At 42.2% G+C, this 144,179-nt stretch overlaps 2 protein-coding genes across 2 annotated transcripts; one reads left to right on the top strand and one right to left on the bottom strand.

The window, feature by feature from the left end:
- The first annotated feature begins 54,366 nt into the window (after positions 1-54,366).
- Positions 54,367-70,800, top strand: LOC306695041 (sterile alpha motif domain-containing protein 9). The gene is made up of 5 exons (XM_079158152.1): positions 54,367-54,703; positions 54,812-54,867; positions 63,728-64,473; positions 64,658-64,931; positions 65,594-70,800. Exons 3-5 carry the CDS (start codon positions 63,739-63,741, stop codon positions 69,208-69,210), a joined length of 4,626 nt encoding a protein of 1,541 aa, XP_079014278.1. The 5' UTR covers positions 54,367-54,703; positions 54,812-54,867; positions 63,728-63,738; the 3' UTR covers positions 69,211-70,800.
- A 5,262-nt stretch (positions 70,801-76,062) lies between these two features.
- Positions 76,063-129,471, bottom strand: frem1b (Fras1 related extracellular matrix 1b; the record flags this gene model as incomplete). The annotated part of the gene is made up of 35 exons (XM_079157288.1): positions 76,063-76,373; positions 77,012-77,097; positions 78,192-78,310; positions 78,550-78,711; positions 78,782-78,826; positions 79,031-79,389; positions 79,506-79,655; positions 79,890-79,962; positions 80,093-80,222; positions 80,709-80,853; positions 80,942-81,143; positions 83,710-84,130; positions 92,280-92,544; positions 94,107-94,314; positions 94,921-95,062; positions 96,924-97,068; positions 98,742-98,967; positions 99,100-99,296; positions 99,377-99,565; positions 103,641-103,835; positions 107,662-107,914; positions 108,099-108,192; positions 110,431-110,639; positions 115,384-115,551; positions 116,240-116,330; positions 116,504-116,700; positions 116,833-116,975; positions 118,152-118,496; positions 123,478-123,609; positions 123,743-123,851; positions 124,231-124,554; positions 126,624-126,823; positions 127,375-127,634; positions 129,050-129,144; positions 129,235-129,471. The coding sequence occupies 35 exons, from the start codon at positions 129,469-129,471 to the stop codon at positions 76,183-76,185; spliced, it is 6,507 nt and encodes a 2,168-aa protein (XP_079013414.1). The 3' UTR covers positions 76,063-76,182.
- Between the last annotated feature and the right edge of the window lie 14,708 nt (positions 129,472-144,179).

Below are 144,179 nucleotides of genomic sequence, written 5' to 3'. Positions count from 1 at the left end.
TTTACTTATGAAAGATTGATTTTTTTGAAAATCGATTTCAATCTTGATGTTTATTTTTTGTGGTATTCTGTGTGTATGTGTGTAAAATAATAGAACAACTGTTCTATAGAATTCAAGATATCTAATTTACATTTAATGTGACAGATTAGCATGTTCACATGGCATTTCTGTCTTTAGTATCTGCTTGGATTTTAAAAAATAATGTTTTTAAATTTGACCATTCAACACTGCAATAAATTACTGAGGAGCTTTTTTTGAACACGTATTCTGTCTGGGCCTTACGGTTGGTGGATTCAAAACCAATTACCCACAAAACAAAAATGAATACATATTATATATGTATTTTAATATCAAAGCAGTTTTACAGTATGCTACCATTTTAAACCAGCCTTCACAGGTAGAAGGCTACATTGTGTCAATGTTGTTTCCCCAGGCCTGCTTGTATATTCAGGGGCAGTTGCCTGAAGAACAGTAAAAACAAACACATTCCTGTGCAGTTGTAACAGGTGTGTGCAGCTACTGGTAGCTTGGTAGGAAGGCCACAGCCTCCACAGCAGTATCACAACCTGCAAACACTGGTAGCCTGCGTGTTTTCCATCAGGAGACTGTGATTGAACAGGAGACATCAGCTCTTTGATCCCAGCGCTGTCCCACCTCTTAGTGTTATTTCCCCCCTAAAAGTACTGAGAGGCATGGTTGGAGGTAAGGCATTACATGTACCCTTACTGTAACAAAGTCAACAAGGTTTGTTTTTGTGCTTTTTTATACCAAAATTCTACTTTAAAGTATATATAAGTATTGAACTTCGCTTTAATGTTTACTGCTGTGAGAGGTGCAGTTGAAACTGGTGCTTTAGTATCGGTAAGAAATAAAACAAAATCAATTTGTATCTACTTTAATTAATAACTACTTTAATGCACCACTCGGCAAGCACAATAATGTGACCGCAAAGCCTCATTCAGCTCGACATGATTCCAGTGAGATAGAGAGACAGAGTGGACTGTTACAGTGGACTCTAGTTATTACTCTAGTTATTACATTATGCAAAACAAGGTTACAACCTTGTCACTTTTGTAGCTCTCTTGTTTTGCTGTAATGTGTGTGTTAGAGCAAACACAGCTTGTTCACTTCAGTAATGTTAACCCAGGGTACAGTTTTACTGGCCTACTTTTTCGAAGTACATTTTCACACAGGTAATGGTAATTGAGCAGTGGTGGGCCGTCAGGGCCTGCAAAGCCTTCTCTGCTGGCCTAAACAGAATCACAAAGTTATAACTATTTTATCATTTAATAATTGTTCTTAAATACACTATGTATCATAATTTATAAAAATATTTTTCCCATTATCTTATTTTCTCATTGCACAGCTACTGTGTTCCTCAGTTGCTCTGCCTCCAGTGCAGCTTGTTTTAAGTAGAGCTTTTATCCAATCAGATTTCACCTCTGTGTCTCTAGGTAAGAAGAGAGGCCCCAGGCCTGCAGACTCACCAGTGAATCCATGTGCAGGTTAAGTGAATGGGGACGATATTGTTGATTGGCATAGTGTTCAACCAATCAGATCTTTAGTTTGAAATTCTTTGACGCGCCAGAGCGGCCTGCAGGCCTACAGCTACGTCAGCATTAGCAGCAGCGCTGCAGTGAGATTCTGTGCTGTGATTGGTCAGTGGGCGAGCACGTGACTGTCTGAAATGAAACTTAACAGCAGAGGCTTAGTCGAGTAGTGAGAGTTCATATTGAAAGATATGAATGAAATTATGATATTTTTTGCATTTTGCTTGCTGTAGTTTTTAATTTTCTTTTTTTACCTAGCTTTGTTTTTTAACACTCAATGGCTGAAAGAGGAGAAACGGATTTGTGAGTTGGGATTTAACCGTGGGATTAATCTTTGTCAGCAAAGAAAAGATGATGTGATCAGCATTTGGTAAGTCAACTGGTTGGTTGTTTTACATCTAATATCTGAATGGCCCTTGGGTGTGTAGCAGAATGCGTGTTGCTGCTGTTGTTTTTCCGTTAAGCTAGTTAGCCTAGCCTCCCGGAACACTTGCGGGGCATCAGCTGTTTTTTGTTGTGGTTCTTTTTGTTCCGGTTCAGAGGTCACACAGACCGCTGTCTCCTAGTGAGCGCAGAAAACATTATATTTCCTACAATTTAAGCTTCTGTATTTTCCAAATGCACTAGCATTATTCAAACGTATTGTTCGGTTTGTAAGCCTCGTACCAAACGGTTTAATACGAATACGTAACGTTATATAGTTACAGCCCAAGAAACGAATAATAACCCTAGCTGTGGCGCCATCATGTGGTTATAAGGTGGTATTTCAGCAGTAAAGGCCCAGGTATAAAATGCACGGCCCGCCACTGTAATTGAGTACATATATTAGTACTCTTTCCATCCCTGCTGAGGGGACAGAGAGCGTGTATACTTTTATTCACACAATTCCAACTACTAAAGAAACGGCCATGGACATTTCTCCAGGTTGCTGAAACAAAAGGCGACAACCCCCAAAACCACTGAAAACCTGTATAGGTGTGAAAACATTCATCATGCTGTGGAAACACACTGCCAAAAGTGGCTAATGATGTGCATCACATTCCCATCTTCTCTGCCACTCTTTCAAGGTGGCAGAGTGAGTTTCAATGACAATACATGCATGGCTATGAAATTATAGAAGCAGAGGATGTCTCGCCCAGATGTTTGTTCCAGTGTCGGTGTAAAGGAATGTACGCAGTTGCCACAGGTCTAAACACTGCCCACTCTCTGTGGTGTGGAAGGGTTTTCATTCCCATTACAGGATATGTGTGCGTCTGGCTCAGAGTTCCCTCTGTGTGTATGTCTGCGTATGGCATTATTACCAACTACCAACCCACTCTTGCTGTCTGGTGTGAGGCGTGACTCATAACACAAACACATACTCTCACACACAAATACCACTTCTAGAACAGTGCAATCAATGCACATCAAACCTACTGTATGATGTGTATTATCATAGTCAAATATCATAACCAACACTATTAAATAAGTGATGCTGAAAAGCTGCAAAAAAAATGGACTAAAACAATGAGGTTGACTAAAGAACATGAATAAATACACATTATATATTTATGCAGGGTATACATGAGTGGTTAGCATCGCAAGTATTCCCATTACATTACATTACAGTCATTTAGCAGACGCTTTTATCCAAAGCTTTTTATTTTCTGCTTGCATAGCTAAAGGTTCTACATGGATAATCATACCATCATTAAATCATCGCGATGTTGATTCTGAATTATGGTAAACAAATGACACCATCCCAGACTTGGAACTACAATCTCCATGAGCCTTAACATTGAAGCTGACATGATGATCCATCAGGTCTAGATTTCCAGCTGAATCTGCAAAAAAAAAGACAGACAGCACTGTCAAAGCAGAGATCTGAGCATAAAGCAGGTTAGCTTGCTAATTCCACCATGCTTCAATGCTACACTGCTTACAGAAATTGAGCCAAACGAAAACGAGTTGGAACGCTTATCTGGCGACAGCAATGTGCTTTCCTGTGCTGTGACAATTGACTGTAGATGAAGCATTCAAGTTCAAAAACCTCACCGCTGTGAGTCCGAGACTTGCCGTTAGTCGGTTTAGTTTATACGGAGGTGAGCCAGCCACGGTACACATAAAAATGGCCGCCGCTCTGACCATCCTGCTATGTTGATTTGAAAGGTAAATGCCCAGTTCTACTGTGCTGTTTTAATGCCGGAGCATACATGGGAAAATATAGCCAGTTGCAGACTGTAGTGGAATATGCAAAAAAAGATGGAATGAATGACTTTTGAAATGACTAAGTAGTACAATATACTGTAGTGTATCCATTGTCCCTGGTCACAACAGAACACCAACCAACCAACATGTGCAGTGGTGTGTGATCAGTATGCACAAACCACAGTCTCCTGTTTACTTTTCCAAGGAAGCATACATTTATTTTATGTACATATATATTTATATTCATTTCTCATGGCTCTATTCTTTCCATGTTTTTACAGTCTGTGAGTTCATGTGAACAGTATGTGTTGGAGACGACCAAACCTCTAAGTCATATCCACACCATGGTGACCACATGTCATCAGCCTCAGTGCCACTGTTTTCAGTTTGTCATTTGTGAGTCATAAGTGAGTATTTCCAGGTCCTCTGCTGTTTTCCCTGACTGAAGGGCCAGTCTGCTCTCTGATCCGGTCTTTCCCTTTGGTTTCCAGGTTCCGTTTAGCGCACCGCACTACCCCTGCTTTCACCAAATTATGGTTTTAGTGAGAGCTGCTGTCCCCCCACCTCCCCCTGGTTTGACTTAATAGCAGTGCCATTTTCATACACTGCTGAGAACAGTAAAAGAGACGATGTGAGAGAATACAGGAATTGTCAGCCTTGGGATTCTATGACTTTTGTATGTGTGAATTTAAGTGTCTGAGTGTGAGTATCTGTATGAGCACATCAATTGTAGAATTAATTGTATTAGAATATCAACATACATGCCCTGTATCAAGCGATTGGACCGACAGTTTGAGTTATGGCAATTAAAATGCATCTTAATGTTGTGGCTGCACTGAGGTACAATATAATCTGTGATCAGAAGTAATTCTTCTCTATTTACACAAAGCCTTAATACTCCATTTGCTGTCCAAAACGAATGACTATCACCAGACAGGAACCATTAAACTAAGTTTATTTTGAAGCAGATCTGGATCCTGATGCAAATTCCATCATTAATAATGTTGAGCACCGTGTAGTAACTGGCTTCCCCAAGCCACAGCGTGACAAACCTCAACAGAAGACTTCAATCTAAAGCGAAATGAAGAGTGCAAAACTGAACAATGCCCCTAAAGCAGAACTCATTCATTGTCGTTGTGTCATAAAATGGGAGAACTGCCATGTGTGGAATGTGTCAACTGTAGGCTAAGCTGCTTCTTTCAGCATCGCTGTTGTCTGCGGTTGATAATCCTCTGCACACGATAAAGACTCTGACAGATCCATTGCGAGTGCTTTGTTGTAATCATTTCACTCTACTCTTTGTGATTGTTACATGTTGATTATAGCTCCATGCAGTATATTTATCCATTCCTTAGTGATACATTAACCTTTACCTGACGTGACCCTAAAGCTACTGTAAAGTTTATATTCAGGTCGCTGGCCTTTATTAAGAGTTGGCAACAAGCCAAAAACATCCTCCCTTCAAACGTTTAAACCACAAACCGGTTCTTCAGACAGCAGAGGAGAACACTCTGTGTTTTGTTTGCCATGTTTACCTTTGACGGCTCACCTAAGATGAACTTCATCAAGTCGTACCTCGGTCAGAAGTGTGATTATTGGAATGTTTTTTGTTTTTTGTTCTGCAGCTGGCACGGTAATCCCTCGGTGTCTCGCCCCCCCACCCCTTCGGTCAAAAACACTGATTGCAGGAGACAAACATCTGCCATTTAGTGCATTGCTTTAATCCCAGGAACTTTAAAGTCGCACTTGTAAAACAAAGAGCTGTTCACACTGTCAGACAACCCCAGAGAAGATTATCACCATTATGATTATAATATGAAGGCTGAGGCAAAGTGGTAGATGATGCTGACTGACCGTGTCACCCCCAAAGGCACTGAAGAATAAATATGCCTACCTGTTGGGTACCTAAGGGCATACTTTTACCTTTTTTTTTTCCCTGGATTTGCCTGGCTGAGTTCACGGTGAAGAACAATGCAGCAAATGATGTGTATCCTGGGTAGCAATCCAACAGTTGGCCAACTTTGATAGCAATCTATAAATAACGGTGTGCCAATGGTGCCATGATACACACATTCATTCCTTCTTCCAATGACGTAATTTTCTTGTGACCCTCACAAATGACCTACTTAAAACTAACTAGTGGAAATGCCAATTCATGTGCTTTGTTATAAAGCGTTGGCTTTTCTCATCAGAGTTTTCTGTTCTAAGTGATGTTTAATACATGGTTTCCTTTTTGTCAATATTGTCTGTACGGGTGTGCCAAAAAAGTGCTCCGTACTTCCAGTACAGTACAATGGCAGTGTTTGTGTAAAAAGGTCAAATAATTTGTTTATTTTTAAAGCAATATTTCAATGTGAAAACAGCAGTGGTGGGTACAGTACTTTAAATCTTTACTCAAGTAAAAGTACAAATAATCCCAATAAAAAAGAGCTGAAGTACAAGTACAAGTTACCATCTGACAAACCTAATCAAGTAAAAGTATGAATGAATGAATGAATGAATGGTCATTTTATGCAAGTCCAAACCTTTTCTCAAGTCTTTGGTCAAGAGTCTAAGATAAAGCTCAAGTGTCTTTTTGGAATAGTAAGTGTCACATACGTTATGAATCAGGTTAGAGATGGCCATGTTGCCACTGTGCAACATGGTTGTTTCTTGGGAATGCATTCTGCTTTGCATGTTGAATATTTCTTATTAATGCAATTACTTATTTTACATGAAAGTATCAATAAGATCACTTTAAAATATCATACTTGCTATCTGCCTAGCCTATGTTTCTATTGTTGTCTGTATCTGTTGTTGTCTTGATATGGGCATGTAGCCAACCAAACCATTTGCTTTGATATGACGGGCGCTGCATATGATATGCCCTCTCCAATATCACAGACACCCAAAAGTATAGGATCAAGAAATGTTGCTTCCTGAATAAACAGCAACAGGTAGCAGCTGAGATAAAGCCAAGATCAGATTCCAATAAATATGTTCAAAAAATAACTACGTTTGTTATGTAACTGGAGCCAGATAAGTACATTACTTATGTAACCTCTAGGTCTGAAATGTTATAGTGCCTTAAACCATCAGGGGGCAAATCATCTGGTTGCAAAAAGAAGTCAGATTCTATAGAAGTCTATGAGAAAATGACTACTTCTTTACCTCAGTAAACATTGTAAACATGAGTTTATGGTCTCAATCTCTAGTTTAAAGTCTTCTTCAATACAGCATGATGTTCATTTAGTAAATGATGGTCCATTTAGAGTCAAACAGACCATAAAGCAGGGTATGCTTTAGGGCGGGGCTTACTGTGATTGACAGGTCACTACCACAGCATTTTGCGCTCTGGGAGTTGTCCATACTTTTGCTTTGACAAAAAATGAATAATTATTTTCAGATCAGGATATCCATGAATACTGTGGCAACCCGGGGGACGTGGAGGCAAGATTGAGAGCTAAAGCAGGTGACTCAGAGACAGTAACCATTTAACAAAAAGTGTCTTTTAATAAACAGGCAGGGGGAAAGGGGTCAAACTCAACAAAAAGGTTCCTCCCGGTCTGGGTCTTTGGCCTTTCGTCTACACCCCGTGGGAGACGATTCCTCCGGCCTGTGCGGGCAGAGCAGAGGAGAAAGGTGAGTCCGCTGAGTTTACCTCTTGTCTGCTGCAGCTCCTCTCCAGAGGTTCCTTCTTCTGCCCAGTCTGTTCTCTCCCCGCTGCTGCTCAGCCCTGTGAACATATACTCCCTCTAATCAGCTCATGCGCTGCAGGTGTGACCACTGCCACGTGCCTAGTGGCTGCAGCACCTGCACTGGGTAGTACACTCCCTCGATCACCTCCCCCAACCTGAGGTTGGGGATCCGCCTCCTGGGCTGTGTCTGCTCAGTTTTTCCCCCTGGTTTGCCACACACCCCCTCCACCAGCTCCAGGTGGGGGCTAGGAGCGTCGACCAACCAGCATTCCTCTCTCCTGGACAGGGCATCCGCATTTCCATGGGCCTTTCCAGGCCTGTGCTCAACAGAAAAAGTAAAGTTTTGCAATTCCAAGAACCACCGTGTAACTCGTGCATTAGTGTCCTTGGCTGTTGACATCCATCTTAATGGTGCATGATCCGTTACCAGCGTGAATTTTCTGCCCAGGAGGTAATATCGTAGCTTGGTTAGCGCCCATTTAATTGCCAGACATTCTTTCTCTACAGTTGAATAGTTTCTTTCATGTTTCAGCAACTTACGGCTAATATAGGTCACTGGGTGTTCTTCCCCTCCCCTCACCTGGGACAGCACCGCTCCAACCCCCGATCCTGAGGCATCTGCATGGACGACGAACGTGTCCTCAAAGTTCGGTGTACTCAAGACCGGCTCGGTGCACAAGGCCTTCTGAAGGGTTGCAAACGCTTCTTCCGCTTCGGCACTCCAGAGGACATGGTGTGGGTGGCTGTTTTTTGTCATCTCGTGTAAGGGGGCTGCAATGGTAGCAAAGTGAGGGATAAAACACTGATAATAGCCCACCAGTCCCAGGAACGTTTTTACCTGCCGTTTCGTTGCTGGTTTAGGCCAGGTGGTGATGGCCTCCACTTTCCTGAGTTGGGGTCTCACACTTCCCCTCCCAATAGTGTAGCCGAGGTACTCCGCCTCTTCCAGACCCAGGTGACACTTTTTTGGATTGGCAGTCAGGCCAGCCTGCCGTATGCTTCCCAAGACAGCTTTCAGATGGCCCATATGGGAGGTCCAGTCAGGACTGTGGATGATCACATCATCTATGTAGGCTGCTGCATACCCCCGATGAGGTCGGAGCACCTGGTCCATCATCCTTTGGAAGGTGGCTGGCGCTCCATGGACTCCGAAGGGCAGGACTTTATAGTGATATAGGCCCTCCGGGGTCGCAAAGGCCGTCTTTTCCTTGGCCTCTTCTGTAAGGGGAACCTGCCAGTAACCCTTGGTGAGGTCGAGAGTGGACACAAACCGGGCCGGGCCTAATCGCTCGATTAGCTCGTCAACTCTCGGCATGGGGTAGGCATCAAATTTTGAGATTTCATTCAATTTCCTAAAATCATTGCAGAACCTATCAGTGCCATCCGGTTTGGGAGTCAGAACAATTGGGCTGGACCAGGCACTATGTGACTCCTCAATAACCCCCATTTCCAACATCTTTCTCACCTCTTCCTTGATGGCCTTCCTCTTTGCCTCCGGGATGTGATAGGGCCGGAGGCTCACCTTCTTTCCTGGCTCGGTGATTATATCATGTTGAATCACATCGGTGCGTCCAGGCAGGTCAGAAAACACATCCCTGAACTGACTGGTCAGTTCCACCACGTCTTGCCGGTGGGCCGGGCCCAACTGGGGGCCTAGAGGTACCTGTGACGGGACAGGGTCTGGGATTTCAACGGTTAATGTTTCCATTGGAACACCGTCTGGGGCATGCCATTTCTTTAAAAGATTGATGTGATAAACTTGACAGGCCTTCCTTCTCCCCGGTTGTCTCACCTTGTAGTTAACCTCGCTCACCCTCTCGATTACTTCATAGGGCCCATGCCACTTGGCCAGGAACTTACATTCAGCCGTTGGAACCAGGACCAGGACAAACTCACCGGGCTGGAACTCCCGCACTTGAGCCTTTCGGTTGTAAATTCGGGCTTGAGCGTGTTGGGCTTGCTGCATATGTTCTCGCACTAGGGGCCATATCTTACCCATCCGCCCTTGCATCTGGTCCACATACTCTATTACGGAGCGATGGGGTGATGGCTGTTGCTCCCATGCTTCTTTAGCCAGATCCAGCATGCCCCTGGGTCTCCGTCCATACAGCAACTCGAACGGCGAAAACCCTGTTGAAGCCTGGGGAACTTCTCGGATTGAAAACAAGACAAAGGGGATTAGTTGATCCCAATTTTTCCCATCCACGTCAATAGTCTTTCTCAGCATTTGTTTTAGGGTCTTATTAAACCGTTCTACGAGGCCATCTGTCTGTGGGTGGTACACGGAGGTTCTTATTTGGCTCACCTTCAACAACTTGCACATCTCCTTCATGACCCGAGACATGAAGCAGCTTCCCTGGTCGGTTAGGACTTCTTTTACAATGCCGACTCGACTAAAGAGCAGGAATAATTCCCTGGCAACTGCCTTCGCATTTGCGGTGCGTAATGGGACTGCCTCTGGGTAGCGGGTGGCATAATCCATGATGACCAGGATGTACCGATGCCCCCTACTAGACTTCGGCAGGGGTCCCACTATATCCATGGCCACTCTCTGGAAGGGGACATCAATTAAGGGTAACGGGATCAAGGGATTCTGATAGTGTACCTTTGGAGCGGTCTTCTGGCACTCCTGGCAGCTTTTGCAATAATCCTGGACCGCCCTCTTCACCCCAGGCCAGTAGAAGCGACCCAGGACTCTGTCGTAGGTCTTCTCTACTCCCAGATGAGCTCCCAGCAGGTGTGAATGGGCTAGGTACAGCACTTTTGGAACATAGCATTTAGGGACTAATAACTGTTCAACAACAAGTTCCCCCAGCTTAGCTACCCTATACAAGAGGCCATTTTTCACCGAAAAATGTGGAAACGTGGTAACACTCACCCCTTCTACCGGTTTCCCCTCGACCACCCCCAGGTTCCGTCTGGCTTGTTCCAGGTTGGGGTCTTCCAACTGGGCGGTCCCAAACCGGCCTGGACGGACAGCATTTTCCTCTTCTGCCAGGGGGAACTCAGAAAAAACTTCGGCTGACGAAGCCTCGTCCGGCAGTGAATCCTCCCTCGCCAGGACCTCCACTGGGGCCAGGGCATCCTCATCTGTCTCCACTTCAGATGAAACGGTTGGGCTAGATGGTGCTGCACAGGCATGTACCACCTTGGCTTTCCGGTTGCCCTGGGGCTTCTTGTTTGAACAGTTTCTCCTGTGGCCTGCCGTCCTGTGGGTCCACAACCTCCAAAATATGGGGCAGTCTCGCCCAATCAGCACTGGTACCGGCAAATTTTCTACCACCCCCGCCATGACTTCAAAAGTGCCCCTTGTGGTTTGAACCTTAATATGGGTGGTGGGGTAATTCCGTGAATCTCCATGGACACAGGAGACTGGGATGGGGGGCCCTCTGGACCCAGTTGTGAGTCCTGGCCGTAGGAGAGTGACAGCACTCCCAGAGTCCAGTAGGGCTTCTGCATCCTGGGCCCCTATTCTGACGGGAAGCTTTGGGGCCCTTGTTCCCTCATGGGCCCAGCAAGTGGTAAGGTAGCTGCCGGCCTTCTGTTATGCATCTGCTGAGCCCGCCGTAGGCATCGTTACATCACCCACCGGACAATTCCACGCTAAATGGCCCTCTTGGCCACAGGTGAAGCACTTCCGGCGGTCCTGGTTCACAAGAGGTCGACGGGGAGGGGTGGCCTGGGCTGGCCCACCTGGGGGATCTGGCCGTGGGGAGGTGTCTCCAGGTCACCCTTCCTCAGCCTTGGCTTGTCTTCCCTGGGGTCAGAGCGGCTGGGTCGTAAGGCCTCTTGCCGACTGCTCCGCATCAGTTCCACTGTGACCTGGTGGTTTTCCAATAGCGCCACTAGGTCATCCACTGACTCTGGGCTACTTTGGGAGGCATGTCGTTTGGCATCCCCTGGTAGGGCTCTAACACAACGGTCCATTACAACTCTGTCCATGGCTGAGGGTCCATCCCCCGTGGTTAACCAACTACGTGTCAGGCGCACAAGGGTTGCAACCTGCGGCCGCACTGGGGCCGTGGCGTCATAGGTCCAGGAGTGGAACTGTTGGGCCCTTGTCTGGAGGTTGTGACCGTAATGGGCTAAAATGGTTGCCTTCAATGCCTCATAATTATCCACTTCTCTAGGGGAGAGGTCCCGACAGGCTTTTTGCGCTTCACCCGTTAAAAAAGGGGCTAGGATCCCCGCCCACTCTGCTTTAGGCCACCGCTCCCTCCCAGCAGTTCTCTCGAAAACCTCTAGGTAGGCCTCAATGTCATCTTCACCAGTCTGTTTGGTGAGCACTTTACTGGGTTCCGTGGGCCTCTCAGGATTCATCAGATGCTGGCCCAGAGTAGTCATTGCGTCCTGTAATGCGCACAGACTCTGGGCCTGCTGGGTTTGGGTGTGTATGAGCTGTGCTAGTGCGTTCTCCATAGCACGGCGTGTCTCTCTCTCTGAGTACCTATTTTATTCTCAATCTTTAGCGACGGATCGCGATGCCCACATTCTCCACCAAATGTGGCAACCCGGGGGACGTGGAGGCAAGATTGAGAGCTAAAGCAGGTGACTCAGAGACAGTAACCATTTAACAAAAAGTGTCCTTTAATAAACAGGCAGGGGGAAAGGGGTCAAACTCAACAAAAAGGTTCCTCCCGGTCGGGGTCTTTGGCCTTTCGTCTACACCCCGTGGGAGACGATTCCTCCGGCCTGTGCGGGCAGAGCAGAGGAGAAAGGTGAGTCCGCTGAGTTTACCTCTTGTCTGCTGCAGCTCCTCTCCAGAGGTTCCTTCTTCTGCCCAGTCTGTTCTCTCCCCGCTGCTGCTCAGCCCTGTGAACATATACTCCCTCTAATCAGCTCATGCGCTGCAGGTGTGACCACTGCCACGTGCCTAGTGGCTGCAGCACCTGCACTGGGTAGTACACTCCCTCGATCACCTCCCCCAACCTGAGGTTGGGGATCCGCCTCCTGGGCTGTGTCTGCTCAGTTTTTCCCCCTGGTTTGCCACAATACGTTAACATACAAATGAAAATCAGATTAAGATCTATATTCAGGTTAAAGGCATATTCTAAATCAAATGTTTCCACAATCCCATAACGGAATATTCTGGCATACATACTAATCATTTTTCAAATTTCTTTCCAGTTTTCAGTGGTTCAGATAAATATCAGGCTCATACGACCAGTTACACTCAGTTGAATTTATACTGTGAAATCAGTCAACAACTGGAACAGTTTCTACACCAATCCCCAACATCCCTTTGTATCACAGCTAAACGCAAGACAATATGCCATATTGAGTTAACATGAAATCGAAAATTTGACGATTTTAGCAAGTGTGCTGTTTGACGATTCTCGACCTTTCGTATTTCCAAATTCCGGTTAATAACAGAATTTTGTTTTGCATGTAAACATGGTCACTTGATGGAGAATTATCAAATACTAGCGCTAGGAAGCACTAGCTCGCACATACCCATCCGCCTTCTGGCAGCTTCCATTTCAGAGATGAACCCGTAAAAGTTTCAATTCCTCCCTGTATTCAATTATGACCAGCTGACTTGCACACTGGCTGATTGAACAACACTGACATTTACCTGATGCCTTTGTCAAAAAGGGGGTCATGAGAATTATGTGTTTGTGGATACCAAAACACATTTGTAAATCATGGAATATTTGTGGTATCTGCATTTACAAATCGTAGTGAGAGATTCTCTTGCCAAAGGCTTCGGCCCTGTGTTTTCTCCGACTGTCCAAACACATGGAGATTGGGTTAATTGTTTACTCTTAATCGGCCGTATCGTGTGAAAGTAAGCGTGAACGGTTGTCTGTCGCTATGTGAGTGCCCTGTGATTGTCTGGCTTAAGAATTAAGCGATTACATATAACAGGTGGAGGATGTCATAATTGTCTTCTGTGCAGTTATTCTACTTTAGCTAATAGATACAAGTCAGATATCAGATTAAGGCTATGAGAGTTTAAAAAAGAAAGGGCTGCAGAGAGGTAAAGCAAAATAAGTGGTAAGTATTTTCTGTATTTTATCACCGTGGCTTGCTTCCAGGCAGTAGCTGCAAGACATGCACCTGTTAACACATGTTGACTTGCTTCCCTGCACAGTGGGAAAGCCTGGCCTAGTGAGGAGGACCAAGAATAACACACATGGGGAGAGAAAAGAGGAGGTGAAGTTAAAATGGGAGGCCACAGAGGGAGAGTGATTTAAAATAAAATAACACTATGTACTGATTAGGCCAACAGCGGCGCAGTGTAAGTGAAATTAAAACGGCACAAACAAAACAACAACATGTCGCATGAGGTTAGTGATGTGATGCAGCCTGAGGGCTTACACAGGGCACATGGGAGTGTGAGGAGAAGAACACATTTTTCTTCCACCACGGGCAAACTTCAAACTTGAGCTTCAGCTGTGTGTGGTTCATTCTCAACCAATGTAAGCCTGTGGTCTCTTTTACAGTTGCTAATATTAGTTTGGTATATGAACCCACTTAGACTTAGATTTTTAGATGCGTGCAGTGTATTTTGGCCTGTTTTACACAAGGACTATGCAATGTGGGGCTGTGTACGCAAAACACGAGGACCACAAGGGTTGAGGGTCAAGTTTAGAAATCTGGTTTGATGTCAATTCAAACCAGATTGCCTTTTTAGTTTAGTATGATTTCAATTTTTGTCGTATTTATTCTTGTTATTATCTCCCCAAGATGTTCCTCGTTGCCAGTGTTTTGGTACATTTTGTAAAAAGAAAAAAAAAAGTGTGGTTTATATGTTGTACCTTGTCATTTGCAAATGCCTTCATCATTTCAAGTGTTGATTGTTGTTCTCAGCCCTTAACCTGAGGAGTTACTGTGGGATTCGTAGAGTTCGTATGGCAGAACTGTATGTGATTCCATGCAGGACGCTGCAGACTGACAAACTGTCAAAAGAAACATTTTGAAGTGAATTCGGTTGCTCACTGGAGGAGAACCAGGGGGAAGCTCAAATGGGACAATCAAGCAGGAAACATCATGGCTGACCATCTGATGGCTCATCATCATCATCATTTAGAGGTGCAGAGATCAACCATGAATATTGGAAAACGGCTCTTACAGGACACAGGACATTAGAGAGATGTAGTTACATAAATGCATGATCAAAGATGTGATCCAAATTCTTTGTCAAATCAATCAGTGTGTGAGTATAAAGACTGACGTTTGTCACATAAGCTATCAAATTTGAGCCATCTTCTGATATCAGAGTGGCTGGTTATCAGTTCAGAATTTGCTCCCTTTCTGAAACGATACTATGCTGGAATAAATACTGAATGATAAATGTTTAATTGTTAATTCATTAATTAACAGGTTGCTTTATGTAGGTGGATATGTAGGCCACAACAAACGTATGTATACATGTCAGTTCACAGTATATTCAGTGCATACAGATGCTTACATTTGAATTTGGCAGTGATATGTGTGTGTTACAAAAAAAACTGAAAGAAATGTCAGACTCTTTGTACAACACTGTTTAGAAGTCTTTCATTGCTTCCAGCTCTTAATCCCCTTCCTTCATCCCTCCAACTCCATGAAAAACCAATTCATTTAGGGATATCCAACATGTAAGTACAAGACTGAAATAATGAGGAGCTCAGAAGTCAATTTTGCTAAAGGGAGAATCATTAAATTAAATCCTCAAGATAAGGTAATGAAGCAGGACACACCTTATGTCCCTTGAGTGTGCTTTACTGCTCCAAACTCCCAAAATAAATGTATATTTCATTAGCACAAAGCAGTGGACACAGTAAACCTGGAGCCAGTTTATGGGCATAAGAAACCCTACAAGTAGCGGAGTTACCAGTTGAACGATATTTACCTTTCAGTATCTTCGCTCTTTTACTGAAATAGTAGTAAGGTAGTTTCCACACAAGCTCCATTTTCCCAAGAATCTCAGAAGTTCAAGTGCAATGCAGCATTCTGTCAATCTGCTAAGGATCAGTAAGTGATCCCACCACCATACATGGGTGTATGTGTTTAGCCGACCAAAGCACTTTCTTACGGCGGTGACATCACGTACCAATCCTTTGATTGATGCCTACGACGACTCTGCTGCAGGAAATACTGACACTTTGGTTTATTTGATGGAGAGGTGGCAGAGAGTGCAGGACAAAGAGGAATTGATCCCGAGGGCGTCGTTGTGGCTTTAGGCCGACACCTATGTCCGTGAACATACACTGTTTGGTTGTATTAATATGCTACAGTGTAGTACATTAGTGCTAGACAGGTGGATATTTATATGGTTGTAGGTGCACGATTGTCCATGGATGTTAGAATGAAGTGTGCATTGATAGTTAAATATACAATAAACATTCAAATTTATATAGTGATTATCAATTATACTATTAAATTATGGTATTGACAGAATATTAGGAAAATATATATATTTACGCCATAATATGTATTTTTTTATATTAATAGCATTGACTTGGAATGAAGTTGGTTCAATTTTAGAAAAAACAGCTTTGATGCAGTTTAACTACTTCTATGTAAGATAAATGTAAGAGTACATTTACATACCTAACATATGTGTGGAACGCAGATCTTCAAAATCAAGATATCCTGTGGAAAATTTTAATTCATATTTCAGGAAGTTGGAGAAATCAAGACCTTGTGAGAAACGTGTTTTCAGCCAGCAACTGTCACCATTAGAGGAGCTGCAGCTTATGGCACTCCCCCAGCATTGATTTGTAGGATCGGTTTGGAAACACCTATACATCTATATTTGTTTGCTTTGTCATTGCTAACAGAACACTGAAAGAGAAACTGAAATACGTTGCGCTTGGTTGCTGGAAACGCCCTTCATGCCAGTTCATTTAATTTAGAAAAGCAACAAAAGCAAGTAGTTGGAAACCGTCACTGATCAAAGGCGATCCAAGAGAAAACATGATAAATCACAAGTCATGTTTCAATGCCGATGAGCCATGGATTTGATAGTCCGTTATTAGCATTCGATTGATTCTGCGTTTTTGTTTCTCTTCCACCTGAGCTACTTGAGCTTTTTACTTTCTCCACCAGTGTATTAAGCTCTCTTTAACTTTTCTCCAAGCACTTGCACAAAGGACGATCTCAAATGTTCGTTTTAGCATATCGGTACACCTGTTGGGTTACATCTATACCCAAACCTGTTTCATCCCATTGCAGGAAGTACTGTGTAAAGGCAAAAAAGTAAGCATGCCAAGGTCGGGGGGTGGATGCTGTGTAGCACGTCTGACTTTCATGCAGGAGACCTGACCTGCAATACACATTATTATTCCCTGCTCTACTCTGAAGCATAGTTAATTAGCCATAGCTATAATCTGTTCCTAACATACCATACGGTAGATGCCATGTGCAGGTAGTGTAAAAAGCACAGATTTTTAAATCTAATTGGGGTCTTTTCTTTTTCTTCCCTCACTTTAGACTCAACTTTTTCTTAACTGTGTTAAAGCAAATACAAAGCAAAATAAAAACTGTCTGTCACTCAATTAATTAATCAGACATATTGCACTAGTACCTCCATATGCACTATCACCTGAATTCCACTGTCATTGTTGTTGAACAGGTTTATGTTCACATATATATATATACACTGTACATAGTCTTTAAATGATTATACTTACATCTTGTTGTCCTTGTCTTATTTTTATATTTGTCTTGTTTATTTGTAAACTTGTGTATGTACGTTGAGACCAAAGTGGAAACCGGAGTCAAATTCCATATATCCAATAAAGCTGATTCTGATTCTGATTCTAAAATAAAAGGGATTTCTAGGTAGAGTGGAGAAGACTATAAAACAACTTTTAGACCATCACATTGAAATATATTTAAAACATGTGATCATAGTATCTCACTGTGCAGTGGTTCCACAAGGAAACGATCCCCTAACGCTGTCAGTGGTTCTCTACCCACAGATTCACACAGATGTGATACATTCGATTTTATGTCTTTACCGCTTACAGCGAGGACTCCTCACTGCGCCTGTTATTGATTCAGCTCTGTGCCCTGGTGTTTGCCATGTGACTCACAGGCAGAGCAGGCATTAATCAGAAACCAGCCGTGGGAGACGAAGACATTTAAGAGTCTGTTGTAAAAGTCAATCCATTCTTAATCCTCTTGTGTTCGTGTATCATGTTTGACAATGTGTCACAATAGCTCCTGTGTCAAGGAACTCACTGAGGGATGTAGAAACGCTCTCTGTCTGACTTATTTAACCATGGGGGATTTATAAGAAAGCCGGCTGTTGTTTGTGGGTCTTTAGCGAAGACGCTTTTAGTCCGCCTGTGTCACACTTGACTCTCCTTGCTCTGTCGGAAAATAAAAAGTAGCCAAGCTGTTATGCTAGCCTACACTTTTGAGGAGGTTTTTTCGCCACAGGAACCTTTCCAGAGGACCAAAATCCTTTTGAGGAAATAAGGAACTTCACTTGCATTTTGGCCGGATGAAAGAGGGACTACATTTAGTTCCTCTGGGGTGCCCTGGTGGTCTAGGGGTAAGGGCTCCGACCATGAACCACATCATCCCCAGGTTAAGCCTTCTCTCATATCTCCCTCGCTTCATTTCCTGTCATCCGTCCACTGTCAACTCTCAAAGTATGGGGTTAGAACTTTCTGAGGTTTCAGGAAATATGGAGTTAAAACTTTAGGGCCACAGATAAGAAAAGGCCCTGTAGCCTGCTGACACTCTAGGGACAGACAAGAGCCCTGCATTCTGAAAGCCAATTGGAATATAATTGGAATACAAGGTTCAAGGAGATCAGACAGGTAGGAAGAGGCCTTCCCATTTAGAATTGTGTAGGTCATCAGAAGCACATTAAAGTCTGATATGACATCTGTCTGGACATGTAGCCAATGAAGGAAAGCTAAAACGGGTGTAATATGGTCAAATGTTCTAGTTTTAGCTAGAGCTTCATTAGTAAAAGCACCGAGGTGGAATCTGAATCCATAGTGAGCAGAAGATCATTTGCAACATTAGTGAGCAGAGTTTCAGTAAAGTGGAAGACTCAAAAGGTTAAAAAAAAGATCCCCGTTGAATATATGGGTTAAAGGTTGTTGGTACACTCTTTCTAGCACTTTTGAAACGAACGGAGAGTCAAAGATTGGTCACTTATCATTCTTAAGACTCAAGGTTTAGTTTCTTAAAAAGAAGTTGAACCGCAGCAGTCTTAAAGCTATTGAGGACAAGGTGTAAGAGATAAGTTGACAATATTAATATTAAACAATAAAGGTCCCATATGGCCAAAAATCTTTTAAAAAAAACTCAGCTGGAAGTAGCTAAGCTTTTTCTAAAGATCTTTTAAGTTGTCTGCATCCGGAGCAGTTTAAAAAGGAGCAAGATAAAGATAAAGAAAGAGCAAGAGTGTGTAGAAACAGGTTCAGAAAGATGCATTAATAGTAATTTCTTGCTGTAAATGTTAAATCACTATCTCTTTGAATAAAGGAGTCTAAAACAGAGACACCATAAGTTCTTTTTTATATTTTAAAAAGTTCAGATAAGTTGTGTTTCATAGAAGATGTCATAGAGATTACAGCTGACCCTTTGCTAGGACTAGAATTAGGATCAAATTGGTAATATAGACCATATGCACACTTTTAAAACCAGCCTCTGTAATTTATATCTTCCAGATATCCCTGATTAGTTGGTGAAATTCATGTCAGTGTTTTTCAAACAGTGACTCACACTTTGCTCGAACTTTTAAGTTGGGTTTGTATGATAACCAGCTTAAAGCTGTTATTATCAAGCAGAGTTGACTGCGCTTGCATGGATACAGTGCACTTAATGTCATCCTCTCCGATTTCTGACATATTTCAGAGGAGCTTTTGTGGTGGATATTATTTGCTTTTTCGAGCTTCAGAAACGTGCAAGGCATAATGTTTAATGCTTTGACGAGACGCCTAAAAGAAAGAGAGTCTGTGCCACATGTGGGGTCTCCCCTCCCCCACCACCCTCCTCTCTTTCTAGAACTGTGTCTATTTTTGGCATTTATAGATGTCATTATGTGGTGCGGGTGCTCTATATTTACTTTCTCTTCTCCACAAAAGTTGTTTTTTCACCCCCCTCTCCCCCGGCGAGGTCTTTAGAGGCACCAAGGCCGACACTGTTATTTGAAAAAAGGGGGGAATCATCTGTAAATTGCATGCTGGTTTGTGCCTAATCATAACAACTCGATGTAAATAGATTTGACTCAATTTTCAAGGTTTCTTTTTATCAACTATGGAAAAAGGGAAGCCTCTGGCCTCACGTCAGGCACACTCACACTGTGAGTTCAAGTATAGCCATTGTACAACAATCCACAATGAAGTGCAGTTGTAGTATTTTTATACTACAAAAAAAAGAGCATTCCTGTAGTGCCTTTGTTGAATTTGCATTAGGAGGAATATAAACAGCAGCAACAAAACACTGTGAATTCAAGGAAACAATGTCAGCAACTTTGACTAAGTTTGAGCACCAAGCATCACCGATACGACATAGAGTCCGGCCCCCAATGTCCCACCAGCGTCCTGCGCTCTGTCGGTGCGGAACACACCGATGCTGGATGCCACTGTGGAGCCAGTCTCCGATCTCCCATTGCTGGGGAATCCTATTTCATCCGTTTCGCTTCCCTGCGAGCGGACAGCAGTCAGGAGCAGGCCGGGTAGTGGGACATGCTTGGGTCCGTGTTGGGCCAGCCAAGCATTTATCCCGGCCCTCTTCCCCGGGCGGTCACACCGCTCTCTCTGGCGCTTAGTCCAAAAGTGTTTTTTGTCATAGGCCATACGTGCTCTAGTAATAATGACGAAAAGACTACAAAAATGTCATAAAGTTCATGGGAGCTACTGGCCACCGCACCTGCACACCCCGCCATGACTCTCAGAGCATCTTGGTAGCCGAATGGTTCCAGCCACACAACCGCAAAGTCCTTGGACCAAATTTGTAGCATGTCACCCTCTTTTCTCTCTCTCCCATATTCAGTTTGGCTCTACACTGTAATAAGTAAAGGCCAAAATGACAAATAAAATGTTCTGTAAAATAAAATAAAAACATCGTAGTGGCGGTGTGTATGCATTTGTGTGTGTTAGTGTGCTTTTGTACCCATGTGTCAGCATAACCAGGCTGATTATAGTTGTTGGGGTAAATGATAGGGTTTAAAACTGACATTTACGCTTTCCCCATTTTGACCACATTACATCAGCCTCCTGTGTCTGGACCCCAGAGATGAAACCTGTCACGCATTAACCTACCGTACATTACTGCTGCATAAAATAGATACAGGCTACCATCAGGGAACACTGCATGAACCACTGGCCTAGACGACCTAAGGGAACGGTTTGAAACATCAAATAAGCCATCCGAAGGGTATGAAGGTGCTAAACTGTTTAATGCCTTAAAAACAATCAGAATCAGAATCAGAATCAGAACCGTTTATTGCCATGGTATGTTGAACATACAAGGAATTTGACATGACGGGAATGTCCTTAACATTTAACAATCAACAACAACAACAACAATTAGTGCAAGTAGAAACAAAATAATATTAATATTGGGATATAAAATAAAGTAAGATATAAAATAAAGTGAAACATAGAATAAGGATGAAATATAAAATAAAGTGCACAAACGAACCGATAACAGGACTATAAACAACAAACAGATAACAGGACTATAAACAAGTAAGATGTGTAGTGTAAAAGTGTCGAGTGAAATACGGATCGAAGGGATGCAGGGGAGTGACCGGTAGGAATTTTTCCTGGGGATGACAGTCAGTGGGGGTCCCGGGCTCTGTTAATGAGCCCGACTGCGGAAGGGAAGAAGCTGTTCATGTGTCGGGAGGTCTTGGTCCTGATGGACCTCAGCCTCCTGCCAGATGGGAGTGGCACAAACAGTTTGTGTCCAGGGTGAGAGGGGTCGGCTACAATCTTTCTTGCTCGCTTCAGGGTCCTTGAAGCGAACAAGTCCTGGAGGGACGACAGATTGCACCCAATCACCCTCTCAGCAGAGTGGATGATGCGCTGCAGCCTGGCCTTGTCCTTGGCTGTGGCTGCAGCGTACCAGACCGTGATGGAGGAGCAGAGGATGGACTCAATGATGGCTGTGTAGAAGTGCACCATCATTGTCTTTGGCAGGTTGAATTTCTTCAGCTGCCTCAGGAAGTACATCCTCTGCTGAGCCCTCTTGGTGATGGAGCTGATATTCAGCTCCCACTTGAGGTCCTGGGATATGATGGAGCCCAGGAAGAGGAAGAACTCCACCGCGTCGACGGGGGAGTCACACAGGGTGATAGGGGCTGGTGGGGCTGCGTTCTTCCGGAAATCCACAACCATCTCCACTGTCTTTAGAGCGTTGAGCTCCAATTTATTCAGACTGCACCAGGTCACCAGATGATCAGTCTCCCACCTGTAGGCGGACTCATCCCCACCAGAGATGAGTCCAATGAGGGTGGTGTCATCCGCGAACTTAAGGAGCTTGACGGACTGGTGACTGGAGGTGCAGCTGTTGGTGTACAGGGAGAAGAGCAGAGGGGAAAGAACGCAGCCTTGGGGGAACCGGTGCTGATGGTCTGGGAGGCTGAGACATGTTTTCCCAGCTTCACGTGCTGCTTCCTGTCAGACAGGAAGTCTGTGATCCACTTGCAGGTGGAGTCGGGCACGTGCAGCTGGGAGAGCTTGTCATGCAGCAAAGACAGGATGATGGTATTGAAGGCAGAGCTGAAGTCCACAAACAGGATCCTGGTGTAGGTTGCTGGGGAGTCCAGATGCTGGAGGATGAAATGAAGGGCCATGTTGACTGCGTCGTCTACAGACCTGTTGGCTCTGTAGGCGAACTGCAGGGGGTCCAGGAGTGGGTCAGTGAGGGTTTTTAGGTGGGACAGGACAAGGCACTCAAAGGACTTCATGACCACAGAGGTCAGGGCGACGGGCCTGTAGTCATTAGGTCCTGTGGTCCTTGGTTTTTTGGGGACGGGGATGATGGTGGAGACCTTGAAGCAGGCTGGTACGTGGCATGTCTCCAGGGAGGCGTTGAAGATGTCTGTAAACACCGGAGACAGCTGATCAGCACAATGCTTCAGGGTGGAGGGAGAGACAGAGTCCGGGCCGGCTGCTTTGCGGGGGTTCTGTTTTTTAAAAAGCCTGTTGACGTCCCTCTCCAGAATAGAGAGAGTCGTCACTGGGGGATGGGGGGGACACTTGGATGGGTGATACAGAGGCATAGGCCCCTGCCGGGCTGGGGGAGAGGGACCTGGTGGTCTGGGGCTGGTTGACGGGGCTGTGGGGGATGGAGTCAGGGTTGCCCCATTGTCCATCAAAGCGACAGTAGAACTCGTTCAACTCGTCTGCCAGGCGGAGGTCATTCATGGAGTGTGAGGCCTTTGGCTTGTAATTGGTGATCTGTCTGAGGCCTCTCCAGACAATAGCAGAGTCGTTTGCTGAGAGCTGGTGTTGAAGTTTCTCAGAGTACAGTCGTTTAGCATCTCTCACCGCCTTGCTAAACCTGTACTTTGACTCTTTATGCAAGTCCTTGTCCCCACTCTTAAATGCCTTAATTTGCCAAGCAAAAGATTTTGAAAAATCAATTCTCGACATTACAGGTAACCAGGGCCATCACGCTGGTACTGGTGTAATACATTTTCTTTTCCTGTTTTTTGTTCAACTTCTTGCTGCCTTTCAATGTTGTGTTTAGGTGATCCAGTATAGAGTGCGTTACAGTAATTTAGATGAGAAAAAAACAAAGGCATGGGTCGACTTTTCAGCATCTTCCAAAGAAAAGTAGGGTTTAATCCTCGAAACATTTCTGAAATGATAAAAATCAATCTTTGAAACCTTGTTGATATGTGATTAAGAATTCAGCTCCTTACTTCTGTACTTCAGGTTTCCAACGTTGCCTAATATCTCTTCTACCTGTGCATTTGTACCAGTTTCAAGAATTTCTGTTTTATCTACGTGTAATATGACAATTTTTTTAATACATACAATTTCTCTTTCATGTCTAGGTATTGTCCTATATTTTAATATTTTTTGTCTAGAAGTGTGTAATCAGCTTTTACACCGGGCCAGGTCACCAGAGGACAAGGGCACTGGAGGTAAACGGCATTAAATCACTTCATGTTCTAATAACACTGTGTTGTTGCCGTCTGATTGCCCGGGGTGAAGCGCTCGAGGCAGCCTGCATAACTCGAACAACAGCTTTGAGGAACAAGGTCAGGTACGACAACAGGAACATGGGAACCGTGTGCCCTGGTGTGTCTAACGCGAGTGGGCGAACATGTCTGCAAATATGTGTGTACCTGCATGCACAGGTGTGTGCAAATTAGTCGGTGAGCTCTATGGTGACTCACGGTGCTGCTATTCACCTTCACAGTGTGTGTCTGTGTGGTGTTAATGTCTAAACCGTAGACTGTATCAAATATGGATGTAGCCTCCGTGACATCACCCATAGGTGTCTAAGGAGCAGCTTTGAGGCTCAATCTGGCCTGGTACTCGGTTATAGCTAAAAAGGATCTGTGGTTTGTTGTATTTTGATTTTTCACTTACTTCGAACTGATTATGAAGTGGATTCAGTGTAAAACTGATGCCTCTATATGAACTTCATCGGAAAAAATGACCATCAGGGGAGAAGACTATTCTTATATTATATTTTTCTATATTATTCTTAATCTTGTCATTGGAGGCACCGGGTCAGAGTCCAGCGAACTCTGACAAACTCATGCAGGTTCACCAGAAACTCCATCAGCTCAGACTCCAGCGCAGTCCACCATGTGGACATGTCAACAACATTCATTTAATCAGGATAGATAAAGTAAAATAAAGTAAAGTAAAACCATGGTTCTCAGCAGCTGGCAGGGTAGCATAGTACGGTACACCCTCTGTACACAGGGTCTCAACTAGTACCTGCTTTACAACAGTGCCACCTATTGCTATAAAAGCAGCAGACCTATAAAGTATAGAACACAACAATTACTGTAAATAAATTGTAGATTCTACACCTGAAATACAACTCAGACATACTGGGGCTTCTACAGTGATCTTTTCTCTGTGACTCAAACTTAAACAACCAAAGGCGTGTTACTCTATGAGGGGTCACCTGATGTGTGTGTGTGTGTGTGTGTGTGTGTGTGTGTGTGTGTGTGTGTTGCAGGACTTCAGGAGTGTCCGTGACAATCTATTACAAACAGTCAACTTCAGTTAGTCCAACCTTTACACACACATACACACACACACACACACACACACACCTTTCTTTTCCTTGGACCTAGCATGGAGTGGTTCAGCGTGTGTGTGTGTGTGTGTGTGTGTGTGTGTGCATACGTGGAAATATGATACTGACATCACAGCGTTTGCTCACGCGTAAAGGGTTTCCCTCTGTGTGTGTTGCTAGGTAACATGCACCAAGTCAAACAACAGCCATGCGTGCGGTGTAGGCCGCCACAGCGACACATAGCGATCCCACGCTTGTCGTAATGGTGTTACCTGCAGTGCGTAATGAAACCACATGAAAGGCTTGGCTGCTTTCGGACACACCAGTGACTTGTTTTCTTTGCTGTGTTAAAGGCGCCTCGGCTCGTCATTTAATAACCAATTAAACTGTCGGCTCCGTAGGCCGCGTGATGCACGGCTGCGGATCGCAGGTGAGAGGATATGTCCTGACATGTCCTCACTGCAAAGTCAAAGTGAATCTTTGAGAAGTACAATTAAGCAGTGAATTCACAGTCTCTCTCTCCCTCACACACACACACACACACACACACACACACACACACACACACACACACACACACACACACACACACACACACACACACATACACATGTCCTCTTCAGTATATAATGGCAAGATGGGACGTTTTTTAAAGAGATTAAGATAATTGTGCTTTGTTCAAGCAAGGTTGTGAAATGATGGGGAATATATTGCACTATAGGCAGACAGACGGACAAACAGGCTGTTTTGACTTCATGGCTGCTCTTTGAGTATCAGTTCAGGTCAGTTCAAGTAAACAGGCTGCAGATATTGTGATGTGTTCACATTATTGATTGCAATATGCCAGAACAAAAGATTCCAGGGAGGAGGGGGAGTAGTAGACTACAACAGCTGGAGTTAGATCACTATTTACTGTGGTATTTCTTTGTTTAGTTTAAAGCTTTACTGTCCCAAAAGTCGAAATTGTTTTTGCAACATCAAAATGAAAAAACAACAAGACTAAGCAATTAAAGAATTGAAAAGCTGTGATGTGTTGTAAAGAAAACAGTAAAAGCTCATGTGATAAAAGTACAAACAAACACAAGAATACGTATGAGATCATTTGCTTAGCTGGGCAGGGAACCAGGAGGCAGTTTATAATGTATCATATTTAAGAATATGTATTGCAAAGCTATAGTCTATAGAGACTTCAACAAACAAACTTGGTACTTGATATTTCACCCTGCATATGTTTTCTAGTTTGGTGTCAATATGATGATGATCTGTTATTGTTCAATTGTTTACGACCGGCGGCAACCTCCGGTTCTGCCGAGTGAAACCGATCCTGAAGTGTCTTAAAACCTGCATTCTCTCTAATGTCCATCAGGGGGCGACTCCTCTGGTTGTATAGAAGTCTATGAGAAAATGACTCTACTTCTCTCTTGATTTAGTACCTCAGTAAACATTGTAAACATGAGTTTATGGTCTCAATCTCTAGTTTCAAGTCTTCTTCAATACAGCATGATGTTCATTTAGTAAATGATGGTCCATTTAGAGTCTAACAGACCATAAAGCAGAGTATGCTTTAGGGCGGGGCTTACTATGATTGACAGGTCGTTACCAGAGCCATATACGCCATCTCTACGTCACTCCTCCACATTCCAAATATGGTCACCTTTGTTCATTGGTTGCAAAAAAACAACATGGTGACGGCCGTAATTAAGATGCTTCAAAATGTCAGTCCACAAACCAATGGGTGACATCACGATGACAACCTCCACTTCTGACATACAGGCTCTGGGTACTCCAGAGTGGATGTCACAGTGGCATTTAAGGTGGTCAGGTCCTTCCAGTTTTTTCGGCACATTTGGGAAATTGTAATATTTTATTTTGCCTGTTAATTCTCAATCATTTTAAAGCAAGTTTCCCTGAAGGTAATGTGTAATTGAACTGAATTGAAAACAATGTCTTTCAAAATCAAACGTGTTCAATTGACAAAATTGATAAATGACTTATGCCTCTTTTCATATTACACTCCTAAAGAAGTCTGTTGTAAAATATGTATCCATCTATGTTTTTACACTCAAATATTCAAAGTTGGCATCCATTGCTCCAAAAACAGAAGGGCTCACCTGTGGCCCTTTTCATCGTGAAAACTGTGATTGCTAATTGAACAATTGAGTAACACGCATTTGTGAGGAGTCGAGTGGCTAGTAAGACATTTCAATTCGGCATTTTTGAACAGCAGGGTGTACGACGTGAACATGTTGGGGAATTCTGTGTCATGTTTTGAGAGAAAGAAGTGTGGTTTAGAACAGCAATCTGAGTGCAAAGCAGTTGTGCCTGTGATTTAGCAGAAATGGTTCAGGTGGCACACGAGTCACAGGTTGAATGAATGAATGAAATGTATTTATACAGCGCTTTTCACAGACTGAACAGTCACAAAGTGCTTAACAGAGCAGAAATTTAAAAGCATAAAAAACACAATGTGGCCATAGGGCCAATAATTACATATACACATAAAAACAAAACAAAATAAAACATTTTTAAAAGCAGGGCTACCCAAACGCCAGAATCTGCAAGGCGTAGAGTTGCCGGCAGAGCATTCCACAGCCTCGGTGCTACTGATACAAAAGCTCGGTCACCACGGGTTTTAAAGTGTGTACGTGGAACTGACAGAAGACCTGAGGCGTTTGACCTGAGAGTGCGGGCGGGTGAATAGGGGTGAAGAAGATCAGCTACGTATGTAGGAGCCTGTCCGTGTAGTGCTCTGTAAGTGATGGTGAGAATTTTGAAGTTTATCCTGAAAGCTACAGGGAGCCAGTGGAGAGATCGGAGTACGGGGGTGATGTGAGACCGTCGATTTGTCCTGGTGAGCAATCTTACGGCAGCGTTTTGGATGACCTGCAAGCGGTTAAGGGCAGATATACTGAGTGATGTGAAAAGTGAGTTACAGTAGTCAATGCGTGACGAGATGAATGTGTATGATCATTTCTAGTTCAGCTGTTGATACAACAGATCTCAGTTTACTGATATTTCTAAGGTGGAAGAAACAGGATCTGGACATCTGCTTAACATGGGGGTCAAACGACATGGATCGATCAAAGAAAATCCCAAGATTGCGCAGGTTGCAATGGGCAGCAGAGGAGAGCTTGATGATAGGGACAAACTCTTCCGGTGCAATAACTAGGACCTCCGTTTTGTTGTTGTTAAGTTGTAAGCAGTTTTCTGCCGTCCAGTCTTTGATTACATTAACACAGTCCAGGAGCCGAGTTAATGTGAAGGCCTCGCTGGGTTGAAATGACAGATGTAGTTGGATATCATCTGCATATAAATGATAGGACACATTATGACTTTTTATAATAGGTCCCAAGGTAATAAATAAAGCGAAAATAACTGAGGCCCCAGAACCGAGCCCTGCGGTACGCCACAAGACAGTGAAGAGGTGACAGACACAAAATCACCCACAGAGACATTCAAAGTTCTGTCAGTAAGGTAAGATTTAAACCAGTCTAACGCTATGCCAGATATGCCAACCCAATCACGTAGCCTCTAAATCAGGATGTTATGGTCTACAGCAGGGGTGTCAAACACCCGGCCCCCGGTTGTTGTGTCTCAAAAAACAGTATCACTGTGTGAGAAAAACTTAACGCCTCAACTATTCTTATTCCCCATGTAAGAAAAATCATTTGAAATGGACAGAAAGAGCACAACAGGATATACATACATACAAATACACATGTACACACGCACACACATGCTTGTAGGCTATATGTGTGTGTGTGTGTGTGTGTGTGTGTGTGTGTGTGTGTGTGTGTGTGTGCACTGTGTCCACATGGAGCTAGTTTGAGTTTAGTGGCTTCTTGCCTGGTTAACATCTGACCGGTTGCTTATCTTTGAAGGAATCTTGGAATTTGGAGTAAGGGTAAGCTCGACATCCGCACTTCCTCTCACACACACACACACACACACACACACACACACACACACACACACACACACACACACACACACACACACACACACACACACACACACACACACACACACACACACCACTGTGCAGGTTGAAATAGGCATACAGGCTAGAGATTAGTTCATGGACTCTATTGAAGACACACGCAGTCGCATGAAGAACACAAGCTATGATTTCTGTAATAATTACTATAACACACACGCAACACGCACACGCATGGCTTTTGTTATGGAAACGCAGTTTGCGTGTGCTTAAGGTTAGGCAAGGGGAGTGGTGAAACTGTTCACTCTTGCGAGCCCAGCATATCTGAATTTCATTTGCCTCATATCAGATCTGCTTTAAGAGCAATTAAAAGTCAGAGCCCAATGGCAGCAGCCCCTGTGTCGCCAGGGGCAACCAGGGGCGCTCTGAAAACACAATAACACAGCTGGATAGTAAAACGTGCTGGCATATCTTCTAATTCTGCTGACATGCGAAAGTGAGTTCCCAGAAATGATCAAATTCGGTTCAGTATGGACTGTTCCAGGCCAAGTAGCATGTAGATCCTGCAAACGCACACACACACACACACACACACACACCAATATATAAAATGTATATATTCTGTTATGTAATATATACAGGAACTAGAGTGAATAGAGTGCGAACATTTTTGTTGTTTTCCACTGCATTTATTGTTCAGAATGAAATGTAAAAATATATAAAATAAACACTGAAAGGCTTTGGAAAAAAATACAAAATATGAACTCCAGAATAATCTACAGCAGACGGCTCGGGTTGACCTGCGAAGCTACTGGTATTTGTACTTTTTGTGTTTGTTTTTTAACATTATGTTTTGTTTTCTCTCAGCAGCAAATTTAAATATATCCAACTTAACATGATGGAAGTTATTACTTTAACCAACGGGCTCTGAACTTCATTTCACGTGCTGGAATGCAATGGGACTAAACAAACTTATAAAGTCGGATAAAGCAAAGCCAAAGCAGTATTTATTTTTGCATTTGGAAACCCATTTAACCACTGAGGACATAAGAGTGAGGAGGAGATGGCCTGCTCCTGTGTTTTCAGCCTCTCTCAGCTACTTTCATACTTACATTTGTGCATTCTCAGGTTATTACTGTCACTGAAGACCTATTTGGCAGATTCAATGTATTCATGGTGACATTATTTCAGTCTTTTAAAATACAGCCACGTGGCCCTGGTTTTCCCTGATGTATGAGGAGGCGGGCCCCTATCAAGCCCCCCAGACTCGTGTGTCGGAGGGGGGACCATAGGCCTGTGGCCGACGAGGCCCCCAGTGGTGGTGGGGGCTCATCATCTTCTGGAGCTGGGACCGCAACTTGTGGCCAGGCATGTGAGGAGGAAGACCACCACAGAGCCAGATGATGGGCCTGTCCCCCACCCAAAAGGAGATGTGGCACAAGGAGGAACAATGGTGCTGAAAAACCTACACCGGCAAATTTTGAGATCTGTTTGATGAATTAGTCAAAAAACAATAATATCATTTGTATTTATTTATTTTACATTATAAAAAGTCTTAAAGTTGTGTTGCAGTGTTATTAATGTTGTACTAATACGTCAGACATTTAAAACATGTTTTTGTTTATTCAGTATTCATCAAATCCTGGGTCTTCCAATGACTTTCATTACATAATGAACTAACGTCTCTTCACACATTTCTTTTCCAGGGAAATATTCCAAGGACAGGAATGTGGTACAACTCTCAAACTGTCTTATTATTAGTTTTCATTCGCAGCATTTGATAAATACTTACATTTACACACCATAGACCTCTTTCATATCATTTTGTAAATCCATAAGCACAAACTGTGAAAAGGAGTGTAAAGCATAATAGATAATACAAATAAAAAGCAAGCAGGGAATAGCAAATAAGTTACCAGGTAAGAAGGGTGTGGGGAACAAACTGCAATAATGACAACTTGTTTACAGCACAAAAAAACATCACAATTATTGACTTCCTTCAGAATATAACTGCACAACACAACTCAAACCTAAAGACAGCTTAGAAATACACACAACTAAATGAAAAGGAGCCTCAAGGCACACGGCTTATCATAAAGTGTGGTGGGCCACGTCCTAGGCCTTCATGTCCCCCACGATCTACAAATAATCTGTTCCTGCAACTCCACAGGGTGAACACGTGGAGCAGCGAGCGGCCCTGCCAGACCCTGTCAAGGCCGCGTCCCCCCCTGACTGAATGTCCTCCACTCAAGGATGTCCCTCCGCTGTGAGGCATATGTTGTGTAGCACTGCTCAGGCGGAAGCTTTGCGGCATGATATGGACCTCTATGGAACACTTCCCGCTGGAGAGTATGTCATCATTGACGAGTATACACGTCGCCCACATGTAGTGAATATAACGTCTCCCTAAAGGGATTCCCAGAGTTGACGAGACTTATAATGGTCTCCCATTTAACAATGACCAACTCCCCCAGTTTGCAGACTACTTAAGATACCGTCACTCCTGGATCACGTCACCTGGATCACGTCACTTTGGCCTCAAGCTAGTGCTGCAGGGGAAAGCTTCAATTAATCTGAACATCGCCCTCCATCCATCTTCCTTCCTTCACTCTTCAAGAAGATCACTCCAGAGCTACTGGAAATCCTACTAGATCCTAAGATGATGATGATGATGATGATGATGATGATGATGATGATGATGATGATGGTAATTACAGTGATGCATCTAGGATCACAACAACAAGATACCCGTTGAAGCATAGCAGACTTGCCTTCAATCCTTTAATCTCTACAGGAACATATCCAGATTATCCATGTGAGAGTAAACCCATTGTCAAAATTGAAATTGAGAGTACAGTGGAAGTACAGATGTACAGGCAGTGGTAAGTCACTGTGCGTGCAATTGATATACCCGTGGGTGAATAGGACAAGTTTTTATCAAGTTTATAATATGCCTGGTTCTTCCCCAGTACCAATCCTTAGGATTAGTACCAATCCTTAGGATTGGTACTGGGACATCGCAATCTTTTTTATTAGTTATGTCCAAACATTTAGGTAGAAGGCTCCTTATTTTTTAACCTCTAGAAGTCTACTTCTGGCAGTCTAATGTTCGGTCGCAGGACAATAAGATGGATGCAATGAGACTTCAGGAGAACCCAGTGACGGGAGGTCGGTGACTATTGGGCCCACATCTTTACAGAGACCTGGCTTCATCGTGGCATCCCGGATCAAGCTGCACTTGATGAGCAGGACACAGCGCAGGACTCGACGAGAGGACGGCATAATAGAACTTTAGCAAACTGGGCATAATTTGGATCTCTGCCTGAAAAGACAGCTGTAATATATACAAACTAATTGCCTTGAGTTGCTTGATGTACCTGCTTTGTACCACAGCGTAGCCAACTGGTCTAGCAGCAGCCTGTAGTCTGTCAATGCGTTTCTAATTGCAGTGTAGCAGTCTGCCAGGGCCAGACAAATGAATGGACTCACCCCCCCCCCCCCCCCCCCCCCCCTCTAACCACGGCTTTAACTGCCTGTCCTGTAACCATCAAACACTGCCACTGGTTTCCTACAAGGCTTTGGAGCGAGGGAACATGAAAGGGAGGAGAGGGAGACAGTTGAGGTCCCCACTTCTCCTCTGGATGTGGTAATAGATGGGTAGGGCCAGAGGCTGCTGGTAATTGGTAGCTTGGTGTTTAAAGAGGGGTCCCTCAACTGAGAAAACCTCATGGGAGGTCTTTAATTTAAGCTACTAAATACGCCCCTCTCCCCTCACTCCAAGTTAAGGATGCAAGCAATATAGACGTTTGTGTTTTTTTTTTTCTTTTTTGGTTTCAAGTATGTGTGTGTGTGTGTGTGTGTGTGTGTGTGTGTGTGTTTGTTTGTGCGTGTGTGTGTGTTCCACACTTGTGTATGAGTACACAAGTGCACCGTGCATCGGTGTAGTTCCACACTCTGCATTTTTTGGGCCTTTTGGTGACTGGAGCTTCTGTGTTTGGTATTGTCCCAAAGGCACACACACACACACACACACACACACACACACACACACACACACACTAAACTGTGCCATGTGTGGTGCACAAAAAAGTTTGGTGGTTCAGGGGTGAAACCACAGGGTTATTGAAGTGGCCAATAGTGGGTTATATGGGAGGGCAGGGGGCGGCCGACTCACGGCAGGCACTCACTGTAGATTTAATTTTACAGTTTTTTAAAGCACTCACGACTGCAATCACTACTGTATTGTTTATATATATATGGCCCGCACTCACCATAAATATAATTTTCTTCTTTTACTGCAATCATTACTGTATTGTGTAAAGCATATATACATATATATATATATATATGTATATATATATATATATACATATACATATATATATATATATATATATATATATATATATATATATATATATATATATATATATATTACTTAGTATTTATTTGAAACTGAACTTCAAACACATATCTGTATCTAAAACACCAGACCAATTTACTGTGGCTCACATTTCTTGATTATAACCACATTACTCGACACTCAAATACATTTCTCCATGATAGCAGTCGTTTTTATAATAACTGTACACAAGTTTACAACAAATATATTTGATTTCATATTTAATTTGTCATATTTTACCACTGTTTTAACTTCTGCACTATTTTATGTCTTAGATTCTCATTTCTATATGCAGCATTGTAAGCCTGAGAACAAAACCTCCCTATGCCAATGATTGCTTCATTGTACATATGAACAAACTTAAATCATTTGAATTACTTGAGTTTGAAGCTAAATTTGCAATTTCCCCACAGCAAGCCGTCTGTGGGTTTACTCATAAACTGTCTTTTCTCCAACTGAAAAAAAAATAGAACTGAAACACAACGTTGGTCCTTATTTATAGGATCTTTAACATTTTCAGTGAATAGAGTAGTGCTCGCCATATGCTGATCTGCAAGCTGCCATTAAAGGCCCGACCCCCACAGCATGAAACCTGCGTCACTATAATACAGAAACTAAAGTCTTTTAGCAGATTGCTTATTTTACTGGATCTTATCAAGTGCGCTAAGCTGAAGAGAGAGACGCGGAGTGAGAGAATCTGGGCTGATTGTTCCCATCGGCTGAGGCAGAATTCCCCTTCTCATTCCTTGGCTGTGGGATCTGGCAGCAGCCCAGAGGCGAGAGCGAACAGAAACATTTGGGAGTCGTACACGGCCTGGCCTGTGCACGAGGGCTCCCGGAGGGCTTCTCTACCTATGTCACTCCATGCGCTGGAGGTTGGTCAGAATTACTTGCAGATGAGAGCCGAGGACGCTCAGCAGAGAGCTCTCTCTCACTCTGTTTCCTCGGATTCATTCGACGTTTGTTTTTTTTCCACAATGGCCAGTTTGTTATAGCTTCAAAGCACTGTTTCACATTGTTATAGTCATTTATGACAGTTTTGCCTCTCTGATTGGAACAACCTGATAACAGAGCTGTGTATAGAAACTCAATGCTTGTTTTTATTAGGTATTAACGCGAATGTTTCCATATTCATAGAAAGGTCAAGTATTAATGTCTGGTCAAATTATAAAGTCATCATTTTCTTCACAGATTGTTACTGACTTACATACAAATTAAGAAAGAAAGAAAAGATTTGATGTACCTTTTTTGCAGTGAGCGTTACACCGGTGTTTTACAGAGGGGCATGAATTTGTGGGAGACGCTCATCATTTTGATACTGTATTGAGCTTTAATACTTGCACTTGGCTGCATTATTCTATTCTATTATGGACTACTTTAATGCCTTTGTACAAGCCCTGTAAAGAAAGGAGTCAAGTATTACATGCATTATTAAGAAACAAAGGTTGAATATCCTGTAAATTATTTGATTTTGCAAAACATTTACTCAAATAAAGATTTTTAAGACGTGAGAGGTTATTATCAGTGAACTATTAGTGACAGTCACGTAATTTCACGCGCCAAGTTACAAAGGTTCTGAGGAGCACGACCAGCTTCCCTACGGCGAGTATAAACTAAGTTTTAGTTGGGCTAGCCTCTAGGTCCACTCGGAAAGAAGATTCTGTTTGACTTTAATATTTTCGCATTTTAGAGCAAAAAAAATGGTTTTGTAGTAAAACATGCCTATATATTTGAAAAAGAGAAAGAGATTTTATATAAATACAAAGAGATTTTATAAAAAAAAAAAAAATAGATTTTATATAAATACACACACTCCCACAGCCCGCACTATTTGATTAGCAAAGGTGGGCGAAGCCGGCTTTACATTTGTCATTCTACTGTAATTGATTCATCCTCTTCACTTATGTCTGCTTTGCTGCCTCAACATCTCCCTGTCCACCTCTTGTGTCCCTGTAGACGTTGAGGCCCCCCCCCCCCCCCCCTCCCATGTGAGACTTTATTCTAAATGTTTTTTCCCCTCTCCTGCACTCCTGCACTCTTGCAAAGATCGTATCAATGTCAGGAGTTGCAGCATCGTTCTTAACTGCTTCAGCATGCGGACAACTCAGGACCCGACTATACAGTTCAAACACGCAACAAACAGAGTTCTTCAGGGATTTTAACTGCCACGCTTAATGATGGCCCCTTGCTTGATATATTTCATTAGAATACATGATTTAAGTCTGTCTTCCATGGTATTGGTTAAAGTGAATTACACTGGGTCATTGACTTGAGGCCTCGTTGGATTATGCTGTTGACTCACTCCCAACTTTGCTTCGTTTTGGAGCCGGGGGTTTGAGAGGCAGGTTCCCGCAGAGATCTGGCTCAAAATACTTTTCGGAATTCCAGAGCATTTTTGAGAACTTTGAGCACCAGATGGGACAGGTTTTCTAATTTATGACTATTCTAGCCGGTCCACCGTGCAGCACCAATGAAAAGTGACTGAAACTTGTAGAAGCCCTTGGTTGATTTAATTGTCAGCAGTAAATTTGAGAAATTGTCCATCAAGCCTGCACAATTTGATCCAACGTGACCTGTATCAAGATATATCATTCATGCAGAGCATGAGGTACGTCAACACAGGTGGTTAATGTGGCAGCGAGGCCATTGGTGTTGGCAGGAGAAAGAATAATTAGTTGAAAATAATCTGTTGAAAATCACAATTGTCAGACTAAAAGCCCAACAGGCAATAATAATAATAACTTTATTTATATAGCACCTTTAAAAACAAAGACAGTCAAAGCAGCAAAAACAACAGAAAGCTCAGTGAGACCGTTGGATAAGTTAAAAATAAACTAAGAAATGAATCAAATCAAATAATAGATGCCTGGTACTCCGTACCTTGTAAACTATGGGATTGGTGTCTTCTATGCTAACACAAAAAGGTAAACTGTCTACATACTGAACAGACAATCATGACATCAAACCATCTTAGGGCCTTTGTCCACATCGGCCGCAGAGCGTTGGGGAGCACCTCAACCCAGCAACCAAGCACCCTAACATATCACCACTCTAACCCCCGTTGTATGGCAAACTCGTTGGCTCCGGTGCATTTTATTATCTATTTGGGCTACTATCTATTTGTTTTACATAGTTTTTTCACCATGAGTACCAACCGGAGGATGTCTGCTTCATGCTTCGTATATACTTGTCTAAATCTGACAGCTGTAACATTAGAGCAAGGCGAGTCAAGGCGTACGGTGATAAAAGCACAACAATCACCAGTAACATTCAGTGTCCGTCCGGCCGATCTGCTCCTAAATGGACTTTTTCGGTCTTTGTTATGATAGTGTGTGTCTGAAATATAAAGTTTAGGATAGACAGACACGGCCAAACAAAGCTTCTGCTTCATTTACTACAACGTCAACAGCGCTTTTCTGAAAAGAGATTTTCAATTTGAAGCGCTCAGAGCGACCGCACAAAAAAGGCGGAGCGTGCACTCTCTCCTTGAACAAAAAACGCGTATGTTTTAATTCTTCTATTTTAAGATTGAGGTGAGGTTTAAGTGTGAGGATTTTCCTACAAACTACTCAACGGCACAACTCAAAGATCTGACTTGTGCGACACGCTTGGATCACATGCATGACGTTTGCTTGTGCGTAAGAGAAATGTTTAAAAAAGCAAACTTTATTTGAACTGTCACACATTTGACCTCTGCATTTAACCCATTCTAAGTATTTTAGGAGTAGTGGAGCGCTGTGAACTCGGGGTTCAGTGTCTCACTCAAGGAAAATTCGACAAGAGAAGTCGGAGATCAAACTGCCAACTTTGTGATTGAAGGGCAACCCGCTGCAGCCCCTGAGCCAGATCCCCAAAATTCTAAATATGAAAACAATATAACTGGTCAGTTTTTCCTCAATTGCTACAGCTCATTTTTTAAAAACAATCTTTCTCTAAACTGTAAGTGCAATTATTGCGATAGTAACTCACCCAAAACATTTCCTTCATGCTTCATAACCTCGTTATTGTGCCACCCAAATGAGAATCTGTTTTGTCATCATGTTAGTCGTACTGGTCAAAATGTTTGGATGGGTTTTCACCATGGCGGTCAACCCCAAACATTTTTTCTTATATACGATTCTCTGCTTTGTTCTACTTTTTTGTTGACACTGACTTCGTACTGTACTGTATAAGAATGTGTTGTCTAGCTGAATGTTATTGTGCATCGCACTGAGATTTTTACATTCCGATTTCAACAGTTGGTAAAGGTGTACTGGGAAAAGCCAACACTGTACAATACACAGATAAAGGATATGCACATTCATATACATAAATATATTTGTGCAGCAATATGCTACATGTACTGTGAACAGAAAGTCACCTTTGACTTTTCATGTAAAGCCACAAACAGTGAATAGAAAACTTTCCACAGAATAGAAAACTTTCCACAAAATGACATCCAATACAAAAAACAACAAAACTTATTGTACCTCCTCACAGTATGTAACATCATGTCATATATATTTATGAAATATACATGTATGTATGGATGTATTTATGTATGTTTGGATCATTTTTGCACGTTTGTAAAATCAGTGAAATTGTCCCACACACATGTTCTAATCATACTCAGTCTTTTGCACACATGTGTCAGAAGAAGTGCAACATGCTTGAATGAATGAGAAATTCAAATCGATTTGTGAACAACAAACTGATTGTTCAGACATTTGAACGTATTGTTTGCCAAAGCAAATAAGAAAAAAGAAATCAGAACCGAATGAACAGTTTTGCATTTTAAATATTCACTTTAGTTGATCTGATCCGTCTTCCTCACTCCTAAGCACAGAGCCTGGTGCACTCACCCCTGACATCTGACCTGCACTCTGACCTGCATTGAAGACACAGAAGTGCATGTGAGGGTGCAGTCCACTCTGATTTCCTCAGAAACCCAAACAGGTCTGCCCTCAGTGCAGAGCCTGTCTCACAGCACAGACTGATGACTTCCTCAAACACGCGGCCTGACGCACAACCCCACACACAGCGCGATAGTGAGACTGTATGTGTGCGTTCTTTATGTGTCTGCGAGTACGCTTGTGTTTTGTGAAGACGGTAGCTTAGCCAAGAACAACGCTACAGCCGGTCTGCTTCCTTCCTACCAATTAGGGTTGAGGAGGGGCGGGTTTTACAGCGATAACCTGCTCAGGAAGCCGTGTGGAGCCGCCAGTCACCGACTTCACTGGCAGAGATGTTCGAATGCAAAATAGCATCAGAAAAGTAAGCATTTAATTATATAGAAATGATTTATATAGAGTCAAATCATTGGAATGAATTGGCCCGAATGAAACTATTGAATGGGTGACTTGCCTGTCACACTCGGCCCATTCATTCATTGCTAACAGCTGTGAGTACTAACGTTAGCCATGTTCTTTGTTTACATTCATAGTGATCATTTTGGGGGAGGGGCTTTGGAGGGAGGCCTGAAGGGACGGGCTGTCAGTGTAGCCGACTTGGTGACTTTCTTGCTGGACGTAGCGACTTTTGGAGCGTGTGTGTGTGTGTGCGTGTGTGTGTGTGTGGAGCCGTTTTCAGTGATCTTGAGGTGTATCTGTACAGAGGCAGTGAGAGGAGGGTCAGGGCGAACAGCAGAAACCCCCTCATGTTTCTGTTTACTACATTTTGCTGTGAGGCTCTTAGAAGCATATTAACCTCAGCTTTTAAGGCTCAGCTGAAGTTGTCAATAGTCCATCTTGGCAGGTTGTAGCCTAATTGTTTGAAGATGGGCTGAAAAATGCATTTGTTTTTTATATAAAAGTTACACCGTCCCGTACAGGTGTTTGACAGATGTGGAGAAGCAGAAAGTAGGATTTTCAGCTAATGTGATCAAATACAGAACTTTAATTTTTCTCAACATACATACTCCTTTTATCACGAGGAAACACTGTTGCAAGATCAGAATTTACAATCTCTAGATACTCAGTTGTCAGTTACTTGGCATTCCTGATGATGTGTTATGCAACAAACGAATGCTATATGTCATCCAAAAAAAGAGTGGGGGAAAAAAGCATGGAAACAACTACAGTTTGGTTTGCAGTTCATCTGGAATGCAACCTACCCAAGTTCTCCCACACTACCCTGCTCCTCTTGCCTGGGTCCACACCACCGAGTGTGAGTGGACTGAGAAGTCTGGCAATGTGACATGAAACGTTTCTTCTTTTATTGGCGTATCGCATATAGCCTTCCTTCTGTAACGTTAAGCTCCAACTGCAACCTCTTTAACTTCTCTTCAATACATTGCGAATCTTCAAGTAATCGAAAAATCATACACATATCCTCTCAGAATAGACGACCCCTGAGATCTCTGAATCATTCGCTCACCTCTTTGGTTATTGGGCTGTTGAAAAATAGTTTGGAATTTGATATGACCCCCTTCATTAGCAAATAAACTTATATATACGCCATGTCTTCTCAATATCACGCTACATTGTAGCTAGTTCTGTTTTTCTTTTACTGTCTCTTGTAACTCGCTCCGCTCCACTCTTAAAGCAGCGGCACAAAGTATGTCATGTCAACACAACGCTGGTCGACTTCAAAATGACGTTAGATTAATGCGGATACATTGCTCTCCAGTGATTGGTTGGCAAAGATCGACCCTCCCATCCCTCCATGAAAATCGATTAGAGTAGAGGCAATGTCAAACTGAAGATTGAAACAGAGTTTAACAACTTGGCAATTCTGTCCGATATCAGGAGCCTATACTCCTCCTCCACACCCTGCTCTGGCTCCAAGATGTTTTTCTCCCTGTGGACCAACTTGTTTATCCAAACCCTAATCAATAATGTTCCTGAATGTTCTGTCCAAACAACATGTTAATGGTTACCTTTTTCATAGGAATACATTTCTGCATCTGTCACTAGCAGGCGGCAACCTTCAGTTCTGCCGAGTGAAGCCGAAGCCCAAGTGTCATAAAACGAGCATTCTCTCTACTGTCCAGCAGGGGGCGACTCCTCTGGTTGTGTAGAAGTCTATGAGAAAATGACTCTACTTCTCTCTTGATTTATTACCTCAGTAAACATTGTAAACATGAGTTTATGGTCTCAATCTCTAGTTTCAAGTCTTCTTCAATACAGCAGGATGTTCATTTAGTAAATGATCCATTTAGAGTCAAACAGACCATAAAGCAGGGGATGCTTTAGGGCGGGGCTACACGGTGATTGAAAGGTCGCTGCCACTACCAGAGCCGTATACAACATCTCTACGTCACTCCTCTGCATTCTAAATATGGTAACTTCCGTTCATCGGTTGCCAAAAAAATAAGACGGCGACAGCCGTAATCCAAGATTGACGACCGCGAAGTCACCAAACTTGAGGCTTCAAAAAGGCAGTCTACAAACCAATGGGTGACGTCACGATGACTACGTCCACTTCTTATATACATTATGGTCACTAGGACTTTCTAGCGGGTTGGTTGTTATGCCTGGCTGTGCTCTCTGTCCCTGTCTCCGGCCCCGGCTCACTTCCCGAAGGCTATGTGCTCTCCTCTTACTCCCTAGAATTGCAAATCTCAAACCCACCACTAGAAGCCCTCTCTCACTGGTCCTGCTTACCCGACGTCCCCTCTCACCTACACACCTGTTCCTTTTTTCCTCATCAGTTACCTGGCTTCTCCGGGCCTACTCGCTCACCTGTTTCCTCTTTCCTGTCTGTGTTACCTGTAACCTGGCTTTGGAAAAAGAGCAGAGATTCAAACAGGCAGGTACAATTTTTCCAATATTACCTGCCTGTTTGAATCTCTGCTTCTCTGTTTTGTATTTCCTTGCCCGCCCCTCACCGGAATTTTGTTCGGCCGTTTGGACTGACTTCCTGGTGTTGACATACTGTAAGCCTTGTCCTAATACATCACTGTTGAGTCCATAACTCGGTCTGTGTAGAAACAAGCACACATAAGCTTGAGTTCCTTCAATTCATAAACTTCAGTGTAGAGTCAGACATTAACGTTAGCTTGACACTCATCTGGGCAGAGGCATTGTAAGTGAAAGCAACAATTTTAACTCTACAATGGATTTTTTTTAGGATAATTAATGTAGATTGTATTCAAATGATTGCTCCAAATTCTTCCCATGTTGCTGCGGGCAAAAAAGCCTGGGGGGTTTATTTCCAGTTTCATGACCCGTCAGGCTTCTTCATAGCGATGTCCCCATGTTTCAGTAGCAGATAACTTGATAAAAAATATGTTTTTATTTCAGAGAGGAGTGATTGGAAAAACCGTATGGGAATAAAACAAAAGTTTTGATAAAAAAGAATCATTAAAACTCCCCAATACGTGTGATTGTTTGGGTTTTCCTACAGTCAATGTGAGAGGTGAGGCAGTCAGGCTGTGGAGTGAAGAATTACTGAAGAACCTCACAAAAACTGAACAAACTTCCCGAAAGAACTGGCACATCTAAGTTACCCTGAGTGTGCTCAAAATGATCTCTGCACTCAGAACCACTGATTGCATAATGAAGCGTAACTCATTGCACCAAACCATATGGTACAACTGTCAGAGTAATGAGACCCCGAGCTCCAGCGGCAAATGTAAATGCCAAATGGAAAACACCAACAAGGACAAACCAAGAGAACGTGAACGGAGTGGTAACAGAGAGGAAAAGAAAGACAATGAAGCGCCAAATACAGAGCAAAGATCAAGAAATAGACTTAAGAGAGAGAAAACAAAGAGCACAGTTGGGATTTATACACAATGGCAATAAAGAGAACATAGATAGACAAGAGCCCGATCATAGAAGAGACAGACATCGAGGAAGAACAGGAAGAGGAATCGCCTCATAAATCTTTGCCAGAGATTAAACACCGGAACCCAGTCGGTCAGGAAGTTACAGCGGTGCAGAGATGTGACACTCGTACAAATGTCCTCCCACAGCACCGCTCATATCACAAAAATACAGCTGATATTTTTATCCATTCCATATGGAGGCGGATGATTCTCAGCTCTGGGAAAATGTGGGGAACATCCATCCACACAGTGAACGGGACAAAGAAACACACGGGCCAAAGTGTGCACGTCCAGTTCCCTGGAGTCCTCTATAAAGCGGGATCCAAAGTGTGCACATTGGATATAAGGGAAGACAAAAGCCAGAGTTTGCACATATTGAATAAAGACCCTCAGCATTTCAAATAGTACAATTTTACAGTGAAGTCAGCTGCATAGCTGTGGTAAACTGTGTCAACAGCGACAAATCACAGGAAAGCTATTACAGCTTTTAACCAGAGTACAAACTGCTCCACAAAAGACAACATAAGACCGTGACTCCTCCAGCGGGATAAGTCTTCTCAGACTTGAATCCCTTTATTGGACTTTCACTGACTGGATCACAGAAACACTACCAAACTCGCTCTACTGACTGACTGTCTGATGCTTCAAGTCCTGAGGCCTTATTCTGAACTTGGGAAATCTGCCTGTAGTTTTTGTGCGCCAAACATTGAATTAACTGCAACACCTTCTCAAGATGGACACTCTCACAACCTACGGACGATCGTCTCCAACCACTTCACCTTGTTTTCCTCTTTTGATTCTTACATTGTGATCTATGGATGTCTTTACAAATTAAGGAAACCGTAACGATTTTATAGGCTGAAGTAAAGATTTGAAATAAATGACTGAATGTGCAGTAAACATGACTGAACTTCCCACTGACGTCAGGACAGCAGAGTCGCTGCCCATCTTTCGGCGCAGGCTGAAAACTCACCTCTTCAAGAAGTACTACCCTGAGCCTTCCACTTTGCACTTATTTGATTCGTATTAGCTTATTGCACTTATTGTAATCGTATTAGTTCTTTGCACTTATTGTATTGCGGGTTTGCTCGTTGCACTTTTGTTTCTGCACTGTACGTTTGCTCTGGTTTATGCTCTTAGATGCTTGTTTGGCAAAGGATATGCACTTATGGCTTCTGGTGACTAGTAGTTCTCTTGAATACCGATGTTGAATACACTTCTTGTAAGTCGCTTTGGATAAAAGCGTCTGCTAAATGACTGTAATGTAATGTAATGTAATGTAAAGTCAGGTAGGTTTAAATTATTTGGTACTGCTTATTTTGTTTTCTAATTGATGTTTCAGATACATCTAATTATTGTAGGCTTCCAAGTTGTAACAACCAACAAATAATGCTTTTTGATTTATGTGCGATATTGGAAACAGAATAACTAGCTACAGTGAGGCTGAAAAAAGCCAAACAATGCCACTGATTGTAACCATGCGAAGCCGAAAGCCGAATATAGACACAAAGGACAGATAAACTCTTGTAGCCACGGAGCGAAGGACTGCCAAATAAAGACATGCACACTATGTCTTCCTCTCCTTCACAGGCCTACACATACATGTGGGAACACAACTGGGGCCAAACAGAGACACACACACACACACACATTATGGGATTATACTAGAAAGCATGTGGAAGCTGAAGACTTGTGAAGACAGAAGTCTGTTTAAATTAAGCTAACAGAGCTCCGTCCGTCAGCGAGCCTTTGATGTCCTCATAAGAGAGACAGATACTTGCTAAAATGCTATAACAGAAACACATTACAACCTGTGGCTCCTCATCTGTCCGCTAGCGCACAATTGCACACGTTCCAGTGACATGGCTTTTATGAAAGGCTGACTCAACCACCTAGCAGTCTTTGAGCTGACGTTATATATCTATATGTGACTGTTTGCTTGCCAGAATTGATGAAAAGGATGAAATCTTTCCTTCAGACTTTACCAGGTAAAGTGTGTGAAACACAGGGCAATAGTAGGGCTCTACTGCTGTGATGCCTTAGTGTGTATGCCATAGATTTGTGCTGACGTCAAAGCACATCCCACATGATTTGTACTTTTGCTGCTTTTGTGGCCAAATGACGTTCAAACTGCATGACTTAAGTTTTTATTGCTTTACCAAGCAATGCATACTCAAACAGATCCTATAGTGAAGCTTGACAAGCCTTTTTGTGGATATTCTGGCTATTTAAACAATTCTAAATACAATATACCGGCTGGAAATATGTATTTGTGACCAACTCTGTGTGCAAATGCAAGGTTGTCAGGTTTGGTACCATTTTGTCTGAACCCAACCTTCGGGTCTGAAAAGTGAAAACAATTCGGAAGTGACTTATTCTAATGTCCATCAGGGGGCGACTCCTCTCATAGAAGTCTATGAGAAAATAATGGACGACCGAGCCTCAGCCTGAGAAACAGATGGCTCAGCTGAAATAGAATAGGACCTCGATTACTTGTTTACTGGTGGTATCTTAATTATTTTAAGACCTTAAATGTCAAAACTTTAAAAGATTTGACTCTTTGACAGACTTTATTTCCCTGATGGTAAAAAGAGTACAAGCTGCTGCCGACATGGCAACAATTACCAGCCGGGTAGTAGCAGCTAAAGACCAGGAGGTGTGTGTCTGTCCTTGAAGATAAGTGTTGATTTTCACCACTGTATAATTAAGACACAAACAACGTGGTTCCTTTTTTTTTTCCAGAAGACATTAAACACATTATTTTCACCGTAGCACCAGCAACATTAAACCCCTAACCCTCACCCCACCCTCACCCACACACACACACACACAGTTCAAGACCCCCTGCTTACACACTACACATTACTTCCCTTTAATAAGAACTGCCTGCAGAAGTGCTCCCCTCACTCAGCAGCCACCGCGTCCCTGTGGCATCTTGTGTGTTGTGTGTGTGAGAGCGAGTGTGTGGTACTGGCGGGGGTCTCGCCTCAGGCCACATTACAGCTCCTCATCACAAGTGATCTCTCGGTAATAGCAGGCCTCTTCAGAAGTCATTGGCAGCATCCCTCTGATGATGTCGTCTCCATTGATCCGCTGCTATTTTGAGAAAGCCGCGGCTTCTCCGACCCTCCCCCCTCTCGTCTCCGTCTTTACAAGGTGCCATTAGTTGAGGTCGAGTCTGTGAGGTGAGTGCGGCCGGGGTTAGAAGTGGATCCGGGGGTTCACGATGATGAAAATGCTTGGGGTTAATTGAAGGCCGCTGCTCCGGGTTTTGGTTTCACAATGAGCCCCTGCTGGGCTGGTGAAGGTTTGTGGTTCAACTCTCAACAACCGATTCTCTGGAGTTTATTTTTACACTCATGCTAAACCGACAGCAAGACAATTGCTGCCTTGCTATCTATTTCCCCTGAACGAATTCTACTCACCAAATGACGTCAGCCTTCTTAACAGCAGGGCAGCAAATACACAGTTCGGCCACAGTGACTCAATTAAGGGATCGTTTCCAGGTACCACTTGATGCCTTTTGTAGTAGTTTTGTCCAATATGTAAGTTATAACAACACTGTGCTCACCAAAGTAGCTGCTGAGATCTGGAAGCCCAGTGACATTACTAGCATTAAGTCTGATGGGGATATTTACAATCAAGAGTGAGAGTTATCAGTTTGCGGTTCACCTTTGTTGTATCTGCCAATTAGGTTTGACTAACCTGGGGGTTCGTTTGCAACCTACATGACACCTCATGGTTCTGATTGTGTCTGACTCTCTTATACAATGTTATTAATACTGATACAAATAATTACAGAAAAAAATAATACCCAAGTTATAAATGACAGAATACGGGGAATTATCCTTTATTATTAACTTCGGTATTTTCATCAGAGGTGGTCTAATGGTGGGACCTGAGTTCTTTTAAGGTCTACAGGGTCGAAGTGATGTTATATTCCTGGAGGATCTGGAGGGAGGGCTCATTTCCAAATCTTGAGACACTAATGTTCTGTCTGACGTCAAGAATGTTGTTATTGGAGAACGTGGAGACTTGCTCACAATTTTCAGAGGACAGTATCTCTGATGGGGTTTAATAAGTTGATCAATAGTAAAAAAAAAAATCACTTTACCACTGTTGATATTATGAGTAGTGATTTTATAGACGAAAGACAGTGTGACCTGTTTTCAGTAGATTTGATGGAGAACTTGACGTTTTGTCTTTCTTCACTTCATTTTTCCAGTGGGCTTTTTTAATTCTATATTTATATTTTACATATGCAACACTGATCTAAGATAGAAACATCCATGACACAGGGTGCAGTAATATGAAGTCATTTTGATATGACCACGTCCAAAGTATTGTTGTTTTTTTATCTTTATTTTTCGAGCTACGTGATTTTGTGGAGGACTGACTATTGGTGTCTGAACCAGTAATACGTTGTTTAGATTCCTGTATGTTAGGGAGATAATGGGTTCTGTGTTCATGCTGTTAGTTGTTCTTATGGTTTTATGATATTCGTATGTGGTTTTACCGTCTTGTTTTTATGTCTTTGCTATATTTGATCAGTTGGGTGATCTTTTGTTGTTTTCAAAAGTGCTTTGTGCATTTCAATTTGATTGGATGGTTACAGGAAGTTGTATAGCAGAGTGACATTCATTATCGGACCCACCAAACACCAGCAGAGAAACTTAAGAACCCGTGACATAAGGTGTAGCCATTATCACTGATTCTACTTTTGTTTCCAATGGACCAATTCCCTCGGAAAGCTCAGAAAATTGTGCTGAATCCCACAGTCTGTTGTCCAGCACATTATTCAGGAGAACAGAGGTTTTTGGACCGGCAGCAGCTATATAGAGCTGGTCAGCAGTGTGGGAGCTGATCTGGTGCCGATCTCATGTTCTCTCTTTATGCTTCATTCTGTTGACTCTCTAAGCTGCTATTAATCTAACAGCACTGAATAATATAAAGTATAAATGTATCTAAATGTAAATGAACTTTGTGTTTTTCAACTATTGTCTGACTGAACTGCTCTCACAGTTATTGACCATTATGCCTGCGGTTCAAAATGACAACGCTTGTCTCTGTGTTGCTTTTACAATGACATACTGCACATCTGAAACGGTCTGGTTTATAGAAGAGAACTAGGCAGCACTACTATATGTGATTTGATGTCATTTTGATGTAATGCTGGTGATTGAATCTAAGTATCAGTCTTTGATTATTACTGTTGTTTGTGGATTGCCTTGCTCCCATCAGGGTTTATTACAGGTATCAGGACAACACAGGAACAGGGATGGTTTCTCGTGCCCCACCGCTGTGCACATTACTATGACAACAGTGCCTCCCCGTGGCTGCATCTGTCATTGCACATGTACATTTACACAAATACCAGAGTGACACCTGCAGCACGGCAGAGGAACTTCCCTTGATATTATCCAGACAAAGTGTAACCCACTAAGCCTATTTTGAGCCCTCCGCTCGAACATTTCATACCCACACTCTAAGGGGCTTATCTCGCTAACTACAAGGTATATTTGGATAATTTCAATGGTATTATAACACTAACACTTGTGATAGTTTTTTAATATATGTACATATCAGTGTATATGTTATTGGTTAATGCTGAATGAATATAACACACAGCTCAAATAAAAAATGTTCAGGTTCGCCTGAAAAGAAAAGCACTTTTATTGATTTGAAATGATGCAGTCCAAGGCTTAAACTCTCTCAAATCATATCACAAGATGTCAGCAGTCCTTTTAAAAAAACAATTGGGTTTGATAGAGTGAAGTATGCCTGAGAAATCAATGCCGGTGTACAGGTCAGCCAACGTCAATTCTGATTTTAGAAGCAGCCGATATAGCTGTCTTATTGTACTTTTAAATGCTATATATCTATATATTTCACTTCTTTTATCACTAATAGTGTTCAATCTATCTAATACAGCAGTTTGGCATCATTTTGAGAGCCTGGGCCATATAATAACCTGTAAAATATGGCTAATTTTTGTCAGAATTTCAGTTTTACGGGATGTATTTGAACCTAACACAGCCTGTGATTGGCCGATTTGCGCAATTCTTACAGTTCTGAACCCGGAAGACTCTGGGCAGTGTAGTGATTCGTTATTTGAGTTCTTTGACAGAATTTTAAGCCAATAAAATAATCGAAAACTGTGATCCGCCCCCATGGGTCAAACCCATTGGCCCAAACTGAAATTATTACTCATTCATCATAGAAGCTCGTCAGAGACTCAGTTTTTTTCACAGCACGAGGAGAGAGAGGCAGCGAAATGGCAGCACGGATTAATTTTTATTTTTTTTTCGATTTTCATCCAGGAAACGGAGCGTTTCAATGTTTATGATGATGGGCTGAGTTGATATCTGTGGCAGATCAATAGTAACGTTCTAACGGTTTAAAGTAGAATAATTTGGAGGCGATAGTTCGATGCAGTGTGTTCTCCTCGTAGTCCTGGATATGAAGTGTGTGTGTGAAAGTGCCGTAGGTCGCGGCTGGGATCGATTACGGTGAACATTGCTCGCCTTCTCCTGGTGAGAAATAGGTGAAATTGTGGTAGTACTTGTAGTACCTTGAAGTACTTTGTGTATATATATGTTTTTGAGTGATTAAAATAGGTTACATGGTCCATTTGATCAGAATCTCTTCGTCATGTACGTTTTTGAAATATTTTAAAATATCATTTCATTCGTTCTCAGAAGTGATTTGTACTACATGTGTACACTCTGTCGCCCCCCCCTCTAGAACCAAATTGGGCTCCGCTCGGGATCTAAACATTTTAAAAGAAACAATAGAGCAGGGGTCGCCAATAGGCGGACCGCGGTCCGGATCCGGACCCAGAGGCTGTCCTATCCGGACCCGGACGTGTAACTGATGGATAATTGAGAATTATACATTTTGGCGTAGCGCTTCTATTTTAACCTGCGCAGCTTTTCCAGCCTTTACGGCACTCGTTCAGCAGTCCAGGAAACACACCGACCAATCACATACGTTGTAAATCATCTCACGTGACGCTACTCAGCCAATCAAATATCTGTATTCTGAAACGCATCGTTCGTGAGCCGAGTGAGATTTACACACAGACACGGGAGACGGAGAGAGAGCAGTGGGAGAAGTAAGTCAGAGAATTTTACATGAAGTGGACCACGAAAACAGAGCTTTTAATAAAGAATGGACGAACTCTTATTTGTTCATTCTTCCTGCTGGCGCTACTAAACGACTGTGTTCAGATAGCAATTTCTTGCTGCAAGTTTTTCAAAAATTCATTTGTGTATTTAATTTTAGATGGAGCCCTTATTTTAGTTGAAATGAGAGAACAAAATGTATTTTTGTATTTCTATGTATTATTTATAATCCATCCAGTTAAATTTTAAAACGTAATTATATATTAGATTTTAAAATGTAATTGATGTGTATTTTCTTTATTTGATTTGACAGTTGTTGACTACACAGATACTTTGTTACTACTACTAGGCTTCTTGAATATATATATATATGATACTAAATAGCGCAAGTTAGATATTATTGTAATGTTCCGGACCTTTGCACGAGGAGATTTTCTCAATCTGGACCTTTTGGAATTTTAATTGAATACCCCTGGTGTAGTGTGTAAAACAAATCCTAAAGAAATTTGAGTATTATGTAGCAAAAAGTCTTTAATAAGCCAAAGAAAGCAATAGAAGCTCAATTGTGTCAAGTCAGATGTCTGAAAGGACTATACTCTATATGTTTGAATGGTCTTTTATGTTTTTAGCTTGTAGAAAGTCCTCTTTACAAATAATTGTTGTTTTTTGTTTAGTACTGTATGTGGAGAACAGAATGCTGACCGACAACTGGTTCCCACAAGATCCTTCTGAGCAACAGTTGAATAAGAACAGAATAACTCACCAGTCATTGATTAAATAAACTGGAAGCGTATCATCAAAATGTGTTCAGATCTAAACAGGAACAGCTTCCTGTTTCAGTGTCAAACAAATCACAGTTTAAACATCTGCATTGTAACCACTGAGTAGACTGCAGACACAAGAAAAACGAAATAACTTCGCTTCTCCTCTCCATGTCAGACAGTACAGAGTTGGGATTTATGGCACAACATCAACTACTTCCAGGCTGCATGGGGATAAGGAAAAAGAATCAAGAGCCCTAATATGCGACCCATAAATCAGCTGGTGTTTCTTTCTTTTATTTTAATAGATCCAAACTGAGACAGTCAACAACTGAGCCACCATTTGAGCTTGAAACGCAGACCAAAGAGATCGTCCACCACTGGTGGATGAGATCAGACTTATTAAAGAGGACCTGTCAGGATCATTTCTAGTTGCCTACGTTATTCTAGAATACTCTAGGTAAACTTGCTACAATCTGAAGTCTTCATTTCCAACTAAGACTTTACACTGACTCAGAGTATGAGGGTATGAACCCATTCCTTGGAGTAAACTGGAAGATACGGACACCGTGGACATTGCTACATTAGTGACCGACTACTATGGACGACACAAGGTTTTATGTGTCACATTGAATTTTTTCCAAAAAAGCGTGAACTTGTTTCTTAACTGGAATGAAACTGAATGAAGTCTGATTCACATTTGCCTGCCATACCTTTATTGAAGGATTTTATAGTCTAACAGTAGTTTGTTCAATACTTGATTCATCAATTTACTTATGTAACTGTTACAGTTCAAGTGAAGCCCCATCATAGAGTCAGATTCATCGTCCTGTTCCATATGTAAACACAAGAAGAGGGAACTAAGTTAGATCTGCCATCATGCATGACAGCTGGACAAGACCCTTGCAATTACTTTGACTGATTTTCAATGAAAATGCAAGAGAATATTTACTTCCAACTCATTTGATGTTCCAGGCACTAGAAACTCCCAGAAGTCTGTCCCACTACTGTGCTTGAGGTGGCAGTATTGCACCATGTTGCTCTTTGTTGACTGAGAGAGGAGGAAGAACATGCCATTGAGCTTTTTTTCCTGCTGGTTTGGGGTTTTCATCACTTAAATATTTCTGACATTATTGAAATGTAATGTATTACAAAAGGCTGTCAGGTCACCAGTTTGTTCAATCTGTTAAGCCTCACCACCTTTAGACACTTTTTTTAACATGTTTGTTCTCCATTGCTTTTAATTCCATCTTGTAAATTATATGCCTATTTTAAATTTGTGATCGGGGGTAGATCGGTGAAGATGGAACCCCTCGATTGCCAACGAGTATTTGGCACACTGCTACCAACCCTGCCTTTAGGTTTGTTATCAAAGATACGTACACATTTCTGCACTTGACAGATAACCTTTTGATCCCGAGCGGAGCACAACTTGGCTCTAGAGGGGGGCGCGACAGAGTGTACACATTGTGATGTCATGAGAGGGAGGGTCATCAATGGGAGATACATCCCTTCCCAGTGGTTGCAGCAAAGACTACAACCCATCATGGCATCCGGGTAACGGACTACAATTCCCATAGTCGGCGGGGCAGCTGGGGCCAAGGCTGCGGCCCAGCTGAAAGAGAGGGGCTGATTACCCTGGGGAAGTTGGTGTGGAGACAAAGGAGAGAATGTTTGGAGAGAGGAGGAGGGGGGCAGACGAAGAGAGAAAGAGTTTTAATTTACGTTAAAGACAATGAACCAGAAGAAAACTGAAGATACTTATGTTTGTGTTTTGTAGCAGCTTTCGGCTGGATTTAAGTTGACCTTTTGCTTAAAGACTCTAAATATATTATTTTGAATTAGAACCCAACCGCTTGTAGTCTTCATTTGTGCACCCACGCTTCACAAGCTGATCCCGACCTCTCAAGACATCACAGTGGTGGAGAATGCCAAATACGGAGGGGTGGCTGAGAGCGGATGTCCATCAGTGAGTTGACCATTCGCTTTGCACAATTGAGAACCAGTGAGGACACAATGGAGGAAATACTTAGGCTGCTGGTGCAGGGCACCCGGCTCCAGACGGAGGCTAACCAGGCTCTGGTGGAGGAGCAAAGAAAAGCCAACATGTTGAAGGAGGAGGAACTCAGGCTACAGAGAAGTCAGCTTCAAACAGCAGGGCTACCGAACCCCAACCCTGTCGTCCGGGCCAGTGATTTTATCCCTAAAATGGGACCCACCGATGATCCAGAAGCCTATCTTCATGCATTCGAAAATACGACAACCAGAGAAAAGTGGCCAAAAGACCAGTGGGTTGGTATCCATGCCCCGTTCCTGTCCGGTGAGTCACAGAAAGGCACCTGCACCGTTTTTGCTATGAATTGGGAATGTTTTTAGTCTAGCCAGGGCCTCATTAAAAACATTAGTGCTTTTTCTTCAGACCAACCTGGGAATTTCCCCTGTTTGCTGTGTTCAGTCTTCAACTACTATTAACCAGTAACATATACACAATATTTACTCATCTCATCAAATCTCACAATTCCGAGTGTTATTCAAGCATCAACATTTTTAAAATAGACCTTGTAGTTACAGAATTGTAGTCTCTTTAGTATGGGTTACAATTTTCGAGCAGAGGACTAAAAATAGGCTTAGGGGTTAAAAGGATAACCTGTAGTGCTACGTATTTATAAATCCAGATTGTTTTGGTTTGAGTTTTGTAGATACTGTCCTAGATAGATGTCTGCCTTATTTAATGGGACAATATGGTAGGGCTGCGTGATATAGCCAATATGTTCTGTTCAGATATAGGTCATCTCTACAACTATATCACGATATATGAAGCATCGTGTTAGTTCATGCAGGACACAGAAGTCATACGCCCCCAGCTGTAACCAGCTGACAGCCAGCCGAACAAATCATCGCTTCTAATCGGACACACACCAATCACAGCCCACCCTCACTTCAAGGAGGTTCATTTAAATATGACTCCCTCCTCACTGATCCTTTCTACAGCAATGCTGGTACAGACCGTACTGCTGGCAAAGCTTTGCCTCCTCCACCCCAGCCTCCACCCTCTTTTAGTTCAGAGGTTATTTTGCGTGCAAATGGTTGAAATGTAGTCAAAGTTTACTTCGGGCTCATTCCTTTATACCCGGGGGGTTAATACATGGTGCTTTCTGTTTTGGCTTAGTAGCTGCTTGGCTAAATGCAGGGAGCATTTTAAGAGCGGAGCAATAAATGGTTACAAATCTATGACGAGAGTGTTCCTGACTGAAAGCAGGTTTTCTAGTAATTCCTTAAATAACTAGTCTATACTAAATAACTGCATGGTAAAGCCTATTTTTGTACACTGATTAAATTAAAAGAGTATTTCCTCATCTAATTAAGAATATTTTGTGCTGAGAAGTTTCAAGTAAACTAAAGAGGAAGAAAAACATCCAGCTATACACTGACTATGTTTACATGCATGCAAACAGTTCCAGAGTGATCAGAATAGGGAAATTATTTGATTTAACTGAGTTTGAATCAAATTATTTCTGAGAAATTTTAAGCGCAGCTACTGTGACAATAGTTCCAACCTGAAACCGCTAAAAATAAGGTAATTTATAATAACTCTAGAGCATTGTGAAGTCCCAACGGTCAAAATTAAAATTAAGATGCACTAATTTTACCCACAATAGACACCTATGATTAATTAACAGACTAAATACAACCCCTTTGGTTCTTGCGCCGTACTTTGCGCTCAGATTGTGCGTCTTTTATCTGTAGCAAAAGTGGAGTTGGACCCTAAATGCACTTGCACAGCATTCAATAAAATCTCCCCCTGTAAAACTGACGAAGCACTCTGGGCTTTATTACCACACTCTGCAGCTGGATATTGGACTTCCTTATAAACACACCCCAGACAGTTCAGATTGACAGTCACACCTCCTCCACTCTACTGCTGAATCCCCCACATCATCTCGCAAAAACCTCAGCTCTACATGTAAATGTACAGGTTTACATCTTCTTTATTGCAAACTGTTACATTTTCTTCATATTTACATTACCATACCGTTACCATTGCATTACACTATTACCTCAAGTGTTTGCAGTACAACTTGTACAGATATTGCACGTACTGTACATATTTTGTGTGTTCACAGGTCGATATACATAAGTGTATATCTTACTTGTACATATAATTTAGCTTTCCATTTATATTTCTACCTTGAGGGACACTTTTAAATACTTCGTTCTGTCATTGCCGATCGTATTGTTTTATCCTATTCTAATTAAATATATTTCAATATTTGCTTATACATTTTCTGTGTGTGTACAGCATTTAATTGAGCAGTCCTGTATTGTATAATCATAATAATGCTGAAACTTGAACTATACTCCAACAGGGGCCATTCTGCAGCATAATGAGTGAGTATGAGTCATGAGTGTGTGACGCAGCTTGTCATGTCAGGACATAGCTGCGTCACACACCCAAGCCGCAGCTACTTATGGTCAGAAACATCAGTAACATAGGCAATCCAGAACAGTTGATTTCTGGAAAAATGGGCAAAAAGTCAATATAAGGGAACAAAATCAAGGCTTGAAAAAATGACTTGAGAGCTTAACAAAAACACAAGATAATCTGGTAAAGACTTGACAGAGACTGAGGCTTTGTGACATGGCACGATTACACTGGTGATTGTGATCACTAAACATAGCAAGGCCACTACAGAGCAGGACAACCAGTCAGGCTGGTTCTACATTTGTTGCCATGTTTCTTGCTGTGTGTGAGTGTGTCTCTGTAGAGCCGCTCCCTGCCTTAGTGATCAGTGTAATCGTGCCATGTCACGAAGCCTCAGTCTCTGCCAAGCCTTTACCTGATTATCTTGTGTTTTTGCCAAGCTCCCAAGTCATTTTTGACTTGATTTTGTTACCTAATATTGACTTTTTGCCCATTTTTCCAGGTGTCCAGAGTTTTTGCCGACTCCTTGTCTGTACCTCAGCTTCACTGCCAGATTTTATGAATTTTGACCATTGCCTGCTCACGGTTTTGTTTCTACCTTGCACTTCGACTTTTTTTCATTAAAACTCAATAAAGAGACTTCTGAGTTCATCTGCTTGTGAGTCCTCTCCATGCTGCCTGACAAGATGTGGAGGTGTTGGCAATCAAGCTGAAGACATCACGGAAGGTAATGTTTTCACTGCATAAAGCAGTATTCATTTCAGCTAAATTTCAAGTAAATAGATGACCTTGCAGTTAAATTCTGTTAAGAAAAATGTTACACCTCATGTTCCAGGAGAGATGGTCAGCGGTTGAAATCCAGTCTGATGAAGCGTAAAAAGACTTCAGATGGTGAGAAATTCTCTGGCTTCTCATGCTTAAATGCTTTGAAACATGCTTTTCAATTTGATACTGAACAACAACTTCCTCTGAATCTCAAATGTTTATATAAATATATATATATATATATATATATATATATATATATATATATATATATATATATATATATACTGTATATACTGTATATATATACTGTATATATATATCTGTTGTGGTAAGCATTTGTGTAAAATTATCAGCACTGCTCTCTTATTTATTATTTCTCTGACAAGAGCTTTTGGCAGGAAATCGCTAAATGTGTTAATAGTTAAATTGTAGGTAGAGTGGAGGGACACCAGATGTAAACATGACTGTTCATGACTACAAGAAAGCGCCACACCATAATTATCAGGATAGGTGGAGACTGACAAGCACAGACTGCAAAGAGTAGAAACGCATTTTTAATACAAATTGTGAAAAACAAGTGTCATAATTACATTTGCTTACATTGAAAAACTCACAATGAAAAATTCAAAACTAATTAATTGTATTAAAGCTTCAAGCAGCAATGAACAAGCCCTTTCCCCTTGTGCACAACAGGGGTATTGGCTGGACTGGTTGATGCGACTTTTATCGTGACCATCGAGCAGTCCTCGCATGAGTTGAATGCCTAGCACTGGAAATGGCATATTATACATTAAATGTCAATACTGGAGGATCAGTGGCGGGCCGTGCATTTTATACCTGGACCTTCAGTGCTGTCCTACTACAGTTGAACCACCTCCTAATAACCTCATTATGACGCCACAGCTACGGTTTATTATTTGTTTCTAGGGGTGTAACAATACACGTATTCGTATTAAACCGTTCGGTACGAGGCTTACGAACCGAACAATATGTTTCATTAATACTAGTGCATTTGGAAAATGCAGAAGCTTAAATTGTGGGAAATATAATGTTTTCGGTGGACTACACTCAACCTGACAACCCACCACGTAAGAGACACTCTGACCCCGGAAACAAAACTTTGAACCCTGGTGAGGCGTGTGTTCTGGGAGGCACACTATGCTAAACTAGCTTAGCAGGAAAACAACAGCAGCACACACGCTACAGACTCTCCCCGCAGCGTTTAGCTGTTCCCTACTGATTCAAACAGGGCTAAAGCAATCGCCACACAATCCCCATTTCTACAGACCATAATTCTTGCTTTGTAAAAAAGAAAAAACAGCCCAAACAGAGAATCAAATGTCCGACCCTAACCCCGTGCATGACGGGATGCTTCGCCATTAACGGATAATGCATATAGTTAAAATCAATGTAATTAACACAATGACAAGAACCAACTCACAAGAACCAGTCACATATATTTATATGACAACAAAGCATGACAAATCAATCCAGAAAAACTGCAGTGCTAAAACACATATTCCGCCACACACTGAAGAGCACGAGCCATTCAAGTATTATTCACATCAGATATTATATAAATATTAACCATATCATAAAAACGCAGTGGTGGGCCGTCAGGGCCTGCAAAGCCTTCTCTGCTGGCCTAAACAGAATCACAAAGTTATAGCTATTTTATAATTTAATAATTTTTCTTAATTAAATACACTACATGTATCATAATTTATAAAAATATTTTTCCCATTATCTTATTTTCTCATTGCACAGCTACTGTCTTCCTCAGTTGCTCTGCTTCCAGTGCAGCTTGTTTTAAGTAGAGCTTTTATCCAATCAGATTTCACCTCTGTGTCTCTAGGTAGAAGAGAGGCCCGAGGCCTGCAGACTCACCAGTGAATCCCTTTGCAGTTTGTGAATGGGGACGATATTATTGATTGTCATAGTGTTCAACCAATCAGATCTTTAGTTTTTTAGTTTGACATGATGGCCGTATTCTTTGACGTGCCAGAGCCTGCTAGCTGGCCTATAAGCACGTCATCATTACATGCAGCTCAGTTTGCAGGAGCAGCTCTGCAGTGAGATGCAGCCTGTGCTGTGATTGGTCAGTGGGCGAGCACGTGACTATTGTGAAACAAAACTTACACCAGAGGCTTAGTCGGAGTAGTACGAGTTCAAATTGAAAGATATGGAAGAAATTCTGATATTTTTAGCATTTTGCTTGATGTAGATTATTTATTTTTTTACCTAGCTTTGTTTTTTAACACTCAATGGCTGAAATTGGAAGATAAACAGATTTGTGAGTTGAGATTTAACCGTGGGATTAAACTCTTTGTCAACAAAGAAAAGCGGATGTGATCAGCATTTGATAAATCAACTGGTTCGTTATTTTACAACTAATACCTGAATGGCCCTTGAGTGTGTAGCAGAATGCGTGTTGCTGCTGTTGTTTTTCCGTTAAGCTAGTTAGCCTAGCCTCCCAGAACACACGCTGCTTTTGTTCCGGTTCAGAGGTCACACAGACCGTTGTCTCCTAGTTAGCGCAGAAAACATTATATTTCCTACAATTTAAGCTTCTGCATTTTCCAAATGCACTAGTATTATTCAAACGTATTGTTCGGTTTGTAAGCCTCGTACCGAATGGTTTAATACAAATATGTATATAGTTACAGCCCAAGAAACGAATAATAACCCTAGCTGTGGCGCCATCATGTGGTTATAAGGTGGTATTTCAGCAGTGAAGGCCCAGGAATAAAATGCACGGCCAGCCACTGTAAAAACGACACCATAATCAACACAGTAGTAACACTACTGCAGATGTAAAAACACAAAAGCAGTTCACTTACCAAAGCTGCTGTTCACTTAAAGACAAAGTATATCCTCCTTTCTTTGTTTATAAAGAGTTTAATACTGCGGTTGTTCAGCACATCGGTGCGGTTCAGTTGCAGCCAGAGGTCCTCCTGCGAACATGTTCGTTGAGTTGTAGATCCACTCGAAAAAAGTTTTCAAAAGCACCGTAACTTGTAAGTGTCCTGTCGTGCTCCAAACATCAAGACGCTCAGTTGCAAATAAAACGCAGTCTTAGCCATGACATGTGCAACGCTTCTCCGATGCTGTCAGCCAGAAATACCGTTCGTACAAATCCTTTTCCTGGCTGGGTGGCTGCTAGCTGTGGGGTTGGCCAACCCTTTGATACGATGACCCGCTTTTCTGGAAATGTCTTTGAGAAATCAGTTTCTCCTCCTTCAGCCATTGAGTGTTAAAAAAACAAAGCTAGGTAAAAAAAAAAATAATCTACACCAAGCAAAACACAAAAAATGTCATGTCAATGTCATAACTTCTTACATATCTTTCAACCTGAACCGTTACTACTAATATTAACTTCTGCAAGCTGCTTCAACATCAAAACAGTCATGCTAGCCCATTGACCAATCACGCCACACGTCATTGCTGTGCCAGCTGTACGTTAATGATGACGTACTTGTAGGCTACCTCGGTAGCTCTGGCATGTCAAAGAATACGCCCAACATGTCAAACTAAAGATCTGATTGGTTGAACACTATGACCAATCAACAATATCGTCCCCATTTACTTTAATCTGCAAAGTCTACCTAGAGGGCATCGGGCCTCTCTTCTTACCTAGAGACATAGGGCTGAAATCTGATTGGATAAAAGCTCTCCTTAAAACAAGCTGCACTGGAAGCAGCGCTGCAGGCTGGAAGCAGAGCAACTGAGGAAGACAGTAGCTGTGCAATGAGAAAATAAGCTAATGGGGGTAAATAATTAGAATACATGTAGTGTATTTGTGAACAATTATTAAATTATAAAATAGCTATCATTTTGAGATTCTGTTTAGGCCAGCAGAGAAGGCTTAGCTGGCCCTGACGGCCCGCCACTGTTGAGGATACAACACAGCTATTGTCATTAAATGTATTTGTCAATTTGTTAATAATATAGCAGTGATTTGATGTAGCCTCAGAGCAGCAGCAAAGTACTTTTTATTTTTTGACTTTTCAGCTATAATCAGTTGACAACAGCAACAGGAAACTAATAAATAAGGCTTGAACAGACACAGGCAAGGTGATGATAAAGAGCAAGAGAAACTGAATGTAGGTATAACTAGCTGAGAGATTCAGCAGAGTAACTGGACTGTCCACTACTGACCACATTTTTCTCTGACAACCTGTTTTGTTGTTCGCCAACTGAAAGATGAGGTAGAAAAGTGGTAAATCATATCCTGATGTTAAGGGGGAGTTTTAGTGTGGATTGACATCTTTTCAAAATTACCTGAAAGTGCTTGTTGTTGTTTACACATGTAAATGGTGTTATAAGATTTAGCCAGTTTAGTGTGGAGGTGGTCAAAATGAGCTCTGTCTTGACTGAACTACATTTGATTCTCAGTTAATCCGATAATTATTTTACTCATAAATAAATGTATAGTTTGGACTAAAATGCCCCTGAGCTGATGTAATGTCTTCAAATTGCTGTTTTGTCTGACCAACCATCCAGAACCCAAAGATATTTAATTAACAATGATATGAAACAGCAAAAGCAGCAAATCCTCACATTTGAGGATTTGAAACAAGTCAGTATTTGTCATTTGTGCTTGATAATTAACTTAAATGTTTAATCAATTATAGAAATTGTTGGTGATTCATTCTCTGTTACCAAAAAACTTCATGCAAGCAAACAATAAATTGACATGATTTCAGACTGGAGGCTTTTAAGAGGACATATTATGATAATTATCTGGTTCATACTTGGGTTTCTACTAGAGCAGACCCGGCCCGCAGGACGTCAATCAGAAATTAGGAATAAAACGTAAATAATTGTACATAATGCGGAATCCAGCTGCATTGCTTTCCTTTTGAAAGCGACTTCTCTCAATTTACGTATGTTAGTACATTCATGAATGTGTGCGAGCAGCAGCGTCACTGCAATGTGTTGGTGCTGCAGAGAGCGGGCACGGACATAGGCTTTGCTAGCTAAGCTGCAAAAGCAACATGCTCAGAAGATGTTGGTTCTCTTTGGATCGACCTACATATGTGAACAAACATTCTCCAATATGAAGTTTAACAAATCCAGATCCAGATTCTCTCTCACTGACGATCACCTGTCAGCTGTCCTTCACCTATCCACCTCAGACATTCAACCTGACTTCAGTGCACTCGTTCAAGCCCAACACCGACTAGATTTCTTGCACTGAACTGAAAAACAGAAATTTTAACTCCTTTATACACTGTTGTTCAGTTTTGGTAGTTAGGAAGGGTTTGACAAATTATATTGTGCTAAGTAACTAGTAACTAAAGCTGCCAGACAAATGTAGTGGAGTAAAAAGTACAATATCTCCCTCTGAGATGTAGTGGAGTGGAAGTACAAAGTTAAATAAAATGCAAACACTCAAGTAAAGTAGCTTGAATTTGTACATAAGTACAGTACTTAAGCAAATATACTTAGTTATATTCCACCACTGATCTTAATATTTACTCTAACCACTCGCATATATGTGTACCTGTATGTGTAATAAATTAATGGATAAGATTAAATTTAACATTTTAGCACAAAACCGTTTCCTGGGTGAAAGACAAGATAAGGGAGAACGTCCCTCCCCCTCTTCTAACAGACAGGATGGTGGTCTGTGCTTTGGTTGAGAGGAAAGCTGCAGACAGAACAATAAACATCTAATTCAACCAGGAAACTAAACAGAATTGTAAAAAGAGTTGGTTATACTTAACCTAATTATACATATCATTTGTAAACTCAGATGTTTAACTGAGTTTATAAATACACCTTAATGTGGTGGAGGGTTTTGTGTGCCCCAGTGACCCTCGGGGGCAATAGCTCCTGGTAGGGTCCCTCACCTATGGTCATGAGCTTTGGGTCAAGACCAAAAGAATGAGATCATGGATACAAGCAGCCAAAATGAGCTTCCTTCGTAGGGTGGCTGTGCTCAGCGTTAAAGACAGGGTGAGGACCTGAGACCTCCTAAGGGAGCTCGGAGTAGAGCCGCTGCTCCTTCATGTCAAAAGGGGCCAGCTGAAGTGGTTTGGGCATCTGATCAGGATCCCTCCCTTCAGAGGTTTTCCTGCCTCGTCCAACTGGTAAGAGGTCCCGGTGTAGACCCAGAACAAGCTGGAAAGATTACATACCTCATCTGGCCTGGGGACATCTGGAATGCCTTCCTAAGCCTGCTGGCCCTGTGACCTGGCCCTGGATAAACAGAAGTTACTAGACAATAGATGGATGTTTAACTGTTTGAGATTTGGGGAACTTGGCCAATTACTGTATAAAGATACACTATATTAACTATCTAACCCAGGGGTCCCCAAACTACGGCCCGCGGGCCGGATGCGGCCCGCCTCCACATTTGGTCCGGCCCCCTGAACAATACCAGAGACGCATTATGATTTTTTTTCAGTCTGCACAATTAATCGAATTTTAATTGCGATCACCATTTTGGCTGCCACGATTAAATGAGCATGAGCGTCTGCGATATTGACGTTTAAAATACGTGCTCTGCTACATATCAAATCAAACGCTTCCTGAATCAGCCAACCACCAGGGGGCGAACGAGATGAGAGCTGTCATGCGCGCACCCTGTAGAAGTAGAAGAGTAGAAGAAGTAAAAGAGCAGAGAGACGGGAGCTTGAAGGACGAGTACTTGTGCTTAATTTATTTACACGCCGGCATGTCATGTCTGTCACTACATGGTCGCGCGTTTTCAAGTCCCCTGCTCTCTGTATCGCGCACGGCGGTGTTCCGCCCCGATCAGCGCGCACAATGCAACAGTCGCTCACCTGCGAGTAGCACCCCCCCCCCCCCCCCCCCCCCATAATCGTGCGGCGGCCCTAGGTCAAACGATATGTTCAGTGATGTGGCCCTCACAGGAAAAAGTTTGGGGACCCCTGATCTAACCCCTAAGCCTATTTTGAGTCCTCTGCTCGAAAATTTCATACCCACACTGAAAAGAGCTTTTCTCTCTAACTACAAGGTCTATTTGAATAATTTAAATGGCATAATAACACAAAAAAATGTGAGCTTTGTTAAGATGTGTACATATCAGTGTATGTGTTACTGGTTAATGCTGAATGAAGATACCACACCGCAAAAAAAAAACACTTTTATTGTTGATTTGTATTTGAAATAATGCAGCAGTAAGCCTAAAAAACTCCACAATCATAGTACAACATGTCAGTAGTCTCTACATACTGTTTTTACTTTGATAAAGTGAAAGCACAATAGAAAAATAGAGGCTTTTGTACGGAAAGTTCGCCCGAGATCAGGCCAAATTCTCATTTTGGATGCAGCTGCTCCAGGTCTTCCATGCAAGTTTTATATACTATATAACTATATATTTCACTTGTTTTATCACTAAAACAATAGTTCAATAGTTAAATCTATCTAATACAGCAGTTTGGCATCATTTTGAGAGCCTGGGCCATCTATAAACCTGTAAAACATGGGTCACCCTCGTCTGAGTTCCAGTTTTACAGACTTCCTTTGAATGTTGCACAGCCTATGATTGGGCGATTTGCACATATGATGCGTCTAAGGATGAGGAAATAAGTGTAGGATACAGTGAAATGATTCATTCGGTAATTGACAGAGTTTTAAGCCACTAAAAGTCCAATCTGGTGAGGCGGACCTTCGAGGCTCGGAAAATGATTTGTCAAACTGAAAAGACTACCCCTTCCTCATACAAGCATGTAGAAACTCAGTTCTTTCAGAGAACGGCAGACAAAGACTGGGGGAAGACGGCACAAAGGATTTATCTGGGATTTTTGCCGACTTTCTTCATGAAAATCATCTCTTTTTGGCAGTGTGGTTTTGTCTTCTTGTTCGGGGTTACGCCTGTAACTTTTGAATGGTTAGAAGTAGAGGAATTTAGAAAGCACGATTGTCTTCAGCTTGGAGTGCTCATGCTGCGTGATATGCACATTGTCTGTGAAATTCCGGAGCTTTTGGTTGGTATCGGTCCCGGAGTACATAGATCGCTGTGTCCTGGGAAAAAATAGGTGAAATTGTGTACAAGTTGGAGTACTTTGTATAACTATATATATATGTTTTTTTAGTGAGTAAAATAGCTTATATGGTCCGTTTTGTCAGAATTTCTTCGTTACGTGGGTATATATGATATGTCATAAAAAATACTTTTATGCGTTCTCAGAAGTACTTTGTACTACATGTGTACACTCTGTCGCCCCCCCTCTGGTACCATTATGGGTCCCCCTCATTACCAGAGGGTGAGTCAGTAACGTAAAATGAATTTTGTCTACAGAACAAAGATAACAACAAATGTATTAATAGTTTAAAATATTCATTTTATGAATAGTTTATGAATAAAGTGAACTCATTACTCTGAAGTAGATTCAAAATACATATACAAAATACAAGGATTAGGACATGCATGATTATTTAAGTTGTATAAATTGAAATTGACCGGAATAGAAAACTAACTTAATCACAGATATCCCAAGGAAACAGTCTATTGGTCCAAAACCTACATGTCAAAGCACTCTTTCTATTACTTAACATATGTTAGCTCTCAGCAAAACATATCAAGGAAGGTACATGTTAATTTGCATCAAAACTAAGTCGTCAATTGAATCTGTGTATTTCCTGCTACTCAGGAATGTAGTTGCTCTTAAAACAAGAAAGGTGGGGTCATAAAACCTTTTAGGCTCAGTCCTTACGGGGGTCTTATACTTTATAAATTGGTTTGAGTGTCAAGATTTATCCCATGTTGTAGTGTCTTATCTGCTGTGAGTTTATCGAGGCACAAGGTAAATAGAGGGTCCAACCTCTTAGTGACCTGGGGGTCCTAAGAACAGTTTCTGGGAGAAGTTTATTTGTCAAGATTTTAAGGTTGAAGTTCTTTTTAATCATCATTGTCATTATCACATTTCAGTTTTCATCATCTTTTCTTCATCTTTCACTACATTCTTTACTTTTATTTCATTATTTTTATCTTTTACTCAACTCACTTTAGGTTGATCCCAAATGAGACGCTCAACAATGGAGCTGCCTCCCTCAATTGAAAAATGGACCAAGGAGGACGTCCACCTGTGGCTGATGACAGTGGTCAAAGTTCAGGAGACTTATGCCGACAAATTCTGTGAAGAGGAAGTGTCTGGAGACAGTTTAGTTGTCTTTGAAAAGAAAGACATATTGGACTTGGGAATAAAACATGGTCCTGCTGTAAAAATCACATTTTATCTAGAAAGTCTGAAAGAAGGATCACAACATGAATCACAGTTCCCACCATATGTGACAAACTGGACAAAGGAGCAAGTGAACCAGTGGATACTGCAGCATGTTAAGGTATATAGCAAATATGCAGAACGACTCCAAGAGGAAGATGTGTCTGGAGATTGCCTTGTTTGCTTCAAAAAGCAGGATTTTCTGGATCTGGGTGTGAAAAGTGGTCCTGTTGTGAAGATTCTGGCAGAACTCTGTCAGCTGTACAAGAAACCAGAGCCAACACTGCAACCAATCCTTCACACCAGCACAGACCAAAAAGAATCTCCAAAACCCACTCAACCTGAACTGGGTCTGGCTCAGGCCATAGCAATCAAACAACCAGATTCATATTACAAAACTGAATCAAAAACAGACAAAATGGTGCAAAAGGAATCTGAAAAGGCTCAGCTACCGTTCCAAAACGTTTCAGAGAAGGAGGGAATTCAGCAGCCAAAGCCACAGGACTTAGGGGCCAGGAAAAAAGGAGCTATTGTGGTAAAATCTGTTTTGTTATATATTAATTATTATATCCAGCATGTATAGAGCCTTTTGACATACAACATCAATATTTTGTTAGTGCACACAAAGACATCAAACTTTCAGGATTTGTATCAAGTATAGACAGTGATTACTTTGTAAAGTTTTTACACTAAATATTTGCTTCTGTTTCTTCCTGCAGACCACAGACATACCAAAGATCACTGTGGAGATCCAGAAAACCTTAGACAACCTTTTAAAAGATGACCTAAAAAAATTTCATTTCTACTTACCAGTATACACTAAATCCAAACATAAACCAATTTCTCAAGGTAGACTGGAGGGCAAGGACACCATGGACACCACTAAGTTATTGACTGATCACTATGGAAGCAAGGAGGCTTTACAGGTCACAAAAGACATTCTGAAAGAAATCAATCAGCGGGAACTCGCTCGTCAGCTGGAAAAGAACATGGGTAAGACAACCAATGCAAATATTTATTCAATCTCTTAAATTGCATTAATTTGACAATACATTGTTTTTGTATTCTGCTGATAGTCTGCATTATTTCGTAATGTTTTCTATACTAGCTTGTTGACACATACTAACTGACACATTTAATTAAGTCTTTCAACAAAGACAAAAACCACTGAAACAATGAACTGATCCTACAAACAATATTTACTTGTGTATTCAAAGCCTGATCTTCATCCTCTGTGCTACAGAGCTCTATTGTTGTCCAAAAACTATTAAAATAAAAACACATTAACGAGTCGCAATGTTGCACTCAGTGACATGTTCCTTCATCACCATGAACCCACACTGTAGCTTATTTTGACTCACTCTGTGTGTACTCCATACACACAAATATATTGTCCAGAGTTTTAGAAAATTACTGTGTGTTTTAAAAAAATGTAACTATATACATCTGTGACGGGATTTTAAAGATGCACGTCTTAACCAGTAGGGTTGATGCTAAGATCCTCAGACGGGGTAGAATAGTCACAAAACAATACACAGTGGTTTTACTTTTTTCATTGGATTTGGTGACATTAACAAAACCAGCCTTAACCTAAGATGTTGTTCTGTGAGTGTCTTCTTTTACTTAAAAATGCATTTACTTTGCTGTTCATACAGGTCCACTGGAACAGAAGAGTCTTTCAAAAGACGTTTTGAAGAAAGAAGCTAACCAGGGTGACAAACTTAAGAATTTGTTAACTTGTGGTGGGAACTCACTGGACCACTATGACCATTTTATTGTTGTTGTCAACAAGAGCAGTCCAGAACAAGTGCAGTATCTTCAGTTTTTGAGTAAGCTGAAACCCTTTTGTGTGTTGGACTTTGACCCCAACTCTGTTGCTCCGGGTGGACTGTGTCATTCCTACAGAGAGTCAAGGGTGGCCAATCTGCATACACCCTCACAGTATCAAGGACAAACTGAATCAGTGATAAAGAGTCTTAACCTCTGCAAACAGACCAGCTGGGTCTTCTGTAATGGCAGACATGACCTTGACAGTGACTCAAACAAGGAGTTAGACTATAGGAACTGGCTGAGGAAATCTTGCAAAGATGTAGAGCAATTGGTTTCATTCATTTGCAACCCTGATATTCCTCTCGGTGAAGTAAGTCTTATCATTTTCCTCTTACATTCACCTGTGCACACTGAGAAAGACCCAATATTTGACATCTACAAGTCTTTCATTAAACAAACAAAAGAGGAAAGCATCATCACTATTTGTGAATCTCAGGGCATTTATGAAAAGTGGCGTGAGCTTGTACAAGAAAAGTGTGACTCTGACATTGACCCCCTATCTGTATATGAGCTGACCCTCAGTGAGGTCAATGGAACCGTAATGGCACTGGGACCATTCAATCAGTCGTCTGAAAGGTTGCTTCCCTCTTCTGGTTCTAGTTTTGTTGTTCTAAAGCAGAAGGATGAAGAATTATTGACAGCTCTGGATATTTTGTGTCTGAATCAATGTGAAAACACAATTGATGAAAACAGTTCAGAGTTTCATGACCACAGAATCAGAGTTGAGGAGGAATTCTACAAAGGAGGCAAAGTCAAATGGTGGAACTTCTACTTCTGTGACAAAGACAAAGAGAAGCCATTTGTTAAACGGGACAAGTATGAAAATGTGAAGAAGATGATTAAGTCTCAGTTGAAGGATTCCAAAAACATGTGTGATCTACTCAATCTGTTTCACGATCCAGGCTGTGGAGGGACCACTCTAGCAATGCATGTGATGTGGGATCTCCGTCAAGAGTTCAGGTGTGCTGTGCTGGAAGACAACACACTGCCAAAGAAAGAAGTTGCCATTCAAGTCAGTACGCTCATGAAACTTGAAAGTGAGAAACCATTTCCAGTTTTGCTGTTAGTCGATGATTCAAAAGAAACCGAGAATCCTCACGAACTAGTGAACTGCATACATAAAGCAGTAGAGTATGGCTTAAACATGAATATGAATGAATCACCAAACTGCAAAGTCATCATCCTTAACTGTGTTCGTTCCCATAGCCCAAAGGAGCAATACAAACAGCACAACACAGGACCAAGTCAATATATAACTGCTTCATTGACACAAGAAGAACAGAAGGAGTTTGAAAAGAAACTCAAAGAGCTTCAAGAAACTCATGAAAAACCTGAAAACTTTTACAGCTTCATGATCATGAAGAGCAATTTTGACGAAAAATACATCAAGGATCTTGCTCGTAACACACTGGAGAATTTTGATTACAGCTCAAAGAAGGCCAGGCTGTTTGCCTTCCTAGCGTTACTTAACACCTATGTGGCAGAATCTGAAATCTCTCGCTCCCTCTGTCAAGATTTTTTGGGGATGAAAATGATACAGTGGCGTGTGGACAGCGTGATGGGCAGAATGGAGCCCTATTCAAACTTTCTCATCATGGACACGGTCGAAGACTTGGGAGGGTACAAAGGAATCAGAATCCTTCATCACTCCATAGCATCTGCATGTCTGGAAGAGTTGGAGAGAAGCTGCTCTTTAAGAGTAAGTGATATCACTATGGAGATGCTTCACTGTGATCTGTTCTTCAGTGTTGGTGTTGTCAAACACAGATTCATGCTCTCAATTAAACAAATGTTGATTGAAAGGCAGCGCAAGAAAGATGGAGATGAGAGAGAACCATTTTCTCCTCTCATAGGCAAAATCCATGAAGATCAAGGGAGAAAAACTGTCCAAGAAATCTTTGTGAAAGCATCGTCCAGGTTTGTGACAAGTTTGTCTATTCCTCAGGCACTGGCGAGATATTTGTACATCATGGAGAAGGACTTCCCAGAGGCTCTGCAATGGGCTGAAAAGGCAAAAAACATCAAACAAAACCCCTACACATTTGATACAATTGGGCAGATTCACAAAAGCAATTTAAGATCTAACAACCCAAGAGAAAAGCAAGAGACATCACGCAATCCAGAAGACTTAAACACAAACATTCAAATTGCAGATAATGCTATCACAGCATTTAAAAGGGCTCAAGAGCTGGCAAATGAAGAGGACGAACCTGAGACAGAAGCTGCTGATGATAAGTCAGAAGACTACCCCAGAAAGTCATATAATGTTTCTGGCTATGTGGGTGTGCTGGATATTGTCTTCCTGGTCTTCGAGATATTGAGCAGATTGCCGTTCTTTGAGGAAAGTGACCCAATGAAGAAGAGGTACTTACAGAGTTTTCTGAAAAAATCAATCCCAATCACCAGTGTGCATAAGAAGGACAATGAGATCAACAACAGATACGTGGAGATCATCAAAGAACACGAGCAGTTTCTCCAGAGTTTAAAAACTGAAGTAAAAGACATTTTTGAACTTCTTGTCTTTTACTTCACGAATATAAAAGCAAACACTTCTAAATTAGATTTTCGCGCAAGTGTCAGTAATCATTTTAAAGACTATGTAGCTCTTTTTTGCACAACTTCAGAAGAAATGAAAAACGAACGACAATGCAATCCTCGTCTCAATTTGGAAATCGATATTGAAGAACGAAGATTGGTTCTTGTCGAGAATCATGCGGATACATTTGCAGGAATTCTTCAACATTTGGACATTCCTGCCGAAGAGATTGAGAGGATCACAGAATGCTATGCATTTTTGCAACAACAACAATGTATCAACCAAAAACAAAAGACAAAGGAAACAATCAATTACATTTTGTCAAACATAGTTCTTTACCTTTTGAAACAAAAATCTAAACTTGTAAAGAGTCACCGCTACCTCTCTGATCTACTTTTGAAAACTCTCCAAGAAGTAGGACTTCAGTATCCCTTCCCAGATCCATACTACCTGGCTCTGCTGTTACTCTGGCCAAGTCCTGGGCAGGAAAACACAGCAATTGAGACATATGTGAGAGCAATTCGAAAATCGAAACGCCTGATTTTATCATTTAGAATAAGAAACACTATTACCCACCTCTACCTGGGGAAAGGAAAGGGACTCAAGAGGCTTGTTTCTAAACGCCAACTTGATGATAGTTGTGGAAAGATGCGCCGTGACGACTTGGCTCAACTTTGGCGGAATGGAGATATATTTAAAAACAAAGCAATTATCAACTGGCTTTGCCGAGTCACTGGAACCATTGAACAAGGAGAGGTGTTTGCCAAATATGGCAAAGTGAAAATCCCTGTGCGTCCAGCTTTCATTGCTGGTATAAGAAGTGGTGCGAGCACAGAAAAGGTTTCTTTCTACCTTGGTTTTGCTATTAATGGACCCCTGGCATATGATATCCAGTATGAAAACTAGGGTGGCTGATTGTACAAACAAGTGCATCAGAAGCGCAAAGACATGAACTGTAAAGTGAGAAAGATATCTGTGAACTCACTGTGACAGAATTTCAAACACAACTTGAACTCATAAAAGCACATGAGCATTTGATAATGAGACATATTGCCGGGTTGAATGGAAAGCCTTTTGCTCAATATAGCTGCAGTTAGTTTTTATATTCTTTTTATGAAATCTGATCTTTTATTAACATGTATTATCCATCTTCTGAGGAGTATTTGTTTTTTGTATTGTTATTGTTGTTTCTTGAAGATGTAAAATATTTGCCAAACTATCTCCTATTCATTTATTTGAAAGTGCAAATATCGTAGTACAGAAGTTAAGCTTAGCTCATTTTTGTACAAACAGCTGACGCATGAACTGTACCTTTTGAGAAATAGGTGTGGCAGCCAGTGACTCACTGTGATGGACTTTTAAACACACCTCATAAAAGCACATGAGCGTTTGATTAATAAGACAGATTGCAGTGTGAAATGATGAACCTGTAGCTCTATCTATGGATGTTTGTTTTTATATTCTTTTTTATGACATTTAGTCTCTTGTTAACTTTTATTATCCACTTTCCGAGGAGTTTTTGTTGTTTAGATATCGTTGTCTCCTGTGGATGTGGCACATTTGCCAAACGATCTCCTATTGATTTATCTGCAAGTACAAATATAATAAGCGTTGTTAATTTGTGTTCAAACAAATGCAACACAAGCACTGACTCATGAACTGTACCTTTTGAGAAATAGGTGTGGCAGCCAGTGACTCACTGTGATGGACTTTTAAACACACCTCATTAAAGCACATGAGCGTTTTATAATCAGACAGATAACAGGGTTAAATAACATCCTGTAGCTCAATATAGCTGCATATGTACTGTTAGTTATTATATTCTTTTTCTGCATCTTATGTTTTATTAACATTTATCATCCACTTTATGAAGAGTTTTTTATATCTCTTGTAGATGTGACTCATTTGCTGAATGTAAGTGTAGCTCATTTATATACAAACAAGTGCAACACAAGCACACAACAGTGAAAATAAACTTTTGCTCATTTTCTCAAAGAAATAGAAAACCCTGGAGCTCCCAAACCCCAGCTGAGAACCATCGATATAGCCCTCAATCAGTTTGTATTTTTTGTTTGACTGTAACACCATTATAAACATTATTGAACAAGTTAACGTGAAATGAATCTTGTGTGACAAATTTGATTGATGGTTGTCAAGTTTTCTGTAAGGACAGGAATTTGCCAGAAATGGTTTGTGAACTGTAAATATATCAGGGGTGTGACCAGACAACCCATAATACTAAACTATGATTTGCTGTTTGCCCTTTCAGAGGCGGGACATTCATTTGTATTTTGTTGCTGTAAGATACTGTAATGTGAGTAATTATTGTAGATATAAGTATTACAATTATAAATGGTAAATGAATGTTATTTGACGTGTGTGTGTGTGTGAGCACAAATGTACTTCATGCCACATTACTGCCCAACTTCAGCCAATACTGTCAAAGAGTCTGGACATGGCACTGATATGCATGTATAATCCTAAACTATGCAATAAAAACATATCTTATTTACAGTATTGTCTTAGTTGTTGTTAATCATGGTAGCCATCACTCTGTAGTATGAAATTAGTGACACTTTAAAGCAGCTTAAATGTGTCAACCTGTGTGTCTCTGTGGGCCGTCTACAGTTCAATCAGGAGAGACTTGTTTTATAGTTTAACAATGATTTATTACACAAGCAAATATGAAAAGTGCAAAGTCTTTGGCGATTGGACTCCATCATGAAGTACTATCACCGAGGGTAGGGATACTGCGGTCCAATAGGCCTAATCCCCCCTGGAGTCCAGACACTGGTGGTGGTGGTGAAGGGAGTTGCTCCAATCTGATGATGAATCAGGAGCATGAATGTGATGCTGACTGGAGGTGACTGGGGTGGAGGAGGGTCGCGTCTGCTTAGCTGAAATGACAACTGACAGCAGCAGAGAGAACACTTTTAAAGTTGACCGCACAGATATGATTGGCTTAAGGACACTGTGCCGAATCTGGTTGGTTACTTAAAAGTGCACGCCCCCAATCAGCTGATAGAGTAATTACAAGGAGAGGAGAGACAGAGATTACGAGTGAGTGTCTTCCTGACTGAACTTGCGCTTGAGCTTCATTTGTTCAATGTACAGATTTCAGGTCTTGGAAAACTTATGAAATTGTCTCTGATCTTTTAGTATAAGATGTGTCCATTTTTCCTTTTCTCATAATTCATCACTTTTAGTAGCAGAATAGAAACAATTACCTGTATAGCACCAAAGGCCAACCAAATGTTTACCTCTTATTGGATCTAAGATAAATACTTTGAGTAATCTTTTCTCTGCTGCAGGTGGGATCAGGTTTATCCCGTTTGTCAGTTTTTCAAATCGTTTTTTGTAACTTTGTACTCACCAAATAGCTACCGTCTTGGTTTTGTGTAGTAACAAGTGACTGAGCCTCTTTTCTTGTTCAAACATGTGCATCAATATTCTTTTAATGCTACTGGTTTAGTGTGGTGTTTGAGTATTGAGTTTTATTAGTATCAAGGGCTAAATTGCTTGGTGACATGTTTAAACCAGGGTGTTCCTATTGACTTCTAACCTGACAAGCCAGATGGTTTGTTACACAGAACCATCAGAGAAACCGTCATTGGAAATTGTTTGGAAATGTGCAGGCACTTTAAAAAGAATACATGGCAGGTGATTCGATGAACAATTTGTCAATCAAACTGAAAGCCTTCAGTGTCATTCTTTGCTCTTCTTTCAGTGAAAAACAACTCTCCAGTTCAGATTTTTTTCAAAAGGTTGCCTCTCTGCCTCTCTGCCTCCCAACGTCCATAGCTGCCAGTAGTTCCTCTTAAGACCCTGATTGGTCCAAACCACTGTTTGTTTCAGACAAAAATGCATTATTTGAAGACGAAGATGAAGATGGATTTTCGTGTGATCCCGTGATTCTCACTGGATCTCGTGATATCGCGAGAATCCTGCTGCAGTGCAAGGTAAATTGGCTTCAGCTAGACATTAGAGATATTTGTTCAGCAGCCTACATATCAAGACTCATATTTTACCTATAAAGCTAAAGTTATTTGTATTTGCATATTATGTAAACACGGAAATAGACGGAGCACATGAGAACATCTGTGTCTGCTGCATCTGTGTCTGTCACCTTGAAAATGAGCTCGTCCCTACCTCCCTGAGAGTGTGATACTTTAAATTAGGACCCATGGCAAACATTTTATCATTCTATTCTACTTCATCCATTAAAACTGCTAGGCTGCAACCAGGCTCTGGTTCGATGCTGCTTCTAGTTGACTATCTGCTCGGGTTGACTTCAGGGAAGTAAAGAAGAGTCTGTTTGCAACAATTTCTACAGCATCCATAAGGGAACCCTGCAGAGCCCTGAAGCCAGAGTCCGCAGGGGCCTGTTTGGGGGGCTTGTTTATTCAAAATGCATTAATATCGAACATGTCTCGTGTCCAAATTGTCTCTTGGGTCCCTATTAATGCACCCGCCAAGTGTTAAGTAGATCAGATGAGCGGTGGTTGACATATGCGAGGGACATACAGACATACACACCCAGTATTCTAGGTACACAACGCCAAGCGTCAACAAAGACCATGCTAACCGTGTAAAACTGATGTTTCTTTGGTAACTCATTAGTGCAGCCTCCTTGCGTATCATAGAGACCCTTCTCTGTTAGAAAACATGAAGACGCCTGTTTGCGGGTGGAGCGTAGGTGGAGGTAGAATAATTCAAAAACATGTTTGTTAATGGTGGAGACTTTGTAGCATTGAAGAAGCTTTTTAATAAAAACTTAAGCTTCATAAAAATAAAAATAAATAAATCACCAGGATGAAAGTGGTTTCTTCTTTTAGCCAATCACAGAAATGGACCAGCTCTTGTGCCTAGAAGCAAAATCATTTATAATTTTGTTGCACAATTCAAATGTTGTTTGTGTTGGTATTGGGTCTGGTCTTACTGGGCCCTATTCCTCGTACGTGGTTGAACTAAGTCGATCAAATGTCCTATTATCCAGCTTAAATTAACTCGATGATTGACATCAGGCTATCTCGGTTCCTCAAAGGCTGATCTGCGCTCAAACAGTCTCGTTAATTTGAACCAGACGTCAGTCATCAGGATCGTTGCGCGTGTCCGTCCTACTTCAAAAGGGGGAAGCGTCGATCACCGAAACCATGATTTTCTAACAGTACAACAGCAAATAAAAGCAAAGAAAGAGCCTCTTTTTACTCCGCTGACGAGCAGGAGATGATCATGAACGCATATGAGGAATTCAAGACCATAATTATGGCGAAATCTAACGCTGCGAGGGCTAGACAAGAAGCATGGCAACATATCGCAGACGTCATTAAATGCGCAAGTGTTGGGAAAATGTATAGGTTAATTTTAAGTGCCTCATCACCTCAATCAATCCGATGATATTTCTTTAAATGTGCCTGCTGGCAGTAGGCTTAATGGAACGCATCATCCAATGAGATCTATAGCGAAATAATTATATCAACTCTTTCAGAATAAGTAGATAAAAACAAACCCAAAGAGAATCTAATTGATACGAATTAATAGATACTTATGAGGATATATGTAGGTGTATGCACGTATGTATCATGTACTATATATATATATATGTGTGTATATACATGTATGTGTAGATTACCATATAGAATAGGAGTTTGAATATGTGTGTGTGAATCTGTGTATGGACGGATCAGTGTATGTATGTATTATTCATAATAAGCAGTAAAAATAAATTGTGTGTAATTCTCTCTATTCGTATCATGAGTCCACCTTCATCATGTTCTACAACAATGATATCTATGGTGTACTAATAATACTGTCATATCATTATGAGTGCTTTCAATCATCATGTAGTTCAACCAGCCATCAAGAGGACACGGGAGCAAGTACACACTAAGCACACAAAGATTATTCATAATGGTGATCAATACAACATGTGCCATGGTGATGTAATGAACACATCCATAAGTTCTTAAGCGCCAAATAAACGTTATGAACAGCACGGCATGGAGCGGCTTTCCCGATGTTCTCCGCATCACCGACACTGTACAAACATGAACCACTCGCAACAAAGCGCGAGGCTGTGATACAGTCTGTGAGGCAGTAGATGGCGTGTGGTGTTCAATGTGCGGCTCGAGAAGGTCTTTAAATAAATGATTCCTTGTCGGCAGAATCGATAGCGCTCGTACAGGAAGTCATCATGATGTGATAACGGATCTTGGCGATGTCGAAGAACTCTCTCCCTATAAAACGCTAATCTGACTAATATCGCTTCCTCATCGATGGATCTCTGAGGAAGGGAGCTGACACTGTTTTCCGGGGGAGTGGCAGTTTACCCAGCGGATCTAGCTCAAGCCTGCTCTGGAGCAGGTTCAGGCTTATGGATGTGTTGCTATGGTGATTTTTCCAAACTTGCTTCGAGGAACCGAAAAGCCTCACTTATGTAATCTCATCCTGGAAATTATCCGGCTAACTCAGTTAGCCACGTACGAGGAATAGGGCCCTGGAATCAGAGTCTGTGCTGTTGTGCTGCCCTCTGCTGATTGTTTCACACTACATTCAGGCTGGTTTCATAAAGATGTAAGTTCATCTGATGCACAAGGTACATACAATAGACTTTCCATTCAAACTCAATCTTCTCAGCTCGTATCTGTCTATGGCGAAGGAAAACTAGAAACAAATATACTGCAGACTGAAACTCCACAGATTATTCTAGAAATGATGACATTGCCAAATCCTATGAAGGAGAGAAACAAGATTAACTCATCAGATTAAAAAACTTTCCTCAAAGCATCATTCAAATGTAAATTATCCTGAAAAACAAACCACTTAAGAACCAACAGGTCAATACAAACATGTAATAAATAAATACCAGTACTCCAGCGTATTCTCTAAAGACTGGTGGCATTTATCATTACACAAGAAAAAAAGGCATGTAGTTGAGAATATAGGCGGAGTTACATCTGTGTTATGCTAAAAGCTAGATTTGAAAGCAGTGGTGGAGGAAGTACTCAGATCCTTATCTTAAGTTCTAACACCATAAGGTGAAAAAGTACTCAATGCCGAGAAATGCCCCCTGTGACGGTGATACTATTAAATATTATCATCAGCTTATTATTACTCGAGCATTCATGTAAAAGTAGGATTTTGCTATGGTAGCTGTTTAAGGTGGAGCTCATTTTGATTATTAACTAATGATTATTTTCATTATGGATCAATCTGCTGATTATTTTCTCTGTTAATCGATTGATTGTTGGTTTGTTAGAATAGTGGGGAATGTCGTCACAGTTACCCAGAGCCCAAAATAACACCTTCACAGTCCAGACCTCAACATTATTACTAACACATTGTGTTTATTAACATTATTGAAAGGATAAAACACAAATCTTAAAATGTGTACAGCTGGAACCATGAAATGTTTATGCATGAAAATCACATTTCATTTCATGGCAATCATGTAATTGATGAATCGACTAATCGTTCCAGCCGTACTCGTGTAAACTGGTAAAGTCTTGTTTTGTGTGGGCGAAAATCGTAGTTTGTAAAGTATTTCAAGCTGTCGAATGAATGTAGTGAACAAAAAAGTACAATATTTCCCGAGATGTAGTAGAAGAGAAGTATAAAGTGGTATGAAAAGAAAATACTCATGTAAAGTACAAATATCCTTAAATATATACTTTAGCACAGTACTTAAGTAAAGTGTGAAACAGATCAAACTGCTGATCTGCATCTAGAATTCAAAGACCCATACATCAGTTTGTGCAGCAACCTTTATTATGAAAAAAATATTAAAACTAATGTACAGAGCAGCATCATTACGTATCATTAAATATGACTTTAACATGTTCAGTGAGGTTGTTATGACGGTAGCGGTGCACATGTCTCTCAGTGAGTGTGAGCTGACGATGAACAGATGAATGTGTGTTGAGTTTTGGGGGAGCAGCCTGTGGAGATCCAGCTTCTGGGGTTTTCAACCAGCACACAGTCAGAGCCGACACCGGCGGACCCCCTCAGTCTGGAGAAGGACAGCGTCCGACCGTCAGCCCACATCCAGCGACCCGGAGCTCCAGACAGACCTGAGAAACATGCAGAGTAAGCTACAATTACTCACCAGGATTCAGACATGCAGCACTATAATGCTCTCATCCTAAATGTGTTTTACGTTCTCGTCTGAGGTTTTTTTTTGGATTGTGGACTGACGTTATGAAGCCTCGAGTTCGTCGTTTTCACCGTCGCCATCTTGAATGGAGGAGTGACGTTCAGACACGGTATACGTATATTCATGGTCTGTGTGACTCTAAATGGACCATCATTTACTAAATGAACATCATGCTGTATTGAAGAAGACTTGAAACTAGAGATTGAGACCATAAACTCATGTTTACAATGTTTACTGAGGTAATAAATCAAGAGAGAAGTAGAGTCATTTTCTCATAGACTTCTATACAACCAGAGGAGTCGCCCCCTGGTGGACACTAGAGAGAATGCACGTTTTAAGACACTTCAGCATCGGCTTCACTCTGCACAACCGGATGTTGTCGCCTGTTTTTTTAGAAGCAGTGACCAACAATGCTACGCAGTATACCGTTAAGAACAAATCTGTTCATACAAGCGGTTCTTGCATGAGGCCCATTGTTTTAAAATTGGGAAACAATCTGACAGTTGGATCTGTAAGTCAAGCTTTCAGTGTGCTGTGATGAAAGCAGCCACTCACCGATCCAAAATGGCTTCCTCCCTGCGAACTTCCACAGCCAGGCCATGTCTCTTCTGGACCGCACGCTGGTCAGGCTGCTGTTAAACCTGCCACACAATGTTAAGGGTCAGACACACATACAGCTGTGATGATACAACTTAAATAAACTGGAACTTGATGCATGTGTAGGCCCCTTAACTCAGGTTTGGGCTTCAATTTACAAGAAGCATTACAACAGATTAAACCATTTTCCACCCTGTTGGGCAAACTTTTTTCATTTTTTGAAAAATTGTCATTTTAGTACATTACAAGGCTGGAACCTATTTCCCTGTTCAAGTTATTATTCTTTGACTGTTGTGATTAAATCCTTAATGAAGTCACATCTAAACAGTAAAGTGAAGACTTTTCTCCGTTGACGTTACGTCACCCAGAAGACTTAGAAGAAGAATTTATACATGAAGAAAATATTTCAATATTGTATGAAGAATGAACCCATTTTTCATCATGGTAACATGGGTTTGGGTTTGCTAAAATCAAAACAAACACAATAAGAATAAAATGGCTCTAATGGGTCAAATTCCTTCAAACACAACAGGGAAACTAATGCTAACAACAATATCTTGCATATTAGTGAGGTAATGTTTGATTTTGTCAATATTCTGGGAGTAATTTAACATGATATAATAGTTTTCTTAAGATTTAAAGCAGCTATAATCAGTACTTTTACTTTAAATATGTATAAAATGACAATGTGACTCGTATTGATGAACCTCCAGAGAATAATCAGCAGAGTCTGAAGCTTCACTCGTCTTTACAGAAGCTTTTCGCTCATTGTTTAGCTGTCCAGGCCCACGACTTGTTCTGGTTCTGGTTCACTCTCACAGCTTTCATAGCATTGTTTCTCAGAGAAAAAGCTGTAAAAGCCACTGAAAGCGACCTGCTCAGCAGAAGAACAGTGAGAGCGGAAGGTTTGTGTTGAAGCTCAGAATCCTGCACACTATCAACTCTAATGGTTAAAAGGACAATCCAACTTACTGTATCTTAGTTCATATTACTGTTTTCTCATCTAAAATGTTATTTTATTTTATCGTAACAAATAGAAAAGATGGAGGAACCTGTTGCGATGAGACCCAAGCTACAGTTTAAAATAAATAGTTTTCCTTTGAGTTTAGAAAAAGAATAAATCATTTGTGTTATTTACAGCAGAGAGCAGCTCCTCTCGGCGCTGGCCCAGCTGGCCACGGACGAGCTGACGATGTAGCAGCGCCTCCTGTAGTGAGTCCAACCATCAGGACAGGAGCTGCTGATCGCCTTCCCCGTCTGCAAAAGAAGAAAGACAATGATCACAACATTTTCACATTGACTGATTGTTTACAAGTCACCCTGGCTCATACAACTTATACAGGAGGGAAACACATGTGTTGAAGCATCATTGTAAATGTAGTTGAAATTAGAAACTGTTGGAGATGCATGTAGATAACTTGGAGATTTTGAGCAGCTGTCTGGCATTTATGCTTCACAAGGAACAATAAAAACTGAAATGAGGTGTGCGTTCGCACCTTGCGCTGGCGTAGCTCCGGTTGGTGTCTGGGTTCCGGATGATCCATCTGAGGTGTCTCTCCGACTTGGAGGTCCTGCGGGGGGCGACCGCGAGGCGACCAGCTCCACCCGGCGTCACCCGGCTTCAGCTCCTCCACCCGGAGAGGAGTCAGACTGTGGAACTGAGGAGAACCAGGCGGATGTTAACGCTGTGTGTTTTCATCAATCTGCAGACAAACGAGCGAGTCTTACCGTCCAGACCTTCTCCTCAGACCTCCTCTCTCCGGACTGATGGACCTGAACATCGGCAGTCAAAACACTAAAATGTCAGCTTTGTGCAGATGTATAAATGTAGCATATTTAAACAATTCAGCATGCACTGCTGTCCCACTATACAATATATAATAACAATTAAAGCCGCAGCCTCATAAGACTTTTAATTGCCCGTAATTATTTTTGAATCAGTGCGAGAGAGCAAAAACTACTGCAAACAACGCTCACCTTCAGTCCTCCGTGTCTGACCCTGTGTCCAGTGCTCCCAGTGCTCCCAGTGCTCCCAGTGCTCCCAGTGCTCCCAGTGCTCGCCCCTGGCAGCTGCCTGCCGTGGTAGCGGACGTGGCTGTAGCCGTCGAGGGCCGGCTGGTCCTGTGGTTCCCCCTCTCCATAGTCCAGGTAGGGCCGGCGGTTTGGGACGTCGCCTCGGGGAGGGTGAGGCCGGTTCTCCCACAGCAGCTCCGCCTCGATGTCGGTGACGGCGTCCTCCTCCTTCGGTCTGGGAGGGTCCGGGAGGTGAGGAAGAGGAGGAGGTAGGAGTCGCGTCTCATCCTCCTCCACGTCCAGGTCGTCTGGATCGCACCGTCCTAGTAGACAGCAGAGTTTCTTTGTATCTTAGCAATATATTTTCAATTTGTAAGTCTTTCTAAAAACTACCATAAAGCAGAAAACCTAAAATCCCTGAGTCCTGATGATGCTTTACCTCCTCTGGGGTCGATGATTTCCACACTAGCGGAGGTCCTCTGTCCCAGGACGGCGTTTTTGGGGGTTTTCAGGGTGACAGTGAAGGTCTCGTGGTTTTCCTCCAGACCGTCATCTATCAGGTAAATGTTCCAGGTTTTCACACTGACTCCTAAACAAGAGACGGGATGGGAAACAAAAAGAAATCATCATAGTATTTTTGATATCGTAGGAATAACCAGAGCTCAAAGAACGTTTTACTGTGTTTCTTTGCAGCGGTGATTAAACCAGGAGAGAGTTTGCGTGTCCGTCACAGCTTTGAAGTGTTGTAACAAGAGACTCCCCTGACGGTGTCTTGTGTGAAATGAAGCAGAGTGGACCTGAACAGAGTCCAGTAGACTCATACCTGGGTCGAACTGGATGAGACCGGCTGTGCTGTGAGTGAAGTCCCTGCCGGGTTTGGCGGATCCTTCCTCCACCTTCGCAAACGGAGACGTAAAAGGAACGCACTCATCAACATAGTTATGATGATATTCGCTCTGCACTTTCAAAATCAAACGGCAGCTCACAGAGTGAGGAGACGGTGGAGGGAGGACGACACACGCGTACCTGGATGGCGACGTACGCCGGGTCGACGCTCTTCCCGCTGCGTTGGATCTGGATTTGAAGCGTCCCCGAGGTCTCGCAGGTTCTGTAGCAGGTCGCCGACAGCTCCACCCGGGACCAGGACAGCTCCAGTCTGCAGGAGAATCCTTCATGTACTGAGACACACCCACACACTGCTGTATTTGAGCTACCCTATAATATAATATATTTACCAGCTGCTTCACTCATTTATGATTATAATCCAATAATGTTTTTTCTGAATAATGAGTACTTTTACTTTTGGTACTTTAAGTATATTTTGACATGAATACTTTTACAAATGTTTTGAATGTAACCGAGTATTTCTACACTGTGGTATTGCTACTTTAAGAGTTTTAGAGTACTTATTTTTCCGCCATATCATGTTTGTCTAATTAGAGGTGATCAACTACTACAGTTGGTAAAACAACGTAATTAAATGATGGAGCCTGTGGGGGGGGGGGGGGGGGGGGGGGGGGGTTTAAAAAAGAAAGAATTCAAATCCCGCCAGACACTGACTGGACCAAGTCCCATCTGATAAATGAACACATTTCAGTTCCTGTGCATCAGTTCGGATCCTTTTCCTTCTAAAAAAACCTACATTTCGGGCAGCATGGTGTTTCCTGCCGGGTCGGTGAGGCGGAACAGGAAGCTGTCGGCCGTCTCCTCCATGTCGGCGGGGAGGACGAACAGCACTGCACGCTGGTCCAAGTCCCGCTGGGTGAAGCGACCTTTGATGTAAGCTCCTGTTGGGACAGGACGTTTTAATCTGACTGAACAAACAGTATCTACATCCAATACATTGATCACTGCAGCTTTGAACGAACAGCCCACCTGTGAGGCCGTTCTCCAGGTAGCCGAGGTGCGGCGGCCTGGTGATGGAGAACTCCAGCTCCTCCGCCGGGCTGTCGGGGTCGGAGGCCTGCAGGTGTTTGGAAGTGATGAGAATGCCGTAACGCCCGCCGCCCAGATCCACCACCGTGCTGGGACTCCGCCTGGTGGTCAGACTGGGAGGTGACCTGTCCACGCGATCCACCTGATCCACAGCGGGAGACTTTTATTAAAAAAAGACATTAGGAAGAACGCAGGAGATCTGACTGAGTGGATAATCTGGGTTTTCCTACAACGTTATTCTGTTCTATTTACTTTCATTCAGAGGTTTGGTACATTTATCTGGCTAATAAAATGAATGGTAACTTTGCAGATGAAGTTTCTTTTGACCTGTTTTGTGATGTTTTTGTTTGTTTCATCTTGTTTTATAGAACAAGTGGAAAGTAATGACGTAATAAGAAGAAACGCAGCATACAATTAGAAAAAACAAATGATTGAAACACAAATACATAGAAGCAATCAATAAGGAGCCACATGTTACATGACAACTACTTTCAGGTTACATGTATTACCATCAACCTGACATGATCCTTACCGTTAACCTTTTGCCACATTTGTGTATATTTGGTGTTTATCTTATTGATAATATTTAATGTTTATATTTTGTTTTTATTTGCGCTCTATATATTTGCACTCTTTCCCACTTTGTACTGCCCCTGCTGAGCAACAATTTCCCTCAGGATGAATACAGTTTCATCTCATCTTATGTTATCTTAAAATATGATCGGCAAAGTAATCACTTCTATAACGTTTGATTCCAAAATGTAGAGGAGCAGCAGAAAGTCTCCCCACAGGTAAATCCATCACTCAAAGTCTTCCTGTTATTTTGTCCACCAGCTATATGAATACACAAAGAGAGACACTAATAAAGCTCCCACTGCCAGATGTTTGGTAACATGAAGTCAGAGATCACCTCGAGAGTCCAACAGAAGAATAGAAACGGACAGAGGTGCAGTTCCTCGATTCGGCCACTGGGTGTCGCTCCTGTCATGTGTAACAATCAGCTTCGCATCGAGTGAAACACATCTTCTTTCCATATGATTGAAGTTTCCTTCCTCTTTGGTTCTTGGTTACATTTTTCCCCAATCTCCCAATTATTAATAAAGGAAACATGCCAAACATGTTTGGACTGCAAACCTAAAGACAAAGTGCTTTACGTTGTATCCAGTGGTGGAGGAAGGACTCAGATCCTCTACTCAAGTAAAAGTACAAATACCACACTGTAGAAATACTTTGTTACCAGTAGAAGTCCTGCATGGAAAAGTACAATCAGGAAAATGTACTTCATTAAAATAATATAATGAATGAATTAAATGTAGATCTTCACATTAGTGAAGGCGGAGGAGGAATGGAGGCGGAAAAGAACATCAGCCGTCAAAATAGTTGCCAATTAACTTTCTGTCATCCGACTAATTGATTCACCGACTTTAATCCTTCGTCTGTGCTTGGAGAAACAGTTGGGGAGTTTCATTCATAATAAACCATCATATTTCATAAACGCTTTATATGTTCTGCATGAAAGAAATCTGAACATGTAAAGTAACTAAAGCTGTCAGACAAACGTAGTGGCCTGGAAGTATAAAGTCACATGGAAACTAATTTACCTCCCACTACTCTTAACATCACAGTACACAGAGTTTATTTGGATTTTGGACAGTTGGTGGGACAAAACAAGACATTTCATGACATCACCTTCAATACTATTTCATGAACCAAACGAATAAATAATCAATAATGGAAATAATCAGTTGCAGTCAAAATATAACAACAGCCACAGAATTTCAAACGATTAACACCCATATTTAAAAGTATATTAACACAAATAAACACATCCAACATGGCCGTCTGTGACTCAAACAGTAAGACCTTTAATTTTGACCTTTGCCCTTTACTTCAATTCCACTTGAAAAGATTTGTTTTGCTGTTTCCTTCAGACGAACTGGAGCTGATGTGAATGTTAGAAGGCAAAACAAACTGATTTCTCTTTCTTCTTCTCCGATATAGAAAGCTATAAAAAGCTGTTTTATCTCCAGAGTTGTGACCTGTGTGTGTGTGTGTATGTGTGTCAAATATTCATGAAGCCTTAAAATACTCACACACACTAAAATCTACTGTACATACCCCCCCCCCCCCACACACACACACACACCGTCCAATCACAAACAGCGTCCAGTCCCTCAGAGGCTAAGGACACTCGGTCCGGCCAGCATGTTAGCCACCTGGCTGCCTCTGTGTGTGTGTGTGTGTGTGTGTGTGTGTGTGTGTGTGTGTGTGTGTGTGTGTGTGTGTGTGTGTGTGTGTGTGTCCATCTCAGAGCAGGTAGCATGTGATGTGGTTGGTTGGGGGTGGGGGGGGGGGGGGGGGTTTGCTCACCTGCTGCTCTCTGCTTCAAATATTTATCTGTGTACTTCAGTCTTTCCGCCTGGGAGAGTTGACAGCGCTGTACTTCAGCAGCGTGAGGTACTATATACTTCTGATCCATACGTGTCAGAGGGAAATGTTGTACTTTTTACTACATTTATTCAATACCTTTGGTTACTTTGCAGATCCAGCTACCCAGCAGTGTGTAAAGTAATTAGAATGAGCTCCACCTTTAACAGCTGCGATGTTAAAGTGATGAACACATAAAGCTCAGCACACAGTCTGAGTTCTGATTGGAGGAAATAGAAAACTGTACTATTGTATGATGTGTTGTTGTGTGTTCTGCTCACCTGTATGTTGAAGACAGCCGGCTCTTCTCTCAGCTGTCCGAACTCGAGGTATCCTCTGTTGTTCCCGTCCGTCGGCAGGAAGTAGAACCTGTCAATGTCCGCCGGGCTGCCCGGGTCGTGTTGGTAGGCCAGGTCCAGGTCGTCCACGTCCGTCTGGGCAAACGTCAGCGGCGGCGACAGCGGGACGCCTCTCAGCAGCAGTTTGCCGTGGCGGGGCAGCTGCGTGATGACGTAGCTCAGATTGGCGGCGGCGGTGTCGGGGTCGGTGAGCCGCAGCCGGTCGGAGGTGACGGTCTCCATGGCGCCGTCCTGCAGCCGGAGGCCCTCGTTGTGGTGGAGGGTCGGCGGGATGCGGTCGCCGTGCTCGATGGTGAAGTGGAGGGTGCCGCTGCGGGTCGAGTCGCCGTTGGTGACGACAAAACTGTGAAGACGAAAGACAGTTTGGTTAGAAGCAGATCTGAGATTATACAAACTGTTTATTAACCTATCATTATCAGAAAAGCATTTAATGGCCTAATTACACGTTCATTCCACAGGTAACATCACTATACGGAGGAGAAACATGAATCTGCTGCTAAGAAACATCTGCAGCAGCGTCCAATCAGACATAGCAAATCAAATTCTGAATCATAAGTTGCAACAGAAATATAAGTAGTTTAAATGGACCAAAATGTAGAATACTTTAATTCACTCAACAATTAAATTCTAATTCTTAAATTGTTCATTTCTAAATGATCCACATCTTGTGGATCATTTGTTTTCTTTTGGGAAGTTATTTTTTCCCGTATGACCCCACGAAATGAGACCTTTTTAGAAAATATATAAACATTTCATTCCATGGTGATTTTAGCTTTTAGCATTTCTTTCTTTGGTACATTTCCTCCCTGCTGTAAATTGTTTTATTAATGTGATTTACTTTGACTGATTGTACTGAAACAGGAAGTGCTTTTATATTGAAACCGGAAGTGCTTTTACCTTGAAGCCAGGAAGTTGTTTTGATACGAGTTTTTTTTTATGATAGAAACAATGATAGTGTAAAAACGTGGTTATGTCGAGTTCTGTTCACTTTCAACAGTTGTTATACTGCAGAGACAATTAAAGTGTCCCGTTCGAATCGCAGATGTGTCTCGGTCATCTTTAGAAGCTCCACTTCACTACATGTTGGTGCCGAAACCCGGGAAGTCAAGACTGTGAGACTTTAAACTTCGACGAAGTTGGAAGCTAACGCTGGCTAACGCTAACGCTGCCGCTAGCTGGAGAGATGGCGACACAATTCGAACGGATGAAAAAGAAGCGTAAAACAATACGCACCTCGACAACGAAGCTGTTAACTCACATTGAAGAAGAGGTGAGCGAAGATGTGCCAGACTGTGAGAGACTCCGTGAGCTGTTATCACTATTGTCGACAAGAGAAGAAAGTTTATTCGACTTAGACAAAGGCATTGAAGACGGAACGGAGACGGATGTGCTTGAGTCAGAGATTGCAACCGCTCAGGAATACCAGGACCGCATCCTCACACTGAAAACCCGCGCCAAAAGATCCATTCAGAGGGCAGAGGAAGCTGTGAGTGTGCGGGTGAGCGATGCAAATTCAAGTACAGTCGAATCGCTAAATAAGCGGTCAAACTGCCTAAATTGGTGATAGAAAAATACAGCGGAGAAATAAGCCAGTGGCAAGAATTCTGGTCACAATATGAAACAGCTATCCACGACAACGACACACTGTGTAAAAGGGAAAAGTTCACTTACCTGAGATCCTATCTGACTGGAGCTGCTGCAAGATCTGTGGCAGGACTAACTATGACTGATGATAATTATGATGCAGCAGTGCAACTGCTGCAGAGCCGTTTTGGAAGAAAGGACATTGTAATAAGCGCACATATGTCCAGACTGCTAAACTTGGCTCCTGTGAAAAGATCATCAGATGTTGTAGCTCTCAGGCACCCGTACGATGAATGTGAAATACAGATCCGAAGTCTAGAATCCTTAGGGGTTCACAGCGACACATATGGCTGCCTGCTATGCCCAGTACTGCTACAGCTCATACCAGAAGATATTGCACTAGACTACACCCGCAAGTCAGACTCCAGTGGTGAATGGAAAGTGCTTGAGCTTGTCCAGTTCCTGCAAAATGAAGTCCAAAGCAGAGAGAGAGCTCTTCATCTCACCAGACCAGGTAACACACAAAGAGACTTTCCACCAAATAACAGATCATTTGGTAAGCCAGACCCTGTTTATGAAAACAAACCTAAAAGATGGAACGTGCCTTCAGCAACAGCTTTGCACACAGCAAGTAATGTTTGTCAGACCTGTGTGTATTGTGACGGTGCCAACCATAAACCTGAAAACTGTCCAGACAGTTCTGTGGCTGCTCGCAAGGAGAAACTGAGAAAACTGGGAAGATGCTACGTGTGCCTTGGTCCAAAACACATAGCAAAATTCTGCAGAGTCAAGGGTGTTTCGTGTGCCTTGTGCCATCGCAGACATCACCAGTCAGTTTGTGATCAAAGTGAAGCTAAGCCAGATGCTGACAGTGGTGGTACAGATGCTGTGGTATCCTCTGTGTCCAGCACAGTGAAACCGAGAGCTGACGTTCAGAACACAGTGTTGCTCCAGACAGCCAAGGCGTGGGCAGTAGCCCCAGTGGGGAGGAAAATGGTACGCTGCTTGTTAGATGGAGGTAGCCAGAAAAGCTTCATTCACGAAGATGTAGTTAAAGCACTAAAACTGCCAGTGGTCAGACAAGAGACGCTGAACATCCACACCTTTGGGTCCACTTCTCCTGTCACTGCACGTCGCAACATCGTGAGAGTGTCACTGGAAAACGTGTGGAATACACAGCAAAAAATTGAGATTGAAGCAGTGGAAACCCCTCAAGTGTGCACGGCTGTGATAAAGGTCCCCAGCGAACCGATCCAAGAGGAGTTAAAGAGAAAAGGTCTTCAACTTGCTGATTTTCCACCAGAGGGCACTGAGGATCCAGGAGTGTCAGTGTTAATAGGAGCAGACTATTACTGGCGAATAGTGACTGGCAAAGTTCAGAGGATAACAGAATCACTAGTAGCCGTTGAAAGCAGCTTCGGGTGGGTTCTGCAGGGTCCAGTTACCACCTCCAGTGTCACCGATGCCACTTGCATGCACATCTGCCTAGAGGAGGACACTCAAATAGCCAAACAACTACATGCTTTCTGGGAAGTAGAGTCACTGGGCATTGTTCATGAAAAAACCCAGAGCCCAGAGGAAACAGAAGCTCTTCAGAACTTTGAGAAGACTATAAAGTACAAGGATGGCCGCTACACAGTTGAATTGCCGTGGCGACCTGACAGACCAGATCTCCCAAACAACTTCAGAGTTGCAAGGAGACGATTTGAAGGTCTCAAGAGGAGACTGAACATGGATGCAATGCGGTACACAAGGTACAATGATGTCATACAAGATTATCTGCAGCAAGGCATCTGCGAGGATGTACCAGAGCACACCTCAGCGGCAGAGCACACTGAGGCTGTGACGTACTACATGCCACATCATGCTGTTCTTCGAGAAGATAAGGCGACAACTAAACTGAGGGTTGTATTTGATGCATCATCACACGAAGAGAGTTGCCCCTCCCTTAATGACTGTTTACTGACTGGGCCCAACCTGAACCCAAATCTGTTAGATGTGCTGATACAATTCAGACTCCACCAGATAGCCTATACGGCAGACATCACCAAGGCTTTCTTGCAGATAGAACTAGCTGAAAGAGACAAGGATGCTGTGAGGTTCCTGTGGCTACATGGACCTCCAACCAAAGACTGTGAAAATGAGCTGCGCATCATGAGAATGAGTAGAGTGGTTTTTGGAGTGTCACCTAGCCCGTTCCTGTTAGCTGCAACAATAAGAAAACATATTAAGCAGTATGAAGCGGAACAGCCTAAGACAGTGGAGGCACTGAGAGAGTCCCTCTACGTGGATGATTTTATCTCCAGCTCATGTGATGTGGATGAAGCACTTCTAGTTACCACAACAGCAAAGGAGATTCTGTCTCACGCCGGCATGAACCTGTGCAAATGGGTGACAAATTCACCAGACCTGAGAGAAAAGTGGACAGACAGGGGAGTGGAGCACACAACAGACACAGCCATTTGTGGAAATGTACTGAAGGTGTTGGGGTTGGTATGGAGATCAGAGAAGGACAGTTTCGTGTTTGATTTAAAGGGATTACTGGACATTGTAAAGGACAAAGAAAACACAAAGAGAAGTGTGCTAAAGACATCAGCCAGAGTCTTCGACCCCATCGGGTTCCTCACTCCATTCACTATTCGAGTTAAATGTTTGTTTCAAGAACTATGGGAGAGGGGAATTGGTTGGGATGAGCAGCTTCCACCAGACTTGACTGAAAAATGGGATCAGTGGTGTGCAGAGCTGCCACAGCTCCACCTTGTGGACATTCCAAGATGGTACCAGATCGAGATTCGACCAGACTCGCGGATCAAACTGCACGTCTTCTGCGACGCCAGTGAGAAGGCATACAGTGCTGTTGCCTATCTACAAGGACAGAACAAGGAAGGAGATGTTGTAACAAGCTTTGTGGCCTCCAAGTCAAAGGTAGCCCCACTAAAGAAAATGACTTTACCACGCTTGGAACTCATGGGTGCACTGATTGGAGCAAGGTTAGGAAATAATCTCCTCAAGCCACTCAACATGGAAAGAAATCAGTTGCACATGTGGACAGATTCTATGATTGTTTTCCATTGGATACGCAGCACAGCACAAAGGTGGAAGCCATTTGTGGCCAACAGTGACTGAAATACAAGGACTCACAAATCCAGATTTGTGGTGTCACTGCAATGGCAAAACTAATCCTGCGGATTTACCTACCAGAGGCCAGAGCGTCGAAAACCTCATCCAAAGCCAGCTGTGGTGGAGCGGACCTGCTTCACTCTTATCAACTGATGGGGAAAAGGACATGGATGAGGACTGTGTTGAAGATGAGGTGAATACTGAGCTTAGGTCTAAGTTTCAGGTTGTAGTACAGCTGACCAGCACTGAACAAGCTGAGCCACTTTTGGACCTGGAGAAGTACAGTAGGTTAAAAACTGCATTAAGAATAACTGCATGGGTGAAAAGATTCATAGCTAATGCCCGTTGTAGTCAAAGGATTCAGGGAGAGCTAACTTCAGAGGAGCTCACTGCAGCAGAAGTGTATTGGGTGAAGATGACCCAAGAGCAGAGCTTCAGCCAAGAAATTGTCCAGCTGAAGTCTGGACAGGACATCAAGAGAGATTCAAGAATCAAAGACTTGAAACCATTCTTAGATGAGAATAGCCTTATTAGTGTAGGAGGCAGGCTACAGTACTCTGATTTCAGTTTTAGACAGCAACACCCATGGGTGCTACCTAGAAATCACAGATACTCTGAGTTACTTGTTCAGGACTGTCATGAGAGAGTGATGCATTCTGGAGTCAGAGACACACTAGTACAAGTGAGAGAGAGGTATTGGATTCCAAAAGGGAGACAGCTAGTCAAGAAGATGGTGTCACATTGCTACACCTGCAGGAGATTGAAGGTGAAACCAGCACAGCAGTCCACGACTCCATTACCCAGAGACAGAGTGACCGAGTCCCCTCCCTTTGAAGTTATTGGGGTGGATTTTGCAGGGCCATTATATGTGAAGGCTAGTGGTCAGTCTAAGAAGGCATATATTGCACTTTTCACTTGCGCTGTCACCAGAGCAGTGCATTTAGAGCTGGTTTCTGATCAGACTACAGAAAACTTTCTGTTGGCTTTAAAGAGGTTTATCGCAAGGCGAGGACTGTGCAAGGTTGTTTATTCAGACAATGCCAAAACGTTCAAAAGAGCAGAACAAGATCTAAAGGAACTATGGAAGTCATTCAGAGGATCAGAGCTCACAGAGTTTTTCACTGACAAGGGGATCACCTGGAAGTTTATTGCAGAGCGAGCTGCTTGGTGGGGTGGCTTCTGGGAAAGACTTGTGAGATCTGTGAAAACCTGCTTAAAGAGGGTCCTGGGGAAGGCATCACTGAACTTTGAGGAGCTGACAACCATGCTCACAGAGATAGAGGCTGTGTTGAACTCAAGGCCGCTAACTTATGTACACGAGGATGCATCAGAGCCACAACCACTCACACCCTCTCATTTCTTGGTTGGGAAAAGACTAACTTCTCTACCACCAAAGACTGCTGCCACCGTCTCAGGCAACTAACGTGAGCAGAGAGGACATGGGCCGGAGATGGAGGTACCGGCAGAGACTGTTAACCAGCTTTTGGAACCGCTGGAGAAAGGACTACCTGATGGACTTGAAATCAGCTCACAAGTGTGAGACACCCACACCCACTGTGCTGAAGGTGGGAGATGTCATCCTGATTGGAGAGGACAACACGCCCAGGCAGAACTGGAAGATGGGCAGGATAAAAGAACTGTTCCCTGGAAGGGATGGACTCATTCGTTCCTGTACTGTTCATACCTCTACAGGCAGTTTGCTGAGGAGACCTGTTCAGTTGATACATCCTTTAGAGATAAGTTAAAGTAATGGGCTGAGTAGCAATGAACAACTGTTCATCGGGCGGGAGAATGTTGTAAATTGTTTTATTAATGTGATTTACTTTGACTGATTGTACTGAAACAGGAAGTGCTTTTATATTGAAACCGGAAGTGCTTTTACCTTGAAGCCAGGAAGTTGTTTTGATACGAGTTTTTTTTGATGATAGAAACAATGATAGTGTAAAAACGTGGTTATGTCGAGTTCTGTTCACTTTCAACAGTTGTTATACTGCAGAGACAATTAAAGTGTCCCGTTCGAATCGCAGATGTGTCTCGGTCATCTTTAGAAGCTCCACTTCACTACACTCCCTTTATCAGTAGGAAGCTGACAGACAGGGAATGACAATTGTTCTGTTGTTGCCTTAACGTCTGTTTGCTTGCTTTATGTTACAAACTGTGTGTGGAGTTTGAAGACCTGAAACAACTATTCAGTTGCATGATGGGAGATGGATCCAGGGTTTTTGGGGAATAAAAGTCAGGATATCTCCACTGCTGCTGCACAGATTTGAATCGTTCTTTGTTGAATCTGTTTCTTAAGAGTCCCACAACTGTATGGAAGTTGAATATTAAATGAGTGAAATAGCTTATTTTCTTTCTTCTTCTTTTTGCGAAACACATTTAAAAATACATTTAAGAATGTGTGTTAAATGCTACATTTTCATTTAAATACGTGTCTTTGTGTGCAGTTTGACCGTAATTAATCTCATGACTCTCTCTTGTGTAACACTGACGGCAGCTTCAGTCATCAATCACTCACATAAAGGCCTGTTTTCATTTGTAGACACACGCGGCTCGTTTTTCAGGTCCACTGCACTGTCAATTGTCACTATGGTGTGTGTGTGTGTGTGTGTGTGTTTTGTCCTCCTCTCAGCCCTCTGCCAACACAATCTGCCTCTCAGCCCTGCAGCTGACTAACTGCCCCGGGCCTCGGCACACCGGCCACCACACACACACACAGACGCACACACAGAGGCAGGTCCTGCTGTAACATCTGGCTCCGATGTCGGCCATATTTGCCCAGGGATGGCTGTCTGTGGCCGGCGCTCTGGCCGGCATTGTCGTGCCAACGCCTGTTGTTACTCTCCTAGTAATGCCCATTCATCATTTGCTGTCACGGCAACACACACACACACACACGAGTGATGCACAGGTGTGTCTTCTTCAAATTTGGCCACACCTGAGTCGACAGGACAACCGAACATCCTCCTCTGTCCTGATAGTCTTGTCTTTATATCTCTCTTTCTGTCTGTCTGTCTGTCTTTCTTTGTCCTTCTTTCTCTCTTTTTGTCTCTCTGTCTCTATGTCAGTCTCTCTCCCCCTGTCTCCCTGTCCCCCTGTCTCCCTGTCCCCCTGTCTCACCGTCCTCCAGTCCCTGAGTCTGTGAGTCTTGGCTGTGATCTGACCGGCTCTTTCAGAGCCAGACAAACCAGCCGGTCGGGGCAGCAGAGGTCTGGGTGATAAACCCGGGGTCTGCACACACTCCAGGTCACACTCACCCCAACACACTGCCCACCCCCCCTCCTTTAAAAAAAACTCTGCTGCTGCCAAATTGGCTGGAAAAGCAGATAAACATACTGCAGCAGAGAAAGCCTCTCGTCTCCCGACGCTCTCTCTCTCGTCTCACTGCCCAGTTTCTCTTTCGCCGGCCAAATGTTGTGTGTGATACTTTTCTCGACAGAAATATCCTCTCACAGTATGTAGGCTGATCATTTCTGCCATTTATTCTCCTGATGTGTGCAGAATTTCATGCTGTGCTGCAAAATAGCTTCTCTTTACAGACAAGGCCAAAGTCAAACAGCTGTTCCACACCGACAGTGGAACAAGAAGGAGTTAGGTTTATTTGTTACATGCTTGACATTTTTTTATTTAAATAAAAAAAGACTATTTTACTTATATTTTCATCAGATTGTCCATTGGGATCTTTATCTTTTTTCTTTAAGAGAGCCCAGAATGACCAAGATGACGCTGATTTCATTGAGATATTAACAGCCCTAGACTTCATGTATCGTGAGCGAGTGTATTCTCACCTGAAGGAGTCCGTCTCTGCGTGGTGGCTGTTGTCGTGGGTGTAGCACACCCGGTGGGCGGCCACGTCCAGCTGTGTGAAGGTGGTCAGGGGGACGCCCGGCTGCTGGACGGCGTGGACGAGGCCGTGCCGCGGCGGGACCGACACCGCGTAGACCAGCTCCTCCGGACGACCGGCCGAGTCCGACGCCAGCAGGATGTCGGTGTTCAGGACGATGCGCTGCCCCTCCATCAGACGTACTGCCTTGCTCAGCAGCACCAAGTCACCTGAAGGAGGCCAGAGGGAAAAGGTCAAAACACTGAGGAGAAAATATAGGTTCCTAGAGGGATGGAGCTGTTTTTAGCTTATGCACATTTTTGGTAATTATCCACAAGAAATGTGGTAATTTATTGGTCTTTATGTTGAATGTTTCAAAATGACATACAGCAAGGCAATCAATTTCTATCTATCAGTTTTATTTTCCTATTTTGTACTAACTGACAGGGGACCGGGGGGCAAAATAAGCAGCTCATGTGCGTTTTTCTGTAACCAAAAACAACTTCATCTTAAAGATGGAAACAAAACAACTTTTGTGTGTTTATGTGAGAATTAAACAAAAATTCCGTAAAAACACAAGATATGGATTTTGTGATACAAGGATAACATTTTGTTTATGTTGTAAAACTCTGTAAGAAGCTTATTATTTACCAGCGGTCCTTATATTCTATGCAGTCTGCTCAGAGGCATTAACGATGTCGGCCTTTAGCAGACCCACTGAAAACACAATCCAAACATGACTCCAACAAGACTTCATGAAAATGTCAGTTTTGGAAAGTAAAACAGGTTCCATGCAGCAGAGGCTTTTACTTTCCTCTTTGTTTTTCTCCAAAGTCGATAAAAGCACAGAACACAAAAGACGTAACAGTTCTTTAATGGAGTTTGACGACTATATTTTAAACATATAACTGGTTCTACGGGATCTGCATGAATGTCTTCTCAGCAGTTCTTTACATACATTACAAGTGGGGTGCCACCGCAGTGATGGGGACTCGTCTACTTCCACCTACGACCTGGATTCTCAGAGACAAATCTGCAAAAATGTGTGAATGCCCCTTTAAATTAGCATCTACCCTAAATAAATCAATATTTAAAAAAATCCCACCTGAGCCGCTCAAACTCAAAAGTGCTGCTTTATCTCTATCGACTGGCAAAAGTTAAAGTGAAAAGAGAATTAATTCATTTTCAACTTAGATAACACAATAAAAAAATAACAAGGCCTAAATGTCACAGTTTTTTGGAGTGTTGTTCTTGCAGGAGGAGGAAGAGGAGGAGGAGCACCCAGAGGACACAAGCCAGCGCCCCTCCACAGCTGCTCCACCTCCCCTCCGTTAATTATTCACCGGCTGAGGAGGCCGGTCGTTTCTCACCTCCGCTCCTCCAGGATCAGAGGGCCCGCAGCCAGAAGGGCCGAGGCCTCGGCGCACCGTGTTCACCCGACTGGCAAAACTGGCACTGTGAGCTGGAGGAAGAGGGGGGGGGCGCTCAATAATACATGAACAAGGACCAGCCAGAAGGACCGTGGAGGGGCTCAAGTGTGAGAAGGTGCAGAGGCAGTGTGTGTGTGTGAGACCATGCTTCTTCTTGTTGCTGTAACTTTAGTCAGTCGTCATGCGACTTGTTTTATTTTCTGAACACTTTAACAACTCTTCATCCATGTCACCTTCAAAGCTGAAAAACCCTGCTGAAAAGCCCTGCTGGAGCTGAGATTGTTTCCTGCTGACTGCAGATCAGTAACGAACTTTGGAAAACTCAACTTTTACGAGAATTCCTTAAAAGTGAAACCTCTGACCTTTCTGCACGGTGTGGACGGAGATGAAGAAGCTCTGCGCGGGGCTCTCGTTGTCCAGGTCGCTGAGGGTGAAGCGGAAGCTGTCGTGACCTTTGAACCCGGCGGCATTGGCGGCGGCTCCGGTGTGAGCGTACCACAGGCGGTTCATCTCCACGTCGTCCTGAGTGAAGTTCCGACCGGCCGACAGCTCGGTCCAGCCCGACTCCGTCTGTGACAGTGGATTAGTCACTCGGTACAACCATCTTAAAGGAACATTACGCTTATTGAACTATCTGGGTCTTACGTGAGGTCTTACAAAAATGTGTCTCGCAGTACTGTCGTCTTTGGCTCTTAGCTCAAAACCCATTGGTTACTACTGAAGATCTTCAAAAACACCTGGTCTGTTTGACTCTAAATGGACCATCATGTACTAAATGAACATCATGCTGTATTGAAGAAGACTTGAAACTAGAGATTGAGACCATAAACTCATGTTTATAATGTTTACTGAGGTAATAAATCAAGAGAGAAGTAGAGTCATTTTCTCATAGACTTCTATACAACCAGAGGAGTCGCCCCCTGGTGGTCACTAGAGAGAATGCAAGTTTTAATACACTTCCTCATTGGCTTCACTCGGCAGAAAAGGAGGTTGCCGCCTGGTTTAATCTACAGCAATGCATCATAATCTATAAGATCACCATATGTTTGTGGCGTCACTGTCCTGCTACCATGGGTTTATAGTTAAGAACAGTACTGGCTCTTTCCAAGATGTCTTCAGAATTGAGGTCTAACACTCAAAACTCCTCACAAAGAGAAACAGTGTTGTTTTCCTCACCTTAAACCGCAGCTTGCCGAAGCGTGGTGCGGCGTTGAGAAAGTAGTGCACCTGGTTAGGGGGGGTGTCCAGGTCCTGGGCCTCCAGAGCCACGCTGGAAATCACCCTGCTCTCACCGGAATCCACCTCCAGCCCCGCGTTCCTGACACCGACGAAGAAGAAAAAACAATGGTTATAATTATGTATGTTCAACGTGAATTTTTTCAACTCAGATGACGTTTTGATTAGTTGTAGCTGATTCTGGACTTTTCTTTTTGTGCTGTTAGATAATAGATTATTATTATTTTGTTCTGCTCCAGCTTTCAAAAAGAGTCGTAAAAACATGGGATGTGTTTGAAATGTCCAACGTTTGATGTGATGAAACTGCAGAAACAAGCAGGAAGAAGTTTGTGTGGGAGCAGGTTTTTTTCCCCAAGCGGGATCATGGAGATCTGGGGCGATGGTGTTGTTGGATGGTGGTGTTTGGGGGGGGGGGGGGGGGGGGGGGGGGTGAACATCAGAAAGCGTCTGGCTGCTTCCTCACTCGGAACTAAAATCCACGCAGGAGAGGAAGCCACGTCCGTCCTGCAGGAACGCAAAAAAAAATAACAAGGAGGCTGGCATCTGCCAAGTCCCGGCATTACTTCTGCCTCGGTGCCCTTTACAGTACCAGCTCGGGCCTGTGCCAGCACACCCACACACACCGACGGCTGATCTGGGGACAGCGAGGACGTGAGGGTGAGGGTAAAGGGGGGGGGGGGGGGGGACAGCATGGGGAACCCAGTCAAGGATGCAAATTCCCAATGGCTCGCTCATGGAATGAAAATATTATGGGTTTTTGAGGTGGAGGAGTGAACACCCAGTCAAGCAAAGAGACCCGCCACATGTGCACACACACAGGTCACTCCCCCCCCCCCGTCCTGTCCCGTGTTGACTCCCCTGACCTCGTCTCCTCTGGATTCTTTCACTGCGGCAGCCTCCTCTGATTGTCGCGTCAGAGTGCATCAACATAAAACGACAAATTAAAATGTAACACAAGACATTTTTTTCCACATCAATGTGTTCCACATCCCAGAGAATATCATTTCAAAGCTTAATTCTGGTGTTATTCTATATTTAATGGTTATCATCAAAGACATATTTACACACAAACCAACGTGTGAGTCGGTCTCTCAATACTGCCTGACTTCTTTAAAATAATCTATTTTTTATTTCATTTCAGTCATATAGGGGACTATTTTCCGCGGCGGATTAACCACATTTGGTGTATTAGTGAGTGTTTGTGGCAGCAGAATGGTGTATGTCAGTGTACACTAGTCAGTGTTCAGGCAACCAACCAAAATAAAACGCCACTTTAAGTACATTGTACTTTTGTAGTAGTACTTCACCAGAGTATTTGACATTTCATGCAACGTTATAATTCTACTCCAGGGAAATATAGTACTCTTTACTCTTTACTTTTTTAGTAATGTTTTATTTACTTTCCGCATTCAGATGAAAATAAGAATAAGAAATGACGACGTATTATTTTAGATTAAACTACCCAGCAGTACATAAAGACATTCAAATGATCTCCACATTTACCAGCTGCAACATTAAAGTGATGAACACATGAATGCGTCAATAATTACAATCCAAGAATAGAATATATATTATTCTGTAATGGGCCATTACACATAATGAGTACTTTTACTTTTATTACTTTAAAGGGATGGTTTGTGTCTTTAGAAGTGGAGTTGTATGAGATACTATATAATATAAATAGTCAGTGTATTGACTAAATAGTATATACTGTATATATTATAAAAATAGAAGCTGTCTTTATGTACAAAGCAAAAACCTCTGCGTCTGTCGGTGCGACCCTGACCTAAAACCTCACCCAGTCACATATTTCCAGTAATACCATATTAACAGGCATTAAGCACTAAATCCTCATATCAGCTCACATCTGTGTGTGTGCGTGCATGCGTGTGTGTGTGCGTGTGTGCGTGTGTGTGTGGGTGTGTGCGCGCGTTGGTGTGTACTTGAGCAGCCGTGGCTTCTCGTCGTTGACCGGCAGCACGGTGACCCAAGCCGTCCCCTGGACTGTGTGGACGCCATCTGTCAGCCGCAGAGCCACGGCGTCCTTCAGGGTTTCCGTGTCATCGTGCATGTACACGATCTTCATGCCTGCAGCGGGAGGAAGAGGAGGGGGGAAATATAAAAACCAGCTATAAATGTAGCGTGTGTCTGTGTACCTTCTCTCTCTTTCATTCATTTGTTTGTGCACTAACAGCACAGATATATGATTCATTTTTAAGAGGCAAGAGGAGGATCCAAAATATAAACAAGAGCAAGTGGTTGAAATAAACCATTAAAAAATGAAGGACGTTCTCCTAAACCAAACAACAACCACAATACAATATTGACGTTGTTGGTGTAGCTACATAATTTATTCATACAGTAGCATTTCAGCATGCAAATTGCAAACTTCCTTTTATTAAACATGTGTGAAAAAATATTTATATTTTCTATTTAGGCCTCTTCAACTGAGTCCAAATTTCCTTTTTTGAGATTTGCGTTTACTTTTCTAATCAACCAATAGCTAGCTACTTTGCGTTAGCCATTACAACAGTTAGCTTCTTGGCGGCAGGGCGCCGGATTGGATCCCGGTATGGGCGACGTTTTACTGCTTAATTTTTGTAGAATGTAAGAAAGTAGAGATAAGTAGCCAACTAGTGTACAAGAACATGCATCGTGGGTTAGCTTTCCCCCTGTCCCACCCACATTTTTGCTCAGTTTTCACTGACTTTAATTGCAGTCACTACATTGCCTTTATTTCTATTTTCAAAATAAATTGGGCAACACAGAAAAATCATCAGTTGTCAGAGCAGCGGTATTATTTGTGTTCCGACACTGTTCCTAGCTACGATAGCTGCTCAGTCCGTCACTTTGCTCCAGACTCGACTGCTATTTGATGGATTGTGATGAGATTTTGTACAGACATTCATGTTTTCCAGAGGATGAATAATGCACTAATGTAGTGACAGTGTAAAAATGATGAATGTCTGTTTAAAAGTTCATGAAAATCCATCCAATAGCTGTTGTCTGGATCCATGTGGTGGACCGAATGGCTATAAGCTCATATTCATGGTTTATGTTAACATGAACTGAGTTTTAGCAACATGCTGATGGTGATGTTAACAGTACGTTTAAACTAGGGCAGCTTGAGTGCTGCAGCTTCTAGTCTATATTTTGTGACATTTTTGTGAATCTGCACCATGAAAGCTGCTAGAAGTTCGTTAGCTTCTATCAGCTTTTATTTGCACTGTAAGCAACAGTCACAACTGGATTACTTTTGACACTGAAATAAACATTGGAACAGGATTATTAGGCAAAATGCGAAGCAAGGATAATAATGAGTGTCTTATTTGCTATATATATTTTATATATAAGAGGATTTATAAACCTTAATAACATAATTGGCAGGATGAGATACAACAGTAATTGTCTTTGATTCCAGCAGTATGTGTGTTCATATTTGACTTATCATTTGACTCAAAAGGGGTGCGAGTTTCAATCAAGCTCGAAAGTTAAATTATGAAAGTGATAAAGGGGCAACGACGGGACAAGAAAAGAGAACACATTGAGTCAAATTCAATACAAATGTCCGTCCATAGAAAGTGTTTTTAAATCTCATTGCAAGATCACTAAATAAAAGTAACTACCTTGTCGTGAGCATGAAATAACCATTTACTCATACCATCAACTAAGACAATACTTAATAATCTACTTCAAAAGTACAGTACTTTACAGAATTGATGCTATTTGTCCACACAACCATTTGACTCAGTCCCTCTCACCTTGTCGGAGCTCCTGCAGGGTGAAGGAGGTGACGGGGAGGCTCCTCCGCAGGAGGTCGGCCCCCATCTCCTTGTAGCGGCTCGTCTCGGTGCCGTAGATGCCGTTGATCAGGCTGCCGTGAGCCGGCGGCTGAACCAGCGTGAATGTCAGGACGTCTGGGGGGGCGTCCAGGTCGAAGCCACCCAGTATGGATGGAGTCAGCTCCCTCATGCCGCCTTCCTTCACCTGCGTTAGATGTACAACAGGAATTACTCTACTCCTACGCTAGCGCCCCTGTGAGGCTGTTGGATGGAAGAAAAATGTAATTGTACGATTTTTACCACACGTGGAGTAAAAGAAAAAAGGTCTTGAACTTACGGTGAAGTTGGCGAGCAGCAGCGAAGGCGTCTCGTCATTGGTCGGATTGATGATGATGTAGAAGGGGACAAGGGCGGAGCGGTGCAGCCCATCTCTCACGCTGATGGACAGCTGATCGACAGTCGGCTCCGCCCCTTTGCTCTCCGATTGGACGTAGTTGATGAAACCCGAGGTCAGGTGGACGAGACTGAAGGATTCTGGAAAAGAGAGGGATATGCCAGGGTTAGGTCAGGTGTGTGACAAACACACACACACACACACACACACACACACTGACCGACTCGGACTCCTGCGTTGCTCTTCTCGGAGCCGGGTGTCGGCAGCGTGTTCTCCAGGAAGCCGTGCAGAGGAGAAGTCTCCAGGTGAAAGGTCAGCTGGTCGGGGGGGCTGTCAGGGTCTGAGGCCCCGAGGACCCCCCCACACAGACAGGCGGAGGCGCCCTCGTCCACCACCAACATGGAGTCACCTAAGTCAACACATAACAACAGTGACATGAGTCGTGCAAATGTTTTTTCCATGGATGTAGCAGTTTGTCTCCACTGTCACCGGGGTGAAAAATATTTCCATTACCTGATTTGGCCTCCTATGTTATACCCCCAAACTGTACACGTGTAAAAGAATGACCTGGCAATTCCAGCTTTATGTTACTGAAAAAGACCCAGCCAGGTAACAGGACGGTGGAACAGTGGGGAGGTGGGGAGGTAGACCAGAGGGAGGTCACCCTGAACCCCCTGGCCCACTCGACTGAACGATCACCTGTATCGCCCCGATCTGTGGAGCAGCCCACCAGGACAACTGCCAGTACTTGGTAGTCTGTCCATGTCAGGCAGCTGTCCATCCATCCATCCATCTATTCATCATCCATTCATCCAGCCATCTGTTGGGTAAAATCTAAATGACTAATTATAAGGTGTGCTTACAAAGCTTGGTGTCCTTATGTGAACCTCGTTGTGTGAACTTCCTCTGACATTAAGCGCCACAGCTGTTTAGTCTATCCAAAGGAACACTCAGCACTGCTTGTGATGGTAAATAAAGTTGTAGACGGCGTCAATACTTCATGGCGTCTTCCGATTATAAAAGTGACCTTTGTACTAGAACGAATTGTTAAAGTGTCAAGATACTTAGAATATGCTGTATAATATACAGATCTCCGAGCAGCCTTGATCCATGTATACTGTATGTGAATCAACTCTGTCTCCTTCTTTGCAAAGAATAAATGTCTTGTTTAATGATTGTTGCCACGGCTCGAGTGAATTTTTCCTAACACCATCCATCCATCCATCCGTCCATCATCCATTATCCATCCATCTATCAGTACATCAATCCATCCATTAGTTTATACATCCATCCGTCCATCAGTACATCTATCAGTCCATCCATCCATCTGTTCATCAATCCGTCTATCCTTTTATCTATCTATCCATCCGTCTATCCCTCCATCCGTTCATCTATGCGTCCGTCCATCCATCAGTCGATCAGTTTATCACTCCATCCATCCATCTATCCATCCATCCATCCAACCATCATCCATTATCCATCCATCTATCAGTACATCAATCCATCTATTAATTTATATATCCTTCCGTCTGTCCATCCGTCCATCAGTCCCTCCATCCATCCATCTATCGTTCTATCCATCAGTTCATCTATTCATCTATCCCTCCATCAGTTTATCCATCCAGCCATCCATCCAACTTTCCATCCGTCCGTCCGTCCGTTCATCGATCAGTCCATCACTTCATCCATCCATTCCATTGTCAGCTGCTAATGAATCCACCACTCACCCATCTTCCTTCACACTGCTGTTAATTAACAAAACACAATCACCTCTGGACCTGGATCCATACTGACAAACCTCCCTTGTGCATGTATTAATTATGCTGTGTATATATATATATATGTATACATTGTGTGAATGTGCGTGAGCATTAGCGATGGACAGTCCTGTATCGCGCTGATAAACTAAACTAGGAAACAAGGAAGAGCTGGATTCCTCGCATTTAGCCACGCTAATGCTCTTACTCTACGTCTTTATTCAGTGCTAATTAATTAGACCAAGCAACACCACATGCACCCCCCCAAACCCCCACTCCCAAACAACCCTGCACGGCCTGGCGGTGCTGGTGTTGAATGAATGGTGAGATATGCTGGCAGGATTAGAGAGTTATCCTGTCGCTGGTAGCGTTGCGGTAATCCGGCTGGCGAGGCGGCAAGTACACGTCGCCTATTGTGACAGTGGGCATGCGCCTCTTTCTGCTTTTGTTTTGAAAAGACGCTCATTGTCCACTGTCTCCTGGGGAACACACACAGGAGTGATAATCTCACCCAGCTGTGTGCGTGTGTGTGTACATGTAATACCAGCAGACAATAGGAAGATTTCACTTAAAACACGTCAGTGCCAACCTCGTTAGCGCGGCCGCCACACTGTCAACAACAAGCACATATGCCATAAATTACCCATAATGCTATGTGCAAACAATGAGACTTTGGACTCAGCTAAAACACACAACAAACACCACACTGCAAGAAACACAGCAGAAACTATTGGGGTCTGAGGTTTTACTTGAAAAGGTTTAATATTTTCGTTTTAAAATGAGAAATAATCCCACTTGTTCCAAGTTTCAGGAAGTTTCTAGAAATGAGCTTCAGTGTCTCGAAGGAGGTCAGAAAAGGGGGACGCACTGCTAGAATCAAGAAATATGACTTTGAGATGTGTTGCAGATGTTATATTATGATTTCTTTGGCATTTTCACCGTTCACAACCAACCATCCACCTCGCAATTTTTGCAGTGAAGTATCTTGTCATTTTTCTAAAGCCTTGAATTCTGAAAAAGACACAGTAACTTAAAGATGGATGTTTAGAACTGCATCGCAACACCTTCAAAATTAGACAGAATACAGCAGAGCACTGCTATCAAGAAAATGTACTTCAGTCTGACAATATTCTTGCAACGAATTCAAAAAATCTCTCTTCTCTACAAACAGATTTTTTTGCAGTTTTAACATGCCGTTGCAATGTCTCTTTCACACACACACACACACACACACACACACACACACACACACCATCTCCCAGTCATCCCAATGTGAATCCCAGTGGTCACTGGTCTCCATTGATAACCAATCCCTGTTCTTGGCTCCGACTCCGGCAAGAACTATCACCCTCCCCAGGAGAGTGTGTGTGTGTGTGTGTGTGTGTGTGTGTGTGTGTGTGTGTGTGTGTGTGTGTGTGTGTGTGTGTGTATATATATATATATGAAGTGTATGTTCCCCCCCCCCCCCTCACCCTTCCCAGAACACAGTGTGTGTTGGACTGATAGGTGACGGCATGTTGTCGGGGTCAGAGCTGCTCCGCTGCATTAAGAGGATTGTCAGCAGTGAACACAGACACACACACACACACACACACACACGTTTATCTCTCAGTCTCTCATTGAGACATTTTCGGCTCCATTCATGCTGAAGCTGAGCTGGAAAATGTCCTGTTTATCATTTCTCAGGTTTTAGTTAATGCTGAACATGCGTGTTATTATAACCAACAGAAAAAAATACATTTACTGCAGGTTCACCAAGTTAAATACAATACTTTTAAAGATGTTAAAATTTCACAACGCAATTTAAAGAAACTGTGTAACATTGTGTGGGATTAATTGGCAGAAATGGAATATACTCTTCATAACTTTCATTCAAATTCAAAAACTTTCATTCAAATCTAAGAAGCGTAGTGTTTTCGTTAGCTTAGATAAAGCCGTTTCTATCTACATAGGGAGATTCGTCTTCCATGGAGTCCGCCATCTTGCACCGCCATGTTTCTACAGCAGTCCAGGACGGACACGTTTATGTTATCTGAAGGAAGGGATGCATTCCGAACCGCGGAAATTAAAAGGGCCACGGTGCTAAATCATAAAAGATTGTAGTATTGATAAACCCAGACATTACTGGTGTTCTTTTATTAGTAATCTTTATTAGAATGTTTTGGTGTCATTTCACCATCATATCAGCCAGTCGGGACGACATGACCTACAATTATTTATCATTATTATTTATATATATATATATATATATATATATATATATATATATATATATATATATATATATATATATATATATATATATATATATATATATATATGTGTGTGTATATATATATATAAATATATGTATATATTACAGTAAAATCCTGCTTTTACATTAATGCATGCTAAGTTAATGATAGAATATATGATTGTATAACAGTCACAGGGGACATTTTTCTACTTTTAATACTTAAACTTCATTTATTATCCTTCCATACTTTTACTCAAATAACATTTTCAACGCAATACTTTTACGTACTAAGAGTAACTTTACAGTGTGTTTTTAGGGTGTTATTTCCTTATTTAAGTAAACTTACTGAATACTTTATTCTTCAGCAGCCAAGAGCGAATATTTACAATTTAATTTTGAAAAGCCTTTTTTGAGTAAACTAAATTCTGTGATTTTTAAAAGATACCCTGTAGGTAAACTGTTCCTCGGGTGTGTCATGACAGAAATCTTACCCAGAGTGACCGTGGGTACTTTGTTGTTGACAGGGAGAACGGTGATGTTGAGGTCGTACACAGGAAGCGTGCCGTGGAGAGGCACAGGAGGGGGCGGGGCGTCTCCGTGGCAACATCCGTCTGTCCCTCCAGCCTCGCCGTCAGAGATGATGAGGGTGAGCGTGTCAAATACCGACTCGGGTCCGATCTCCCCTCCTGAAACAGAAACACCAAAACGTTATTTCTGAATGCTGTGAAAACAACGAGTCTAATGAAGAGCTTCATGACAACAGACAAAGGACACGATTCATATTGTTCTCACAAACAGCAGCTCTTTAGCTCCTAACAGCTCCCTGCGACTGTTTCTGTTTACACTTCAACTCCTTGTAATATCAAAATCTCATCAGCTGACCAAATATGTCCATATCTTGTTGTGAAGAAACTTTATGGAGGACTTAGACCGCTATCTCTGTGGTAGATACATTTCACTTCCCAAAACAACTGACAGGAAGTAGCACAAAACAACTCTGATACAGCAATCAGTAAACAAGAAAGTCAGGCTGATCTGTGAAGTCAAATTAAACTCATTTAATTCAGTTGTCAGCAGTTCCACCAAAGAGATATTTACCCTCGTAACTTTTCAAATGGTTGTATTGTAATAACTGCTCAACGCTCAAAGAGGTCAAATCATCCAATATTTCCTGAAAAATCAAAGAATAGAAAAATGTCCAGCAACTGAAGACAGATATTTGTGTATCAGAACGCAGTGGTGGGCCATCAGGGCCAGCAAGGCCTTCTCTGCTGGCCTAAACAGAATCACAAAGTTATAGCTATTTTAATAATTTTTCTTAAATACACTACATCAGTGGTCCCCAACCACCGGGCCGCGGACCGGTACCGGGCTGTTGGTCATGTGGTACCGGGCCGCACAGAAGGAATACATATTATATTATTTCCGTTTTATTGATTATCAGAGTCTGAAAGAAGTTTTATTTTGAAAAATGACCGGATTCTCTCGCAATTTCATCCGCCTGTGGCTCTTGACAAGTCAAGACGCTTGTCTCGGTCACGTGATACGTTACCTCAAAAAGTAAGCCCACAAACTAGCGAAAATGAATAAAAAACTTTTGGAGAGCTTCTTTGCAAAGAGGAAAAGCCACGAAGGAGACAGAAGAAGAGCCGACAACAAGAAAAAGAAAGGAGTAATTCTGACGCGCCAAGCCCGCTCTAATATGTGGCGACAGAGGAAGATCAGCTGCTGGAGATTGTAAATGACGGTGGCCTTAAAAGTATGTTTGAGACAAAAACTCTGCTGGTATTTTAGATTAAAATCAAGGCTGAATATCCTGAGATCACCACTAAAGCACTGAAACCCCTGCTTCCATTTCACACATCCTCTTTGTGAAGCAGGATGTTCTGCATTGACAGCAATCAAAACAAAACGAAGTAGTCTGGACATAAGGAACTTCGGGTGTCATTGTCTCCCATCACCCCCAGATGGGACCGTCTCGTTGTAGAGAAACAACCTCAGGGCTCCACTGATTCAGCGTTATTGTGAGTTGTATTTATTTATGCATTTTATATTTGTTTTAATGCCGATCGTATCATTTTATTTCTTCGTGTTTATCCGCCACACCTTGAAGGCCGGTCCGTGAAAATATTGTCTTACATGAAACCGGTCCGTGGCACAAAAAAGGTTGGGGACCTCTGCACTACATGTATTATAATTTATACAAATATTTTTCCCATTATCTTATTTTCTCATTGCACAGCTACTGTCTTCCTCAGTTGCTCTGCTTCCAGTGCAGCTTGTTTTAAGTAGAGCTTTTATCCAATCAGATTTCACCTCTGTGTCTCTAGGTAAGAAAAGAGGCCCCAGGCCTGCAGACTCACCAGTGAATCCCTTTGCAGTTTAAGTGAATGGGGACGATATTGTTGATTGTCATAGTCTTCAACCAATCAGATCTTTAGTTTGACATGTTGGCCGTATTCTTTGACGTTCCAGAGCCTGCTAGCTGGCCTACAAGTACGTCATCATTACGTGCAGCTCAGTTTTTAGGTGCAGCGTGTGCTGTGATTGGTCAGTGGGCGAGCACGTGACTATCGTGAAACGAAACTTAACTAGCCAGCAAAGCTTAGTCGGAGTAGTAAGAGTTCAAATTGAAAGATATGGAAGAAATTATGACATTTTTTGCATTTTGCTTGGTCTAGATTATTATTTTTTTTACCTAGCTTTATTTTTTTAACACTCAATGGCTGAAGGAGGAGGAGAAACGGATTTGTGAGTTGGGATTTAACTGGGATTAAACTCTTTGTCAACAAAGAAAGGAGGATGGAGTTTGTCTTTAAGTGAACAGCATTTGGTAAGTCAACTGCGTTTGTTTTTTTACATCTAATATCAGAATGGCCCTCGAGCGTGTAGCAGAATGCATGTTGCTGCTGTTGTTTTCCCGTTAAGCTAGTTTAGCGTAGCCTCCCAGAACACTTGCGGTGCAATGCGCAGAATCACAGAATCACAAAGTTATAGCTATTTTATAATTTAATATTTTTTCTTAAATACATTTAATTTTTTCTTATATCTATTATAATTTATAAAAATATTAAAGGCCCCAGGCCTGCAGACTCACCCATTGCTGCCATGTGCAGTTTAAGTTGAATGGGGACGATATTGTTGATTCAACCAATCAGATCTTTAGTTTGAGATTCATGGACGCACCAGAGCGGTTTGCAGGCCTAGTGTTACGTCAGCATTACTGCAGCTCAGAGTCCAGATGCCTCTCTCCTGCAAGGTGCAGAGTGTGCTGTGATTGGTCAGTGGGCGGGCACGTGACTATGTGCCCGCGAAACATAATGCTTGCTAGCAGAGCTTTGGTTGTAGCAGACAGAGTTCAAGTGGAAATATTTGAAAGACATTTTACCTAGCTTTGTTTTTTTTATATGAAATGGCAGAAGGAGGAGAAACGGATTTAGTGGCGGAGTTACTGGGAACGCTTTTCTCAAGAAGGACATTTCTGAACAAACTGGACAGTAAGAAACGACCCCACAGCTAGCAGCCCTGACCCAGCCAGGAAAAGGATTTGTATGCAGCGTCAGAGAAGCGTTGCACATGTTATGGCTGGGAATGTGTTTCATTTTAACTGAGCGTCGGTACTTTTGGAGAGACTCGAGTGGATCTACAACTCAACAACCACGTTCGCATGGAAACAGCTCCACAACCGCGGCCCGCCCTTCGCCGGTCCACGGTCGAAGACGACCACCGAACAGCCGCGGAAGACGGACAACTGACGATGAATGGAGAAGGACTTCTTACTGGAACTGATGTACTGGGATTAAACTCTTTGTCAACAAAGAAAGGAGGATAGACAGCATTTGGTAAGTGAACTTCGTTTGTTTACCTCTACAGTTACTACTGTTCATTTGTCTATCGTGGCGTTTTTATGAATAGTATTTGAATGGCTCGTGCTCGTGTGGTGGAATGCGTGGATCCGCTGCAGGTCTGCTGGATTGATTTGTTGCTTTGTTGTCATATGAATATATGCGACTGCTCTTGTGAGTTTGTCATTGTGTTACATTGATTTGGACTATATTGTCCGTTAATGACGCAGCGTCCCGTCATGCTCGTATTCATGTATCTGCAAATTTTATTTCATTTGTCAAATGTTGCAGTGTTATGTGAATATGCGGCTTTTACACAAAACAAATAATAACCCGTAGCTGTGACGTCATAATGAGGTTATTAGAAGTGAAGAACAGCACTGAAGGCCCAGGTATAAAATCCACGGCCCGCCACTGCCAAAACCCCATGCAGGGAACTATTGGACTAAACACTTCTTCTTCTTTTCGTTTCACTGATGGTTATATGACAGTTTCCCATTTCTTTGCATTTTTATTGAACACTGCAAGGTCTTTTGAGTTGCAAGGGTTGGGTAGTAGAGACTAAACTAGCTCACTGCATATAAAGTAGTAAAAACTAGCAAAAGAGATAAGCACACACATTTTCCACGTGCCACGAACACAGCGTTGTCCACAATAGCTCCCTCACCTGTGTGGACATAGTAGATGTGTCCCTGCAGCAGGTCCTGCTGTGAGAACTTGTCCACGGTCAATCCGGCTCTCTGAAGCTCCCCTCTGCCTGGACTCCGAGCCAGCATGTAGGTCAGTCTGGAGTCGTCGCTGTCCCGGTCTGTAGCCGACAGGTAGTCCACCGTTACCTGGACCCGCCCCGCCTCCTCGCAGCTCAGCTCCCCCCACAGCCCTCCACCCAGCTGGGGAGGTTCATCGTTCATCGGCAGGACCTGAGGACAGCAGGAGAGGCTTCACAGACTAAAAACACACAGCATGAACAAATAAAGGCTCAGTAAAAAAATTTAAACTTGGGTGTCCAAATCAAAAAACGTCCAAAACTGAAAACAGAAAATAATCAAAAGCCTTGATTGATGATGTAATGTTGTACATGTTTTGGTGGGACAGGACACTCACCTGTATCGACAGGATGACGTCTACTGAGTTCAGACCGTCCGTCACCTTCAGATGGACTTCATCCTGGGTGGTCTCAGAGTCGTCATGAATGTACCTGCCACACAAAGAGCCATCGCACAGTACATCCAACATGAATTACAAAATGTAGTTCTGGTTTTACCAATGTTATTCTCTGTAGAGCATCATTTTATGACCAATTTTGGTTAGGTTAGAACTCATTATTATTCCCCAGTGGGAAGCTAATTTGCCACCACATCAACTCATACAGACAACAAATAATAAATACAGTTTCCACAGCACAAAACAAACATAAAACCCAGTACAAGAAATAAATGTCACCATAAAAAGCCATTTGAGACATGATTAACAGCAGAACGATGCTACATCTAAAAAACATTAAAAAAATCAGACCGCTGCTGGAGCGAAAGACCTTCTGAGTCGTTCAGTAGAACACTGAGGCATCCTTAGTCGTTCTGACACAACCGTTTTTTAACTTGGCCCTCAGGGGAGGTTTCACACCATTTTGATTCAGATCAAGTCTGAAAGTCTGGACCAAACGAGGTAGGTGTAAAAAGGCCCTAGAATTTGTTAACTGACAAAGTAGATGTCAAAGAAGGAACTCAAACTACGACAAAGATCTTATTGAAATAGAGTCACTGCAGAATAGAGGGCAGTATACAGTACATATACATATATTTACAATTTATATAATAATATATATTAATGGGATGTCTAACCCATTGCTTTACTTCCTCTCTAGCTCTTGATTGGCTAAACACGAGTCTCCAGAAGCAGGTTTGAGACATGAGGCATACAGAGCCAGAAATCAACCTCTGACATTGTAATATAGCCACTTTCCACAGGCGCCAAAATGAATTTTCTAAATTAAATCTAGATATTTTTGATTTATTTGAGTGTACCGAGGCCGCATGAGGAGAGAGACAGAATGCTGAGACCAAAAGTTTCAAAAGAATTATGGTTCCGGAAATAAACTCAAACATGGAGCGATAACTCTCATACACCCATGTTGAAATACCCACATCCGAAAACCCAGACCTGACTAAATGTGTCGCCTCCTCCTGAGGTTTTAGTTTATGTTACTGTTAGCTTCGGCAGCCGGATCAGTGAGGACACTGTAAACAGATACTCCACAAGGATCCAGTCAAAAAGAAGGTGCAGACTAACAGTTTACAGAGGAATCAGTGCACGTGGGCCTGCAGCGTGTAATCATGGAACATCTAATTAGCGTGTTTGCTCTCTGGGTTATTCACATAGCTTTGATCATGTTTGGTCTCCATGTCAGTGATCCTGAAACCCATCGGGACAACAACATCCGTTTTGTATTACATCACTGTATTGTTCCAGAGATTTTTAATCCTAATAACTTCAAACTAATTTGGTTTATTAAAACCTTGTTTGGGTTGTTTTCTTGTTTAATCACATGAGCTCAACCACTTAAAACACAACACATCTAAAATGTCTAGAAGGCTACTATTGTGATTTTGTCTACATTTTCAAATGAAAAGAAATCTGCTCTTTAGAACAATGAACATTTTGGCCAAAATGATATGATGTATTAATATATTCCCCAGCCCCTCAGCTTGACCTTAGAGACAAACTTAAGTGATTTAAATCGTTATGAAATTGTAAAAATTGTGACAAACAGACTTTTTAAATATTGTAATTGCAGTAGAGGTAGAGATATCCTGACTATCCTGATTTCCCATAATGCAACTTGATTAAAAGTCCTGGTTAAACACATCGATGTTTTTATAAATACTACAGCCAGTATACAGACCATAACTTGCAACAGAAATGTTTTTACATTCTTATTAATTCCAGAGGTTTTTTCTTTGCTGTTCTTTTGATCGATGTTACACTGCTGTGAACACAATTCTACACTTCATAAGGTTTTTTTCAAATTAAAAGCCTACATATAAAAGGCTACAAGACTTTTAATGTGAAGATTCTGAGCGACGTGTTGAGTTTCATTCATGGTAGCTAAACATCGTTTGGCAATTAGTGCTCTGGAAATGGATATTATACTGAAATTAAAAGGTAAACACAGATGAGGATTGACTTCATATTAAAAGAGAACATTAGAAAATAAAAGCCTCTATTATATATTATATAAAAGCCTCTCTGCAACTGACGAGTACAACTTTTTCAGACTTGATAAAGCTCCTTTAGAGCAACAGAAAACCTTCTACAACTGCTAACCGTTTTTGCTAAATTAACTTTAAAAACATCCTTGGAAGGCCCCTTTAACCTGTTTAAACCCCAACTCTAATCTTAAAACCAAGTGTAAGTACAACGCCCCACTGTGTCTGACCTGAGTCGGAGTCCTTTCAGGTCCTGCAGGCTGAATCCGTCTCCCTGCTGCAGCGCTCGGCCCTGCAGCTCCAGCCAGCCGTGGCGAGCCGTCCTCTGAACCTCCGCCCTCAGAGCCTCCTTCCTGCTGTCCCGGTCCTGAACCAGGAGGTGCTCCTCGGTGACAAAGGCCCCTCCGCCCTCCTCCACCCGCAGCAGGTTGGTGAAGGCCTGAAGAAGCACACAGAGGATCAACCAACAGAGCTGCATAGTTGAATGTGGAATCCTACCTACAACTAAAAATCCCAGTACTAAACTGAACTAAGAAGTCTCCAAATAACCTTTTACAGCTAAACTGTGGACATTATTGGTATCTTGTGGAGGTTTCTGGCTTCATCCTGCTGAACTTGGGCCTGGTAGGCCTTGAAGCCTAAGGACCGGACCATGCCACCCAAAGCTTCAAACAATGCCACTGAGGAATATGTCACCATGGCTAAAGTGCGTGAATTGTTGGACCAGCAAAAAGACTTTTACAAAACTTTGCTTGAACAACAGGAAAAAAGCTTCAAAACATGTGTACAGATCATAGTTGATTCTTCAAACAGTAGGATTGATGATCTGTCGAAGCAAACCTATGATCTTAAGGTGAGTCTAGAAATGACTCAAAAAGATTTTGATGATTTTAAAATGTCATGCAATACTGGTTTCAAAAATTGTAATGAAACCAGGACAGATTTGGACACAATCTGCAAAAGTTTGATCTCAATCTCCGACAAATCAGACTATCTGGAGGGCCAGTCCAGACGCCATAATATTGTGGTAGAAGGCATTAAAGAGTCTGGTAAAGAAAACCTGACTGACTGTGAAGAAAAGGTGAGAAAACTCTTCAGTGAAAAACTACAACTGGATCATCTGAAAATAGAGTTGGATGGGACCCATAGGGTTGGGAAGCATATTCCATCTTCACAAAAGCCCCGACCCATTGTGGTCAGATTTCTACGGCTGCAGGATAAACTCTCTGTTCTACATAAAGCTAAACATTTGAAGGGCTCAGGCATCTTCATCAATGAGGACTTCCCTGAATCCATCCGCCAAAGAAGAAAAGAACTACTCCCAGCTATGAAGGCAGCTCGAGAGAGAGGTGACATTGCATATTTGAGATACGACAAACGTATTGTCCATCCACCTTCCCAAAACCCACATCAACAAAGAAATGTTCAGAGTCTGGCTACTTAGTCTCTAACATTAGTAATGTATTAAGTACTTTTTAGATTTCTTTTGTATCTGTATACATGATTCTTTTCACACACTATGGTCTACAACAGATCTGATCTGGAAGGCCAGACCTTTACGCCTTTTGATCTCTCTACCAGTGACTCTTATAATTTTGATATTGACCCAGATTTACATTTTTTTTCTTCACTTGATGTATCTAGCCTCTGTAGTTTTTATGACGAAACTCAGTTTAATGACTTCTGTGTTTCTCTGCCACGTAATACATTCTCTACTTTTCATCTGAATATAAGAAGTCTTCCTAACAATTATGATAAATTTATTCATTATTTATCTTTACTGAAGCATGATTTTTCAGTTATTGCCCTGTCAGAAACATGGCTTACTGAGGACTCAAGAGAAATCTTTAAAATACCAAAATACAATTCAGTTCACTATGTAAGACAGAATAGATGTGGAGGTGGAGTATCTCTGTTTATTCACGGTGACTATGAATTCAAAGTTAGGGATGATCTCACTTTGAAGTCGGATGGGGATGAGGTGGAATCTGTTTTTTTAGAGCTCTCTGGTGTCTCTGGTGGAAAGAATGTTATTGTTGGTGCTATCTATCGCCCACCTGATTCTGTCATCAAAGTTTTCAATGACAGTCTGGGCTGTTCTCTTGACCTGATAAACAATGAGGATAAACTTTGTTACATTTTAGGAGATTTCAATATAAACCTTTTGAAAAATCGACTACATACTCCTACTGGGGATTTTCTCAATATTCTTTACTCTAGTTACTTTTTTCCTCTTATTCATAAAGCAACACGAGTTACAGAAAATTCAGTGACTTTGATTGATAACATCTTAACCAATTCTTTGAGTGAAGGATCCAAATCTGGAGTCTTGTATTCCGACTTGTCTGATCATTTCCCCATTTTTCAGTACTCTTTATTCGAGATTAAGAGAGCTAAACATACTAAGACAATGATGCAGAAAAGAATGATGAGCAAATCAAATATTTCATCATTTAAAGATATTCTTACCAGTATTTCATGGGATGATTTATATGTTGAAAATAACGCTGATTTGGCATATCAGAAGTTTATGAAAGTTATTAACCTTAGTTTCAATGATTGTTTTCCAATTTGTAGTTCCACCAAGAAAAGCACTAAAGTTAGTAATCCCTGGTTTACAATACATTTACTGAAACTGCTGAGGAAAAAAAATAAACTGTACAGAAAATATGTTTCTAATCCTACGCCTCTTACTCATGGGGCTTATAAATCCTGTAGAAATAATTACACCCATATCATCAGATCTACAAAAAAGAAATATTATAGTGAAACATTTATGAAGTGCTCAAAAGATATAAAAAACACATGGAAAGTAATAAATCAAGTGTTGCAAAGAGAAAAGACGACCCCAGCGCTTCCTTCAGTCTTTTTGGATGGTGATAATTCTCTAGACAAGCCATTTGATATCGCCCAAAAATTTAATGAATTCTTTGTAAATATTGGTCATGAATTAGCTAACAATATTCCGGCTTGTCATGGGAATCCACTGGATTTCATTCCAACAAATGTCCCTATTATCTCGAATTTTATGCCCCCAAATATTCAAGAAATAAGTGATATAATTGATGATCTTAAAATATCTTCGGCTGGCCATGACAACATTTCTGCATTTCTTGTCAAACAGGTGAAACAGTCAATATTGCAGCCACTTGTTCACATCTTCACCTTGTCTTTGAAAACAGGTGTTGTGCCAGAAGATTTAAAAATTGCCAAAGTTATTCCTTTGTTTAAAGCAGAAAATCCATGTTGTTTTAACAACTATAGACCCATATCTATATTGCCTTGTTTTTCAAAAATACTAGAAAAAATTGTACAAAAAAGGATAATGCTTCATGTCGAGTCTAATTCAATTCTTTACAAACACCAGTATGGTTTCCGTAAAAATCATTCAACTTATATGGCTTTACTTTACGTTGTTGATAAAGTTATTTCTGCACTTGACAATAACGAATTTACCTGCAGTATTTTCTTAGACCTTTCCAAAGCCTTCGATACAGTAAACACAATATTTTATTGGAAAAGCTGCATAAATATGGATTCCATGACATTGCATACAAATGGTTAAAAGATTATGTCTCCAACAGAAGACAGTTTGTTTGTGTTAAAGGTTGTTATTCAAACAAAGCCAGTCTAATATGTGGGGTTCCACAGGGCTCCATTCTTGGACCATTATTATTCCTTATTTATATTAATGATTTGTCTAATGTGTCAAAAGGCCTTTTTCCGATAATGTTTGCAGATGACACAACCCTACTTCTTTCTCATTCAAATTTCAATTCACTGATTATGGAAGTTAATGCTGGTTTAACTGCCTATGCTACATGGTTCAAATTAAATAAACTATCTTTGAATATCCAAAAATCTAATTTCATTATTTTCAGTGGCAAAAAATCTTACTCTAAGGATTTATCTAAAATTAAAATTGAATCTGTTGAGATGCCTCAAGTGTCATCTACAAAATTCCTAGGAGTTATTATTGATGAGAGTTTAAGTTGGAGTAAACAGATTGACTGTGTTAGTAGAAAAATAAACAGATCTATTGGAATATTAAGTAGGGTTAGACATCTTGTCTCTGCAGACTGTCTACTTATTCTTTATTACAGCATCATTTATCCTTATCTTTCATATTGTAATATAGTTTGGGCAAGTACTTTCCCTACTTCTCTGCAAAAAATGTTGGTCCTCCAGAAACGTTTTGTTAGGATCGCAACCCGATCACAGTCACACTCATCTTCTGCTCCTCTATTTCGGAAATTGCAGATTCTCAATATTTATAACATCAACACTTCCCAAACTTGTGTTTTCATTTATAAGATACTTTCTGGTGAAGGGAATATTCCTGATCATTTCAAGACTTACTACAAATTTAATTCACAGGTTCACTCATACTCAACTCGCCAATCTTCACATCTTCATCCTCCTAAATTACTGACTAGCAGAGGTCAATTTTCAATAAGGTTCAGGGGAACCAAATTATGGAATGACTTTTCCTACTTAACTAAAAAATGTCTCTCTGTAAAATGTTTCAAAAGGTGCCTAAAAGAACATCTAACTGCGGTCTTGTAACAGTCTTTTATGTATTATTGTTCATGTCTTTCTTGTTTTGGCTGCTACATTACATTTGCAGTTGTTTCACTCATAGGGACTTGTATTGCCATTGCTTATGAGTTACTGCAGGTTTATAATCCTACATCACTGAACAAACACAGGACAATGCTCACTCTCACATCCACACACATGCTCGCACACACTTGACACAATTACATTATTTTTTATCTTATCTTTCATTCTTTCTTCCTTTCTTTCGTTGTAATGTAATGTCTTATTCACACTTTATGTTTGTAATTTTGTAAAATTTTAATATTATATAGGTGGAGGCTTCAAATAAGCCCAGTTGGCTTTCTGCCTCCTCCTGCACTGTGATATTCATTTATCTCTGTTATGATTGTTTGTTTTGAATTTCATTGTTTGAATTGTGCAAATAAATAAATAAATAAATAAAAAAAATAAATAAAAAATAAAAATGTGGAGTGAAATTAAAAATAAAAATAAATTCACTTTGATGGATTTTCTATCCGATATGGTGGAAGATTTAAAAACAACATAACTTCCAGTCACAGATCATCACATGGAATTAACCCCCCCACAATAAAGAATGTCCCAGTCCGTGTTTGACCTCTGACCTCTGGCGCCTGGTCGTCCACGGGGGTGACGGTGATGTTGAAGAGAAGGCCGGAGACGGTGCCACCGTGGTGGTCGCTGACGGAGAAGACGAACTGGACGAACAGCGGCTCCGGGCCGATGTCCTCCACCGGGGGCATGAAGGCCACTTTCATGTGGTGCACTGCATGCTGGGAGAGCAGGGGAAACGCAGTATGTTTACCGTTTTGTCAATATCACATTTCTTCAGATGTATATTATTATCTTCATGAAACTCCTGAATACATACTTCACCCACAAAAATGCCCATTCGCATACTACTCACAGCGTGTTACCATGAATGTGTGTAGTTTTTCTCGCATGCCTCCACAGTTATCCACAACAAGCATGTGAAATAAATGGAGGTCAGATTTAACAACAGCAAAACTATATCAAGTGTACTTCTCTCCACTTACTTCAAGGATTTAATCCTCCTCCATTCACCGGGGAGGCATGCGAGGAAAACTACGTTTTCTTCCCTAACAAAGCCAGCGAGACGTGACAAATAACTCAACGTTAACTTCTCATTTCACACGGGGAACGAACAGATTCGCTGTTTGTTGGACCCACCCCCCCCCCTCCGGCCCGCCCTGTGTGTGTTTCAGCGGTCTTTATACGTCCTCGTTCAAGATCACCTGGACAACGAACGAAAATATTTCGTGGTACATCTACGAATTACGGCGCATTCTTTTTCGTAGTTATTGCTGCGAACGCTGGATGAGACCAGCCTGCACGTGGTGAGTAATGGATACACTAATGGTCGTTTGGTGGGTAAAGTATTCCCTGAAGTAGGAATCGTGCGGCTTGTGTATATCAGGATGCCGTTTATGTATTTCAGACCTGTGTGAAGGACTTTAACACCGGCACCATGTGGTCTCTCTTCATGCTGTTGGCGCTGTCTGTGTAGAACAGACGTCCTGCATCCATCAGCCTAAAATAAAGAAATTAATAAAATGGAGTTTCAGGAATCAGGAGAGTGTGAATCAGACAGATTTAGAGGGGACGGAAGGTTTATGTTCTCGCTTTTGATTAAGCCAGATAAGAAGTCTTTGTGCTAAGCTAGGCTTAACACGTCCTGGACAGCAGAAGCAGTCCTGCCCTTACCCAGGATGCAGTGGGCTGAAGCAGGGCTGCGTGATGACATAGGTCAGGTCCGTGTCTGGATGCTCTCTGTCGGCGAAGTGGAGGTGAGCCTGAGTGACGTAAACCACCTCCGTCTCCTTCACCGTCAGAGAGCGAACGCTGCCGGAGACCTCCGCCGGCAGCTGGTCCTTCACCGGGAAAACGTGGACCACCACCGTCTGGATCCACAGGGAGGAGAAAAGTACTAGTACCACAATGTAAAAATGCTCAAGTGAATAAAAGTACCTCAAAGTTGAACTTAAGTAAATGTACTTAAATACATTGCTTTTTTCTAGTCTATGGTGACTCACATATGTCTGGGAGAGGTTGGGCGGCTGGTGGCTGTCAGACAGTGTGAAGTCGAAGGAGTCCTCAAACTGCTCCTCTCCTGAGTGCTGGTAGTAGATCTGACCCTGGATCAGATCTCTCTGGAGGAAACTGTCCACGGGATCTCCTGCACAACACAAAACACAACGACAATATTTACGACCCAGCAGCTGAATCATGGGATGACGAGCGTCAGCCCGACAAAACCATTTTGAACTTGCCGACCTGCTACAACTGTCAAGGAGATTAAGAAAAAATTACTCTGGATTTGTAATGTTCTATGTTTTTCTTTTATTGTCATTTATAGTTTAGACTGCAAAAAATGAAAAAGACCTCAGGAACCATCCAGATAAAGGAAAGCCACAAACATCTATTATTGAGTCGAGTGGACTTTTATGGTTTATATTTGTGGAGATTATATTTTCCCTTTTTAATTGATTTAATTGCTACCTTGAATGCTTGTCTAACTTTTTGTTTATATATTTGTATTTGTTTGTTAATTAAAGTGCAGTGTGGATAGACTTCCACGGCGTGCTCCGTAATAACTCTCTCTGTGGTTCCGATTTCCTCTCATCACCTCTGCTGTTAGACGCATGTGAGATGTATTAATTAAAGGAAATGAGAACAGTGCATGAGGTTATGTTTTTCCAGTCCAGGATAGCAAGTTTAACTTCTGCACTATTTTGTGTCTTGTATTGTCTTTTTGGTGAGAAGTGTTTTTTTCGTTGTCAATGACTGCTCCACAGTAATTGTTCTGCACGTGACAAAGAATTAAAAAGAAACCAGGCAGTAGATTTTTTTGGTCCTCTGCAAGAATCATTGGCAATATTTAGTTAACATGTCATATGGTAGAAGTTGTTTGAGCGCTTCTCAGTCAGTTTTGTATTTCCAACACCTGAAAGTCCCAAGTTGTGTTGATACCCGAGACTGGATTAACAATTAACAGTATTTCTTTTTCAGGAGTGTGATTTTCAAAATAAAAGAGGGAAGCCATAATTGAAAGAGGCTTTTTCTAAGATCTTACATAATACAGTTTATGCAGTAGATATCTCTCTTTAAGCACAGTGTGATGTTGCTACATAAAGTTAAAACATACATACAATTTCTTAAATATGGCATGTTACAAAAAGAAGTAAAATGAAAAATATGATGTAATGTCATGGTTGAGAACATGATGATGTCTTTTGAGGCCTTTTATTTATAATTTCTAACTACAATCACAACCTTTGACCTTGATAACAAACATTAAACATGTGTTTATTCTTCTATTTCTCAAATGGACCTGAACACGCCCCTCCCTCACCTGTCTCGTGGGTGGAGGTCTTCCGCACCAGCTGCCCCGCCCGGGGGCCGGATGCCACCTGGTAGAGGATGTAGTCCTCGCTGGAGTCCAGGTCGGAGGCCAGCAGCGTGTACTCCTCCAGCCGCACGGCGCCACCCTCCCGCACCTCCACCACCACGTTGTTGATGAGGAACGGCGGCGAGTCATCCTTGGGGAGCACGTTGATGGGGAACCTGTGGCGGATGCTGTGGCGGCCGTCGCTGATGCGGAAGACGACGTGGTCGCGCGTGGTGTCGCTGTCGGAGTGGTGGTAGACCACCACGCCCTCTCGCAGGTCCCGCACGCGGAACATGAACGCCTTCCCGCCTGGGGGAAACAAGAGAGTGCCATCAGACTGTACAGGTGTTTACATCAGGAGGAGGCTGTATAGTTCATGTGAGTAAGTCACATCAGTGGTGGGCCGTCAGGGCCAGCTAAGCCTTCTCTGCTGGCCTAAACAGAATCACAACGTTATAGCTATTTTATAATTTAATAATTTTTCACAAATACACTACATGTATTATAATTTTTTTCCCCATTAGCTTATTTTCTCATTGTTACTCAAAGCTACTTTCATGTCAATTTATGTTGACATTTACATCATCGGATCTAAAGAGGAAATATGTGGACAAATTAAAATGTGAATGATTGAAAAAGAAATCATTCAAAAAATTCACATTTCTGCCTCAAATGTAATCCGTGGAGTCTAAACTAGGCGAGGAGTTGGACTGAACATGAAAAAACTTGTCTGTCCCACATTGAGGGAATGTAGGCCGTGTCCATCTGTCGGCTCTCTGCTGCTTGCTGGCCTCTCTAGCACTGAACATCATGCTAACCGCTAACAGCACAGCATCACATGACTAGCGAACATGTGTTGTCGTCGGAGGACGGCGCTCTGTTGTTTCCAAAGCCAAAGCTTCGCACTTTTGATTCAATTACCGTCCCCGACACATGCGCCACTTTTTTCTTTTTTTCTTTGCCATTGTCACTTGGAAAATAACAAGTTTCTCACAGGCGCCTGAAGGCACCGCGAGGCGCTGGCTGGGGGTGTGCGCTGGTGGGGTAAAACGTGGCGTCCTTCCCGGTGGCCCGCCCCGGTTTGCCAGCATCGGGGGGCTTCCTGTCTCCCTTTCGCGCGTGCCAGAGAGACAGAAGGGCAAGGTCAGCAGACAGATTGAGAGAGACGAGTGGTCGCGAGCCCCGAACCTCATTAGCGACTTTACCGAGGTGGGTGGGGGGGAAAGCGGCTACCGGTCCAAGTGGATGGAAACAACTTGGTAATTGGGCCCAAAGGTGGCGTTGGGCAACAGGCCCATAACGGAGGAAATGGGATGGGAGGCGTGTGTGTGTGTGTAGGTGTGTGTGTGTGTGTGTGCGTGTGTGTGAGCATCAGGACAGGCAGCCATCCATTTGGCTGAAGGCGTTGGACCGAGCCTGCAGTGACTGCCCCCCCCCCCTTCGCATTGCAGCATGGAGGGTCAGCGGAGCTCTCCTCGGAGACACAACTCCACAGGAGGACTGCTTCCTACAGGGATCGTACGTACGTACGTACATGGAAGCGGAGCACAGCCAAACTTTTGTTCCTTCGTAAACAAGAGTCCAAACACGAAAGCAGGTGCTACTGTCCAACATGGGGGAGCTGGCTGGAAACAAGCCTAGTGGGACAAAAGTTTCAACAACCAGCCAACTACTATACTGTCCTGTAAAGTAGGGTTTCTCTGTACAGGTTTGTGATGGTAGTCGGTAAAAAAGACAGAAAGAAAGAGAACTGAGAGTTTAAAGATGACAATATGAGAATCAAGAAACGAAGACAATGAAGAGGCAAGAGAGGGGAAAAAAGACAGAAGAAGAAGAAAGTCATTTAGAGAGGAACTTGTTTGGATTGATTTCTTTAATCCGGTAGAGACCAGTACGAACCGACCCACATGAGGGTTTTCTGACGTGACATTCCCAGTCTGTAGGACATCACCGTTCATCAGTTCATGTCGCTGGTTTCTGAAGGTTTGGTTTAAGCAAATTGAAGTACCTGTTTAAGATTAGAGAAAGAGGTAACCTCTTCTCAGTCTAGTCAGTGGTGGAAGTACCTCTAAATTGTTGTCAAGTACAGTACTTGAGTATTTCTATCTTCTGCTGATTTGTGCTTCTAATCCGCTACATCTCAGAGGGAAATATTGTGATGTGTACTCCATTACAATTATTTGATAGCTTAAGGCCTTGTTCAGGCTTCCAGCTCAAATCTGTCTTTTGGCATTTTATATATTTTATATGTCTGGACAGCCAAAAAAACACATGCAATTTTTTTTGTGCAAGTTAGATCCAAACCACATTTGAGGTGGTTTGAAGTGCGATTCCAGTGGGATTTCTACAGATGCGTGTCAGTCCGGATGCTGCGGACACAGTTTGGGTTGTGGAAGTGCTGAGCAGAATCCATGCTGCTCCTGTCAGAGCGCTATGGAGGACAACGCGGACACATGCCCAAATAAAACCTGACAGCACGAGAGGCCGAACGGGCAACATTAAGACCTCTTATTGTGCCACTGAGCAACTTTTAAAGGAACGAATGAGACGCCGCCTCCAACACTGTATCCAGTTCTCTTCATACATGCATTACTCATACACACAGATGACACGTAACACGCTCCGACTGCATCGGTTTCTGGCGGACGTATCAATTTCTGACTGATTCCCATAAATATTTGAGTGACGTATTATAGAAAACTCTTTTCTGAGTGGCATCAGTAAAACTTTACATTTTTAATATACAATATATTATTTTGTGTGCAAATTGAGTACATTTTGAGTACACTTTTGTACTTTTAGTCCCATTTTGTCTGATCAATAATCACTGGTTGCTGTTAGCAGAGACTTTAGAGTGCAATACAGTTTCATGCACTTCCATGAGAAACCACAGGATTTCACATAATCCCATGCAATAATTATAACCAAAGTTATATATAATATATATAACTATATTATATATATTATATTGTGAAAGCTCACCCCTGTCCTTCGGTCAATACACACACACACACTCGTGGTGTCAGTGAAGTTTAAACGTTAATATAATTAACTTAATTTTTAACCCTAATATCTGTAGACAGTGTAATTGTTTCTTAAGCGGACTTTTACACTTTTTAATTAGAATTCTCTGACCCTTTTGAAAACCTGGAACCTTCTAAAGGGGTCATGAGACGATTAAAGGGCAACAAAGGGACACATTATATCTGCTTTAAAATATTTCTTTAAAATAAATAGTTCTAGGGCCTCTCAATAGGCCTCTCAATATCCTTCAAATGAAAAATTTACTGAGTGAAAAAAAACAAACCACTGTGTAATATGGTTTGTAATGGAAGAAGGAGCAGGAGAAAGTTCACCTTTGAGACTTTGCTCTCATCCAAACTGAATTAAGACACCGAATCAATCTCTAAAATGCAGATATCCTCACTGAAGCCCACTGCAAGGTGCTCTTGCAGGTCACGATAACTCATTGTTTGAGAATGTGTCCATACTAGAGATATTAAAAATGAAATTTGATGAAACGAGCTGGAGAATCAGCTGAAAACAGGCCTCCTCTCCCTCTGAGCTCTCCTTGTTCCTGCGAGTCTAAAGCAGCCATGAAAGGTTAACTCCCTGCCTGAACCCCTCGGGGGGAGCGCCTGCACTCCTGCCCCCCCCCCCCCCCCAGACACACACACACACACACTCCCTTCTTCACTGCCCCCCCCCCCAGCTGGTAGCATGAAAACCTGTTTGGGGACAGTGCATCTGCTCCCTATGCACGGCGGCATGAAATGGCATAAATCCCTCCAATCTGCTCGGTCCAGCTCCCCGTTTCGAGACAAAGAGGCCATGTCCCAGCGCGCTGGACTGGAAGGGACAGACGTGGACGGAGAGGGAGGCGGTGGTAGCAGCCTCCGCCCCCCCCCCCTCCTCCGGCGAAGCGGCCGCGGCCCCATTTTACACCTGATTAGGAAACACATGCAGGGCCACTAGACATATGCTTCCCCAGCCACACCACAGTCCCTGAAGGATGGGCAACACATGGAGGAAAAAGGGCGGAAAAGGCCAGAAGACGTTCTGTGGGAATTCCCAGGGTGGTGGTGTGTATCGGAATACCAGCACGGGATTAGAAGGGCGGAGGTATGGGGACGGAGGATCAAACTGGGGTTCATCCTCAAAGTAATGTGACTCCGTCTGTATACTGCATATGGATAAATGTGCAAATAAGCATTTTACCGCACTCCATCATCCGTCTACACCCAGTTTGGGAGCTGCATCCAATCGTGACTGCGCTGAGGTGATTCATCTTGTTGTCTTGCTTTGATCCAGCTGCTTTTGGGCTTTTGACACATATGTTTCTCATGTCTCAACAGAGGTCGGATTCATACAGACACGAACAACTAAAATATTCACAGGTTAAAGAAATGCAGCTGCTGATGTGGACAGAGAGCCACTACATACTCTATACTAAGGAATTTAAACAAACTAACACATTGTGGTTAATTATAGTGTAGCCACCAGAGGTGGAAGAAATATGTGGATCTTTTACTTAAAACAAAATAGTAACACCACAGTGTAGAAATACTCAGATTTTTACTTTAGAAAATTGTTAATCAGAATCTGTAACGTCAGTAAGTCTTAAGTTCAGACCATAGACTGTATATAAGAAGTGGACGTGGTCAGCGTGATGTCACCTATTGGTTTGTGGACTGATGTTTTGAAGCCTCGAGTTCGGCAATTTGGTCATTGCCATCTTGGATTTTTGCAACCAATGAATGATGGTGACCATATTAGAAATGCGGAGGAGTAACATTGAGATGCTGTATACGTCTCTCTAAACCATCATTTACTAAATGAACATCATGCTGTATTGAAGAAGACTTGAAACTAGAGTTGAGACCATAAACTCATGTTTACAATGTTTACTGAGGTAATAAATCAATAGAGAAGTAGAGTCATTTTCTCATAGACTTCTATACAACCAGAGGAGTCGCCCCCTGATGGTCAGTAGAGAGAATGCAGGTTTGAAGACTTCACTCGGAAGAACCGGAGGTTGCCGCCTTGTTCAGATTGCAGGCAAATTGGATTTGTTTTTCGAATGAGATCTTTCCAGATGGCCCGAACTATCAATTGCAAGTGATCAGATCAGATTTGTGTGTCCAGACATCAGCAACCTATCTGCACGGGTTGCTGTGGTAACAACTTAGGCGTTAGTGACTACGTAGCTACGCTGGTGACACAGATACACAAATGCGGTAAAGAGTAAAGAGCACAATATTCGCCTGAGAGATGTAGTGTTTGACCTCACCTCTGACACTAAGGCGTCCATGGAGAGGCCCGTCCACAGCCACCACATAGACTGCATCAATATTGTCGTTGTCCACTATCTGCAGCTCCTCCCACGTGATTGGTCTGGACTGACCCTCCAGCAGGTCCAAACCTGAGACATCAGAGACAGGAGGACAATGGCATTAAAGTTTAGGTTAAAAAGTAGGTGCTCAGTTTGATGACAGCAAAGGATGTATTTTGGATGAAACAATGTAAAGGGTTTTATGTCAGTGAAGCTTTTGTACCCATGTTCCAGGAGACTCTGGGGGCGTTTGTTTCCGTCGCCCTGATGGAGATGTGGACCACGATGGGTGGGCTGGTCATGTAGGAACTGTCTATAGCCTGGAACTCCACCTTACATAAAATAGATTGACAGAATGGACTGTAAATGTAATATTTGACAATGAAAAAAAATATTTAATGACTGGAAATTCTGCAAACAAATGTTTTGCTGAATGTTTACTTGATTCCTGATGAAAATAAAAAGAGAGACATCCAAATTAATTTATTTGATACAAAAGTCATAAATGTTGATGAGACAAGCCTCTATTTTAAAGAGGTTATTATAATTTTTACTATTTTTTATTCAATTTTGTTGAAATCTCCAATTTTTTAATTTTTCCTGAAAGATCTACCTCTCACTCATATGGAGTTCTTTTTGACGATACACCTCATATATTTAATATTTTAAGTCTTGTCTATTCATTAGCATAATTAGCATAACCTCCAGTACCTCGTAGTTCCTGCGGTGTAATTGGCTGCTGTTGGGCGGCTGGTAGGCCACCTTCATCTCGTGGAGGTCCAGCCATGTGAAGGACGTGACGGGCTTTGTGTGATCGTCCAGGTGGGTGATGTAGCCCTCGGCGGGCGGGGCGGACAGGTTGAAGACCAGCCTCTCCTGCGGCGTCTCGTGGTCCTTGGCATCCAATGAGGCCGTGGTGAGCGGGGTGAGGATGAACTGGTCCACCTCCAGGATGAAGGAGGCCATGAAGGCGGCTTGGGGCGGCTGGTTTTGCATCGCGCCATGGATCAGAACCGGCAACCACACTGACTCTGCCTGTAGGGGCCGGGCAAGGGGACGGGAAGGTGAAGGTCGGTGATAAAGTTGCCACATTTCTTCTAAAGAGCAACTCATGGTTCTGCTTTGAGCCTCATGAGATTTAATTTTCCTTCCTCTAAAATCTCTTTTGGGACACTCGAGTTTACAACTTTGACTTACCTCACATTTAATAAGTCACACACACGACTTGAGACTGGACTCAGACTCAAGATTTGGGACTTGTGAAAAATCTGTAATTCATTTCATTAATGTCTAAACTTCATGTCTCATCTCAGCTATGGCTATCCAGCCAGTATCTTTTTTTGCCATTGTGCCAAATTTCACAACGTTAACAAGCAAGTCTCTCCTCATCCAATCATCGATACACACGACAGACTGCAGGAGGCGAGTGAGGGGATCGAAAGTCGAGCTAGCATAGAAGAAGAAGAAGAGCCGCTACGAGAGGTTCTTTGACGTGAGCCGTTTGCATCTGGTGGGCGGGGCCACAGATGACCGTAAGCTGCAGCAACAACACCGTGTTGAGCACATCACCTAACTTGATTAGACCGGCGTTGGCAGAATATTATGAAAATATGAGTGGGTGTTTGTTTGCTTGCCACAATTGACCCTTTGCTAAGTCCCGCCCTCGAATGTAGACTGGCCAATCGTAGCAGAGCATCGGCCAGCTCCGACCAGGGTCCGACAACTAATCGGCTCTGCTCCATAGATTCTCATGCAATGGTTTCCGGTTTTCTTCATGTTCAGGCTGGTTTAGTGGATTTGGAGCTAGTCATATACGGTGTCGCTAGGTCACTCTTCCACAGTCCAAATATGGTAAGTTCCGTTCCTTGGTTGCAAAAAGCCAAACTCGAGGCTTCATAACTACAGTCTACAAACCAATGGGTGACGTCACAATGACTACGTCCACTTCTTATGTCTATACGTCTTCTTATGTCTACGTCTATGTATCTAAGGTGTCAGGCTCATCCGGTGACCATTACACTGGGTTTGAGGGGCTAGAGGTATGTGTTCATCTACAGTAGATTATAAACTGTAGTTGGAGACCTGGTAACGTTACAGAATGCTCTCTCTCTATATATATATATACAGCGTAGAACCAAAGGATTGCTATATATATATATATAGCAATCCTTTGGTTCTACGCTGTAGCTGTATCTTCAAGCTGTTCTTCAAACTTCCCAATAGAAACAGAAGGTTAGTGTAGGGTTAGCACTAGTGGAATGTCAGCTGAACAAATCGCACTTTAAGCCTCTTCAATTTATCCACTGAGTAGACAGCAGAGAGACTGACTCTATATTTGGAGCCCAACTGCACCTTTGTGGTGTTAATAATGATGGAGGGTCACTGACGCTTTTCTGAAAACAAAATCAAAAGCTCAAGTATTCTCCTCTCATCATGCAACGCTGTGGGGACATGGACTAATTGGAAGTTTGAATCATTTCATTCTTCTTCTTTTAGGGGCAAAACTATTTAAAATGAGTTAATTTTAAAGATTTTGAATTAAAAAAAGTTAGAATTTTTTTATTTTTTATCCCCGTTAAAATAGTTCTTAGTGAAGGAAAGAAGGAAAAACATCAATACAACTGCTGATTCCTAACTTTTCAACGGTGGTGTATGTTTTAACACGACATGTATCACTTAGAAATCAACACATGCTGCCACAACTTTTGCTGTTACACACGGTGGTAGAATAAGCCAATCAGACGTGTTAGAAATGACAGGTCTTTGTTAAAAAACAAAAACACTGTTTATGCGCTAAGAAAGGGACGATTTAACATTTGGGTTCGTTTTTGGTGCATTTTAAACTCCTCCACAACCTCCTGCTCAGCTTCCTTCCACTTCCACAGAGCTGAGAACGTGAAAGTGGGATGTCACCTTTCGACTGCCAATAAACCTCTCAGACGTTAATCTCACCTGGAAAACATCCGACTTGGATAGGACAGAAGCTGCAGTGTATCGCCTTTGTTCAATTCAAGCACTTTTGAGTAGCGTTGCCACTAGTTGTTTTCCCTCCGGCACACTATTTCCTACACTGCGATCAAAAGGGAAGCAAATGTTGCCTGTACCTCCAGCAGAGCCCTGGTGCCCTGCTCCCTCAGCTCCACCCTGATGGGGATGTAGTCGATCTCCGGTGACGGAGGGCTGAGGTGTTGGTACTTCAGACCGGAGCTCAGGAAATCCTGGCAGCTGGTTTTGAGGAAACGAACCTCCTTGGTGTCATGACGACAGGGTTTGTTCCCGGGACAGAGCGCCGCCGTCTCTCTGCCTGATGGAGGACAACAGAAGGGTTGGAGAGGAATCAAGCTGCAGAGACACAGCAGCATCAGATTAAGTTTGTGCATAAATAAATCATCAAATATACGCAAAAGCATCCTTGTTAACATTCAGTATTTTATTTCTAATCATTATTTTATTTATTTTAAATTCTTTCAAATTTGTAGACATTCCCAAATGGATTTTTTTGATTTTTTTCCCCACATTCTATTGGATTCATTTTTTCATGTTTTTGTTTATTTAGCTTTTGTTTAAAATTGTTTATATTTTTCATTGTTTTCATATTCTTTTTTGTTGTTTGTATTTTCTTATATTCTTATTTTCTCTCAGATCATTTGAACATTTCTCAGTTCAGCTTTGTTGTTTTACAATAAAACAATTTATTATTATTATCCCAGAGTTGCTCACATCCATGTATCAATCCAATTTATGTCAGCGATGTAATGTTGTATTGTTTCACAATAATAAAAAAATGTAGGAAATATATTTTGTGGTTTAAAAGCCATTCAATAAGCCAGACCTTGAACCAGTACTGTGACGTACCCTTCCTCTGTGTGGAGTCCTCCTCCCTCACCAGCTGACCCAGAGCCGGGACGCTGGTGTCGGTGGTCATCAGCCTGACTATGCAGACCAGGTCTGCCGTGGTCCGGATGTTCAGGACGGAGCTGTCGATGGCGTTGGATAAACCATAGAACAGTGGGACCACGAGCGGAGCGCTGCCCAGCTCCACCACGCCGGACCCCGAGTCCACCACCCGCACCGGCAGAACCACCGTCTCCACCAGCGTGTCCGAGGACGTGAATCTTCACAGGGACACCACCCAGCGTGTTAAAATAGATTCATTTGGGTTAAGTTTCAATGTATTGTTCCAAACACACTGTTTCTTCACAACATAGTTGAATACACAGCCGGAAAGAGCTGATCTGGCAATTTTAAAAAGTTTGTACAGTTTCTATTTTTTACTCGAGTAAAATAGGAAATAAGCCGATTTTAGCTGCAGATACAAACTTTTCAAGACACTTTTCAAATCTAAAAAAGGCCAAGAGGATGAGTGTTTGATAGATTTTCATGGAAGTATTCCTTTAAAGAAACTGGTGACGATTACATAATACAGATAAGACACATATTTGTAGGGATAAATGTCTTGTAAAACCTCTATTTGCAGTGCAAACTTTTTATCATCTTTTGAAGTACTTTGTCTCGGGTGAGCAAAAACACATTTGCAGTTCTGCATCATTTTTGATTTCTAATACTCAACCTCTTGAACCCTAGCCCTATTTTTAGGCCTCTGCTCGAAAATGTCGAAGGCCGAAGGCCGGATGATGGCACTGATCTCCAGATAGATTTGATTTATCGGGATTCAATTCTTAAAGATTCAGCAACATCAGATAAATACCAATGTTGCAGATTTATATATATGAAAGGGTTTCATGGAAATGACCCCATTGAAACTCAAATATGTAAACAGCTATCATCTATGTTACTTCATGGCTAAAAATAACCTTTATGTTTATTTTTTTAACATCACAATTTACCGAAACATTTAGCTCAAATGGTCTCTGTTCATGAAGAAAAGGCCTCGATCGGAGATCAATCTTGGGATTAAGAATTGATATTGGATAATACAGATGGAACGTAACTTAATGAATCGATATGTTTTCTATTTTTACATGGTTCTATTTAATATTTCTTCATTTTCTATTTGATTTAATTGTTCATTTTATTTAACTTTTGTTGAAATCTATATAATTTCTTCGCATTTCTTTCCATTCTTCTTTTCTTGTCTTTATATTTCTTTTTATATTATTAAATTGTAACTGATTATTTCACTGCATTTTAAAGTATTTCTGTTTATTATGTTTTACTGTAAAACACTTTGCAATTGCGCTAGGCCTTCATACTGTAAATAAAGTTCATCAATATTATTATAAATCAAGAGAATTACTTCATTGCAGTCTTAAAACAGGAAACTTCTTGATGCTTCAAATTATTTTAAACAGATCTGCAGTGTTAAACAAACAAATCTGTGTTTTGGTCAAAAAGCAACAACCTGTAGGGCCTTAATGAAGTCCTACAAATATAGAATGTTTCATTACTTTATTATTTCTGATTATCTCACATGATAATTAAATGAATGAATTGTTTAAATGAAACCTAGTTTTACTTGCATTACTACTGCTAGTAGAACTGCTTCTAATGCTAACGGTTGCTAACTGACCTGTAGACTCTCAGCATCACTGAGTCCTCGTCCAGCAGAGGACTGCCGTCGTGGACGTATTTCACCTCGTCCTCTAGGAAGCTGCAGTCAAACACCTGCAAACCCCACAGAACCAAACACCAGTAAAACCACTGGACTGGTTCAGTTCACGTGTAACTGTAGAACTACAGCAGGCGTGTCCTCACCTGCGGGGTCAGCCTCCCCACCCTCTGAGTGACGGGTTCGTTCATCACCACCTCCACCTTACAGTCTGCAGTGGGGCCGACGCTGATCTTCAGCTCCCTCTCCGTGACGAACACCGACCGACCCCTCGCGACCTCCACACCCGAGTTCACCGCCACCAGACTCCCGCCGCAGACGGACGTCGTCGCCGCCGCCGCCAGCAGCAGCAGCAGCAGCAGCGCAGCACTGACAGCAGCCATGTTGGATCAGGGAGGTCCTCTTGTTGCACAGGTTTGCGTGGGAGTTGTGTTCTGGAGCAAAGCGAGTCGATGGAGGACGAAGGCGTATTTCAATCAGTCTGCTGCGACCCGCATCCTCTTCTTCCTTTGTATAGTGTCACTGGAACCTGCAGAGGAGAGTTTAAATGAACGTGATTGAGAAATAACAATTACAATTCAGACTATCTCCACTACTTCTTACACAAGAGGGAAACAGTTCAGTGTCTTTTGATTCATCTTATATCTGTTCCCCAACAGTACATGTTGCATTTATCCACTCTGGAAAGCAATTCTCAGTTTTAGCTTTGTGCTGCCAAAATGGGGGGAAAATTATATAATTATGAATTTAGCCAGTTTACTGTAAGTTCAGAATGCTGCGTTGTGTTTTCAGAAACCAATGAGACAGTGAGTTCCAATTTGAGTAACAGATCCATGAATCTGTAAGTTTATCGGGGACTTAAACACTGCAATTATTTTCTCTTTTTTCTCTTTTATCTGAACGTTTGACCATATGTGTTGTTACATCGTCGATTAAGCATAGTGCGTTCAGAACTTCACTCCACTTGGAGACAGAAAACACTGACGTTTCATCACCTTTTAAAGTAGTTTTGTTAGCAAACAGCTGCCTACAGATACACCCAGCAGAAACAGGGAAGCATGATCGACACACCTGATGAACTTATGATAAATAGTCGCTCTCTTTTTAGCAGGTAGTGTCATTACAGCTTGTTCGATGAAAATGCTGAGACTGAACCAGACAGGAAATAAAAAGGACAAAATAAAACTAGGAGTTGAAATGCTCCGTAGAGCTGCAGAGATGTGGAAACACTTCCCCCCTTTCACTTCTCATATTTCAGTCACTTTTAATATTAAAAAAACAACTATTGTTTTGTGGAGCTTGAAGTTAAAACAAAATGAGGCAATTCCAATTTTAGAATTTGATCCATTGAAAAGCTAAGAAACACAGCTGTAAACCTGACCCTTGACCTCTTCCAGCACACACACTTCTCGCCTCAACACTGAATCCGGTGATACTTACAACTCAAACTCCTGAACAGCTCCGAACCTTCTCTGACATCATCATCTACCCCTTAAAACTCTTTCTTGCTATAAAAGGATGAGCTGCAGCTCTGAATCCCCACGACTGCCCATAGCCAACACCAAAAACCTCTCGCAGTCCTCCAAACCCATAAAGAAAAAAATCCCAGCATGCAACTGGCCAGCCCGGCTTCTTCACCCCCCCGTGCGCTGCTTCACACTCCCAGCCGGAAAACGCTTTCACCCTCCATTTCACTTCAAAACTAAGGCCCACTGCAGGAAACAAGGGGTTAATCTGCGTGACCCGCAGAGGTGCTGGAAATGGCATGGGACCGGGGTGGAGCGGGGGAGGACGGCAAGGGGGAGGCGGGGGTGTTTTCAGGATCAAAGCAGGGCACCAACTGGAGCTGGCGTGTCACTTCCCATCCAGCCTGACGAGCGCCGCTTCATTAGTTTGAGGTTTTCAGCTGGATGTGTGTCTGTGTGTGTGTGTGTGTGTGTGTGTGTGTGTGTGTGTGTGTGTGTGTGTGTGTGTGTGTGTGTGTGTGTGTGTGTGTGTGTGTGTGTGTGTGTGTGTGTGTGACTGCAGCTCTGTGTAGCTTTGTGAACGTGCTGTTGAGGACTCAGTTTTGCCTTGGATTTGGGATTCAAACCAGTGCCTGTACCTCTCTGCATGTCTTGCACTGTGGCGAGTAATTGATGTATTCTATAAACTGTATGCAGTGTTGAATTGTAACTTGTAAGTTAATGTAATTGTAACGTAAATGTACACTTACTCAGGTACTTGAAGCTACTACGAGGTACATTCATTTTGGGTTGATTTCAGCAATAAAAGCAGTTGTGTTTCCGAGCCCCAGGGTCCCTTTAGAAAACCTTTCATTTTACTGCAGCAGGGTCTGACAGTCAGCCCAGCACAGTCCTGGTTCTGGTTTTCCCGTGCCTCATATCCCTTCAGCGGGCCCAGCAATACGGCCTGGGTTTTCAGTGGTGTGGTGTCAATGTTGGCTTTTAGCGGGGTTAGGCGGAGCAGCGAACAAAGCTTTTAACCTGCACAGCTTTTCTAGCCTTTACGACACTCGTTCAGCAGTTCAGGAAACACACCGACCAATTGCATGCGATTGCAATCGAATGTGTGTATTCAAAAATGCATCGTGAGTCGAGTGTGATTTACACACAGAGACGGGGCGACACAGAGCAGTGGGAGAAGTAAGTGAGTTGGAGAAGCAATTTCACATGGTGTGCTCTAAAAAGAGAAAAGTGGAGCTTTTAACAAAGACTGGACGGACTCTTATTTGTTCATTCTTCCTGCTGGCGCTACAAAACCACTCTGTTTCATATGTTCAGATAACGTGGCCATTATTGAAAGTGCCAATGGGAAACGCCACTATGAGACCAAACATACATCTTTTGAGCTATCATACCCACCCCAGTCTGAACTGAGGGCAAGATGTTAAGATGTGTAGAGATTGTTTATTATAAAGTTGACTGAGACCGTATGATGTGAAATGGATTTTACGAAAGAGAAGAAAAAAGTTTTTCAAAAGTTCTTTTTTGTGTATTTTATTTTTAGACGGAGCCCTTATTTTACTTGAAATGAGAGAAAAACATTTATTTATGTATTTCTATGTATTCTATATAATCCATCCAGTTAAATGTGAAAACTGAGAATAATAATTGATGTGTACTTTCTTTTTGATTTGACAGTTGTTGACTACACAGAGACGTTGTTGCTACTACAAGGCTTCTTGAATATATATACTGTATATATATGGTGCTAAATAGCGCAAGTTAGATATTATTGTAATGTTCCGGACCTTTGCACGAGGAGATTTTATCAATCTGGACCTTTTGGAATTTTAATTGAATGCCCCTGATATCGAGGCATCAGGATTACTCACTATCGACAGGATTCGATATCATTGAATCCTGATTACTATTATCAGGATAAATATAATAATAATATGATAATGATAATCATAATATTATCCGGATAATCATCAGGATTACTCACTATCGACTGACTATCGGCTATTAAATAAAGGCCGGGACACAGTCTTCATGTGGGGTATGGTATATGCGCAGTCTAACTTGTGCTGGCTCTGCTCAGGTAAATTGCAAACGGACTACTATTTTTATCACGCCTCTCTAGGCTTCCGACCGCTTTACACTTCATGTCATCATTCACCCGTTCACCCAATTCATACACATGCTACCATGCAAGGTGCCCTCATTGTGGACTGGAGGGGCTGGGGATCTAACCGCTGATCTTCCAATTGAAAGAATGGATGGCTGCTGATATACAACAGGACTCTACAATGGAAAGCATTTTTTAAGGTATTTTATTAAATGCCTTCATAACGATTACAGCATTATAATTTTCAACTATAAAGTATAGGTGACTATGAAACCCTCCCCGAGGACCCTTTAGTGAAACGAATAAATCATCCTAATGTTATGATCTACGTTTGTTAGTTGGCTGGTCGGTCCACCATATTGGTCCAGACATTTACCTCAACAACTATTTGACGCCAAGCGTCTAATCACTTGCAAATAATAGTTTGGGCCGTCTGTAAAGATCTCATTTGAAAAACAAATCGGATTTGCCTGCAGTTTGAACAAGGCGGCAACCTCCGAATGAACCGATGCGGAAGTGTCTTAACACTGCATTCTCTCTAGTGACCAGCAGGGGGCGACTCCTCTGGTTGTATAGAAGTCTATGAGAAAATGACTCTACTTCTCTCTTGATTTATTACCTCAGTAAACATTGTAAACATGAGTTTATGGTCTCAATCTCTAGTTTCAAGTCTTCTTCAATACAGCATGATGTTCATTTAGTGAATGATGGTCCATTTAGAGTCACACAGACCATAAAGCAGAGTATGCTTTAGGGCGGGGCTTACTGTGACTGGTCACTGCCGCTACCAGAGCCGTATATGGTGTCTCTATGTCACTCCTCTGCATTCAGAGCCAAAGACGACAGTATTGAGAGACACGTTTTTGGTTTTGATCTAAACATGAGATTGGTGAGATTAATTTCTAATAATGTAAAGCATTGGGTTTGTTTCCGACGGCCATGTTTTTGATGTTTTTTATTTTAAACAGTAGATTTACTGGCATGAACTAGAACGTAAGATCCAGATAGTTCAAAAAGCGTCGTGGTTGACGAATTGCCATGCAATTTTCTTCAGTTATCATGATCCCCGGAGGATAAATCCCTTTGATTTTTGTGAACCTGTCTTTTCCGCTTAGCATTTAGTACAGGCTCACTGAGCTGCTAGCATGGGAGTTAGATTCTTGCACAATTTGGGTGTTGTTTAACGCCCAGTTAAGGTTCTTTAGTTTGTGACAGTACGTTTGGTCGTAGCCTAGCACAATGGACAAAGCCTTTGTAGAATAAAGAGTCAACAGAAGTTCTTAAACAGATTAAAACAAAGACATTTCTCTACTTACATCCCTGCTGTCACTCCAAGAGAAACTCACTTCCCAATCTCAACCTGCACAGCCGGAGGATTGGTGTCCGTCTCCGCAGAAGTGATTGAGCGGATCCGAACAGCAGGACTCGTTACTGAGGAAGGACGTCTGTTAAATGATCCGCCAGCTGCAGCGACGGCTGGAAGTGACTCACTGCTGCTGAATGGGAAACATACTGTCTGAGGAGAACTGACACGGTTCTGAATGAAACCTGATAATTAACTTCAGATCCGACCACCGTCAGACCCACGGGCCTTTGAACACGGATGCTGACAGGTTCTAGCTGTGCCCAACTTTAAAAACCTTAAAATTGGATTACTTGCATTCCAAACATACCGAGTATTTAGTTTCAAATCCAGATTTTCATGTTTTTAAACTGCGAAGCAGCACAAGACTCTTCACTAAAAAAGGGATACTTAAACTACAACAATTACAACAGCATAAAAAAAGACAGAACAAAAACTTCTAAAGCCAAAACAGCTATTGCTATACAGTTGCTGCTGCTACTGCAACAAATATTTCTGGAATTACTACTACTATAGCTACATTAACAACAGCCACAATATACATATATCTACTACGATCTTGACCATCAGCTTGCTTTTAAAAAATATTTATATTGGCTGGTCTGGGCCTAAACTTGCTATAATTGTCTTTTATCACTAACTAATCTTTCTATTTTAAATGTACAATGAGTTTATCTGTTTACGGGAGTATATTCTTGAGTTCATCTGGATATTTGTTTTTATCTGCTTATTCATGAGTTCATGTCTGTATGTGTATTTATCTGCTTGTACAAATGTTTATCTGTTTGTATGTTCATCAGTTTGTGCGTATTATTATTAGATATTTGTTACATATGAATACAGGTCATATTTTCGAAGCAGTGGGGTCCTATAAAGCACCCGAAAAGCCATTTAGGGTTCAGTGTCTCGCTCAAGGACAGTTTGACATCAGACAGTCAGGGTTGGGATTGAATCACCCAACCTTGTGTTTAAAGGAGGAACCGCTCTACCCAATGAGCCACCGCCACCCCCATACAGTGGGCGTCCAAATAGTGAGCTATCTGTCCATACAGTGAGTTTGTCTTTTCATACAGTGAGTTTATCTGTCCAGTGGGTTAATCTTTCCATGAGTTCATCTGTCCATACTGGACTTTATCTGTCAGTAGGTGATTTTATCTGTCCACACAGTGACTTTATCTGTCCATACAGTGATTTTATCTGTCCATACAGTGATTTTATCTGTCCATACAGTGATTTTATCTGTCCATACAGTGATTTTATCTGTCCATACAGTGACTTTATCTGTCCATACAGTGATTTTATCTGTCCATACAGTGACTTTATCTGTCCGTACAGTGATTTTATCTGTCCGTACAGTGATTTTATCTGTCCGTACAGTGACTTTATCTGTCCGTACAGTGATTTTATCTGTCAGTACAGTGACTTTATCTGTCCGTACAGTGATTTTATCTGTCCGTACAGTGACTTTATCTGTCCGTACAGTGACTTTATCTGTCCGTACAGTGATTTTATCTGTCCATACAGTGACTTTATCTGTCCATACAGTGATTTTATCTGTCCGTACAGTGACTTTATCTGTCCGTACAGTGACTTTATCTGTCCGTACAGTGACTTTATCTGTCCGTACAGTGATTTTATCTGTCCGTACAGTGACTTTATCTGTCCATACAGTGACTTTATCTGTCCGTACAGTGATTTTATCTGTCCGTACAGTGACTTTATCTGTCCATACAGTGACTTTATCTGTCCGTACAGTGACTTTATCTGTCCGTACAGTGACTTTATCTGTCCGTACAGTGATTTTATCTGTCCGTACAGTGATTTTATCTGTCCATACAGTGATTTTATCTGTCCGTACAGTGATTTTATCTGTCCGTACAGTGATTTTATCTGTCCATACAGTGACTTTATCTGTCCGTACAGTGACTTTATCTGTCCGTACAGTGACTTTATCTGTCCGTACAGTGACTTTATCTGTCCGTACAGTGATTTTATCTGTCCGTACAGTGATTTTATCTGTCCATACAGTGACTTTATCTGTCCATACAGTGATTTTATCTGTCCATACAGTGATTTTATCTGTCTGTACAGTGACTTTATCTGTCCGTACAGTGATTTTATCTGTCCATACAGTGACTTTATCTGTCCGTACAGTGATTTTATCTGTCCGTACAGTGATTTTATCTGTCCGTACAGTGACTTTATCTGTCCATACAGTGACTTTATCTGTCCGTACAGTGATTTTATCTGTCCATACAGTGATTTTATCTGTCCATACAGTGACTTTATCTGTCCATACAGTGATTTTATCTGTCCGTACAGTGATTTTATCTGTCCGTACAGTGACTTTATCTGTCCGTACAGTGATTTTATCTGTCCGTACAGTGACTTTATCTGTCCATACAGTGACTTTATCTGTCCATACAGTGACTTTATCTGTCCATACAGTGATTTTATCTGTCCGTACAGTGACTTTATCTGTCCATACAGTGATTTTATCTGTCCGTACAGTGACTTTATCTGTCCATACAGTGACTTTATCTGTCCATACAGTGATTTTATCTGTCCGTACAGTGACTTTATCTGTCCATACAGTGATTTTATCTGTCCATACAGTGACTTTATCTGTCCATACAGTGACTTTATCTGTCCACACAGTGACTTTATCTGTCCACACAGTGATTTTATCTGTCCGTACAGTGACTTTATCTGTCCATACAGTGATTTTATCTGTCCATACAGTGATTTTATCTGTCCATACAGTGACTTTATCTGTCCATACAGTGATTTTATCTGTCCGTACAGTGATTTTATCTGTCCGTACAGTGATTTTATCTGTCCGTACAGTGACTTTATCTGTCCGTACAGTGATTTTATCTGTCCGTACAGTGACTTTATCTGTCCATACAGTGACTTTATCTGTCCATACAGTGACTTTATCTGTCCATACAGTGATTTTATCTGTCCGTACAGTGACTTTATCTGTCCGTACAGTGATTTTATCTGTCCGTACAGTGACTTTATCTGTCCATACAGTGACTTTATCTGTCCACACAGTGACTTTATCTGTCCACACAGTGATTTTATCTGTCCGTACAGTGATTTTATCTGTCCATACAGTGATTTTATCTGTCCATACAGTGACTTTATCTGTCCGTACAGTGACTTTATCTGTCCGTACAGTGATTTTATCTGTCCGTACAGTGACTTTATCTGTCCGTACAGTGATTTTATCTGTCCGTACAGTGATTTTATCTGTCCGTACAGTGATTTTATCTGTCCATACAGTGATTTTATCTGTCCGTACAGTGATTTTATCTGTCCGTACAGTGACTTTATCTGTCCATACAGTGACTTTATCTGTCCGTACAGTGACTTCATCTGTCCGTACAGTGACTTTATCTGTCCATACAGTGACTTTATCTGTCCACACAGTGATTTTATCTGTCCGTACAGTGACTTTATCTGTCCATACAGTGACTTTATCTGTCCATACAGTGATTTTATCTGTCCATACAGTGACTTTATCTGTCCACACAGTGATTTTATCTGTCCGTACAGTGACTTTATCTGTCCATACAGTGACTTTATCTGTCCATACAGTGATTTTATCTGTCCATACAGTGACTTTATCTGTCCATACAGTGATTTTATCTGTCCGTACAGTGATTTTATCTGTCCATACAGTGATTTTATCTGTCCATACAGTGACTTTATCTGTCCATACAGTGATTTTATCTGTCCATACATTGACTTTATCTGTCCATACAGTGACTTTATCTGTCCATACAGTGACTTTATCTGTCCGTACAGTGACTTCATCTGTCCGTACAGTGACTTTATCTGTCCATACAGTGACTTTATCTGTCCACACAGTGATTTTATCTGTCCGTACAGTGACTTTATCTGTCCATACAGTGACTTTATCTGTCCATACAGTGATTTTATCTGTCCATACAGTGACTTTATCTGTCCACACAGTGATTTTATCTGTCCGTACAGTGACTTTATCTGTCCATACAGTGACTTTATCTGTCCATACAGTGATTTTATCTGTCCATACAGTGACTTTATCTGTCCATACAGTGATTTTATCTGTCCGTACAGTGATTTTATCTGTCCATACAGTGATTTTATCTGTCCATACAGTGACTTTATCTGTCCATACAGTGATTTTATCTGTCCATACATTGACTTTATCTGTCCATACAGTGACTTTATCTGTCCACACAGTGACTTTATCTGTCCATACAGTGACTTTATCTGTCCACACAGTGATTATATCTGTCCGTACAGTGATTTCATCTGTCCACACAGTGACTTTATTCGTCAGTACAGTGACTTTATCTATCCTTACAGTGACTTTATCTGTTAGAACAGTGAGTGGATCTCCATACAGTGGGTTTATCATAGTGAGGACATGCAGGTCTGCAGGTCTCCCTACAGAACTGCAACAAAACACTGCAGAGAAAGTTTCTGCTGAACTCCTGCTGCTCTAATCACATCCTCAGCCTGTCAAACTGGAGGAGCACACTTCGCATGAACGTGTGTGTTTACAAGTGTTTTACAGAAGAAGCCATAAGAGAATGAAAGGAAGGAAATCCCCTATTTTTCCTCTAGTTTGTGATTTTGTTCTGTGTCGAGGCCTGTTCGAGGCATGTGTCGGCACGAGAGAGCAATAGCCATATTATGTGAAAGCTGGTTGGCACCTACCTCCAAGTTGTTGGAGCTTCTCTGTTCGTCTTCTTCACCTCCTGCACACGCTCAGAGGAAGAGGAATGCTGTCACACACACTTCACACTTTGCCAGCACCCCCTCCCCTCTATTCCACAGCTTGCCGTCACCCCAAGACGTCTGGCATCCAACAACACATAGAAATAGAGAGAGAGAGGGGGGAGGGGGGGGTAAAGTATGAGATAGGGAGAACAAAGGGCGAGCGAGTTTCCTCAGCCTGTCCTCAAGCCAAAAACCAGAGAGAGAGAGAGAGAGAGAGAGAGAGAGAGAGAGAGAGCAGACAGGAAATGTGCTGAGAGGTTTCCAGGACTTTTATTTTTACAGCCCCCAGCCCCACTGCCTCCAACGGTCTGTCTGTCTTTGTTTCTTTCTCTGTGACGCAGATATATGTGAAAATCCACCGTTTGCTCTCGTTTTCGACCTACATCAAAGAGCTGGACCCCATCGGACCAGAACTACCTGATGACCTCATGTGATTGAGAAGTTCCCGTTTGCCGTTGTGCCGTAGAGATCCCAGGGAGTTGAAGTTGACAGAACTGAGCTTTAAAAAGACATGTTCTTCAACCCGGATGTCACTTTCATATTTTCATCCGATATATTTCCACCTCAGGTTACCACCTTACTGTTAACCTGTTTACATTTCTGGCAGTGTGTGCATTTAGTTTTTGCACCTTATTGATAATCTTTATTGTTTGTATTTTGTATTATTTGCACACTTTACTCTTTACTTCTTTGTTCTGCAAGTTTCCAAAGTAACTAAAGCTGTGAGACAAAGGTATATGAGTAAAAGGTTTAATATTACATTTAGAGATTGGTCTAGTTGAATCTTAAAGAGGCATGAAAAGAAAAGAATCAGGTCAAGTACTTCAAACTTCTACTTGAGTAGATGTACTTAGTTACATTACACCACTGCTCAGCACAAAACCTGGAAGCAGGGGGAAACTGACATTTCAACAATGCAGCTTCCATTAACTCCATGTTGTTGATGCGTGAAACCCCCACGGACTTAAACCAGGAGACCAGGAGACCTCTTTGTCACAATGCTGTTGTTGCTGTTGTAGTCTGTTGCCCTCATAGACTCCCAGCTTAAAATACACAAACACGGGTCACCCCCTCCACTGGTCTGCAGCTCAAGTGAGTGAAAGAAACAGAGCAGAGGTGACCCGTTTCACCTTTTTTAGCCAACACACACACACCAGTGGATAGCTTTTGCAGGTGACGTAGCAAAAACAAATCCTGTTCAATGGAAGAACCAGCAGTAAAAGAAGAAACTAATTCTGATTATTCAGAACAAACAAAAAGAAAACATCTAAGCACGGTCTTAACATCCTCAATAAAAAGGTGCCTTTTTTATCAGAGGGTGAACGCCAAGTTCGATTAGATATTTCTGGTGAATTCTGTCCTGATGGTTGCATTAGAGGAAAGGTCAGGGGTCACAGAGTTTCCAGACAATCTCTTTTGAGAAAACTGGTATGTCGTTTGATTAGAACGTCTTCCCTTCTGCTGCTCTGTGGAGAGTATTTTTGTTTCCTCTGAGCAGTGCGCTGGCAGCATTCAGAGTGTTTCAACACATGTTGTCCATGGAGGGTCTGATGATCGCTGGGAAATCCATCCAGGAGGAAAGCAAATCTGCTGGATGGAACAACACTGATCAGGAAGTTCTGTCTTGGTGGAATATAAAGAAGTACAAATACTCAAGTACTGTGTTTGAGTGCAAATTCAAGGTACTTGTACATTACGTGAGCATTTCAATTTTATGCAACTTTATACTTTTACCTGATACACCTCAGAGAAGAAATATTGTTACTTTTCAAATGACAGCTTTTCATCCACTTCCTGTCCAGTGAAAACCACGTATCTCCAGATGTGTTGATGTTGAATGCTTTTGATGAAAGAGAAAGACAAAGTGTTCTTTTATCTGCTGAGAAAACCATCCTTCTCCTTAAGCTAAATACTCTTTAAAACATATCTTGCATCAGGAGGAAAATGCATCGTCACAAAGCTGAAAACAGCTGTTTCTCTTAGTAGAGATGCGAGGTTCTCACATGACGCCGCAAACATATGATGATCTGATAGAATATGATGCATTGCTGTAGATTAAACCAGGATTATATAAAGGAGTTAAAAAACATCTACAGCACAAAAATCCAACATTAATGCAGCAGTAATACTAATCCAGAAACATCATATATAATATTAAAACATTTTCTGAATGCAGGTCTTTAACTTGTGGAGTATTCAATTTGGTATTAGTACTTTTACTTCAGTAAAGGATCTAAATACTCCTTCCGTCACACATTCTGAGATAAATTACGACGTAATAACTGTAGGATTGTTCTGCCCATATCAAAATAACAGAAATCAAAAATGTCCTCATTTTCTGCCTCGATCCAACTGTTGCCGTCAGTTACGCCTCTGATCTCGGCTGAGTGAAGACAAACGGATAATTAACGTAGAATCAGTGACACGTCCTTTTAAATGAACCCCCCACTTCTTTCCTCCAGCCCGGCACTCATCCACACTATTAAATCCTTTCCACTTCACGGTTTTAAACGCTTGCTGTCGCAATAGTAGAACAAACACTGACCCCATTGAAACTGCTTTAAGAAAGCATGAATCATCTCGTACTCTGTTTGCACACAGCCTTTTGTTGTCTGTCACTTGGCAGTTCACATGCAGAGCGAATTATTTGCGCGAGTAGATTACAAACAAAGTCTATGCACAGGGGCGATGAGACTTGAGTGACGCGAATTTGCGATAGCGCAGCGCGTTTGTTGAAATTCTTCAACTCTGGCGGAAAAATGGCGTGACGCTGCGGCGCGATAGCCTATCAGCGTTGAGATGCTCCCCCTGTCATCACTGACGTCCTGCCGTTGTTGAATCAGGAAACAAATACTGTAGCCGTCTGTGTTCACCCAGAGCTCTACGATACCTCATATTAGTAGAGACCAGACCAAACTATGTGTATAAATGTATGTGTATAAACCATATGGTACAAACAATGAAAAAGACACTGCCGTATTTACGCCTAGATTACATTATTTTGAGTGTTGTTGGAGCTGCTACAATGTTAGCTTAGAATAGCACCGATTGATCCGAGCTCCATTAAGAAAACAAGCATTTTAAAAGTGATTTGCTTGTCGTCTTGAGGAGAGAACTAGCAAAACATAAATTCAAACTTTTTATAAATCGGCATCAGTATGTAGTTATTTCAGCATCCTTTTTGTCCGTTTATTGCAGTTTAATCACAGCAACATCTTTTATTTTGTGTTCATACAGCTGCAGTAAACAGCCGACGTGTGGCTCGCTAGACACAGTGAATACACCTCGGTAAAATCCACGGAGCTCCTCCGGACTATGTTATGAACCCAGACAAGACGGCGTTTAGTTTCCCGTGATATCTGGGACCTCCATAACAAGTGCAAAGCAGAAATAAAGGTTATTTTTTCCATGGTTGATGGTGGAAATAAATTGGTGATGCAACACAGACTGCAACAGTCGAACGGTTTCCAGGGCGAAAAGCCCCCTCTCCGGTGCGTTTGGCGCGAATGGGGCGATTCACGCGAATGACGACAAATGGTCCCCTGCAAGTGAACGCGGTGGGAGTGAACGTGGCGCGAATGACGCGATTAACGTGGTGTGAACGCACCTTAACTGTAGATGACGCTGAGAAACTAGCAAGAGGTTCCTAGAGGTACGCTAGACTAAAAAAAATAATGTATCCAACTGAAAAATCCAGCCCAGTGTTGACAACTCTTTTTCAAGGAAAGTAGCTAGCAATACCTGCTCCAAAAGTCTAGCAAGAAAGTCACCAAAGCAGCAACACTGACAGCCCATCCCTTCAGCCCTCCCGCCAAAGCCACTCCCCCTAAATTATCATTTTGAATATAAACAACCAACATGGATAATGTTAGTACTCACAGCTGTTTAGCTAGCAGCTTGTGGAAAGCTCCTACTACGAGCGACGAGTGCACGGACAGAATAGGCACAGGAGGTAGAGCGGCAGGTAGTCTGTCCAATCATTACATTTGAAATGATGGGACAGCCACGGATACCGCAGTTCTTTTCTCTTTTTTTGTCAGAGCATTTGATTCATTGATTGTCGTCAGGATGTAATTGGAAGAATTTTAACCAAAATATAGAAAATATATTTTTTACACAATTATACTAAGGTGGCTGTTATTGATGTGTGTGTAACTGTTGCTGCTGCTTTTTAGAAAGGTTTTCCAGTGCACCCTAAGGAGGCAAGAAAGGAAGCATTGAAGCACCTTTGACCTGTATTTTGCGTTAATCTTTTGATTCCCTGTAAAATCATATGCAAACACTTGTTTTATACAGATATATAGATTTTATTGTCCCCAAAATGGAAAATTGTTTCCACAGAGACTCCAGAATATACAATATCTACATACAAGACAAGAACTAAAATGGTTTCACTGTGACGCCATGAAAACCGTTTTGTAGAAACTATTAAAAATCATAAGAAATTACAAAAATTAAACAAAAAAGAAAGCCTCCACATCTCTGTGCTGCTACCTCGGCAGAGAGAGGTCAGATAAAGAAAGTTGTGCCGAAGTTGAGGCGCGTCTGTCACACTGGATTTATGTTGACTCGGTGGCTTCGGTGCCAGAAACGTCTCTGCAGCTCTGACTGACTTCCAGCCGACGGTCCGGCGCTCTCTGATCACTTCTGACTGCTACCCTTTGCGTGGTGACTTTAGACTCTGCTACGGCGTTTGGCCCCCTGCCCACCTCCTCCTCGGTCCCCCCCAGGGGGCCCCCTGTCAGCCCGACGCCGTGACTCCTCCACCGCCTGAAATTAATTTCCCTTCCTCGCTGACCCATAATTAAATCCTGGAACAGTCTGCGCTGATGAGCGGAGGCAGGAAAGAAAACAGGAGGAGGAATCCTCTTTTGGACTTTGTTGGCCACGAACTTGGAGAACACTTTGTCCTCGCGTCGACGGAGTGCCGGATTTTCTGGGTGTTGAATTCGCAGTGGTGGAGCTGGAGACTGCAGGCCTTCGCTCTGCTGGCGGACGACACCTTCTGACAAGTCTGTTGGCCGAGAAAGTGAGGTTTGGTCTGCGCTACTTTGAAAAAGGCAGCTCAGTAATTATCAGGTACCCTTCCAGTGGAAGCTGAGAGATTCTGCAGAGCCACGAATAAAGTGAGAGATTAAAGCGGCACCGTCCACTGAAGCCTCTCCAGCGGCGCCGTGTTGGCAGCGGCATCAGAGCGGCGGGCCGCTGCCAGCCTCGTGGCACCCGGTCAGCTCGGTGGCACCGGCCCACGAAGATCCAGAGCCCCCCCCCCCCCCCACTTCCCCTCACACAGCCAGCAAGAGGAGGTTGTCTTTATTAAGAGATTCACAGAGAATCACTGAATATATTCCTCCATCATTACTGCCTCCACATGCGAGA

This window comes from Pholis gunnellus (genome assembly GCF_910591455.1).
Source record: "Pholis gunnellus genome assembly, chromosome: 4".
In the NCBI taxonomy this organism is placed as follows: domain Eukaryota; kingdom Metazoa; phylum Chordata; class Actinopteri; order Perciformes; family Pholidae; genus Pholis; species Pholis gunnellus.
Note: the sequence above shows the minus strand (reverse complement) of the source record. Positions and strands in the feature narration are given on the sequence as shown.

What these genes read in the sequence shown, in the direction of transcription:
- LOC306695041 (XM_079158152.1), top strand. Translation starts at nt 63,739, where the DNA reads ATGAGACGCTCAACAATGGAGCTGCCTCCCTCAATTGAAAAATGGACC. An exon ending in GGAAAAAAGGAGCTATTGTG is followed by an intron (nt 64,474 to 64,657) that starts GTAAAATCTGTT and finishes TTCTTCCTGCAG; the next exon opens with ACCACAGACATACCAAAGAT. An exon ending in TCAGCTGGAAAAGAACATGG is followed by an intron (nt 64,932 to 65,593) that starts GTAAGACAACCA and finishes CTGTTCATACAG; the next exon opens with GTCCACTGGAACAGAAGAGT.